This window comes from Artibeus jamaicensis, unplaced genomic scaffold (genome assembly GCF_021234435.1).
Source record: "Artibeus jamaicensis isolate MK-2021 breed Jamaican fruit bat unplaced genomic scaffold, CSHL_Jam_final contig_1526, whole genome shotgun sequence".
NCBI lineage: Eukaryota > Metazoa > Chordata > Mammalia > Chiroptera > Phyllostomidae > Artibeus > Artibeus jamaicensis.
In genome coordinates this window covers 1754113-1890098 of record NW_026521297.1, presented here as the reverse complement: position 1 = coordinate 1890098, position 135986 = coordinate 1754113, and the positions used below count along the sequence as shown (strand labels likewise).

The following is a 135986-nucleotide window of genomic DNA, read 5'->3' as shown; positions in this document are numbered from 1 at the left end:
CTGGGTGGCTGAGGGACTCAATCACCAGGCCAGGAGCTTGAACTAGAGGGTCCTTTAAGGCAAGAAGAATCATGTATTTGGGATCAAGGAATTAGGAGACTGGAAAAGTCAGCAAGGTGCAGGCCAACTTGGGCCCCCATGGGCTGTGGTGAGAAGCCTGGACTATTTTCCCAAGGGCACTGGGGAGCCATAGCAGGTTCTGAGCAGGGGAGGGACAGGATTTGTGCTTTACTAACCTCTTTCTGGCTATCTCCTGGAGGTGGAATAAGAAGGAGAGGGGGAGAGGAGGGGCCTAGGGGGAGGCAGGGAAGCAGGAGAGGGCAGATTTGAGAGACAGGAGGCAGGAAGGATCAGACTTGGTGGCTGAGAGGTTGTGAGGGCAAGGAGATACCCAGGATGAGGTGCAGGCCTCTGCCCAGGTGGCAGAGTGGATGGTGGGATCATTCCTGAGCTGAGACGCAGGAGGAGGGAGTAGGTGTGGGCAGAGGATGCTTACAGAAGTTTCTAAGTCAGCCCAGAGCTGGCAATTTTTAAATAATAAAATAAATTTCAGAAAACATTGGTAAGTCATTTTTTGAGGTATATGCCCTTTTGTAAATTTTCCTCCTCCCCCTGACCCCACGTCTCACTGTTGACGGTTTCTTATGACCTTGGCTAACAGGATTCACTGAGCTCTCACAATGTCCCCAGGTTGTGCTCATCTGTCACAGAAGTGACCTGGGCTCAAATGATTGCACTCAGTTTGTGGGCCAGGCGCCACTCATATGCCTATTTTAGAGAGGTAGAAACTGAGTCTTGTTGGAGAGGTGTCCTTTCGAGGCCTGGCTTAGAAGACTTTTCAAAACCAAAGGCATGTGAGTGGGTAAGATCAGAGAGGGAAGGTGCAAAATGCAACTACCCAGGGAGCTGGCGATGGTCATCGGGGAGTTGAAGGAGGGCTGCCTGGAGGAGGAGTGAGGGTAACCAGGAAGGTGCCTTCCAAGGCCCTCTGATGAAGGGTCTAAATCAGTCCCTTCAGGAAGCTGAGGTGCAATTAACAGCGTGGTAACGTCCCCTCCTCCGGCCTTTAGGGCCCCAGAGGAGTTTATTGGAGGGACTGCCTGATGACATCTGAAACATGACAGTAGCACAGCCAGCTCTTAGGATGTCTGAGCGATTCGCCAAATGCCTGTTACAACCAGCATCTGTAGTCATGCCCTGTGTGTGTGGGGGTGGTGGTGGTTGGTGAGAATAGGAGGAAGTGACTGGCCATGGGGTGGGGCTTGGGGTGACAGGGATGCAGCCATACAGAGACCAGGGACTCAGGAGCTGAGAGGTATGCCCTGCCCCCCCGCACTAGGGAAGAGTTTCTCAGGGTTGAGTGTGAGGATCCATGTTTGCTGGCTGTCTGGTGAAAACGTCCTGCCTTTACCGAGGTGTAGCTGGGATGGCGCTGGGGCTCAGAGTCAGGGGTCGGTCCAGGGACTTCTATTTGCTGTGGTGTCCCCATCACCTACGGTGGTAACTGGCACACATTAGGGGTTCGACACGTCTTAATTAAATAACTCAAATAAAAGGAATCAGTTCTCGTCAGCGATCAGTTTACTTTCTTGCCTAACAGCCTGGACCATCTGGCCATGTTAGCCAACCCCTAACCCTACCCAGGACCGCGTCCCAGTTTCCAAGGGGGGTAGAGGTGAGCGAGAAAAGGAATTTGCTCCTCTGGTGAACTCCGCCCACTGATGATCTCACAAGCCACTCAGGAATCCCGACCTGTGTCCTTCCCTCGGGACCGGGCGTGAAGAGGAACCCGGGAGTCCTGACTCCGGCCCCTCCCCCGAGTCTGGCGGTGTCGAGTCCCCAGGGGTGTCACCGGACGTCCTGGCTGGCCGGGGACAATGGGCAGGGAGCGCGAGTCCCGCTGGGAGCCTGGAAGTGAAGTGGCGAGGGCGCCCCCTCCTCTGATTCACCCTTGTTTCCGGCCTCCTCCTCAGGGATCCTTCTGTCCTCCAAACCCTTACTTCTTGTACCCCTTACAATCCAGTTCTTTCTTTGACCCTGCAAATCTGTCCTCTGCCCCTTGCCTGCCTCAAACGCCGTTTTCTTATACCTTCACTTGTGATTCCCCGATGCCCTACATTTCCAGTTTCCCGTGCCTTCCTTCACTCACCCATCTCGGGGCCCCTCTCCTGGCTTCTTCAAAATACCCCCTTTCTATTCCCGCCCTTCCCGTGGCACCCCAAGCTCCCCCCACGATCTGTTTCCTAAACCCTTCCCCACTTTCCTTTAAAACAGACGCCTAGTACTGTTTCTCGTCCCTAATCCCAGTCCGCCAGGCCCCTCGTCTCCCCGAAACTGCCCCAATATCCTGGTAGGGTCCCCCAGTACTATCCACCGCACCGCACCCCACCCCACCGCCCGAAACAACTTCGGGTTCAGGCCCCTCCCAGCACCAGGCCCGGGCCAGCCCGGGCCCCTCCCCGCTCTCACGCCCGGCGCAGGTTCCCAGGCCTCCCCCTCCCGCGGTGGCCTAGAGACCCAGTTTGCGGACGCAAAACATTGGTCTCCGGGCAACAGGCCCCGCCCACCCTGGGCAGCCCAGTGCGAGTCCCGCTGAGGCTGCTCACGTGGGTGGGGCTGGGCGCCCGGGGCCCTATCCCCGCAGGGCGCGGAGACCCGGAGACCCAGAGACAGCAACAAGGAAGCAGCCTACTTCCTACTTCCTGTAAGAGAGAATGAGGGGTGGTCCCTACAGGGACCCCCTCCGCCAACAAGAAGCTGGGAGACGTTCTGGAGACCGGAGGCATTTGGCAGCTGTCTGGGGCGCAGTGATTGAGAGAGGCCACCAGACCTAGTGAGCAGGGACCCAACCCGGAAATAAACACGAGATAGTGAGATGAACCCAGACAACCTCAGGCCGGCAGGGACGCTGGTGAAGGCAGGACAATCTGCCTCTGGTCCTCAGGGCCTTTTCTCTCTGTCACACGGAGTTTCCTGGACAGTGTCTCTGTCTGAAAAATGGGTAGCATTTAGTGGCTTTTGTGACAGTGGGGGTGTCGAGAGGACAACTCAGCACATCAGCCTACCTAGAGCTCACAGTACAATTCCTGACACACACCATTCGTCATCCATTCTTTCAACAGATACTGAGCACCTACTATGTGCCAGGCAAGGCACTGTGTGGTAAGTGCTGGGTGTACACAGTGAACATGGCAGACCTCTCTGTCCTCCTGGGAGCTTACACTCTGGAGGTGGGAAGGGGGTGGGGTGCTGAGCGAAACATCAACATAAATAAGCAAATTATATAGAACTTGAAAGTAGTAAGTGCTGGGAAAACAGGGAAGGAGGCATGGGGTTGGCATTTTACATATATTGTATCACATGTATACTTGCCATTATATATTTTTATTTTTTAATATATTTTATTTATCTTTAGAGGGGAAGACGAGAGAGGGAAACATCAATGTATGGTTGCCTCTCCTGCGTCCCCTGCTGGGAACTTGGCCTGCAACCCAGGCATGTGCCCTGACTGGGATTCAAACTTCGATCCTTTGGTTCACAGACCCGTGCTCAATCCACTGAACTACACCAGCCAGGGCCATATCTTTATTTTAAGGTATTACATGTGGCATAAAAGAAAAAAAAAAAGACCCTGCACTTTCAAGTTGGAAAAATATATAGATGGCTCATTTTGAAAAAATCTTTTTTAATTTAACGGGAAAAAAGTTCTGGCAGCATGGTTAGTTCCTGAGAAAATAAATGCACAATGGAATGGCGTGAGCTCACGCGATGGGCGGGAAAGTGATATGATGTATGACGATAAGTCAGAGGTAGTAGATAAGTCACTCGGCCATTTGGAGTACAACTTGAAAAGAAGCCCATTCAGGGCTTTGCCATTTAATTTATTCTGTAATAAATTTTTAAAAAGACTTTATTTACTTTTAGAGCGAGGGGAAGGGAGGGAGGAAGAGAAGGAGAGGCGCACTGATGCATGAGAGAAACGTGGATCACACATGCCCTAACCAAGACCGGGCTGCAGCCTCACCTGCAGCCCAGGCACCTGCCCTGACCTGCCCTGACCGGTAATCAAACTGGTGACCTTTTGCTTCGTGGTCACGACACTCCACCAGCTGAACCACGCCGGTCAGGGCTAGGGGTTGCCATTTGAAAGAGGTGGTCAGAGCAGGCCCACCTGAGAAGGTCGTGTTGGAGCACAGGCCGGAGGTTGGGGAGGGAGAAGCCATGCAGGTATGTGGGCCAAGAGTGGCCCTGCCCGAGGGAACCATCAGCAAGTGCAAAGGCCTTCAGGCGGAACGTGTCTGGCGTGTTGGAAGAACGGGGAGGAGGCTGGTGTGGCTGGAGCAGAGAGAACAAGGGGAGGGGAATGGCAGAAATGAGGTCAGAGAGTAAGGGCAGGGTGTGCAGGACCCTAGGGGTCACTGTGAGGCCTTTGACTTTGACTCTGAGTGAGTCAGAAGTGATGGAAGTGTTCTGAGCACGAACATGAACTGACCTTGATTTTAACAGCAACCCTCTGGCTGTATGTGGGTGGGAATCAAGGGTGGAGGCCCCGGGAACAGCCAGGACCCCAGGCAAGAGGGGGATGGTGACTGGGTCTAGGGGTAGCAAGGATCGGATTCTGGAGGTATTTGAACTTAGAGCCGCAGAATTGGCTGACGAGCACATTCATGGCAAGCCCTCAACAGATGGCCGCAGTTACCATCATGGTAGGTGGTGCTCACAGACTTCCATAGAAGTCTCTCTCATCCGCATTTGACAGATGCAGAGACTGAGGCCCAAAGAGACCACTCAGCTTGCCCAAGGACTCACAGCTCATTCTGGCACCAAAGATGGTACCTCTCTCTGAGGGTGGCTACTCCCAAGTCAATACACTCAGACACAACACCTTTAGTGCCTAGAGGTACACCAAACTCTTTCACGTGGGCCCTGGGGACCGCTGGATCAGTTCCCTGGCCAGCCACACCCAGTGGGTGTAGAACGTGGTGGCTCAACAGGAGAATGTTGCCTGACTGGTGTGCGGGTTGTCAGGCAGTCATCCACGCCGGCCTGGGACACTGGTTCAGAGGCAGGCAGGTACTCGTAGAGAGGGTCCACCCAGAACCTCCCAGCCCAAGCCTGCCTCCCACACTTAATCCCAGCACTGGACCCGGCACACCCAAGTGCTGCCTGCAGTGACCTGTTAAACACGCAGATGGGTACGTGGCCCCCCACCGTGAAGGTGTGTTTTCAGGAGGTGTGCCAAAAACACACACTTCCTCTATCTCTTTAGGTCTCTATCTCCCTGTCTCTGTCTTGCTGTTTTTGTCTCTCTCTGACCCCCACCCTTACCCTAAGCTCTGTCTCACTCACTCCCCACCCTCAGCGTTGTCTACATGCAGTAGAAACCACTCTTGTCCCTGGCTCTGTGGCTCTAGGGAATCTCACTTATTATGTGGCATCAGAACCCGGCAGCCAGCGGAACAAGCGTGTAGAGGCCTCGGCCAGCAGATTCTGGCTGCTCAGAATCACCCAGGATCTTGGAGGGTCTGGGAGGATCTTGGGGCTGGAGAAATCCGCCTTTAAAAAAGCTCCCTGGTGATTGGGGCCCCTGGAGCTTATGTTAGTTACTGCACCTCATTTTGAAGATGGAAAAGCAGAGGCCCAGAGAACAGAGAGCTCGCCCCAACTTCTCACAGCAGTCAGCGGCATGGGGCTCCATGCTTCCAGAGCCCCATGCAGCTGGGTTCTGAATTCCTTCAGGAACAAGTTGGGGAGTTAAGTTAAGCAATAGAAGGGAATCACAGAGGCAACACGGAGAGACCCAAATGTGTATAGAGACTTGGAATCTAGAAACTCAGAGAGATAAAGGCGGTGGGGAAGGAAGGGACCCAGAAAGAACTCAGGGAAACAGAGACAGAGGTGCACAGAGAGGCTGAGACAGATGGAGAGACAGGGGTTAGCAAGGTGCAGCATGAAATCGAGACCTATTAAGAGAGAGACTAAGAGAGACAGGCAGCCATTTAGGGGGATAGAGCCCAAGGGGTCTGTTTTCTTTTCAACAAGACAATGTGTACATGGCCCATGTTTTACAGGCCCTACTTCCTAGAAGCAGGTGGTGCCATGGCTTGGCAGTTGTCCCCTTTCCCAGGCCCAATTCGTAGGATACACATTAAATACGTTTATATAACGTGCCCTCTGTTCAGAACCTAGGAGCTTTACATAACATGGCCCCATGAGTCACGCTGTAGACACAGGGCACTGAATGGACATGCCCGAGAAAGTGACTTTGTGAGATGTGAGGGATCGCTGGTTTCCCTGAACAGGAAGCAGAGGGTCAGAGAGGGCAAGGCATTTGCTCCACGTTGCACAGCTAGGATCCCAGCAGGACAAGGATTCCAACCATTTCGACCTGATTCTATAACCTTTGCACCCCAAGACACCAAGGCGGAATGACTTGCCAACAACCCATCATATGCTCCTTCCCAGAATGGAGGTAATACTAAAAGCACCAATAACACAACAGCCCCATGTATGGAGTGCACTGTGCAGCGGTAAGTACTTTAGAAATAAAAACAGAACTCGGTAAGCAACATAATTACACCAGTTGTATATAGAGCACTTACTATGTACTAAGTCCTTAGCAGGATTTCATACGGTTACAATTCTGGAGGTCAGTGATGTTATCACTCCCACTTCAGGAAGGAAAGAGGACCAGAGAAAGGAAGGCACGTGTCAAGGTCACAGAGCGGGTATTTGAACCCAGGTCTTGTTAGCCGTTTATTTCTGCCACCCATTCCCTTGCAGACGTGCCCACAAGCACGCCTACAATCTAATATCTAGCACCAGCATCTCAAATACTTTAGTTCAGATACCAACAGCTTCGGCCTCATATTCTTTCTCTGCTCCGGGAGCCTAACCCAGCCTGCACTCCTCTACACCTCTCTGATGTCTAGGGAGCGACCCTCTACTTTCCCCTAAACACCTAAGTCCAGCCGCTGGGCAGGAGACGGAGCTTGTAAAATGTTCCTGCCCCCTTAAGAAAACGAACAGTCCGCCGGCATTGCCCAACAGTGCCTCGATGGTTGCCAGGCAACGTCAACAAACGGCTGGGCCGCCGTCTCCACGCCACCCCCCCCCCCGCGTAGACGTGGTGACGCGACGGGCTGTGGAACGCCGTCGCCTAGCAACAAAAAGCCTGTTTGTCCCTGGCTCCGCAGCTCGGCCGCACGGGGCGCAACCAGAACCGGCCCCGGCAGACGGAAGGGCCGACGGGGAGCCCGGGGTTGGGGGGGGTCTGCGGTGATGGGAGTGGGGGAAAACTGGATCCCCAAATTGCCGGTTTCCCTTTAGACAGCCGCCGTCTGCTTGTCGCCCGCTCCTCCTGTCTGACCCCGACCGCCTCCGCTCCGGTATCCGTCCGTCTTGCGCCCCCTCCTCCCCAGCATGTCTGTCTATCCCCCAGTTTGCCGCGCTGTGGCTGTCTCATATTCTCCCAAAGAATAACAACCAAATTAAATATAAGCACACTTGTCTGGCCCGCTGCTTTTGCCTCAGACTCCTAGTTGCGATTGGAGTCCCAACCAGTGGAGACATAGACGAACGGTGAACAACCTGTACCCACACACATACTAGGGACCACTGCCCTAGAGTTCCCTCCTCCCGTTCCTTTCCCCGCTGTCCTTGGGTTCTCTTGCCTGTCTTTCTTGGGCCTCTTTCACCAGGCAAGGCAGTCGGCAGTCCTTCCATCCTGTGTCTGGGAAGCTGTCCACAGCTGGGAGGTTCTCATAACTCATCCCCGACACACACCCCCACCACCCCTATCCAGTAGCTTCATGTGATCAGGGCCAGGGCGAATCTCCAAGCACAGAGAAGAAATGGGGTGTGTGACAGTGTGAATGGATGTGACTGGAGGTGAGTGACTCTGCCAGTGACAAGTGTGTACATCTGGTATTTCCTGTGTGGCAGCATGATCGTGAGGGCTTGCTTTGTGTGAGAGAGCAACTGCCAGACTGAGCAAGTGGTTTCCGCAGTTTGCATTTGGGTGTCTGGATGTATTGGAAGCCCTGCTGTGTGTGTGTGTACGGTTGTGGTCCTATTTGAAACGGTGAGTGTGTAAGTATTACGGATGTGCGTGGTTTTGCCCCTAGCTTGCCTTTCTGGATCTCTGTGTAACTCATCAGTGTGCAACTTTTCAGGTACCTGTGTTTGTAAGCACATTATCTTTGGGTTTTCTCTTTATCACCATTATGGCATTTATCACGACCTCGAATCCTGTATTTGTTTGTTGACTGTCTGTCTGCCCCACTGGACTCTGTGCCCCATGAGGACAGGGCCCAGGGCAGTTGTGGTTCCCAGCACCACCCTGCACACAGTAGGTACTCAGTAATTATTCACTGAGTAAATGACTCGTGTGTACAAGTTAAGTGCACATGTCTGTGTAACTGTGTAAACCCTTCTGTGTTTCTAGTGGATGGTCTCTTATGTGTGTCCTTGTGGGTCTGAGCACAGGGGGGTCGCAACAGCTGTGTCTAGCTGTGTAGCTCTCAGTTCAGCACTCTCCTTGCTGTGACACATTACAGGGCTTCAGTCGATGTTTGTGGACTTGAACTCTGTTGCTTCCTCTGTATTAGCAGTAGGACCTCTCCGTACCTTAGTTTTCTCACCTGTCAAATGGAGATAATAATCATACCAATTCATGGGACTGTGAAGGGGACTAAATGAGTTCATACAGAGAGCTCTTAGAAGTGTACACAAACAGTTACAAAATCCCACTTTGGGTTGTCAGCAGTATTCGTACTTCCTCTTTGTGTTCCTTGTGTACATGTGTCCAGAACTCAAGTCATGGGCCCAGGCGTTAGCTGTGTGGTCTGGAGCTAGTGAGGACCAGCCTCCTTCTAGGCCTCAGTCTCCGTTCTGTTCACTGGGCACGATCACAGGCCTCCTCCAGGGGTGGTGGTGACCGAGTGATGCCACGTCTGGAAGCCTCGACCTGGTGTAAGTATGCAGTGAGCACTCAGTGTCTGCAAGGCCCAGTCGCGGTCATCCCTGAGCTGCTCAGGTTCCGGGGAAGGTAGAGGCAGGGTGGCATCTGGGGGTGGAGGGAGAGTCAAATGATTCCCTGGCACTGGAGATGGTGAAAGTCAGAGGGAAGAGCGAGCACCAGCTTAAGCAGGCTGGTTGAAGGTCACATTCCAGGAGGGACTACCTCCAAGGACCATCTGGGGCCTGAGGATGAAGAAACACTGCAACTGTTTGGAGAGCTGCCTGGTGGGAGAGAAACCAATCTGAGTCTTGCAGGCCGGTGGAATGTGAGGCACGGATAACAGTAGCAATAATAATAACACACAGTGTGCAGACTCTGCCGGGTCTTTCTGAGGATTTTCGGCCTTATTCCCAGCTCTGTTCCCAGGGCCTTGAGTGCCTGACACAGGGAAGCTGAGGAGTAAATATGTTTGAATAGCTGATTGATTGATTGAATAAATGAATGAGTGAGCTTCATCCCAAGACAATCTGTGAGTTCTGGGCTTGGGGGCAGGTGGGGAGGGCCCGCTGGGGCTGGCAGGGGGCCCTAGCCCCCCCCCATCTGCCTCCTGCCTCTCCCCCAGCCCTCTCTGTTCCCACAGTTCCGGGCCGCCGAGGGTGTGGAGGGGGCCGGGAAGGGAGCAAGAGAGCCCAGAGGCCACCGCCTGCCCTGGATATACGCCCAGAATGTCTTCAGGATACAGAGAGTAGCTCAGGCGCCTGAGTCACCTCGGAGAAAGGAGAAACCCCAGCCGGCCGCATACCTGGCCACTGACATCACCCGGTCGGGGCACCCCCGGCGGCCCAGACAAGCGGACTGAATCACAGGCAGAATTCAGCCACAGTGGGAGCGGGCACGTGGCCTACTGTGACCTCCACAACACCCCCGCGTGGCCGTCTGGCCGCGGGGCCTGGGCAGGCCGCATTGGGGTCAGTGAGGGGGCAGGGGGCCTGAGTCAGGGAAGCGGCTGGCTACAGCCTAGACCACCGGCTTCAGGCGCCTGTAAGGAGAGAGTGGTAGGAAAGCCAGTGGGGAGGCCCCCGGGCCCTGAAGAGGAAGTCCTTGTGGGTGTGACCCGGAGTCTGTGGGTTGCGGGTCGCGGTCGGATGACCTGCTATTGCGCAGAGAACCACGGGGTCGGCGAACAACGGAATCGCCATAGAGTGCGCAAGCACTGCACGCACGGCGGAACCTAGTGGGGAGGCCCCGCCTCCCTCCACCCCAGGCCTCTGTTGCCTCACTGCCTGCTTTGGCTCGGGGTTGGAGGGGGGCACTCCTCAGAAAGCCTGCAGGTTGGGCAAAATCCCGAAGGGCTCAGCCCTCCGTTTCCTACTCTGTTGAGTGGGGGGCAACAGAAATCACTGCTGCTCAGCGTTGGCCAGGTTGATGGAGTCTCAGATATGGCGGCCCCTTGCCTGCTCTGTGCAAGGAGGGCTTGGGGGCAGGGTGTGGCGGGGAGCTGGTGGCCTCTGCTCACCTTGATGACAGACACTTCAGTTCCTCCCAGTGTGCCACTGGTGCCTTTCCAGCTGCTGCCCGGCTGTTGGAGCTCAGAGGGAGCGACCCTTCACCTCTTAAGAGGTGAAGTCTGAGCCGAGGTCTCATGAACACACTTACTGGATTCCGTGGGAAAGAAGAGGAGGAGGGGGCCCGAAAGGCCTTATGGAAAGGGTTTTAAAGCCATGTGAGCTCCCTGAGAGCCAGATTAAAGCCTTGTATTGTCACAGCCCGCCCAAAATGGTCCTGCAAGACACAGAGTTGCCTTCCAGAAATGACGGCCCAAAAGCACCTGTCCTGCAGCAGAGCATGTGTAGAGGAGAGAACTTTGGCCTCCAGCTGCACCCAGACTCGAAGTCTTGTGCCCACCCCCCCACCCACTCCTACCAACCAAAGTGGGAGACGTAACTGGAACTTGAACTCCATAAGCCTTTCAGAGGCAAAGCCTTCCAATGCTGATGCCCCTTTACGGTAAATGGCCAAGGTCCAAAGTCTTCCCACTGAAACGTGCCCACCAGCACTCCCACGTGCCTGGCCCCACGCATTAAAAGCCCTTCCCCTAGTCCAGCAGCCAAGGTCAATCTGCAGCACTATTAGGCCTTCTGTCTTGTCAGGTGGCACCTTCGCAATCAATAAACCCTTCTTTACTTGAAAGAAAAGTGAAAAAGAAAACCAAAAAAAGGAAAAAGAAATTGTTGTCGCTGTGATAACATACACTCACAGGGGACCTACCTTCAGGCAGGCACTGCTCTAGGCATTTTACCCATAAACCCAGTTACTCCTCAAATGAGGAGGGAGGGAGGGAGGGAGGGAGGAGGGAGATGCTGTTATTATTCCCACTGTACAGATGAGGAAACTGTGGCTCAGAGAAGTGACGTTATTTGCCCAGGGTCACATGGCTAGCACCATCCTTATAGGTAGTGTTATGGAAAAGGTTAAGCAAGAAATACAGATCTATAATGCAGCACCTGACATATGGTTTTCTCAAGTGACTATCAGCTATACTGTTAATACAACACATTTTTTCTTCATCCTAAGTCCGGCCATGGGGTCTGGTCCTTCCTCTTAGCTTCCTGTGATCTCTCCACCTTCCACTTTTTTAGTCTTACATATCCACAATACGAGAAGAATGCTCTTGCTGACTTCCTCCTTATCTAAATTTTTTCAGGACTTGTCATTGTTGGCCAGATCCACCTCCACCAGAAAGCCCTCCAGGCTTGCTCCAGCCTCACTGAGCAGAGCAAGTGAGTGAAGGCTCTTTGTTCTCATGTGACTGTGGGTGGACCTCACCTCTGCACAAGTGTGGATACCTAAGAAATTCTAGAAGCCCACAGTGCTGGGGGGTCTCAGTATGGCAGCAGGGATGCCTGGCTCTGCCAGTTGTGTGTCTGTGCAGACAAAGGTGTGTGCCTGTCGGTCAGTATATGTGTGGTTTGGTGTGCATACACCTCTGTGGTGTATATGCATGACAGTGTGTGTTCAGCTCTTGTGTGTGCAATTAAGTGTTCACTTAGTTATTCGTGTGTTGGTGCAGACAAAGGTGTAAGGTGTGTGAGTGTGTATCTGTGTTTGCATCTGACTTTCTGCTTCCCTGGTTTGGACTGTGCGGACCATGCATCCTTCTTCCCACAACTGACAAACACACCCGATCCCATCTCATTCCACCCCTGGGAAGAAAGACCCTGGGTCACCTGTTCCTCCTTGGGAACAGGCCGGCCAGCTGTTCATCAACACCTGGAGCCAGGCCCCAACACCCAATACAGACTCCCTGCCTGTAACTAGTCTCTAACATCTTTCCCCCGTCAATCAAACGTGATGGCAAAGGAACAGAGAGGTTGAGATAGTTTTCTCTCTGAGACCATCGATCATAAGAATTCATAAAAGAATAAATGAGTGAATGGAGATTCATTTAACCAACGAGTATTTATCGAGCACCTACTGGGTGCCAGCACTGTGTCAGGGGCACGGTGTGACTAGGACAGCCACAGCCCAGTGGGGGAGGCCGGCCTGTCACCATGATGGGATGAACCCAGATAGACAGAGCTGGGAGGGGGATCCTGGAAGGTGGGGAACTGCCCCAGCCCGGGGACCAAGGGGATTTCAGAGGAGGGGATACAGGAGCTGAGACCTGGAGGAAGAGAGCAGGAGCCAGAGGAGGCAAAAGGAAGTGTTGGAGGCAGAGAGAAGCGCATGTGCAGAGGCCTGAAGACAGAGGAGAGCTACCGTGGCACTGAACACCGGAGTGGAGAGAGGCGAGACTGGAGTGGTCAGCGCTGCCCAGGACATGCCAGGCCTTGTGGACCCTGGTGAGTGAGGAGTTTCAATGCAGAATGCTGGGGCATTGGGAGGGTCGAGCTCAGAGAGGCACCGATCTGAACCATCCTGCTGTCCTGAGACTCCTGCAGACACCGACAGGAGGCCTCCAGGATTGCTCAATGGGGAGCTGGCCCAGCCAGCCACTAACGCACACTATTCAATGCTGGGCAATGAGGGGCCAGTGGTCAGTACTAACCAGCCTGGTTCTGCCCTTATGGAGGTCACTGTCACGGCAGCAAGACACAAACCTGCACAGCCCCTCCTCTCATGCCTTAGAAAGGCTCACAGACCATTCTCTTGGAGCCAAAGCCTGGGCATCACCCAGGGGCTTGCTGGGACCACAGCAGACTACACCAGATCTGTGGCGCCGCCAGATTCCCGGGTGCCCGATCATACTCACAGCTGAGAAGCACCCCTCTCGGTTTCCTCCTCTGTGCAATGGGTGTAATAACAGAGCCCGTCTATGGGGCCGCAGTGGTGTGAGGATGACCTGAGGTAGTGCGTGCGAAAGCACTGAGCATCGCTTACTAAGCGTTTGCTTTCAGCAGCTCCTCCCCCTCTTCATTCTCGTTATTAAATCTGAGAGCTCGCCGTCATCCAATCTCCACGCCCTGTGGATGGGGAGGCTGGGAAACAGGGGAGCATGGATCTGCCAGAGGAACAGTGGAAGGACTTGCTGAGACCTGCCTTTGGCAGAGTTGGCCCCGGGCTGTTTATGGCCTGTGCTGAGCCAGCAGAGCCGACACTGCCTGCCCCCACCTGTGGGGGTGGAAGGCGCAGGGTTTTCCTTGCCTGCTCCCCAGGAGGAGCCAAGCCCTGGGGAGCCAGAGCAGGGTCCTGCCCTCTCTCTTACAGTCAGGTCCTCCTCCTCCTGGGAGCCCCCCAAATTGAGCTCCAGGGAGAAAGGCTGGCTTTGCCCACCCTGTGCTTTGCGGGTGGGTGCGCCTGTCTGTGTGTTTGAGTGTAACAGAGTGTGTGTGCATGTGTGTGTGGCCAACTTTTCCCTCAAACACAGTTGGCGCAGTGCTAGGCGCCCAAGGAAATGTTTACTGCATTTTAAAATCTAGAAAAAAAAACCCTAAATTTATAGGGAAGAGAAAATGGTTTAATATATAATTTTATTTGTCTTTATATCATTGCAGTCATGAAATAGAATTTTAAAGATTGGCTTTTTTTTGGTTTTTTTTAGGAAGAGACCCATGAAGGCGGAAGCGCCAGGGGCCTGTGGGAGTTGTAATGATTATTGATTTTAGAGAAGAGAAAGAGGGAGAGAAACAGCGACGGGACCAACCGGACCCGCAGCCGAGGCAAGTGTCCTACCTTGGAATGGAGCCCACAAGCTGCCGGTGTGAGAGACAACGCTCCAGCCAACTGAGCCACACCAGCCAGGGCAGGGTGGGGTGCTTTCGACAGCAAAAACAAGCCCCTCCGATGTGCCAGGTGCATTCTGGGAGTTTACGGATATTCCCACAATCCTCGCACCAGCCCCACGAGCCGGGCACTATTCTGTCCTCCTCCCCAGGTGAGGAGACAGGCTCGGGACAGCAGTAGCTCAAGTGCATCCAGCCACTGACTGACCCGTGGGGCCAGAATGTGAGCTCGGGCTGCTGAGATTCTGGGTCTGTCTGTTGGGTGTGAACACCCCTAATGACTGTTAACTCCTTTAACAATCATTAAAACCGCAGGCTCTGAAGCCCCACACACTGTGTTCCTATCCCACCTCTGCCACTCGGCCTCTGTGTGACTCCAGGCATGTGACTTTGACTCTCTGGGCCTCCCAGTCTTTGCCTGTAAAATGACCATCCCCACCTCACAGGAGTGTTAAATAAATGAATATGAGCGCTTGTGGTTACTGTTGTGTGAAGAACACCCGTGTGCACCTGCAGTGAAGGCGTGCCTGTCACGTGTGTTGTGTGTGCTGGCAACCATGTGACACCGTGTGCTTCTATGTGCGGGTATGTGTGAAGCTGGTTCTCCACGTGGCCGTGCATGTAGCTGGTTGCGGGTGAATGTCTGCGTGCCGGAGTGTGACCCTGGGAGTATACACCAGGGGCTCTGTGGGCGTACCCGCCACCTGTGTGGGGGTGACGGTCTTTGGGCAGCCAGGCTACTATTTGGGTGTCTCCTTTATTCCACTGAGAGCAGATGAGGGGCTTAGATGGGACAGGGGAATGAGGGATCACTCCCTGTCTGATGCCGGGGCCGAGTCACTGCCCACTGGTGGTTGGTGTGTCATTTCCTAGTCCCTGTCCCTACTTCCAGACTGGCAGCAGACAGAGGAGGCGTGGAGGAATAAGGTAGAGGGCAGCCTTGAGGCTGGGATTTGGTCTGGAAACCTCCGCCTTTCCATATTGCCCCCGGTGTCCCTCCAGCCTTCCACGTCTCCGCACCTCCTCCCAGCCATTGAAACAGAGAATAGAGACTCTCCTGGGAATCAGGAACCACCCCCTCCTTTTCTGCCTCAGACGTGCGGTGTTGGACTCTGAGCCAGACCCTCCCCTTCTTGAGCTTCTGGGATTCAACAATTTTAAAGTGATTTTCCCCCTGTGCGCAGCGCTGGGTCAGGCTCTGCACTTGGAGGGAAGTGCCGGGTTCTCCTGTCTGAGAAGCAGCTGCTGGGGCCCTTTCCAGGGGGCGCTTAAGAGTTGGGCCTGTAGCTTCCAAAATACCCAGACTAGACTTTCAAACCGGGCAGCCTAGGTAAGCAGCTTTACCCCTCTGAGCCTGGAACGCACAGACGTACACTGGAGGCAGACAGGGGTGGGTCTGCAAGGCTTATAGCTCAGGACGCGACTGGAAGCGACTATTACCATCATCCTCACTTCAACAGTCCCAACACCCCGGTTTTTCAGGGAATTTCACTGAACCCAGCAGCTCTCAGAAAATAGGAACAGAGTAGGAGTTCTGGAATTTGACAATTTTGACTGTCTTTCTATGGGACCTTGGACAAATCACTTAACCCTGACAAGTATTTTCCTCTTTTGGAAAATGAAGAATTTCCTCCTTAAATCTTCAAAAGTTGTTTTAAGAAGTACAAATTTTGTCTTTAAAGTTTTAATGTAGGAGCTAGCACTTGGTTAAATGCATGGCATCAATGTTATTATTATTATTATTATTTACTATCATTAATCCCCCCCCCATTCTTACTGTCTGTGGATTAATAAAGCGAGCAGTCGAGTTTACCAAAACAATCAGCAGGGACGTTTCACCCTACGTTTCATTACCTGTCCCTTCCCCACCTTCATACATCCCTCACTCTGGACCTGGGAGGCCCGGAGGTTCCGACACACACATCCTTTGTCCAAGCTGGGAAAACTGAAGCTGAAGCTGAAAGACGGAAAATATTTTCCCAAGCTCACACAGCTGGTCCCGGCAGAAGGTGAGCAGAGCCTCGGGACTCCACCTCACCTCCACTTTCGTTTGGATAACCCCAGCCCCTCCCACCCGGCTCCGGACTCAGTTTCCCCGCCTACGTTACTACAGCACCCTAGCCAGGATCTCCTTTTGGAGACCTGACCTTCCTGTCAAGTGGGGGCGCTGCATCACTAGGAAAGTTGGGAGGGGGGGGAGCCAGAGGGGAGGGGAACCCTATTTAGCTAGGGTCTCCCCGGCCGGGGTCCTTCCCGGGACCTTCCCAGACTAGTCTAGAAGCCTATTAATACCAGTACCCCGGGCGACACTGCTCTGCGCAGGCGCGGGCGGGTTCCGCACGCGCGAGGGGTGAGAGCGCCGGAGAGCGAGGGATTCCCTCTGACGTAATTGCTAGGTTACCAAACAAACACTCAGCCTCGCCGGCCGAACTCCTTATATGGCTAATTGCGTCACAGCAGCTCAGGGGAAGGCGGGGCCGGAATCCCCTCCTGCTGGGTGCTCGGGAACGCAGCCCCCGAGACCCCCAGGGCCGCAAAGGTGATGCAGGTGACTAGATCAAGGCTAGGGCAGACCTCTTGCCGGGCGGCAAGATCTTTAGTTCAGCCAGGCCGGAGATCTAGGGAAGTTTCTGAGCGCTGGGCCGGTGACGAAAGCAGAAGGGGGGCGGGCCCAGAGATATAAATACAGGCTGGCGGCTTTGGGGTTCATTCATAAGACAGAGAGCTACGGCCACTGCAGGAACACGCGGAGCTGGGACTTGGGGACTTTATTGTTGTGGTTTTGGGGGCTGTGGAATTCAGCTTATTATTTTTTTTGCCGAAGAGAAAGTTTTTGGAAGGATTCTTCTAGATAATTCTACATTTTATTTTGGAGGACCTACTTACTTCTTTCGTCCTCTTTATTACTCCCCGACCCCCGTGGGACCCGCCGGACGCGTGGAGGAGACTGCACCCGAAGCCGATTCTATACGGCAGGACAGCGCTTTCCGCCTCTGGGGGAGCGATCTCCCCCTACCCGCGCCGCGCTCCTGGGTCCTACGGAGCCTGGACTTTCAGGAGGCATAGCGGCATCTTGTGGGGGCCTGGACGCCGCAGAGGAATTGCACAGAAACTTTGCCATAGTTGGAGCGGGACGCTGCCCCCTACCCCGAATTTCCACGGACAGCGCACTTTAGGGACGCGCTCGGCTCATCCCGGACTCGCATCTTTCTTCTCCCACCCAGCCATAGCCTTGGCTTCCCGGCGACCTCAGCGTGGTCACAGGGCCCCCCCTGTGCCCAGGGAAATGTTTCAGGCTTTCCCCGGAGACTACGACTCCGGCTCCCGGTGCAGCTCCTCGCCCTCTGCCGAGTCTCAGTATCTGTCTTCGGTGGACTCCTTCGGCAGTCCACCCACAGCCGCCGCCTCCCAGGTAAGTTCTAATGGGTTGTGGGGTGTAATTTTTTAAGTCAAGAGTGAACAAGCCATCTCCCCGCCCCAAATAAAGGCGCATTAGAACCCAGGATTTGCGAGGGCGTAGGCTCACAGTGCACTTTGCAAACTGCAGAGTCGGGACTTGTTGGCAAAATGGTCGTGTGACTGAAGCGCGGGAAGGGAACGTGGAGGGGTAAACTTTAGGGGTGAGGAGAATGTGCCGTTTAGAGTGCGTGTTTGCGGTAGCAGGGGTGAGAACTTTTAGCTTGTTCCGGGACTGTCCCCGACCCAGGTCCCCAACCTGAAGCTAGCGCGATCAGGCAGGTGGGGGAAACCCCGGGGAAGCTTCCAGTAGCCTCCTTCCTTTACCTCCTCCACTGCAGCGCCCACTCCAGCGCTGGGTAACTCTCCATCCAGCGGGAAGGTGGGCCTCGAAATCTCGGCTCCGCTACCTCCGCCTCCTGCGCGGAGACGTAACGGGGGACCCGTGCGTAACGGCTGACGTGCTGGAACCCTCCGTCTGACGCGGGGCACGCACGGCGCGCGGCGCCCCCTTCGTCCGCCCCGCCCCTGACGTCCTGGGAGCGTTCTATTTTGGAACGCCGGTCCTACGTTGCTAGGGAGGGCGCAGTCCGGCTTTTCGATTGGTCGTCGCGCCGCGGGCTTTAGCCAATCAACTTTCCCTTCCTATTTGCAGGCTGCTGTTCCCTTCCCCCGCCTCTATCCCGGGAACCCGTGGGTCCTCGGCGCTGGGGTCTTTTTTATGGGTCTCAAGAGGCAGGTCGAGAGGGTTCCTCTCACGACAGGAGCAACACAATGGGTCCGCAAAAACCAGTCGGGGATCCGATCCCTCCGTTCTCAGGGGCAGGAAATGCCCGCTTGTGGGTCGGGGTTTCTTCGGGAGATATGGTGACCGTCACCTCCTTGTCCAGGCACACACTCCCACTCCCTCAGCGCCAGATGCCGGTCCCTCCAAAGTGTCCAAAGACAGGAGTAGAACCCCTAACTCTAGGAACAGCAGCCAGGTGGTCTCCGGGAGCTCCGCCCCTTCTGGGTTTCCAGAATGCTGATTGGCCAGCGAGCCAGCCCATCCCTCACCACGCCCCCTGGGAGAGTAGTTCAGCGCAGCGAGCAGTTCCAGGATTCCATCTGGGGATGGGGGAGATGAGCGATTCTTGGGCTTGGGTGCTCAGGATCTACACCATTTTCCCTCCGCGTCGGTCTGAGGGGTCCCGAGTCGTCACCTTCTCTTACCTGTCCATCCACCGTAACCTGTCACTGTCAGCCTCACTCTGGGAAGAGACAATTACTTGAAACGTTGTTCTAAACTCCTAGGCCCGTCTCCCAATACCCTTTTAACTGGGACCCCCGGCCCCTGCACGGGGTGGTCTCATAGACCCTCCAGCGGCTCACCCCCTCACGCAGAGGGATGTGTGCATGTGTATGAGTGTAGAGGAAGGCTTGGCCTAAGGCCTCTCCCTCTCCCTCCCCTTGCCTCTGGGGTGGGGGTGGGGTGTTGTGGCTGTGTGTGTGGCTGTGACTCCTTCCCGGGAGTTCTGTCACCCGGCTGTGTCCAGCCTCCTCCCCACCCCCCACACCTAAGAGTCACCAACTCGGGGTGTGATTCACCACCCGCTGGAACCGTGCAACCTTTCCCCGAGGAAGAAGGAGGAGGTAGAAGCCAGTTGAGCAGAGATCCTCTCATTAACCACTGCGTCACGGTGTAGTGGAAGGGTGGGTGTTGTGGCTTTTTGCCTGTGACACACACATCCACACCTGCTCACCCTGTGCTCACTCACAGGGTCGGTGTGTATATGTGTGCTGGGTGCGTGTGTGTCGGTGTCTCTGTTTGTGTGTATACGCCTGTGTGTGTATGTGTCACCCCGTAGGAGTGCGCCGGTCTTGGGGAAATGCCCGGTTCCTTCGTGCCCACGGTCACCGCGATCACAACCAGCCAGGACCTCCAGTGGCTCGTGCAACCCACCCTCATCTCTTCCATGGCCCAGTCCCAGGGGCAGCCACTGGCCTCCCAGCCCCCAGCAGTTGACCCCTATGACATGCCTGGAACCAGTTACTCGACGCCGGGCATAAGTGGCTACAGCAGTGGCGGAGCTAGTGGCAGTGGCGGACCTTCCACCAGCGGAACCACCAGTGGACCCGGGCCTGCTCGCCCGGCCCGAGCCCGGCCTAGGAGACCCCGAGAGGAGACGGTGAGTAAGAGGCATCAGAACTTCATCTGGGGGAGTAGACAAAAGAGGCAGGAACTTTCTCACTATTGGGGTGAGGGACCACTCAGGCCTCAGTAATGCAGAAACCCTAGAGTCCTTGCCACAGTTGGTGAGGACTAGAGGGTCCTCTCCTGGCTTCTGGAAGCAGAGGAGGTTCGGGATGGGTGGAGGAGGTGCACCGTGTTCCCAAACCTCATGGCCTCTGTCTGCCTTACTCAGCTTACCCCGGAGGAGGAGGAGAAGCGAAGGGTTCGCCGGGAAAGAAACAAACTGGCAGCAGCTAAATGTCGGAACCGTCGGAGGGAGCTGACTGACCGACTGCAGGCGGTGAGGATGGTCCCTGGGGTGGGGCGAGGGTATGCTGGAGGGGCGCTCTCCCCCCATCCTTTGTCATCAGCCCCACCTGTGCCCTTATCCTGGGCTGAGAACCAGAGGCTCCCCATATAGAGCTAGGGACCTGTGTGGCCAGATGGGGTAGCCCTGTGCACACACACAGAATCTCACATGTTGGTGTCAGCTCCCAGCCCCTCTGCCCAAGTGTGTGGCCACCCCAACCCCCTCCACACACGGTTCCCGAAGGGTGGTATCACCCTCCAGCCTTCACTCCTACCTGAGGAGACATAGAGGGACCTTTAACAGAGGGGAGCTCCAGGCATTTCTCCCTTTTTGGTCTTGGGCAGGCAATAACCTATTTTGCCTCAGTTTCTCCATCTCTTCCACCCCCTCACTGAATCTCCCAGGCTTCTCCCAGCCTTAACATTCTAGAGGGTCTGTGAAATGAACCTCTCTCATCGTATGTCAGTTCCCCACCACCGGTCCCAGCCAGCCATCGTTCTCAGACTTGGGCTGGCGGCAGGCGCCCATGCCCCCTCCCCTTTAATGTCCTCCCTCGGTCGGAGGATTTTTAGTTTTAGACTTGCAGCGTGACTTGCTGCTCCCAGAGGAACTCCGGGGAATTTCGTCCTTTCCTGTGCCACCTGTTCTCTTCCTTGGGAGACAGAGGGGAGTGGGGAACCGAGGTGGCATTAAAAAACGTATAACACTCATATGTTCACTCAACAAACCTCCGAGTGCCTCCTGCAACCAGAGACTTCCAGGTGCCACGTGCGCCTGGCTGCTTCCCGACCATCCGCTGGACAAAATGGGGGAACCGAGGCTCCTAAAGGGCCAGGTCCTAGCCCCAAGTTCCGTGGCCCACGGGGACTCCACTTGAGAGAGACTTTCCTCCCAGCCCTGGGCCTTGGGAGCAAGCCTAGGGGTGACGGCTTTAGCCAACGACCCACCTTCTCTAGTCGCTCACGGTCTTCTCCTTCCTTCCTTCGTGTCCTGCATGACCTGGCAACTGGGGGCTCAGGAGACAGATCAGCTGGAGGAAGAAAAGGCGGAGCTGGAGTCGGAGATCGCCGAACTCCAAAAGGAGAAGGAGCGACTGGAGTTTGTGCTGGTGGCCCACAAACCGGGCTGCAAGATCCCCTACGAAGAGGGGCCGGGGCCGGGCCCGCTGGCGGAGGTGAGAGATTTGCCGGGGTCGGCATCCACTAAGGAAGATGGTTTCAGCTGGCTGCTGCCGCCCCCGCCACCACCGCCCCTGCCCTTCCAGACCAGCCAAGACGCACCCCCCAACCTGACAGCTTCTCTCTTTACACACAGTGAAGTTCAAGTCCTCGGCGACCCTTTCCCCGTTGTTAACCCTTCGTACACTTCTTCGTTTGTCCTCACCTGCCCGGAGGTCTCCGCGTTCGCCAGCGCCCATCGCCCCAGCGGCAGCGAGCAGCCTTCCGACCCCCTGAACTCGCCCTCCCTTCTTGCTCTGTGAACCCTGTAGACACAAAACTGACAAACACACAAGGGAGAGAGATTTGGAAGAGGAGGAGGAGGACAGAGAGGGGATGAGACTAAGCGGGTGTGTGGGGGGCTTCCCCGCCTCTCCTGCTGGACTCTCTGCAGCCCATGCCACCGGCCAGGAGGACCTCCTGGTGTTCTTGCCGCCTCTTGTTTGCGTGGCCGCACGAGGACAGGAAGCTGGTGACTTTGGGGGCCGGGGGTGGGGCGGGAAAGGACACGTCCAGCTGTATGTTGGTCTTCTCACTTCAACCCGATGTCTGGGGACGAGCGGGTGGGCGGGGGGGGGGGTGGTGCCCACCGGTGGGCTGTGGGGTGGGCTGGAGGCCTCTCCAGAGAGGCCCAACTAGGAAGTGCCACAGAACCGCCCCCCTAGGTCTCCCACGCCCACGCTCCTGGGAGCTGATTAGGCTGGTTCTCCCTGCTCCGCCGACCTGAGCTTATTTATCCAACAGTTTCAGGTGGTTGGCTTGTCCTCTGAATTGAGCCCCGCTTTGGAGGGAAGTTGATGTCCCCCTGTGATAGATAATCCTCGCCCCCCCCCACCCCCGAACCCAGACTTAGTCTGAAATGTGAACTTCCCTCGCTGACTGTCCAGCGACCCCCTCCCGGAAAAACCAGCTCTGATTGAATTTCTCGCCTCCTAAGCGTCTCCCACGCTCAACCCCGGCCCTCCTGTTTGATTACAGTGTTATTGCAAGCCGCACCCCCCCTCAGCCTCCCCTCCTGGCCTTCCTTGTTGGGCCTCTCTGATTCAGGCAGCAGGGGGCGCTGTGACGCCCGTCCTGCTGGAGTGCTTATACTGTGAAATGAGTTGGCCGATCGTGGGGAGAAGGGGGGCAGAGCCCAGTGGGACAGAACCCTCCCGGAGGGGTTGTGCATCCCCCCACCCCCCCAAAGCCTAACCTTGATCCCTCTCTACCGGCCCCCCCCATCTGCCTCCTTCCTACCCTCAAAAGTGAGTTAGACTCGAGGGGGTGACAGATTGGAGGCAGGGTGGGGGTGGTGACGGTTTTTCATCCTCGTGGCCTCTCTCCTCAGGACCCCTCACCCCCAGACCCGGTCTTTTTTTTTTTTTTTTAAAAGGCCTGCCACCCCACCCTGCCTAGGACGCCAATTTCTCCTTGCCCTTGGCATCCCCACATTCTTCCTAGAAAGGGGGATTGCCAGGGGGCCCCACATTATTCCGGAGAAGATGTAAAGGCTGAGGCTTTGGCCCCCAACCCCCAGTATTTTTGGCCTGGTGAACTCAAAGGGGCTGGGCTCCGGCGATCCCAGCCCCCTCTCCCCGTCGCCCCCAATCCCAGGTCTTGGTTTTGGCCTCCCCACCACCACCACCCTTCCTTGCGCTTCACCTCCTGAGAATTTTCTTGTGAGGCAAAATGATATTTTTTCAAGCCGGGTGGGCCAGGCCGCCCTCCTGCTGCATGGAGAACATTCCACGTGCCCCGCCCTGCACCCGCCGCCCTGAAGCCAAACCCCTCCCGCAGCTATTTATCCCTTTCCTGGTTTCCGAAAGGCACTTATATCTATTATGTATAAATAAATATATTATATATGGGTGTGTGTGTGTGTGTGCGTGCGTGCGTGCGTGCGTGCTTCTGCAGCCTTGGCCTAGGTCTCGTTGGCCCCAAAGCCATGCCCTTGAATTGGAAGCACTGCTTCTGGAGACTTGGAGGCAGCCTGTCTCTCGGAGACAGCCAGCTGTCTCTATCGACCTGTCTCTAGCTGTGTCTCTTCTGACTGTTTCAGCCCACCCGGTTGTTTCTGGTGGTCTCTGGCTGTCTCCTTCCAGAGTGACTCTCCCCTCTGTCTTTTATCTGCCTGTGTTTCTCTGACCATTTCCATCTGTCCCCTTTCTGACTTTCCTCGAATGTCCAGCTGCCTTCTGACTTTGGGTTCTCTGGGGACATGAGATTTTATTTTTGTGAGCCCGAGGGATCATAGACTTTTACAATCGGTGTCTTCGAGAATTCTGGGTGCAAGTGTGAGACTGTGAGCAAGGCCTGCTTCTGTAGACCTTGATTTATTGAATTCCCCCCACCCCATTCTGTATTTGTGATTCTCTTTTTGTATTTTGCACCTGACCCCGGGGGTTGGGACTGGCTGGCCCTGGGCCACTGCCCTCCCCCCACGGTTCTGCACTGTCGCCAATAAAAAGCTTTTTAAAATGCATCCACCAAGCCTCAGCATCTATTTTCTCCTGATACCCATCATCTGCCTTCCTTTCAACCAGGAGGAGCGAGGTTCACTGTGGGGAATATATATATATGGCGAGTCAGCCTACAGCAGGATGGAGGGAGGATAGACTGTCAGGAGGACTTTCCACACACAGAGTTGTGCCATCTGCTGGAAAAAAATAGACGGAATATTAGCTGTGAGGTGTGTGGTGCTGAAATGCTAAAGAGCCATGGTGTTTCCTTGTGAGGGAGGAACTTACATTGGACCCTGTGTGTTCTGGGGATGGTCTGAGCCACAATGTCACAGGTAGAGCAGCTGGAAGTATACATCCTGATTTCCTGAAGAACTTGAGTTGGGCTTTGGAAGTTTATGGACCATAAAAATATGGGTGATAACAAATATGAAAAATGAGTTTCCTCTTGCGTTTGCATGACTACTTCTGGGTTATGAACATATCAGAGTCAATCTAAGATGGATTGAAGCAGAAATATAGTTCCTTTGTCAAAAGATACAGCTGAGCCATTCCCATAACAAAATCCAAGCTTATTTGCATAGCAGCAAGCGCTCTGGAAATGGAACTGATGGTCCGGAGGTTGTTTCAATGCCTAGTGACTTAAATGACCAAGTTGGGGACACTGTCATGGTGGAATCACTTAATTTACTAATTCATTTTTTAAGCTTTGCTGAGCACCTGCTGTGTAACCCAGCCCCCTGCTGGGTGGGGCTGGGGACCCTGCAGGGACTGAGACAGGCCCAGGCTATCCCTTCCTGGGGTTCACAGTCCAGTGGGAGACACTGTTAGGGACGATCCAAAGTGGACAGGATTGGGAGAGTCCATGGGCTTGGGGGAGTCTAGAGCGGGGAATCTAACCTGGTCCAGGAGTCCAGAAAGGCTTCTGGGAGAAGAAGACAGCAAAGCTGAGTCCTAGAGGATAAATAGGGGATATAGAAGGCAATAGGAAAAGACCGAAGCTGAGAAACACTGAGTGCAAAGAGCTGGTGGTGGAGAGGCTTGATATGTTGAGAAAGCTGGAGGTTCATGGTGGCTGGGACAAAATGTGCAGAGAAAGAGGTGAGCAGGGACTGCATTCTGCAGACATCGATTCCAGACAAAGAATTTGGAGCTTCTTTTGAGGGAAATGGGGAGCCGTGGCAGGTTCTGAGAGTCAGAAAGACAGGGACAGGTTCATAGTTTAGGGAGGCTTCTCTAGCCTTCAGCTTGAGGGTAGCTGGGAGAAAAAGGGGTAAGACTGGGACTGGAGACTGGGGAGGATGCTAAGCTGGGGACAATGTGGTCCAAGAGGGTCTTGTAACAGGGTCAGGGCTGTGGGAGAGAGAGAGAAAGTGAAGAATCTAAAAGTCATTTAGGAGGCAGGAGAGACAGGAGTTGGTGAGGAGCTGGCTTGGGAAAGACAGCACAGGGAAGTGGTAAACAGCATGGACCAGGTGTCTGTGAGCCTGGGACTGGAGGCCTACCAAAAGCTGAGTGACCTTGGACAAGAAACTTCATCTCCCTGAACCTTGGTTTCTTCAGCTGCAGAATGGACCTGGAGTGAGGAGTCAGGGAACTCGTGGGTGACAGCGCTTTGCAGAGCAAAGAAGCAATTATCGCCATCCCCATAGCCAGTACTGGGGCCACCCTGACTGTGACCAGGAATATCTATCTCTCCCGCAGCTGGCTAATCACCTCTTGCCCTTCAGGTGTCTGCTCAAATGTTACCCTGACACTCTACCTGAACTCGGGTCCTCTTATTTGATAATCCCATATGATTCGTACTTTTCTTCCCTATAGTCACCACTTCCTAACGGTTAATCAAATGTATAATAAATGATTGTTTAATGTTTGTTTTCTCCAGGGGGCTGGGAGTACCATAAGATCAGGGCCACCAGGGTCGTCATCACCATTGTGCCCCAGCACGGCCCAGTGCAGGCCCGGGCATAGAGCAAGTATCTGTTGCATGAGTGAATGAACTAATGAAAAATGAATACATATATGACTGGTTAATAAAGTGCATGTGTGATTAAGTACGTGAATAAGCAAAAATGACAGAGCGGGTGAGTAAGCGAACGAGAGAAATCCAATATAACTCTCAAATTAAATATCCTAGAACAGGGAGGGTAGCGGAGTATTTTTTTCATCTATTGGAGTTGTCTTTGATATTCGCGGGAAAGATGTAACCACAGGAAGAGAGACCCGAGGGGCTTGTGATGCGTAGGGCTGCAGCGACCTCTGCAGGCGCTGGCGTCAACCCGCACTGCCTCAATTCGCGTTGTAAAGTCCAGTTTTACGTGGAGGAAAAGTAGAAACGCGTTGTTTAGCCGCCCGAAAGGTGGAATTGAACCACTCTGTCGCTAGACAGCTACAGGTTTGAAGCCTGCACCCCAGACCACTGAGGATCATCCGGGCGATAATGGGGTGTCCCCACTGAGCTATATAAAGGCCATAGACTCATTAATTTTTAGACTTGTGGTGGCTTAATTTGGGGCAGGTTATGTGATTGTTTACTTCAATATCTACAAATTCTTTCCATTTATTATGGCAGATAGCCTTCCAAAATATTATGTTTACTCACATGCTACAAATCATCTTCGCTCCAGGAACCTTCATTTGCATAGCGCTGCGCATTCTGGGAACGGACTCCAGAGAACCTGGCTGATGCCTGTAGTTGTTAAAGGGCCAGAGCCTCTTTTTCCATGTGAGAAATCAGTTTCTCAAGAGAAGAGATACATAATTCAGCCTTCGGAAACTCCTTACCCTGGAAAATCCGAATTCGAGTGAATGAGTTCCTGTTCGAGTCTTCGTCAAGCCCCGGAGGCTCCGGCAGGCGGTTTAATGGGATGGTGCGACACCTGCTGTTCTTTTATGGAACTTCAGCGATTTACGGGACCCTGTGTTAATTCAAGTATTTACTGAGCGCCTACTACGTCCCAGGCACTGTCCTAGGTACTAGGGATGACAGAAATTCTGTCCCCATTCAGCTTAACCTCTAGAAATAACCCATTTCTGTGCGTGCATTTTATGGTCGGGGAAGATGAGGCTTAGAAACAAACAGCACCGTAATTCCTGCAGCCCACCCACCTGGAAGAATCGAACCCGTGTGTCATAATTATTATTATTACCCAAAAGGTTATCCTTTTATTACCAAAGTCAATGATCCTTTGACAACAATATCTCTCCTCGACGTGAAACCTTCCCATGGCTCCCATCTCAGAGTAAAAGTCAAAGTTCTCACCACAACCTCACAAATGAATCCCTAGAATCCAACCCCTTTCATGCCTCTGACCCCATTTACTACTCTTTCCTCGATACTTGACTTCTGGCATAAATATATTCTGCTACACACAGCACGCATGCTCCCTCCTCAGGGCCATTGCGTTTGCTGATCCCGGCATCTGAATCTCCTTTCCCTCGAATGTTCACGTGACTCACTGCCTCCCTTCACTCCGGCCTCCGCTCCAATATCACCACTTAGTGAGACCTTCCCTGACCACCCGTTTAAAATAGCAAGTCCTGTCACTCTGTCCCCTTACCCTGCTGGCCTCTTCTCCATCACGCTGCCGTAGTCTATCTATGTCTGCTTGCTTCCTGTCTGTCTTTTCCCACTAGAATATTAGTTCCATGAAACTATGGACTTCGTTTTGGTTCATTTCTGAATCCCTAAGTCCTAAAGAGTGCTTGAGCATGTAGCGGACGCTTAGTAAATATATGTACGAGTCAGAGATTATTATTACTATCCTCTAAGCCTCAGTTTTCCCATCTGGAAGACAAGACCAGTACAAGTGATTTTACTGGAGGAATGGTAATGAGCAGATAGATATAAAAGTATGGCGCAGGGCCAGGCAATTAGGAGGCTGCTCAGTAAAGGCTGTTCAATAGGCAACCTGTTTCCCAAGCCTCCCGGATGGGGGCGGTGGTGGGAGTGCCAAAGATGGGCTCGGAGACTTCAGTCGTTCCTGGACCCATAATTTCAACCAGTCCTGCTTCTTCCACTCTTTGATATGGACAAAAGAACACTTTGTCTAATTGAAAGTGTGACTAGAAGTATGTTAATTTTTTTGGGGGGGGGAAATTTAAAACATTGCCTCTGCTTGGCAAATCCAGATTCGAGAAAAGCGTCCCCCCAACTCCCCTTTCTTTTAGTTAAATAGTAATGGCTAGGTAACCCCTGGATACAAATTCTGGGGCTGAAACTACTGCTCCTGTAACATCATCTCTCTCCTAAAATGTAACGCGTTGCTAGAGGCAAGTGAGATAATTTTAGGTGATGCAAAACAAACATTTAAAATATTGATAATTTTGTTTGTTATTACTGTTATCTTCTATTTCTTTCTGACAAGTGATACTTTGGTCCTTAGTGGTGAAGTAACATTTCCTTTAAAAAGATACTTGTGTTGTCCTGGCTGGTGTGGCTCAGAGGATTGAGCATCCGCTCTGCGAAGCCAAGAGTCTCTGCCCGGTTTAACTCCCAGTCAGGGCACACGCCTGAGTTGCAGGCCGGGTCCCCAGCAGGGGGCGCGTGAGAGGCAAGCGAACACAGATGTTTCTCTCCCTTTCTCCTTCCCTTCCCCTCTGTCGAAAAATAAAGAAAATCTTTTAAAAAATACTTTAAAAAAATATTTGTTTTGTCTTTTTAATAAACCGAGTTAAAACAATAGTAGGTAAATAGAACAGGTGACATCGTCATCTTGAAGGTGGTGAGGAAAGGACTGAGGTTTGGGAAATCACGCCGAAAATAACAATAGCAGCTTCTGTTTCATGGATGTATATTACATGGCAGGCCCTGTGACAAGGGCTTTACATGTACACATGGTTATGGCGACCTTTTTTCATTCGAGGAAACTAAGGCTTCAAGAGGTGAAGTCACTAGCTCAAAGTCACACAGCCAAGAGGTAGTAAAACTGGAATTCAAATTCAGGTCTGTAAACCTTTAGACTCTGGTGTCCTTTCTCTTCCTCCCTCAGCTTCCACGAACCTGAGGCCCAGAGAGGCCATGAGGCCCGGTGTTTGGTCCCAGCACAGTTGGAATAGGAAGAACAGGGTAGCCGAGAGAGGTTTGGGAGATGAAATAGACATGGCTTCCTGACTGATTAGATGTGGGAGGTGAGGGAATAGAGGCCCAGGGCCCAACCCCGGTCTCAGGCGGGGTGATGATGCGGGCAGAGAGAGCATCCCTGAGTTGGAAATCAGGCAGGACAACTTAGGGGTTTGGATGTTTGCAGGGCAGTGGTTCAGAAGGCAGTTGGACCGGTCTGGATCCCCATGAGATGGCTGCATAGAGGTCAGATGTGGGGATTGACTAGTGATGTCTGCCTTCTGCACAGGTATTGAAAGTGGCTGCCAATGCTTGGTTAGCCCTGGGACTGGCAATTTCTCAGCATCCTCCCCCCAATCATTTCATAATCTAAACAGATGGTAGAGGGGGCTTCCTTCACATAGATGGGCAAGGGTCCTCATTGCATATTGTTTAAGTACTTTAAGTGAAGGTAAAAGCTGCAGGGTGCTTGAAGAACAGGAAGCCTTGGGTTTTCCACAGAAGTCTTTATTACAGTGTAAATCCAAGCTCTGCCCTCCCCTGAGCCCCATGCAAAGCCCCGGCGGCGTTGGGCCCAGTAGCGTCCAGAAGACACCAACCCTTCACGGCGCCTCCAGAGGCGGGTTCGCGTAAGTGCAGGGCAGGTGCCCTAGCTAGGCAACTACAAGTCCCAGCAGGACCCTGGCCAAGGTGCCTCGTTTTCCCTGGACTCTTAGAGCAGAGCCTCATGGGAAATGTAGTCCCGGCCGCTCAGGCAATTTGCGCTAACTCCCTGGTGTGAGTGATCCAGACACCCACCCGAAAATGGCTGGGGCTGAGAAAGGAAGAAGAGGGTGGGGATGAAAGGGAGAATAAGGGGAGCAGAGGGCTGTGCAGGGGGTGGGAGCAGGTGTCCCGCAGGCAGAGACACCCTTTTCATTCGGCTTTGGCTTTGGATCCAGAGACTGTGGCTGCTGCGGAGGCAAGGGCTCCGGTCCCTGGGATCTTAGCTCGGATCCTGAGGAAAAACACGCAGAATCAGGTGGGGGCAGAGGCGGGTCAGTATCTGACAACGAGGGGAAAGCTTGTTGGAGGAACTCGCCCAAAGCCAGCCCTGCCCTCCATCTAATGGCCTGCGTTGGACCTGAGTGGCACCCTCCCAGGAGATTTAGGGACAGGGAACGGGACGGGGGTTCCCAGTCCCCCCCCCGCCCCCATCTCATCCGCTTCCACCTCATGCCCTTACTTAGCTTTGATGTGGCTCAACTGATTGGTCACCAATCCCACATACTGGTCGATCTGGGCCTGCAGGGACCAAGAACAGATCAAAGGAGAGATTAGAAGGGGGTTCCTCTCCCTAATTCATTCAGAAGGCTCTGGATGAATTGCTTCCTCCCCCACCTCCAAATCAGGAGCTGGGGGGAGTGGCCCACCTTTAAGCCTCATACAGTACCCCGGAGGACAGAAGTTCAAGATGAAGTGTCAGTCCGTTGGGCCTCGCTCTGGGTGGGGAGTGATGTCATGCAAACATACCAGAATTGGACAGTGAGTCTGTTACCGAGGCCTGACTGTTAATCTCTGGGTGAGCGACGTGTACGTATGTTTAGGGGTCGGGTGAAAGTAGAGGGTGTCGGCACTGGTTGTCATCAATCTAAATACTAGTTTAATTCAGTGTTAGTTGACTGTGAGGCATGGGAAGGAATTAGAATGATCTCGCTGGCAGGCGTGTTATTGGGCCCTCAGCCCCCCGTCTCTGGATGGGATGGATGTCAGCTGGCCTTGGGGAGTGAGAGCATCAGTCAGTCCAGCTGTGTTGGCTGGGATGGTGTCCATCAGACCCAGACCAGGTGTAAGGCTAGATGGCATCAGTTTGTCTGTCTGTCTGCAACCGGAATATGTGTTGTTTATCAGCCTCTGCGGTGTCAGGACAAGGCATTCACCTGTCTGCTTGTTTCTGGCTGAGATCAGTGTTGTGCCGTTTGAGGCTATGTCAGGGAGAAAAGACACCGGTTAGACCGAGTCTCTGTAGCCAGGACATGGCAGTCAGACCATGGATGCAGTGTCAGGGAGGAGCACTGGTTGGTCTACCGGCCTCGGGTCGGGGCATGTCAGCCAGATCCTGGCTCTGTTAGGGGACGCCAACCCAAACGCCTGTGTTTGGCTGTTGAAACGTGTTAGTTGGACTCTAGCTCCATGGAAGGGCAGCAGCCACACCACCAGTGTCCGGTTGGGACATACGTCAGTCAGATCCTAATTCCTTCAAGGGAAGAAACACCAGTTCATGCTCCGTCTCTGGCTGGGACATCTGTCACTGGGACCCTGGTTACAGAGGCGGGGGTGGGGCAGACAGACCACCCACACTTGGCTGGGACCCTGCCACCCGAGGGCCCGTCACACCCACCTGGTGCTGCCGGTACAGCAGTGGGACGGTGAATACACAGATCACTCCTGTGGGCACAGAGACGGAGGTCAGGGTCCTTCCAACAGATTCCCAACTCCACCCAGAGCCCTGTTCGTCATCCACCCCGGGGCCCACCTCGCCGCCCAGCCCTCACAGCCTTCCCAGCTCACCCAGAATGAGAAGTGTCAAACCATTGAAGACGGCACCCACGAAGGTCAAGATGTAGAAGAGAAGGGCCAGCTGGGGGTGAGGGTCAGGGTCAGCAGAGCCTATAAAGCACTCCCCAGGCCGTGAACTTACCCCGAAGTGGCCCTCTTACCCCCCACCCCTGCTAGGGGCAGGGAGGTGAATGTTGGGAACCCAGAAGGGAATGGGGGTTGCGATCACCTTCAGAGAGTCCACAAGGTCTTCTACCAGGAAAAAGTGACGCAGCTGGGTGGCCGCAGAGACCACCTGGGAGGCCATCTGCTGGGACAAACGTTCTGTCTGCTCCCGAGTCAGGGTCAGGTCCACGTCCAGATAGGCCCTGAGAGGACAAAGAGGGGTGAGGTGACTCAGGGGGTGCATGGGGCCCAGGCTGAGAGGTGTGGCTGGAACAAGGGCAAGAACTGGGGGTGGGGGAGAAGGCCAGGTGTACAGGGCTAAGGTCAACGTCAGGATCAGGAGATGGGATCAAGGATTCGGGATCCTAAGAGGTTAGGATCAGAGGTTAAAGCCAAAAGTGAAGGGTAAGAGTGTGTTTTAAAGTCAGGGTCAGGTTGGAGCCAGAAAGAAGAGCAGGATGGTTCAGCACCAGGGTGGGAAGTCGGTGCCTGACCTGAGGTCAGGGGTCATGACTTAGGTCCGGCAGTGGGGTCTGGACAGAGTCTCAGGGTGAGGGGCTGGGGGGTCCTCACTGGAAGGGGTTGGCACCGTCCCCCCGGTGCACAGCCTGCAGCACTTTTCGGTAAACCCTGAGAGAGATGGTGCCACAGAGCAGCAGCAGGGCCACGTGGGCGGCCACAGACACGATGCTAAAGTGCAGGAGGCACAGCAGGGAGACCATGAGGCCCGTGAAGACCGCTCCTGACGTCCTCGTGTCCTTCCAGTACAGCAGGTCCGCCACTGTGGGGGAGGGCGGCAGTCAGGCCCGGTTCCGCCTGCCCTGGATGACCTCCGGACCTCCCATTTCCCGCCTCAGGGGTGAACTGAGACCCCCCCCACCACACACACACACACACACAGTCCTTGTTGCCTCACCTCTTCTCCTCTAGGAAAACCCAAGTTAACCATCTAGCAAGTCTCTTTCTTACTCCTACTTATAGGTGGTGTGTGGATATAATTTTGGGCACTATGTATGAAAAATGGAACCATATAGCCCTGGCTGGTGTGGTTCAGTGGACTGAGTGCTGGCCTGCAAACCAAAGGGCCGGTTTGCAAACCTGGCCGGTTCGATTCCCGGTCAGGGCACATGCCTGGGTTGCTGGCCAGTAGGTGGGGCAGGGGAGGCAACCACACCACGGTGTTTCTCTCCCTCTTTTTCTCCCTCCCTTCCCCTCTCTCTAAAAATGAATAAAGAAAATTGTAAAAAAATGGAACCATATATTTTTCTACTTCATACATATCTCATTCTACTTCCTCTCCTAGAATTCTCTGCTAGTCAACTAGAATAGCTTTTAATTCATTCTTTTTAAAAAAAATTTTAAAGATTTTATTTATTTATCTTTAGAGGGGAAAGGAAGGAGAGAGGGAGAGAAATAACAATGCATGGTTGCCTCTTGCGCATTCCCTGCTGGGAACTGGCCTGCAACCCAGGCATGTGCTCTGACTGGGAATCGAACTGGCGGTAACCCCTGGTGTTCACAGGCCAGCACTCAATACACTGAGCCACACCAGCCAGGCCAAACTCATTCTTTTTAAGACCACCATGATACTCTGTAGTGTAGCTACACTATCATTCATTGTATCCACTCATGTATCTATTGTTGGACCATTCATTTTATTTCATAACCTTCTTTCCCCCCGACAGTACTTGCAGGCACTAACGTTCTACGGATATTCGTACCTCCCAGAATTTCTTAGAAGATAGAATTCCAGGGGTGGAATGGCTGGGTGGACTAGTTATGGATTTATGAATGTCATATTCTCAGATTGCTTACTAGCAAGACTGTACCGATTCTTATTTCCATGAGCAAAGTAAGAGTGATTCTTTGCCAGCATCCTGCCCAGGAGTGGGCATTACTGTTCTTTTTATTTTGGAGCAACCTGATAGGTGTAAAGTGGTATCTCCTTGATACTCCTACCAACATATTTTTCTAAGTCCTCAATGTATTAATAACACCATCATTGGTTGCTTCTTGCATGTGCCTGGACTAGAGGGGGAAGCCACCACTTTGGCGGACCCCGGCCATGCCCTAAGCAACTGAGCCACCCAGCCAGGACCCAGTTCTGACCTCTTTCTGAGCCCCTAAACTCAAGCCTGACCTGAGCCCTGACCTATGACCTTTGGCCCCCTATGTTTCATCTCACCCAAATAAACTTTATCAACCCTCCCAATAATCCAATCCCATCTGAGCCCCGAACCAGGAACGCGGAACCCTCCAATTCTTTCCAGACTTTTCCCATCCTCTCACCCTCGTACCAATGGAACTGACAGTCTGACTCCCCTCCCTTCCGTAGCCTCCCTGTTACACGTCCTCCCATCCACATCGAACTAGGGCAGGCCTCTCCCCAACCCCAACACGTCGGGCCTTTCCCCGCAGTCTCCCCGAAGCCCGTGCCAATGGGTGGGGGAGGGGCCGGGTCGCCTGAGGCGGGGGCTAAGTTTAGGCACGCTGGGGGGAGGGGGCCTGGCCTGCAGCTGTGCTGGCCCATCCAGATCCTGAGTGACAGACAGCGCCGCCTGGGCCTGCGGCTGGGGGAAGGGGCCTCCCCGCCCTTAGGCTCCCGGGCCCTGTCTTGGGGGAGAGGGTACCCCACGCTCCCTCCACACTCTCCCTAGACAGCCCCAAAGTCCCCCAGCCCCAGCCTGCAGCCCTGGGGAATCTGTGACCAATAAGAAACATCCCCCTAGATTTGAAGGCTACAGCGAATCTAGATTCCTTCCCGTCGCCCCCCAGCCCCCGTCCCATTCGACCCTGCAAGCCCACCTTTACTCCCCATCTCTGCTCCGAGTGAGAGGCTGCGGACACCGCTGATTCTCGAGGATTTTGCCCACTTCGGTGGAACCCGGAGGGCGGGAGCGGGGGGGCGGGGCCCCTTCCTATCCAGCCAATGGCTCTCCATAGAGGTGGGAACAATTCCAAAAAAGGGTGGCTTTCTTTGTAAACAGCCAAGAGCAACGATGTCTGTAAGCAACCCTTGGCGGTTCATGGAGGCTGAACACATTATAAAGTAAGGCAGGGTCTATTTGCAACTGGCTAATTGCTGTGGCCAGGGTAGAGGGGAGTTTTTAAAAGGCACAGAGTTTACTTATCAGTGTCTCACAGCCACATTTAGAAGACGGCCTTATTTTTTCAGGGATTTGGCCTATCCACAACCAGCCCCTAGGGGGAGCACTCCAGAGAAGGGATTATTTCTTAGCAACTATCCCATCTTCATGCCGGCAGGCGGGTGGAGTTTGTATTGTCTAGCCAATAGTAAGATACCTTCTTCCTTCTCCACTCTCCTCCGCTCCTTCCCGAAGTTGGTCCCTTTAAACTGCAGTCCTCCCTCCTACGCAGTAATCCAAAGATGCCCTTGCGCTCAGGCACTTTACCTAGAAGGTGTGGTTCCAATGTGAATTCTGATTGGTCCGTGCAAACGAGGCACTGCCCCGTGATTGGCTCCCGAGCCAGCGGCCCCCATGGCTCTTCCTCTTTCTCATCCGGCGAGGGCTCCTCAGGCCAAGAGTTCGAATCCCGGGATCCGGGTGGAGATGGGGTACAGGCCTGGGGGTTCCCAGAGCCAGGGCTGGATTGTGGAGTCAAGTCTTCGGGCGGCGAGGACTGAGCGAGTCCGAGTTGTACGTCCAGTTCTGGTGCATTAGAGAGAGAGAAGGCCGTGAGCTTTCGCCTTGGGGGTGCCCTGAGAAGAGACTACCCACCCTCGTGACTTTGGTCCCAGCACCTCAGGACATCTCACCTTTCCCAGCCTCCCTTGCCTCTGATGCTTCGGGCTCCTCGTCCTCCAGCGGGGTGGAGCTACCGGTGGCAGAGTCCTCCCCGGATCCCGCCCCCCGGGCCGCCCAGTCCAGCTCGCCCAGCTGGAGCCCCAGCTCTTCCAGGGGGTGCTCAGCCAGCGGGGCAGAGTCGGGGTCTCCCCGGCGTACAGGCTCCGGGGACTGGCTCAGGCTGGGGATACTCTCCAAGCTGTCGCCCAGGCCAGGCTGAGGGTGTGGGTCCCGGGGTTCGGACACTGAGCGGCCCTGGGGTCGGGGCCGGCGGGTGAAGGAATCTCGGCGCGCTCCGGAGCCCACCGCGCCGCCGTCAAAGGCAATGTAAGAGAAGGTCAGCTCGCGGGGGGTGCCCCAGTCCTGCGAAGTGGTCTCTTCCTCCTCGTCCTCCGAGAATTCCCGGGCTGTGTGCAGGTCCCGAAAGTCCGAGTCGTCGTTTGCTCCTGCAAGCGTGCAAAGGAGGGCGTGAGCTCCTCGGGGCAAGGTTCCGACCCACTCTGCTCAACCCTCCTGGGAGGGTAAGCTGCGAGCCCCCGTCAAGTTCCAGTCTCACGTCCGCCCCCTCTACTTACCTTCCGTGGAGTCAGGGGTAGAAGAGGCTGTCGATGGAGCTTCTTCTGCAGGAGGGAAAAAGTCAAAGACTCTCAGAGATTTAGACTGTCCCAATCACTGACCTGTTCAATCTGGGAACTTGGATGGCGCGAAATAAGGAATCTTAGAATATTTGAACCGTGTGGGGCCTTTGAGAACATTCTGCATCCAGGCTGTAGAACCTGTCACTTCTAGCAGAAGCTCAGGCTTAGAAGTTCAAACCCAGGAACCCTAACCTCCGAATCTTCAGGTGAGGACTTTTAGGAGGTTTCGAGCCACTCATTCTTTCAACTACCGCTTGTGGAGGGCCCAACACGTGCCAGGCATTGTTTTAGACCCTAAGGACACGACTGTAAGCAACACAGACAAAATCGCTGCCCTCATAAAGCTTACTCTCTAAGGAGGAGGCGGACAATAATCAACTGAATATATGACGCTGGGTGCTTTAAGCATGTGGAGAAAAATAAATCTGGGTGAGGGAACAGTAAGGGAGAAGGCGCTGTTTCAAACAGCGTGGTCAGGAGAACTTCTCTGATAAGCTGGCATCTGAGCAGAGGTCTGAATGAAGTGAGGAATCCATGCAGATACTAGGGAATATCTAGAGTCCCTAGTATATCTAGATTCTTATCCAGATTCTAGACTCTAGGGAAGAGTCTTTCTGGCAGATGGGAAACTCAGTGCAAAGGCCCTGAGGTAGCCACTGGTTGGCATGTTTGAGGAAAAGCGCGGTGCAGAGGGGAGGGGAGGGGAGGGAAAATAGATAAGGTGGAGGAGAAAGATCGTGCAGGGCCCTCCTTTGAAAGCCAAGATAAGGACAAGATCTTAGAATCTTGGGATGCTGCTCAAAAATGTTGAAGTAACAAATTCTTAGGATTTTGGCATCTGGACTTCCCCGGACATGCAAGGAGCTAGATCGGCGGGTGTGGAAACCCCCAGCGGTCAGAATCCCCGGGGGTATGGGACAGAGAGTGTTAGAGGAGGGCTGTTAAAGCTCTGGCCTCAGAGATCTCGAGGATCAGGCGAGGTGTTTTTGGGTGTGAAATCCAGTCTGCATCTCAGAGCCTACGGAGCCTGGGGCTTTGCCTGCGGGAAACGCTCAGTGCCCCCGGAAACTGGAATCAGATGCCCCCCCCCCCCGTTTCCTTAGCCGGGGACCCGAATGCCGGGAATCCGAGGCCCGGAGCAGAGTGAATCTCCTCCAGGATCACTCCTAGTCAGTGGTAAAGCCCGCTGTGGACCCAGGAGCCTTGGCGCCCCCCCCCCCAGGAATGGCTGTTTCCCAGCGACAGGAGGTTGGGCAGTTTGGGCGAGGTCGGGGCTGCCTGCGAGTCCGCGCATTAAATGGAGGTGGGATGCGAAGGTGGGCGATGGTGGGGGGGTCGGACCCCTTTTCTCCATCCTGGCTCTTCCCTTGCGGCCAGCACCAGGGAAGGGGACAGCTCCCGGGCAACGTGCTCATCCCAGGGCGGGGCCCGGCCGCCCAGCCTGGCACCCAGGGCGCCCCACGCCGGGTCTCTCCGCGCCCCCGACTCCGCCCTGTCTCACTCCAGTCCTCGGGGTCAGGGCGCCCCCGTCGCCACTACGTCGCGGGGGAGGGGAGAGTTTCCTTTGTCTCCTTCTCTTCCTCCCCCTTCCCCGCTCTCCCGCGGCCGGACGCGGAGAGGAAGCCGAGGACGAGCCCTCCCGAGCCTCCGGGCCCCGCCCCAGGCCCGAGCTTGCCCCTACTCACTGCAGTGGGCGAAGACCGGCAGGACCTGCCCCATGGCCCCCCTTGGGACTGCATCGGGACCCCCGCCCACTCCGGCCGCGCCGCCCTGGGCCTGGGGCCGCGGGCACTCATCTCCACCGAGCCCACGCCGCCGCCGCCGCCATCCTTGCCGCTTCCTCCTCCCGGGCTGCTCCGGCAGCCACCACCACTGCCGCCGCCCTCTGCTCCGCTCGGCGGCGGGAGGGGCCACGGTGGGGAAGGCACTGCAGCGCGGGGCTGGGGGCGGGGCCAGACGACAGACGGGGCGGGACCTGAGGAAGGGCAGAGGGCGGGACAACTCCGTGGAGCAAGGGATAAGGGGCGGAGCTTGTCTACGAGAGGGGCGGGGCTCGGAGGATGGCCATGGAGCCCAGAAGTCGTAGAAGGCGGTCTGAAGGGCGTAGTCTAGATGGAAGGGGGCGAGGCCAGTAGGAAAAGGGGCGGGGCCTAGGGTTGGGCGTGGGGCTCGGGAAAGAATGGAGGGGCGTGTATCTCATAGGGGCGTGGTTAGGGATGGCACTGAGTAGGGGGTATAAAGATTCTACTGCTTTGAGGTAGGAATTAAGCCTAGATTTTCAGAGGGAGTGAGAAAGAGGGAGGATATAAACTACCCAAAAAGTTTTGAGACCAGCGGAGGATCCCAGACATGGTGGTGCTTATGCCTATTTAGAATTATGGGTTCTGTAGAGGGGACAGTCGAGACAGAGAAGCTAGAGGCGTGGCCTAAAGGAAATAGAACTGGCACATAAGGGGGTATGGCCCAGGTGGGCGTGACCTAAAGGGAGGAGGCCAGCTTTGGCTAGGCAGAATGGGGAGCCTGGCCTGTGGTTAGGAGGTGGGGCCAGAATTGAGAAAATTGAGTTTGAGGCTGTGGGCTTGTGTGAGTGGCAGAACCTGGAAAAGAAGCAACCTGAGCTCGGGGTCGAGACCCAGAAGGGGTGGGGTAAAACTAAAAACAAGTGAAGGACTTAAGAGATTTTAAAACAGGTGAGGTGGACGGAGCATGGACAGAGCTGAGCTGGGGACTGAAGCCAAGAGTATAGAGTGGATTCCTGGCTGGTGTGGCTCAGTGGATTAATCGCGAACCAAGGGGTCACCAGTTTGATTCCCAGTCAGGGCACATGCCTGGGTTGTAGGCCAGGCCCCCCAGCGGGGGTTGGGTGGGAGGCAACCACACACTGATATTTCTCTCCCTGTCTTTCTCCCTCCCTCGCCCTCTGTCTAAAAATAAATACATAAGTGAATTATATTTTAAAAAGTGTAGAGTGGAGAACAGGGATTCTAGAGTTCGTGTTCCTGCTTGTTCAGCAACTCAATTTTCTCTTCGGTAAATCGGAAATGATGATGTACAATAGTGTGTAGCACATGGTAAATGCTAATTTTCTACTGTTATTTTTCCGTGACCCTGATCCCCAACCTCTCTTTGAAGGTGCGAGAGAAAGGCGACCCAGGAGTCCAGTCTCTTCTAGTGATTCGACCTGAGTGCGGGTCAAGGGCATAGCAAGGAGATTTCGGTGGTTTAAAAATCTGACAGTGGAGGGAATTAAAGCAGTTGGGGGACAAGTGCGGAGGGCGGAGCCTCCCTGACCCCAGGGCGGAAGGATGGCGGCTCTTGCCCGCTCTTGCTGCAGGTCTCCTCTGTTCAGCTCGCAAGAAAGAAGAGCAGGAGAGAGGACGCGGGGGCTCAGGGGCTCGGGACAGGTCTCGGTTCCTTCCGGACGCGCCGCAGTGCGCCCAATGGCCACACGGGGGTGAAGCAGCATCTTGGGGCCTGCGCTTCGGGGCGAGCGCAGCTCAGGGCTGGCGCGCGCACATGGAGGACGCGCATTGCGCGTGGCTCCAGTTACCCTGGGTGCCCGCAGGCTGGGCTTTTTTTTTTCTGTCCTCGACGGCCAAGGCGGGGCGCAACCAGCCCTCTTCGGCGCGAGCCGCTTGCCAGGCCACGTGCTTGAGGGATTGGGCACAGCGCCTGACGAGCCCGAGGGCTTGTGCAGGAAGCTTCGCGGTGCCTTCTTGAGCGCTGACGCGCAGCTGCGCTAGCTCTGGCCACGCAGCGAGCCCAGAGGCTCCACCGCAGTGGCGTTGCTCGTCTCCCCGAGATTTCTGTACCTGGCACACTGCGATGACTTTCGCGCAGTGGTGAGCCGCGCGGGAGCTGTGGCCTTCAGCACCGAGGACCATCGACCCCTCCAGCCCCGGGAACGCGAATGTATCCAAGACGCGGGCGGCCCCATCTGCCTCCGGAGTCTCGAGGGCTCTTTGGCAGTGTCACGAGCACTGGGCAACATGACAAAGAGGCTCCGGGAGGGCCTCCTGAGCTGCAGCGTGCTTCCGCGGAGCCTGAGGTGACCGCCCTGGCACGGCGTGCGGAGGACGAGTTCATGCTCCTGGCCTCCGGTGTGTAGGACGCGAAGTTTGGCGCTGCCCTGGCGGCACTGTTGACATCACGCCTCTGCTTGGGCCTGGCCCCAGAGCTTCTCTGTCCGCAGCTGTTGGACAGTTGCCCGTGCGAGGGCCTGAGGCGGGGTTTGGGATTACCGAGGGGAAGGACCTAATGGTTTTGGGGAAGAAGGGCTTTAATGGAGAGGCGAGAGGGAAAGTAAAAAGGGGGTGGGGCTCTACTAAAAGGCGCCGGCATTAATAGCACAAGGCCAAAATATGGAGAGTGTGGCATCTGAGGGATGCCTTGAAGCTAGACGGGAAAGTGGTTGGAGGGAAAGAGGGACCCTGTGAGGCAAGACGTGAAGGGCTAAATAAGTGGAAGGGATTTAAGAGAAAGGACGTGGTCTTTAGAGATGGGACGGAATAGGTCTTGAGGCCTGATTTGCAGCTAGACAGCAGGGTAGGAGGCGCTTTGGAGAATGGGCGTGTTTATGTTTGATGGGGCGGGGCTAGAAAGTGATGGGCGTGGCCTGGAGGATTAGTACTGGTGGGATGGCTAGGTTTAGACTGGCACATTGGTGGGATTTGAGAGACATGACTTGCATCCTGGTCTGCTTCCCAGGGGGACACCAGGCCTTATGAGGAGGCGATGAGGAAGGAGGTAGCGTTGGATGAAGCCCTGGGCCGGGAAACTCTAGCTCAGTGGGAAGCGTGGTCAGCAAGCAGGGGCGCTCCCATAACCCTTGTGTCCCTCTCCGAGCTGGGTTCCTCTGTCCAGGAGTCCCCAAGCCGGAACACGGTTTTCAGGACTCCGGCCGCTGAGGACATCACGGACTTACCTCCCGGGGGAGGGCTCTACTGCAAGTGAGTCTGGGTGGGTTGGGGTAGAAAGTGGGAGAGGTGGCCAGAAGAGTCCCCTCCTGAGGGTCTCTGTCTGTTCTCAGGGACAGCTGTCCTTGCTGAAGTTTATGCTCAGTTCTTCCGGACCTTGGGGGAGTGCTGAGAGGTAAGGACCCCATGAATTTTAAAAAAATCTTCACCCAAGTATATGTTTATTGATTTTTTGAGAGAGAGGAGAAACTGGTGTGAGAAAACTTTCCACCAGTTGCCTATTTACTTTTAGGGAGGGGGAAGAGAGGGAGGAAGAGGAGAGAAACATGGATCAGTTGCCCCAGCCCTGCCACCACCCCGACTAGGGACAGAACCCAAAACCTGGGCATGTGTCCTGATGGGGAATCAAACCCGCCACCCTTTGCTTTCAGGATAACGCCCAACCAGCTGAGCCACATGGGTCAGGGCAGGACCCTGTGTCTTGAATGTTTCTCTTGGCAGCATGTAATCCAACCCACTCCCCCTCCTTTAGTGATAGGGAAACTGAGGCCAGACAGCAGACAAGGGGCTTGCCTAGTATAGTAACATTCTCACTCCTGTCCTGAAGAATTGTGCAAGGTACAATGGGGGGGGGGGGAAGCAGGAGCAGAAGAGACCAAGCTTCCCCTCCAAGAAATGTGCCCCCTGCCATGGTCCATAAAGCCTCATCATTCCAAGCAACACCCCCTCCACCCAGGAATTAAGGCTGAAAAATTCAAGGAATGTTGCTGACCAGGCCTGGATGCGCTGCAGACCAGGACATCCGGGAGGAGGGTCTGGATCTTGGAGAGAAATTGTGGATTGGGCCCCGAAGCCTACGAGGATTGGAGACTATGTCCAAAGAGGCCATGGGTGGGGCTCAGGGCGGAAATGGGAAGGAGAAAGCTGGGGCCAGAGCCCAAAGACTTCCATAGCAGAAAAGTTTGGTTATTCCCACTTACAAGAGGGGGTTTGTTGGTAGTTTCTGAGCAGGAGAAGGGGGGTATTTGTCAGCATTATTTGAGTTGTGAGGGACAGAGACCCAACTGAACCTGGGAAAGCAAAACGGGGAGTTTACTGAGCCACGTGATTGAAGAGTTCGGGATGAAAGGCAGAACGGTGTTCAGTTGTCAGTTGATGTCATCAGGAACCGTCTCTGAGTTCCTCCGAGTTGGCTTCACTCCCAGGCAGGGTCTCGGCAGGAGGCAGCAGAGTTGCAGCTCCAGCCTCACATCCCACAAGCCTACCATCCTCAGGGCAGAGAAGGCACGGGTTTTCCAGTGGTTGCTGCAACGGTCCCAGAGCCGATTCTCATTGGCTGCACTGGGTCACATGCCTGCCAATCACAGTGTCTCTGACTGGCCAGACTATGGTCACAAGCCCACCCCTGGTGCTTAGGGTTGGGGTCCAGTGCATCCAAACCTGATGGACTGAGATGTGGGGAACAGTGGTAGCCCAGATGGAACTGTAAGTGGTGTTTCCAGAATTTAGGGGAGTAGATACTGAGAGGAAAGAAGGGGTGCTTATTTACCGTCTGTTATATTTTGTGTTACAGAAGGTGCAGAATGGGGCTGGGAAGGCCATTGGCACCCATTCAAGCTCTGCCATGGACTTCCAGGCCTGACAGCTGTCGTCCTTTGGGGCCCCAGTGGAACTTAGAAACCTCCCCCTCCCCTGCAACGCAAAGCAGCCGATGGCGGAAACCCAGAATGTTTATTTCCCCTTCTCCGACTTCCCTCTCACAAAAAGGCTTATGAGAGGGGAAATTCCACCCACTATCTAGACAGAAAAAAAAACCAACCCCCCAAAACCCCAAACCGAATGTTTGTGAAATATTTAGAGCTGAACAAATGATGAGAGATCACCCAGTTCAAACACCTCTTCCCTTCCCGTTTCTCATCTGTTTTGGGTAGGAGGAAGCAGAGAGTTTTTATTAAATACATTTAACTTGTAGAAAAAAAAAATACCCCAAACATCGTTCGCCCAGTCATTTGGCAAATATATTGAGCACCTGCTCATAGCCATCAACTGGGGGACTCGCTGAGATTCCTATTTGAGGGGCCCAGCTCCTAGCGTGTGGGGGGAGACAGCAAAGGAACGGTAAATAGCCCTGGCTGGTGGGGATCAATGGATTGAATCCTGGCCTGCGAACCGAAGGGCCAGCGTGTGGGTTCCCAGCCAGGACACATGCCTGGGTTGCAGGCCAGGTGCCCAGGAGGGGGCGCGCAAGAGGCAACCACATTGATGTTTCTCTCCCGCTCCTCCCTCCCTCCCTCTCTCTCTAAAAATAAGTAAATAAATTCTTTTTTTAAAAAAACCCTGTACTTACTTATGCATGCATTGGCTGATTCTTGCGTGTGGCCTGACCAGGGACCAAACCCACAACCTTGGTGTATCCGGACAATGCTCCAACCAGCTGAGCTACTTAGTCAGCTCTAGCTAGTGCAGGGTTCTTGCCACCTGTTTTGCACAGCACTTAAGCTAAGAATGGTTCTTACATTTTAAAGGGCTGTGAAAAATATGTGAAAGAGACTCTCTACCTAATATGCCTAAAGCATTTACTAATTGAACCTTTTTAGAAAAAGTTTGCTGACTGTAGTGCAGACAGAAGCTGGGGCCAGAGCCCAAAACTGTAGTGACAAAGAAGCACCATCCCTCCCATTTCACAGATGGGAAAGCTGAGACCCAGAGAGGAGACGGTACTCGGCCAAGGTCACACCGAACGGAGGATTCTCCTTCAGTCAAATGTGTGTTGAGCATCTGTTCTGGGCCTGGCTGGGTCAGGCACAGAAATAGATCAAGTTGACCCCTGTTCCCAAAGAATTCACAGCCTGAGGAGACAGACACACAGAGAAACCATTATAACCCAGGCGGAGCAGGGTTCAAGGTCTTCCAGGGTGAGGTGGAGAAGGGGTGGGGATCACTCAATTCCGCGGAGAATGATTAATGTCAGAACATGTCCTAGGAGTATGAGGTGAGGTCAGGACAGCATCCAAGCAGAGGATTTGGCTTGGTTGGACAAAGGCTGGGAAGGCAGACTTCCTCACTTACTCAATGGGACCCTGAGACTTATTTGACACTCACACCTTGTACGAAGCACCACTGGAGTTCTGGGAGTTCAGACAAGTAGGCTTATAGCCCAGATGTATTCCCTGCCCCCAGGCCTCAGTTTACCCATTTGTAAACGTCAAACTGATGATTTCCCAGGTTTCTGTCCCTCGCTAGGGCACCTTACCTAGGCCAGGTGGAGCTGTGCCGGGGAGGCGGGACCTTGTGAGTGACGTCACGGGGGCGGGGCCCGGGACCCGCCGCCGAAGCTTCGGAGGGTGTCTGGGTTCAGCCCGCAAGCCCGCGCGTGGGGGAAGGGGCTTGCGGGAACCGGTGCTAGGGAGGGTCTCCCCACCTCCGTGCCCTCCGATTGCGGGAAGATCCTGCCATTCTCCGCAGGCAAAACGGAGGAACCTGCGGGGCGTACTTGGGGAGGGAGCCTGCGGCTTTATCCACGCTGGAACCCGGAGTCTCATCCCCACCCAGGTCCAGCGCCGCACCCCCACCCCCTGCGGCTGTGAGTCAGCGGCCGGCCGCGCCCCCTCAGCCCACTTCCTCCTCACCTTCTCGGCCCGGGCGGGGGGCAGCGAGAGGGGTGGGGCCCTTCCCACTGCCCCCCTCCCGCGCCGGGGAGAGGGTTCACCCCTAGTAACCCCTCACAGATTGGCAGAGAAATGTTGGGGGTCAGAAAAGGAGGATTTAGCGAGAAAAATCTGAGCGAATTTATGCTTAACCAGAGGGTCCTCCTCGCCCCCTCCCCAAATCGAGCAGAATATAAAGAAATGGAGAAATATAGGGAGGGTGAGAACAAATTGTGTCCTCATTGAGATACCCCTAAGGATTCGCATCATGGGGCAGAACTAGGTGTCCAGAAAGGAGCCCTCCCCCTCCCCCGAGCTTCCCCCCCTCAGGTGAGGGTGCCCCCCGGCATGCACACTCATGCAATAACGTTGGGGAAGAGAGGGATAGCGGGTCAAGGGTTCCGCGTCGCCCTTCCAAGCGCCCTCTGCCGCACCCCTCGCCGCCTCGACTGGCTCGCGGCCCCTTTAAGGCGCAGGGCATTGTGGGTGCGGGGAGTGGAATTTTGGAACGAAATGTAGCGAAGAGAAGTACAGTAGTAAGAGTACCAGTGCAGCCGCCGCCGGCCGAGGGGGCGCGCCGCGGAGGGGACGCCGCACCCCCTTCTGCCGCAGGGACCCCGATCACGCCCCCCCGGAGGGGAGAGGCGCCCCCAGTTCCCGCGTCGGCCGCGTGCACGTTTTCCCCAGGAAGCCGGACTCTATGGGGCGGGACCCCGGAGGAGACTGAGCGGAACCTGGAGCCGACCCCGAACCCCTGAACCTCGAGCGAGGGGCGCCCCGGGAGCACCCGCCCTGCGGGCGCGCCGCCCGCCCGCGGAGCAGCCATGAGGTGAGCCTCCGCCGCCTCCAGACCCTGCCACCCGGCGCCGCTCCCCGCCCCGCCTTTGTCCCCTCCCCCCAGCGCGCTCGGGGCTGGGATTCGGGGACCGGGCGCCGGGGGCCTCGGGGTGGAGGCCGGGCCCTCTGGGATGAGCCCCAAATGCTGACCCTCCCCCCACGACTCCCCGGGTCCGGGGTGGTGCCAGGGAGGTCCTCCTGCGAGCCCTCACATTTGGGGGCGTTCCGAGGACTCCCGCATTTTTCAGACTTTTTCAGAGAACCTCCAAGTTGGCGGGCACTCCCCGCAGCGGGGCCGGGACGGAGGCAGGGCTCGGGACCCCCGCCCCGACCCAGATCTCAACTCGGGCGCCTAGAGGGGCTGCGGGGGCCGGTCGGAGGGTCCCCAGCACCTGGGGCAGTGACGGGACGCTGGACCCTGGTGTGCGGGGCTCCCCGTCGCGCGACGCGGGAGAGCGCCCGCGCGGGACCTCGCTCCTCTTCAACTTGGAGACACTTAAGCCCCGACGTTGGACGGGTTCCCGTCCTCGGGGGAGGTGGGCGCGGACCGACCCTGACGCCGCCTCGAGGGTGTGGGCAGGACTCCCATCCCCCCGCCGCTCCCTGCCCACCGTCTGCTTCCACCAGGCCGTGCCCGGGACCCAGCGGGCGCTCGGGGCCGAGGGCGGCTCCCCGGCCGCGGGCCAGAAGGGCGGCCCCTCTCCCCCACCTGCGCGGCCCGGGGAGCGAGGGGGCGCGGCAGCTGGGGGAGTGGGGGGGCCTTTGTCTTCCTGACTCACCTGTCGAGACAGCTGGCGTGGGGGGGGCGCGGGGAGGGGCCCCGCGGGCCGGCTGCTTCCCCTGCGCGGCGCCTCCCCCTCTCCCAGCGCCCTCCCCTCCCGCCATCGGAACTGGGGGGGTTGGAGAAGGGGCGCGCTGGGAGCGTCAAGGTCATACCCCGCGCCCCATGGGACCCAGGCTTCCCAGATGGTTCCAGCTCTCTGCCCAGGAATTTAATCCAGGGGAGGAGGGTTCAAGGGACCCAGGGATCTTGTCTTACCCCGGGCCTCCCTCAAAACTCCCGGGCTCATCTGAGGGCAGGGCCGGTGCAGGCTCGGGGACCTCACTGGACCCACCTCCCCCTCGCCTCCCCATGACCCCCCCCCCCATAATTTCTCCCGAGTGGCCTGAGCCTGACAATACTATCTCCCTTCCTCCACTCTCTCAGGGACTTCCTGCCCCAAAGACCCCGGCTTGAGGGGGAGGCCCCTGGGGACAGCTGGGGATTAACCCCGTGGTGCCCACATCCTCCCACTTCCTCCGCATTCTCCGTACCCCTGCCCTCTGACATGCGGGGAGGGGGGCGTTCCTATTTTACAACCCGCCTCCCGCATGTGTTCATTCTGATGGGAAAGGGACGATTGGAAAGTTTGGAACAAGGGGCCCCCACAGACGCCCTCCAGACTTCCCGTCCCCCCTCTCCCCCATTACAGCGATAGCCCTTCCAGGTCTGCTTGGGGGAGCGGGTAGTTTTCGGGGGGCCAGGCTGTCTTCCTTCACCCTCTTCCCCGGGGAGTCTCCTCTCCCACTGGCCCCAGCCACACCCCTTGCCCCTGCCCCCCCTCCCCACATTTCCGGTCCCAGGCACCGTGGAAGGCGGATGGCGGATGTCCGAGTTAGTGCTGCCTCACTCAGCGAGACCGTAAAAGGGCAGGAGCTGTGTCTGGGCCGGCCTCCCACCCCCACCCCCAAGCCCAGGCCCGAGGTCCCAGCCCTCCCACTGGCCCCCTACTAATGGTCAGGGGCTAAACCTCGCCACCTCGTGGGGGGCGGGCAGAGGTGGAGCAGTGGGCTGACCCCCCGGGGGGGTTACTAACACTTCCTGAGAGGTCTTCCCTGTCAGTGACCACACCCGACTTTCTGGGCTGTTCCTCTTCTCCAAAGGCAGCTAGGATTCAAATCGACCCATACCCCCTGTACAAGCTGGGGAAACTGAGGCTCAGAGGGAGAAAGGCCTGGCAGCAAGATCCCTCAGAAACTCTTGGGCAGTGTTGAGGGAGGGGAGGGGACAGGGATCCTCGGCTTTCTGGCTGCTTTGGATGAGGGCAGTTGGAAGAGAGGATGTTAAGATGGAAAATTACAAGATAACAGTTTTCTTTCTCCCAGTTTGACAAATATTTGCTGAGTGCTGTGCCTGGGACTCTGAGCTGGGATTCCGGGAAAGCTGGCCAGCCGGGCAGAGGTCTGAGGCTCGGGGCCGGGGGGAACCCTGAAGGAGAGGTTGAGTCCGTTTCTTGCCTCTTCTCCTAATAGTAATTACTGTTAATTGATTTTACTTAAAAAAATAAGAGACCGTTCAATCAAGCATCTCCTTTGCACAGGCACTGACCTGGGTGCCTGAGTCAGTCCAATCCTCACAGCAAGTCTGAGAGATGGATACCATGATACCTGGGCCCCCGCCCCAACCCCAGTTTACAGACGGGAAAGCTGAGGCCCCGACAAATGAAGCAACTTGCCTAAGAGTTTGGAAGTGGGCAAGTCTGTGTTTGAACTCGGGGCTGTCTCCAGAGTGTGATGCTATTAAAGAAAGGAAAATAAAGCCTTTAATGATGTTCTTAAGAATCCATAGGTAACATGCTTTCACGGTACGAATTATGAACAGAATGGAGATGAGAAAACAAACCCAGAGCGGGAGCTTTTGCCTCCGCGCTCACTTGCGGGAAACTGACAAGCTCACTTATGGGAAACTGACAAACTGACGCTGGTCAGCAGGGAGGGTGGAGCAGCGTGAGTGTGCACCCGTCACACGGACGCTAGATCTGGTTCCCTTTGTAGGGTTGTTTGGAAGGTCTCCGGTCTGGAAAGCTTGTATATGCGTGGGAGGAGTGTCGATCACAGGTTTTGTGGTTTAAGGAAGCTAGAGGGTAAGTCTTAGGATGAGAGTGAGGGGGTAATGGGAAGGGCAAGCCTCTAATCTGGAAGGTTTGAGTAAACCAGAATGACTATGCTTGATTGCCTCCAGTGATGAGAAGCTCTCTCCCCTTGTTTTGCCTCTTAGCTGCCTTGTATGGAGATTGTGCCCAAATTCCGGAGCTTTAGGGCTTTTCTTATCTCTTTGAACCCTTACAAGGAACCAGTGAGTTACGGTTTTCTGGGCTGAAAACAGGCTCAGAAAGGTGAAGGCACACTGCAAGAGGTCAACTTGAACCCTCTCTCATCCATGGCATGCTCGAGTTTTCCAGAATCCGAAGACTCTTGTGGAAGGGTGTCCCCTGGGCTGGCCAGGGATTCAGGCTCTGTTCTTCGAGACTCTGTGAGACCCTGGAACTGGGCTGATCCCCTGCAAACCTCACTCTGTAGCTTCCCGTCGGTGGGATTTTCCATGGCAGATTTTGCCTGGTTTATAGTTTTATTTTTTGGACTTAAGGAACTAATGAGTTTTTTATAAGTAACACACCAGCCCATGGTGGGGGGAAATGAAAAGAAAGAAAGAAGCAAACGGTTCTAAACAGTGGACAGTGCGACCCCTCCTCAGGTGCCCAGGCCCATCCTGGGAGTCAGTCACCATTAGTGCCCCGAGAAGCAGCCTCTGCGTCCGTCACCTCTGTGTGTGGATGTGTTTATAACCTCCCACCTTTCTTTTTTTAAAACCTCTTGATACACACCACTTGGCTTTTTTCAAATTTCAGCTTTGCTGTTTCCTCACCTTTCAGTGAGGCGAAGAACTGGGGCGGACTCCGTTTCAAATGGGAGCCCCTCCGCCCTACTTGCTGTGTGGCCTGGGGCGAATGTCTTCAGCTCTCTGTGCCCAAGGTTTCTCCTCTATAAAAAGGGCAGGGACCAGAGTCCCTCCTGTGAGGTTGTCGCAAGGTTCTCTGTGGCGATGGGCGCTCAGCACCCGGAACAGTGTCTGGGACACAGGCTAACTAGTCACCGGCAGCCGCCATTGCTAAGCGTCCTTTTGTATAGATGGCTAATTTGACAATAGTTGAGCATCTACTATGTGCTGGGCACCGTTCTAGGTTCTGGGGACACAGCAGTGAACAGTAAGGACACAAGTTCCTTCCCTTGCGGTCCTGATGTTTTGGTGGGGGACACGGGGGGGGCGGGGGGGGTCTGTCAGGTGGGATGTGTGGCGAGAGGGAGAGGAACTCTTCGGGTGGTCCGAGGAAGCAGTGACCGCCAAGCGGAGACCTGGGGGAAGTGGGGATCCAGGTTGAGGAAGAATGACTGCTTAGGCCGGAGGCTGGGACTTGCTGGTCTGTAGAAGGAGCAGCTCGGAGGCGAAGCTGGAGGGGCTGGAACAGCAAGCTGGGGGGAAGGGAAGGGATGAGATCAGAGAGCACAGGGATCATGGAAGCCACGGAGCTCTCTGGGCTTTCTTTCTGCCTGAGCCAGGGGAGCTTCCGAGAAGAGAAGGGACTCCTTCCGACTGATGTTTTAACTGAACCCTTCTGCCGTAAGCGGGGAGAGGGGCAGGACCAGCCTGGGGTCACCCAGCAGCAGGCACCCTCAGGCCAGGCCAGAGCCTGCAGGGCAGGGCAGCTGGGGAGAGCAAAGTGCAGCCTGGGTGGGGCAGTTGCCTGGCCAGTCTGCCCTGGGGGCGGGTGGCAGGTGTGGGCGAGGCCTCAACCCTGCCCTGCCAGGGGCTGCGGGAACCAGAAGTGGCCCCCTGAGGCGATGCTCGTCTGGGAACAGCACCTGGTGTTTGGGGAGGGCCCACCTGGTCCCTGGTGGTTAAGGCTGTGGACTGGCCTCCCAGGTGGCCTGGGGGCAGACCCTCACTCTGCCCCTTGTTGGCCGCTCTGTGCCCTCTCTGGGCTTCCTTTTGAAGTCCTCACTTCCAAACTGCGGAGGAAATGGTGCCAATCTGCAAGGGCTGCAGTGAGAATAAAATGAGATAGGAGAGGGCTTAGGGGGCCTGATCAGCGGAAGCGCCTCCTCAGAAGGAGGTGCCACGTTATGTAACCCTGGGGATGTCCAGGGCCCGGCTTCCGGGCCGAGGAACCCGGAGCTGGCTGTGCCGAGGGGCTTTCCCTGCCCCGTCTTTCACAGCCTCCGCATCACGCCCCAGCCCCCAGGCCCGGCACAGGCAGAGCCATTTCGGGGTGTAATTTCTCTCCCCGGAAACCTCTGACCACCAACTTCCTCTTTTTAGGAAAAAAGGGGGTAGTGTGGGGGTGGGGTGGCGACTAGTGCTTCCCTCAGGTCTGTGTGTGACCTTGAGCAAGTCACTTCCTGTCTGGGAGTCGGAGTTTCCGCATTGGGGGAGGGGAGATTGAACGGCCGCCCCCCACCCCCACCCCAAGGACTGCTGGGGAGTCTGGAGGGATCCTGGACATTCAGGGTGCCTGGGAAAGGGATGGTGACAATCACTGCTCCATACATGACAGGCACTGGGCCAGGTGCTCTGCTTTATGTGCCTAGACTCATCTGCTCCCACTGTCCCTACGGGGGACTGTCATTTCCCCAGCTCCCAGGTCTCAAGTGGGAGGGGTGGCTTGCTTGAGTCATATGGAGTATTTGAACCCAGATTTGTAAATATCAGATCCTGAACTTTGAACCAGTCTCTTGACCCCTCCCCTCAAGGCTGAGTCAGATGTCCCTTGCTCCAGAAGTCCTCTGTGACCCCCAGACCAGGGAAGGTGCTCCTGGGCACCCCTGGGCTGTCCCTGTCTGGGGACAGGAAGGCATCCTGCACTTGAGGGTGGAGGCCAGGAGTTCTTGCAGTCCTGGGGGTGGGGTGGGGGGTGTTCGGGGAGCAAGAATAGGAGAAGCTAAGACAGGGATATCAAACTCATTTTCACCGGGGGCCACATCAGCCTTCCCGTTGCCTTCAAAGGGCTGAATGGAATTTTAGGACTGTATAAATGGAACTACTCCTTAACTAGGGGCCAGGAGCTCAGTTCTGCGGCTCGGCAAAACAAGGTGGAGGGCTGTTGGCCTGCGGGCCTTGTGTTTGCCACCCGTGAGCTGGGGGTAGTAGCCTTGCTCCCCAGCTTGCTGTAGGCCTCACGCTTCCCCTCCCTGCACCTCAGCTTCCTCCTCTGACCCGAGCAGGGAGTCGGGTGGGGGGCAGAGGTCCCAGCACCCTGGCAGAAATATAGGGAAACTGAGGCTCCAGGAGCACCAGGCAGGGGCAGCATCCCAATGCTGCCGCCTCCGGCTCCCGCTCCGCACTTCCTTGCATCTCTCCCTGACTGTCCTTCTCTCTGTCCCTTGCATCTCTCCCTGACTGTCCTTCTCTCTGTCTTCCTCCTTCTGTCTGGTTCTCCACCCCACACCTTTCCCTCGCCTGCCTCTCCCCTCTCTGTCGATCTGACTCCTTCTCTGATCTCCGCTCATCAGTCTGTACGTTTGTCCCTTCCAGTCGGCCTGGCCGACTTCCTCTTCCTGTCTCTTCCTCCCCGGCTGCCCGTCCTCTTTTTCCTCTTCTGTCTCACACCCCCAGTTAGTGTCTGTGTCTCCAGTGTGCCTCTCTCGCTCTGCCCGGTGTGTTTCTCTCTCCCTCTCACACCGTCTCTGCATCTCCGAGGGGGACCAGCCCCTGGGGTGGGGAGCCCGTGCCCCCCTTGACTGACCGGCCTCCCTTCCTCTCTCCCCACTTCCTGGCAGCGAGTCGGTTATCTGCTCCAGCCGGGCCACTGTGATGCTTTATGATGACGGCAACAAGCGGTGGCTGCCTGCCGGCACGGGCCCCCAGGCCTTCAGCCGAGTCCAGATCTACCACAACCCCACAGCCAATTCCTTCCGGGTGGTCGGCCGGAAGATGCAGCCAGACCAGCAGGTGAGGCCCCTCTGCCTGTGCCTCCGAGGGCTGCACCCCCCACGCCTGCACCCTGACCCTCACCCATGTTTCCCCTGCTGCCAGGTGGTCATCAACTGTTCCATCCTGCGGGGTCTCAAGTATAACCAGGCCACCCCCAACTTCCACCAGTGGCGTGACGCCCGCCAGGTCTGGGGCCTCAACTTCAGCAGCAAGGAGGACGCCGCACAGTTCGCCGCAGGCATGGCCAGTGCCCTAGAGGCGTTGGAAGGTTAGACTCGTGGGCTGAGGGGGCCTCCCCTCCCCGTACTCCTCCGACAATGGGGCGAATGTGTTGCTGCTGTGACTGTGGACAGTTATTCTAAGGATTTAAAAACTATATATTTGAGCCCTGGCTGGTGTAGCTCAGTGGACTGAGTGCGGGCCTGTGAAGCAGAGTATCGCGGTTCAGTTCCCAGTCAGGGCACATGCCTGGGTTGCAGGCCAGTTCCCATCAGAGGACACACAAGAGGCAACTATACATTGATATTTCTCCCTCTCCTTCCCTTCCCCTCTAAAGATAAATAAGTACAATCTTTAAAAAGAATATATATATTATGTATTTTTAGAGGGGACAGGAGGAGAAAGAGGGAGAGAGATATCGATGTGTGAGAAGATACATTGATCAATTGCATCTTGTCCCGAAACCCAGCCATGTGCCCTGACTAGGGATCGAACCGGTGACCTTTCGGGTCACAGGCTGGTGCTCCATCCACGGAGCCACACCAGCCAGGGCTGTTCTGAGGAGTTTGTGCGGGCTCCTGTGTGCCCCTCGTACACCCGATACCTGCGGGTGCAGCAGGCCTCGTGAATCTTTACCCCCCTCTGCTCCCGAGTTACTGACGGCCTCCCAGACAAAATGGAGCTATTGCCAGCCCTCGGAAGGCTCTCTCCGCGCCCTTTGCCAGGTAACCATTGTACTGGCTGGTGTCCTCATCAATTTTGATTTTAGACATTAAAATAAAAAAATCTCCAGGCGGTAGTTCTTAGCTTGAACGTGCCCAGCAAGCGTCTGGACCGCTGGGTAGAATGCAGATTCCCGTTCAGCGGGGCAGAGGTGGGGGCCCAGCCTCTGCGGTTCGAACGGGCTCCCTGGCAGCGCCAGCTGCGTGCGCCGGGGTCTGGGGTCCCTGCCGCAGAGAACCTCAGATCAACTAATGGCCCGGGTGTTCGCTTCCAGGAGCCGCTTCAGTGTCCGTGGGAGGGGCTTCCTTATCTGAAGGCACAGAGAAGAGCATGGAGGGGTTTGGGTCCAGGGGAGCGGGAGGCCTTGAGGGTGGGTGAGGGGTGGGTTCTCAGCCTTCCCGGGGGTCCTCGGGCTCCGGGGTCTGAGCAGCTGGGCCAGTTGTTTATACTAGATGTTGGGTTCAGCCTGATCCTTGTTCCCGCAAACTCACCGTCTGCGGGACTTGGCGCCACTGACTGCCAGCTTTGGGCCTTCGTTGTCCTGCCTGCCATTTGGCCAGCTCCCCAGCCCCCACCTCATATCCGCTCAGTTAAGGGAAGCTGGTGCTGACCCTCGTCCAGGAAGTGTGCCCGGTGCCCACAGCCCGGCCCGGAGTGTCAGGGTGGAGGAAGAAGGAAGTGAGCGCCTCTGGACAGGACGTCTGAGAGCCCTGGGAGAGCAGAGGGAAAGTGCCCAGAGGCGGGGCAGGTTCCAGGGAGGATTCATCGCCTTTTTCTACTCTCACCTTGCAGGAGGTGGGCCGCCAGCGCCGGCACCGCCACCGCCACCACTACCACTGTCCTCGCAGCCACCCGCTGCACCTGCCACCTGGTCTGTCCAGAACGGCCCTTCCGCAGAGGAGATGGAGCATCAGAAAAGGTGGGGCCAGGCCCCGTGTGGGGAACCTGGCTGCTGCGGGAGTTCTGGGGTGTCCCACAGACCTGACTCCTAGAATTCAGAACTCGCCAACCTTCAGTTTCCAAAATGTTACAACTCCCGGGGGGGACTAGAAGTTAACAGCTTTCAGAAACTCCTGCCTCCCGGGTTTGGGAAACTCCTGACTCCCAGGAATTGCAGAATCTACTGACCCTTCAGATCCCGCCTCCACCTCACCCCACGCCAGATTCTGAGTCCAGAATTTGGTTGTTTGAAGCATATTGGGCATTTGGTAATTTAAATGTTTTTGACAGTCCGAGGACTAGAATGCTTGCATCTTGGCCTCACCCTGCGCCCCCAGCCACCCCACCCTTTCCTGGGCCCCTGGGGAAGGAAGCCGGGTAGGGATCAGGAGCAGCCTGACTGGACACCTCAGAGGGAGGCCAGGGGTTGCTGGCCGTCCTCAGGGCCCTGAGTGACGGCAGCGCCACCTTCCCTCCTCAGGCAGCCGGAGCACATGGAACGGGAACGCCGGGTCTCCAATGCAGGTGATTGTTCACAGGCCTCGGAGGGAGTCAGGGGCCTCCCAGAGGAGGGGGTGGGCTGGCTAGATAGTGAAGAATCTGGCTTCTCTCTCAGCGACCCCCTTTTCTGTGTCTGTTTCAGGAGGACCACCTGCTCCCCCAGCTGGGGGACCACCCCCGCCTGTTGGACCACCCCCTCCTCCAGGTCCTCCCCCACCTCCTGGCCTGCCCCCATCCGGGGTCTCAGCTGCAGGGCATGGAGCAGGGGGAGGACCACCCCCTCCACCCCCTCTCCCCACATCATCAGGCCCCAGCGGTGGAGGGACTGGGGCCCCCGGCCTGGCTGCAGCCATTGCGGGAGCCAAACTCAGGAAAGTCAGCAAGGTGAGGGGGCCAGACATGGCAGGGTGTGGGGAGACTGGGGCCCTGATGGAATAATGGGAAATGAGGCCAGAATTGCCTGAGGGCATCACAGGAGGGGCTGGAGGCCAGGAGGCCTGCCCATAAAAGCCCCCTCTTCTTTGTAATTTCTCCAGCAGGAGGAGGCCTCAGGGGGGCCCTCAGCCCCCAAAGCTGAGAGCAGTCGAAGCACAGGCGGGGGGCTCATGGAAGAAATGAACGCCATGCTGGCCCGGAGGTGAGCCTGAGCGTGCGGCCGGAACGCCGGGCGCCCCTGGGAAACCCAGAGCAGCCACGCAGACCATCAGTGATCACCTGGTCTGTAGAGCAGGCGGGGCGGGGGTGGGGGGGTGGGTGGGGGGACCAAGATTCCCACTTTCTTGTTTCCTTGGGTGAACGTTCCCCTTTGGTAGCCAGGTTTGGGACGGAATGCTGGCGATCACGTTCTCCTGAGCTGTCTCAGGTTTGCAGCCGCCTGGGAGCATCTAGAATGTTCCAGATTCTAGAACCTTGGAAATTCCTGCCTCAGCCCTCCTCGGGTGGCTGGGTGGGTTGGAGCATCATCTGTGTACCAGAAGGTTGCGGGTTCAATTGCTGGTCAGGGCACATTCCTAGGTTGTGGGTTCAGTCCCCACTTGGGGCACATTCAGGAAGCAGCCGATCTATGTTTCTCACGTTGATGTTTCTCTCTCTTTCTCTCCCCCCGCCTTTCCCTCTCTCCCCACTCCCTTCCTCTCTCTAAAATCCATAAACATATTCTTGGGTGAGGAAATAAATAAATAAATAAATTTCTGCCTCGGAATCTGGAGACTCAGGTTCCTAGAATCCTGGCATGTAAGATAGAGCCCTATGCCTTTAGAATTTTGTGATTCCCAAATGTGAGAATCGTAAAACCCCCACCTCAATTCAAAAATAGCACTCTCTTTAACTTTTTAATTTTTTTAAAAATATATTTTATTTATTTATCTTTAGAGGGGAAGGGGAAAGGGAAAGAAATGTAATGTATGGTAGCCTCTAGTGCGTCCCCTGCTGGGAACTGGCCTGCAACCCAGGCATGTGCCCTGACTGGGAATCAAACCACGATTCTCTGGTTTGCAGGCCCATGCTCAATCCACTGAGCTACAGCAGCCAGGGCTAACTTTTTAAGTTTATCAGTTTGAGAGAGAGAGAGAGAGAGAGAGATGGATTTGTTGTTCCAGTCATTCGTGCATTCATTTGTTGATTGTGCCCTGACTGGGGATCGAACCCACAACTTTGGCATTTCCAGACAGTGCTCTAACCAACTGAGCTACTCGGCCAGGACTTACACTCTCTTTAACTTCTAAAACTAAAGTGTTCTTAGCCTTCACACATCCTGTAACTCTGTATCTAGAATCTACCTTTTGGGAACCCTGGGAAGGGGAATTGTTGAATGGCTGAGGGAGGGCTGAGGCCGTCTGTTTTGCCTTTCCCTCCTGCAGAAGGAAAGCCACCCTGGTCGGGGAGAAAACTCCCAAGGATGAGTCTACCAGTGTGAGTTAGGGGCTCTTCCTGCCCTATACACCTTGGGCTGTACCATTCCGGCTGGGATCCTGGGGAGGTGGTGTGACCCTGGCGGGCTGGGTTGAACACGGAAGAGGGAAATGAACAAAGGTGAGGCAGGGACTGGCTAGTGACTTTTTTTTTTTAATTTCCCGCCAGCAGGAGGAGCCAGAGGCCAGAGTCCCAGCCCACAGCGGTGAGTGAAAGCCCAGGCTAGCCACGAGGACTACAAGTCCCAGGATGCCTTGTCCTCACTCCTAGAGCATACTCTTGAGAGGGTCTGTGCAAAGAATGCTGGGGACTGTAGTCTCCTGAGATGGTTCTTTGAACAGGGGCTGATGAGGCTTTGGGAGAAAGATTGAGGTGGGGCATTCTTTGTCCCTTATCTTTCTGACTTGTTGCCTGTCCCCCAGAACCTGTGCGGAGACCCTGGGAGAAAAACAGCACAACCTTGCCAAGGTGGGCCATCAATGCTGGGGCCCCACCTGCCCAAAGTAGTTGGATCGGCCGACTTTGTAGGGAGGCAGGGGAGGCAGGCCCTCTCTAACCTCATTTTTGTCCCAAACCACCCTGCCTGTCCCAGGATGAAGTCATCTTCTTCAGTGATCCCTTCTGAGGTCCACCCCTCTACGCCCAGCTCCGGTGATGAGTCAGACCTGGAAAGGGTGAAACAGGTAAGGGGAGGGCGCTGGGGGCAGGCTTGGGGGCTGGAAAGGAGCCACAGGAAGAGAGGAGATCTGAGTCTAAACTCTGCCACTGACCTGCCTGGTGATTCGAGAAAAGGCCTCAGAAACACTCAGCTTTCTAGTCTGAGGAATGAAGAGATTTGATTGGGTCAGGGATGACGTGTCTGTCTCATCCACAACCCCCTCTCCAGTGCCCTCGATGGACGTTACTAATCTGTCACTGCACATATTTCTGATGGTGCCCAGAGTTCTTTCGGGCGCACTGGCCCTGGACATCCATCACCGGTTGGAGTTGGCAGCAGACGGGACCGTATTTGCCAACCCGGGTACTGGATGTTCTCCAGTATTTTTCTTCTGGCTTCTAAGTATCCAGAATTCTCTAGAGTTCTCCAGTCCCTCTATGGCCTTGTCAGTGATGTCATGGTGTGTGTGTGTGTGTGTGTGGCCCTTCAGTCACTAAGGAGAGATTAGGATCAGCAAGTCCTTGTACCCTTCCTGATCAGTTGTACCCGATTATTTTCAGGAGCTTCTGGAAGAGGTGAGGAAGGAATTGCAGAAAGTGAAAGAGGAAATAATTGAAGGTGAGGTTTTTTTTTTAAAAAAAAATAGATTTTATTGATTATGCTATTACAGTTGTCCCAATACCCCCCCCTTCTCTCCCTCCACTCAGTAACCCCCTTCCCTCCAGCAGTACCCACCCCTTTAGTTCATGTCCGTGGGTTAAGCACATAAGTTCTTTGGCTTCTCCACTTCCACATACGATTCTTAACCTCTCCCTGTCTATTTTGTACCTACGTTTATGCTGCTTATTCCCTGTACCTTTCCCCCTATTCCCCCCACCCCTGCTGATAATCCTCCGTGTGCTCTCCATTTCTGTGATTCTCTTCCTGTTCTGGTTGTTTGCCTAGTTTGTTTTTTTTTTTTAGATTCAGTCGTTGACAGTTGTGAATTTGTTGCCCTTTTAATGTGCATAGTTTTGATCTCTTTTTTTCTTAAATAAGTCCCTTTAACAGTTCACACAATAATGGGTTGGTGATGATGAACTCCTTTAGCTTTACCTTGTCTGGGAAGCACTTTATCTGTCCTTCCATTCTAAATGAAAGCTTTGCTGGATAGAGTCATCTAGGTTGTAGGTCTTCGCTTTTCATAACTTGGAATACTTCTTGCCAGTCCCTCATGCCTGCAAAGTTTTTTTTGAGAAATCAGCTGATAGCCTGTGGGATAGCTCCTTTGTAGCCATCTATCTCCTTTTTTCTTGCTGCTTTTAAGATTCTCTCTGTCTTTGACCTTTAGCATTCATTCATTTACTTATTTACTTTTAGAGAGAGGGGAAGGGAGGGAGAAAGAGAAGGAGAGAAAAATCAATGTGGGACAGATTCAGTTGCCTCTCACACGCCCCCACCCAGGGAGTATCCCTGGGCCTGCAACCCAGGCATGTGCCCTGACTGGGAATTGAACCAACAACTTCTTGGTTCATAGGCTAGCCACCCAGGGCAACCTTTGGAATTTTAACTATGATGTGTCTTGGTGTGGTCCTCTTTGGATCCATCTTGTTTGGGACTTTGTGCTTCCTGGACTTGCATGTCTATTTTCTTTATCAAATTAGGGAAGTTTTCTTTCATTATTTTTTCAAATAAGATTTCAGTTTCTTCCTGTTCTCTTTCTGGCATCCCTATGATCTGGATGGTGGAATGTTTAAAGTTCTCCCAGAGGTTCCTAAGCCTATCCTTTTTTTAAAAAAAATTCTTTTTTCTTCCTGTTGTTCTGATTGAGTGTTTTTTCCTTCCTTGTGTTTCAAATTATTGATTTAACTTTTGGCTTGATCCTCTCTTACTTGTTGGTTCCCTGTAGCTTTTTCTTTATTTCACTTAGTGTAACCTTCATTTCTTCCCTTATGTTGTTGCTGTACTCAGTGAGTTCTTTGAGCATCCTGATCACCAGTGTTTTGAACTCTTCATCTGATAGCTTGGTTATCTTGGTTTCATTTAGTTCTTTTCCTGGGGTTTTGTTCTTTTCTTTCATTTGGGCCATATTTCTTTGTCTTCTCAAATCGGCAGCCTCTGAATGTTTGCTTCTGTTTATTAGGTAGAACTGCTTTGACTACCTGTGTTAGAAAAGGCCCTGTAAATTGTGTGGGGCGGAGCCTTAGGTAATTGCCAGGACGGGGCGAACCGCCTCACTGGTTTGTGGCTCTGTGTGGGGGGAGGCCTCGGAGAGCGGCAGTGCCGCTGCCTGGCTTCTGGAGATTTGCCCAGCAAACCTCATTTCCAGTCACTTCGCTCACTTCACCCACTTCCCGTATGTGACTGACGCCCTTCCAGCTGTTGCCCTGGTGGTGAATCTCAGAGTGGCTAGATTTGCCCACGTTCTAAGTCCGCGTAAGCCCTTTAAATGGACTCTCCTGAAAATCCTGCAGTTTCTTCCACTGCCCCAACCCCTACTGGTTTTTTCGGCCAGAAGTTATGGGGATTTATCTTTCTGGCACTGGAACCCTGGGCTGTGTGGTCTGGCCTGGGACTGGGATCGCCGCCTCCCAAGGTATCCCTTCGGATTTTTATCCACCACCACTCGTGAGCGTGGTACCACGTATTTGCCACCTCTCTGCGCCTCTCCACCCACCTCTGTCATTCTGCCCCTTCTACCCATGCGGATGAATGTAGCTTCTTTAAATCCTTGGTTGTGGGACTTCTGTACAGCTCAGTTTTCTGACAGTTGGGGTCATTATTTGTTTTGGGATATAGTTATAATTCTGTCTGTGGCTGTGGGAGGAGGCAAAGGGTGTCTGCCTATGCCTCCATCTTGACCGGAAGTCAAGGCTGTTTTTTAAACATTTATTTTGGAGGCATCCCGTCCCTTGGAAAGAGCCCTGTTTTGCAAGGGAAGGGGGAAGAGGCTCTGCCCCTGACCTCTGCCCTTTGTTTCCTTCCAGCCTTTGTCCAGGAGCTGAGGAAGAGGGGTTCCCCCTGACCACGGGGGCCCCAGAAGAGCGTGTTTCTCCTTTCTGCACAGCCCGCCTGTCACCCTGCTTTCCCTGCCTCAAGTAAACTTGGAACTGGCTGAAGAATACAGGAATGCAGCTTCCCCACTCCCGAGGGGGTGTGGCTTGTCTTGCCTCCGCCCATACTGGCTGCTGATTGGCTGGGGAGGCCCCCACCTTTTGCTCCCTTTGGTCCTTCTCCTCTGCCATCCCCTTGGGGCGGGGCGGGTTCCTTTACAGGGGGGTGTACCGATTAACCCCACAGCGAGAGGTAAGGAAAGAGGGAATTTCACATTCCCTTGTTCTAGATTTCACTTTAACGCTTAATGCCTTCGAATTTTTGTTTTTTTAAGAAAAAAAATATATATATTTAGGTTTTGGGGGGAGGGAAATTTTTTTCTCTTTGGTTTTGATAAATGGGGTGTGGGGAGTTTTTAAATGCCGTAGCCCAAGGCTTGTTCCATTTAGGGCAGCTATTTAAGGGGGGAGGGATGTCCCGCCAGGCTGGGGGCACCTCTCCTGACCCCAGAAACATCCCTTCCCTTTGGCTCCTTCCCCTTTTCTATGAGGAATTAAGACGCTGTAACTTTTTGGAACCTCAAGTTTTTTGTTTGTTTTGTTTTGTTTTGTTTTTTTAAATTTGGGTAGGTTCTGGGGTCCAGGCCATTTTTACCTGCTTAGGGAAAGTAAGATGAGGGAGAAAGAAAAGGGAAGAAAGCTCCCCTCTCCCACCTTCACCTGGAGCTGCTTGAAAATGGGCCCCTGCAGAATAAACCTGCCGATTTTTATAAATGCCAAGATCTCGAGTGATTTGAAGGGCCGCTCTGAACGAGGGCGGGGTGTGCCCGCCCCCTCCGCGGCCACCCACCCACCCCTCCTCTACCTCCTTCCCACCTGTCCCAGTTCCTTCAGGTTCTGCCCTCTCTCTGGACCTCTCGGCACACCTCCCTCCCCCCCTCACCGGCAGCTTCCTCACTCCTTCCTCTCCCTGCCTCCCCCGGGGGCCAGCCAGCTCACCATCTCAGAGAAAGCCCAGGGCTGCCCCTCATGGATGGTGTGGCCTGGGGAAGTCCTTGGCTTTCCCATCTGGGAAAGGACCCATAGGAGGACTCTCGGCCCCCTTCCCCTCAGAACCTTCCTAGCTTCTAATTTCAATGACCTCTGTAGCCATGGTTCTCAGACACATGAAGGGGACTCCTTTACCCCAGAGCTCCTTTAATTATAAAACACAGTCTGAACAAGTAGAATTTGGAAGTCACAGCGCCCAGACACACCCCGTTCGGTGGTTCCCTGGCTTGGTGTGGGGTAGGTGGCCGAGCTAACACTGCCTGGTGGAGTATTCCCTTTGGGTGGGTGGGGCTGGGGAACTCCGGGCCGAGGGGCCCGTGGTCCCATGGAAGAAGTTTTGCATGAAGGGGGGGATCCCTGAGTACTCTGAAGCGCAGGAAGACAGGGGTCACCACAGTTGCCCCTGTGTGGGGGCAGCGGGCGGGTCCCTGTGAGCAGCCCTCGGGAGGAGGATGGGGAAGAACAGCGGCGGACCAGAACCACGGGTGAACGGGCTCTGACTGAAACGACCGTTCAGCCGCAGGCAGCACCAGTTCTGCCAGCCCGGAGGGCCACGTCCTGCTGGAAGAGGTCACGGAAGTGGGCGAAGGGACATCTGGTTGGTCACTTGGAATGCCCGGAGGACCCTGCAGGGCCTTTGCAGCGGGCTGTGCCACAGATTGGGGTGGCGGCGGTGTTTCCCTAGGAATGAGCCACTTCAGGAGCGGGGACCCCAGCAGAGGTACCGATGGTGGACTCAAGTCAGGCACGACAGGGTGACTCATTGGGGCTAAAACTTGACACTATCCATCTGTGCGTTTCTCACTGCCCCCCGCCCCAGCCCCCCAAGGTGAGGCAGACAGAAGTGTCTATTTTCATTACTATGGTCAAAGAAGGGGCAACGAGTGTGCCAGTGTCCCGGGGAAGGACCGCCCCTCAGGTAAGTGGGGGTGGGAGTGGCGGAACGAGAGTTTGCTGGGTCTGTGTGTCCTGGCCCGACTAGTGGGGGAAAGTGACCAAAACCCTGGTTGGATCACCCAGTGTAGGGTCCGTTCTGCTTCTAAAGGGATTGGGCGGGGTTAGTGGGACCGGTTCAGGAAGGGACAGAAGGACAGAAGGCCAGGTCGGAGGAGTCGCATCGAAGACCAGGGCCCTGCTGCTTCCTATTCCTCGGACCTGGGGTCTGCCCGGGGCGAGGACGGCTTGTCCCCATCTCGGATGCAGAGCTGGGCTCGCACCTCCTGCATCTGCTTCCGCAGCTCCTCCAGGGCGGGCGGTGCTGCGGCCTCCGCCGCCGTCTGCTGCACCCGCGCCTGCAGCTCCTCCAGCACCAGCGCCAGGTGCTCCACCTCGTCCCGCATCGTGTCCCAGGCGACACGCTGCTGCCTCTTCTTGAGACGATGGTGCGACTTTTGGCGCCAGTACTCCAGCATCAGGCAGCTGCAGGCCACGAGGAAGATGGTGGCCTCGCCCAGCAGCTCGGCGCCCAGCTCTGCCGCCGTGGCCTCGTTCAGCGGCTTCACGGCTTCGGCGTTGAAGCCCATGATGCTCATCTTGGCCCGCATCTCCGCCCAGTGGTACACTGCGGGGGAAGAGGGGGGTCAGCGATCCTTTGCTGGGGAGCCCTCTGCCAGCCCCACCCCTCGACTCCTGGATGGCCTGCTGGGAACGATGGGGGACGGCATCCAGAATCTCTGTGGTTGGGGAGTGAGCGCCATCAAGGAGACTCGCGTGCGAAGAAGACGCTGGCGCTCCAGGCGGCGCGCGCGGAATGCTGAGTTAGGTACTTGGGATGCTGAGTTAGTTACTTGGGATGCTGAGTTAGATGCCCGGAGGGCATCCTTTGAAAGTGTCCTGAAGATTCTGGCGAGCAGCTGAGAATGAGAAACGCTGTTGCAGGGGAGGTTCTGAGGTGACAGTCCAGAGCAGGAGTAAATGTTTTCCTTTTCCCCTCACCCCTCCCCACTTCAGGGCCAAATGGGCACCTTCCCGCAGCCCCAGGAGGAGGAGGTGACAGCTAGCTCCTGAAGTGTGTTCCCTGTGGTTTGGGAAGGGGCCCAGGGCGTGCGCAACATGGCTCTAATGACTTCTGTACCTAATCAATCACTCGTTCAGATGAGCCATGACCAGCATCAGTCATCACGGATAAATGGGCCACAGGCACCGAGTGGGTGCTGAAACCTGACTCGCTCCAGTAATAATTAATATTCAGCCTTGATACATGAGCTGCTGGAGAGAATAATGAGCCTTTTGGGGCTCAATAGGAGGTGAATTCCTGAAAGCATTTTATACTTCCCCCTTCCTGCCATCCTCCACAAACGCCAGGCTGATCTAATTACGTTTTCTTCCCCTCAGCTGGGGTTAGTTCGACTTTGCAAAAAGGGTTGTAAGATGAAGAGAGTCTGTCTCCTTGCCTCTAGCTCTAGTCCTGCTCTACAGAAAACTTAAAAAAAAAAAAAAGATTTTATTTATTTTTAGAGAGGGGGAAGGGAGAAAGAGAGGGAGAAAAACGTCAATGTGTGGTTGCCTCTTGTGTGCCCCCCACTGGGGACCTAGCCCACAACCCAGGCATGTGCCCTGACTGGGAATCGAACCACCCACCCTTTGCTTAGCAGTCCAGTGCTCAGGATGGCGAAGTCCACAGCCAGGGCTGTAGAACAACTTTTGATCTTCTGTGCACTGGTTTCTTCCACATTGACCCCATAATGCCAAAATACCAGCTTATACCTCTAGTTCTTGATTTGCTAAATTGAATCTTTACATACATTATGACGTGACTTTCCACCGCCATCCCTGCTTGTGTGAAATTAAACACATATTCTATATCCTCCCAAGGTTTGCAAGCGATTTTTAGTTTGTTTCTATTGATTGGTAACAAATACAATAACTCTAAATTAAAAAAGTAACATGCCCATTGCCTCAACTTCCTGACATGTGCTGTGCAAGAGAGAAACAGTTGCCTGTCACACACCCCCACCCGGGGACCTGGCCCACAACCCAGGATGTGCCCTGACCCGGAACCAAACCTGCGAACCTTCAACCCCTTGGTTTGCAGGCCAGCACTCAGTCCACTGAGCTACACCAACCAGGACTTAAGATGTCTTTTTGAGGTTATTAATAATAAGTGTTTTACTATTCTTTGTCCATTTTTACACTAGAATAAATGACCATTTCTAGGCCCAGAATTACAGGCTCAGAACTCCTCAGAGTTCCGAGGAACTGGTGTGGCTCAGTGAATTGAGCACAGGCCTGGGAACCAAAAGGTTACTGGTTCGATTCCCAGTCAGGGCACATGCCTAGGTTGTGACCAGTTCCCAGCAGGGGGCGCACGAGAGGCAACCACACATTGATGTTTCTCTCCCTCCCTTTGCCTGCTCTCTAAAAATAAATAAAATCTTTTTTAAAAACCTCAGGAATTGGGAGGCCTGGTGGCATCATGAGTCCTGGGCAGGGCCCTTTTGTCCCCCTGTGGCATTGACATTGCACCAGGGTGGGTTTTCAAAGGACTTTCTCTTGTCCGTCATTTCATACTTTTCTCTGAACCTCGTTTCTCTCCTTAATTCTGGGAATTTTTCTTGCCTGTACAATAAAGGGTTAGCTTTACCCTATAAATAGGGGCCTGGCCTTGGCCCTTGGGTCCTGAGAGGAAGTCTTTAAGTCCTTGGAACGTCCTGTCTGAGAAGGGTGTCTGTTTACTTGGGGCCTCTGTGCTGGACACTAGCAGTGTGATTCCTGGTGACCACAAAGTATCTGCTCCACCTCTGGGGGGGGCTAGAAACTAAGGTTGGCCACGTGGTTCCCACACCTTGTCTGTGTGACCCGCCCCCACTGAAAAGCCTGCAGAACGTGGCTTGGGCGAGCTTCCTGGTTGGCAGCGTTCCGTGCACCCGTCATGCAGTGCTGCTGGGAAAGTTAGTGCTACCCACCATTCCACTGGTTTAATGGGAGCTCACTCACACTGGGAACTCTCCTGGATTCTGCCCCATGCTCCTCTTCCCTTGGCTGATTTGAAACTATATCTCTGTAATGAACTAGAACAGGGAGGCCTGACCAGTGCGGCTCGGTTGGTTGGGCGCTCTTCTGCAGAGCGAAAGGTCGCTGGTTCAATTCCCTGTTAAGGCACACGCCTGCGTTGTAGGTTCGGTCCCCAGTCAGGTACCTGCAAGAGGCAACTGATCAATGTTTCTCTCTCACATCAATGTTTCTTTTCCTCTCTTTTCTTTTCCGTTACCCTCTCTCTAAAAATAAATAAATAAAATCTAGCCCTGGCTGGTGTGCATCAGTGGATTGAGTGCCAGCCTGTAAACCAAAGGTCACCGGTTGCATTCCCAGTCCAGGCACCTGCCTGAGCTGCGCGCCAGGTCCCCGGTAGAGGGCGCGCGAGAGGCAACCACTCATTGATGTTTCTCTCCCTCTCTTTCTCCCTCCCTTCTCCTCTCTCTAAAAATAAATAAAAATCAGTGTTTCTTTAAAAAAATAAAGTAAAAAAACACTGTAACGATGAGTCCTGTGAATCCTACCAGATCACTGAAACTGGAGATTGTTTGGGGGCACTCTGAACTTGCAGTTGCTGTCAGAGTGAGGGCACGGTGGGGTTGCGGGACTACTTTTGCCCTGTTCCCCCGTTCCTCCTGGGGGTGTGCGGAACTGTTCTTCAGGACTTGCTCACTTTGGTTTAGCTGTGCTGCACTTCAGTGAGAAGCTTTCGTAACTTGTGAGTCAGAGCTGTCTGGCCACCTTTCCAGCCTCCTCCAAGGCAGCTTCGCTTGTGGCAACCGGGGAAATTGGCGATTCTCATTGTCTCATGACTGTGCCAACTGGCAGGCGCGTCCACTCAGCCAGGACTGTGCTCCCATTCACTGTGGGAGGCCCAGGCGAAAACGAGGGTGTGGGAATGACCCAGCATCCTCTGGGGCTCGTCCGCGGTCGCCTGGGGAGAGTGGAGTGGGGCTGCACAGAGGGGCTCAAGGAAACTGGGGAGCAACGAGATGCGTCCACTGTCTTCGGAGTGGTGGTGGTTTGACACATATGTGGAAACCAAACTATATCAGCCCTGGCTGGTGTGGCTCAGTAGATTCAGCACGGGCCTGTGAGGCAAAGGGTCGCTGGTTGATTCCCAGTCAGGGCACATGCCTGGGTTGTGGGTCAGGTCCCCAGTAGGGGACACATGAGAGGCAAAGACACATTGATGTTTCTCTCCCACTCTTTCTCCTTCCCTTCCCCTCTCTCTAAAAATAAATAAAATATTTAAAAAATAAACTATATCAAATTATTCGCTTTTCATACATACATTACACTGTGTATCACTGATACCTCAAGCAAGTTGCTTTGGAAAAATGCAGGATGACACAGAGTAAGTGTCTACTTAGACACAGAGAAAAAGGACTGAAAGAGGATGTGACAGGAGAAAGGGTACAGGATGGGCCCTGCTGGTGTGGCTCAGGGGACTGAGTGCCGGACTGTGGCCAAGGGCTCATAGGTTTGATTCAGAGTTGCAGGTCAGGCCCCCGGTAGGGGGCGTGCGTGAGGCAGCCACACACTGATGTTTCTCTCCCTTCCCCTCTCTAAAAATGAATACATAAAATCTTTTTTTTTAAGGGTACAGGATGGGAACTGCTAGGTTTTTCCGGGTGTGGGGAGAGCAAACACGCAGTCCCCCACTACCACACACTATGCATCGAGTTTCCCACATTCGGGGAAATCAAAGGGGGCAGCACACCCTCAGCGCGGTGAGTGAGCCCCGCCCTGGGAAAACCACCTCCGCGATCATGGCATCTCCCCTGCCTGCCAGTGTAAGCAAACTGCTAGTTTGTATTACAAACCTTACAGAAAGAAAGGTTTCATTCTTTAAGTGGGAGGTAAAAACACATTAATGTGATCACGCAATATTTGGGGAACCGAAGTCTTATCTTGGATCCATATCTTCAGCCTGATAGTGTCTAGGTTTGCAATTATGACTGTGTAAGGTTTAATTATTATAGATATACAGGGTGAGGCGTAGGAGGGAGCGTAACAGAAGTGAGCAACAGAGAGGGTGAGGCCTGTTGCTGGCTCTCTGCGGGCAGGAGAAGTGGAATGCACAGAACAAAGGAAACTGGAAAAAGAGGGAAACTGTTCCCTGACTGTGGTAGTGGCTTCCTGGACTGTGCCTCTGATTAAAAAAACTGCTTTGAACAGAAAATCATGACCCCCCCACTCCCATAACCCATTAATAAACTTGCTTTTTAGCTCTGGCTGGTGTGGATCAGTGGGTTGAGTGCGGGCCTGCGAACCAAAGGATCCCAGTTTGATTCCCAGTCAGGGCACATGCCTGGGTTGCAGGCCGGTTCCCAGCAGAGGACCTACCAGAAGCAAACATACACTGACATTTCTCTCCTTCCCTTCCCCTCTAAAGATAAATAAATTTAAGAAATCTTTAAAAAATTCTCCTCCTTTAAAATAAACTTGCTTTTTAGTCATTAGTGTTCTCATTTCCCACCCAAGGCAAATACCCGGCGTAGACTGTGGGGCGCAGGTAGAATGTAGTTCATGGTCCATCCCCTCTGAGCTCACAGAGCCGCTGAAGGGGGGGTGGGGGGTGGAGGGGGTGGAGCCTTGTGAGCGGGGAGGCCACGCCTCTAAACGGCTCCTAGTAAAATGGGAACTTATTTTTGTCATCTCCTACTCCCTCTCCCTATTGTTTCACCTCCTCCTTGGCTTCCTTCCCTCATTAGCAAACCACTCATCTTGAAATATTTTATTTGAATAAATTAAGGTAAAACACTATTAAGAGGGCAAGTGCTGTTTCCCCCCCGACAATTCAATGTACTGTTTACTTGCCAACCAGGGAGTGACTTGGTTTCCCAGTAGCCAAGAGCAATGAAATCACAGTAAACAGATGATTGTGAAAAGATCAGGCCAGGTTCCCAACTCCCACACTGCTCATGACTTAGTGATCTTGGCTTGATTGACACCCCAAAGCTGAACTGAAACTCCCTTCCACCTCCCACAATAGATACTGACCCTCCTGTACTTGGAAACAGCCCGGCCCTTCACCTGACCCATTGTCTGGGCTCACCTTCTGGAACCCTGAGGCACCTGCCCAGAAGAGCAAGAGAGTAACCCCTCCCCTATCCCTGCGCAAACCCCGAGCTTTTTGTTTTAAAAAACCCCATTCCCGCACACACTCCCCTGCTCCCCCACTCACACCTGCTGCAATTGGTCCCCACTTAGCCCACATGTAAGCACAGCATCAAATAAAGGCACTTGGACCAGATCATTTGGCTCCTCCTGCCTCTACTTCTCTCGCATTTCTAACATTTTGGTGCTAAAATCCGGAGGACCTTGATTGGGGAAGCCCACTTGCTTGACCTCTGCATCCACACAGGCAAAATCAACCAGGCCTACAGAGGCGTCAAACGCATTTCCACCAGGGGCCACATCAGCCTTGCGGTTGCCTTCAAAGGGCCGAAATAATTTTAGGACTGTGTACATGGGACTACTCCTTCTTCACTGTTAAGGAGTTGAAATTACATTTGGCCCTGATGTGGCCCCTGGGGAAAATGAGTTTGACACCCCTGAAGCAGCGGCATAAGGAATATGTCCCTCTCCGTCATCCCGAGACTCTCCTTCTCTGTTCTTCGGTGTCCTGGACACGATCTTCAGAAAATCCCAGCGCTGGGTTAAGGGCCTGCCTGGGTCCTGGACCCTTGGGAGTGACAGGAAGGTGGGATGCTTCCCTCCTCTCCTCCCTGTCTCTGTCACACACTCGAGGGTGGAACGGCTCCTCATTTGTCCTAAAGCAGGGAGACTGGGCTTGCTCCCCGCCCCCCCCCCAATCCTACTCCTCATAATGGGCAAGGACCCATCGCTACCTCCTGTGGCGCCCCCTCGGGTATCTGCTCAGGAGTCTAAAAGACCTGGGCTAAGAAATGGACTTAAAACCCAAGGGACTTACTTTCTTCTGTAACACTGCCTGGCTGCAGTATAAGCTGGATAATGGGTCTATCTGGCCAGGAAACGGGATACTCAACCCTCAGATCCTCCCAGACCCTGACGATTTCTGTGGGCGTCTCAGCACCTGGAGTGAGGTCCCAAAGCCCAGCCTGTCTTTGAGCGGCGCTGGCGCTCCTCCCCGTGCCAGACCCGATCCACCTACTGAATCCTTCTCCTCCCCTCTCTCCTTCCCCAGCGGCGTCTGCCCTTCCCAGTGCCCGACAGAAACACCCTTTGAGCCCTGGGAGGACTCTCTTCCCCTCCCTACGCATCCCCTCCTCCTCCTCTGTCTGGCCAGAGCCTGGAACACAGACTTGAATCCCCTGCCCCTCCCGACTCCTCCCTCAGGTCCTCCACCTCCCTCCCCTCCCAGGACCAGGGCCAGCAGCCTGTCTCACCCCCTCCCCCTTACCCCTCCCTCCCGGAGGGGCAGGACCAGGAGGGCCCACCCGAGTCCACGAGTCTATGTTCCCTTCTCCCTTCCCCATCTCCCCCACGCTGAACAACCCGCAGGATCCTTTTCCTCTGACCCCACCCATCTATCTCCTCAAGGAATTCCAGTATCTGACTGCCTCCTATCATCTCACTTGGCGAGACCCCTATGTCATACCCTCCACCTGGCTGTCCCCTGAGGAGAGGGACCGTGTTTGGCTGGAGGCTCAAGCTCATGCTGACACCCTAAGGCAAGACCCTACCAATGGCCCGGTAGGAGCCCGGTAACCTGCCTCCCGGAGAAACTATGGGAAATCTCCCAGGGGGCAGGCGAGAATCCCGCCGCCTTCCTTGCCAGTCTGCGGAAGCCCTCCGATGTTTTCCTGACCCGAACCCAACTCCCCGGAGGGCAGTCTACTGCTCCATGCCCATTTTACCCCCTCATCGGCTCCAGGAAAATCTGAAAGCTCCAGAAACTAGAGGCAGGCCCTCAAACCAGCCACAGTGAGCTAGTTAATCCAGGCTTTAGAGATTTCAACAACCAAGACAAGGAAAAGGCTCAGCAGGAAAGACAAAGGGAGGATGCTATAAGGCCAAGTCCCGTACCCAGGCCCACCAGCTACCTGCCTCGGCATTAAGAGAGACCCGAGATTTCCCCAAACAGGGAAAAACCCTTCCGGGGACCTGTTTTAAGTGTGGGAACCCAGGGCACTGGGCCAAACAATGCCCAAACCCCGGAGCCCCTCCAGGGCTGTACCTGCGGTGCAAACTACAGGGCCACCCGAAGTCCGATTGCCCCTTGGGCCTGTCAAGGCAAGGGGGTGAAGGCTACCCACTTGGATCGGCCCCCTGGTTTTGAACTCCCGGACCTCCTGGGATTAGCGGCCGAAGACTGCCGGTGCCTGGGAGCCGCACTGGGCCCCACCATATTCAGCGGGACGGAACCTCGGGTAACTCTTAGCCGCAGCAGGAAAGCCAATCCTTTTCTCTTCCACACGGGGCCATTTGCTCTGCTCTCCCTGAATACCCCGGGCCAACGGGCCATTCCTCAGTCTCTGTAGTACGAGTCGATGGCACAGTCTCACAACCGTTAGCCCCCCCCCCCCCCACAGCCCCGACCCTGTTCACTCCCGGGCCACTGATTTACTCACTCATTCCTGGTCTTCCTCCACTGCCCTCCACCAATTCCTGGAAGAGACATCCTCGCCAGGCTTAAGGCCCAAGGACTCATTCCTTCTCGAAACTCCGGGGCATTTTCTTTCTCTCTCTAACAGATACACCCCTAGTCCCCTCCCACTCCACTTAGTTAACTACATTTACAGGAACCACCACTGCCTGGGAGGCCCGTGGAAGGGCTCTTCCGGGACCTAAAGGAGATTGTCACCAAAGCCCCTACTCTGGCCCTCCCTGACCTCAAGAAATCCTTTGTCCTGTACACGGATGAAACCCAGGGCATCACCCTGGGTCTCTTAGGACAGCAGTCAGGCCCAGACCTGAACAGAATAGCCTGTTTATCTAAACAGCTAGACCCCACTCCCCAAGGGTGGCCCACTTACCTCACAACGTTAACCACAGCAGCAGCTGTCCTTACCCTCAAGGCACAAAAGCTGACCTGCTCCCTCGCCCTGGCTGGTGTGGCTCAGTGGATTGAGCATTGGCCTGGGAACCAAAGGATTGCTGGTTTGATTCCCAGTCAGGGCACATGCCTGGGTTGCAGGCCAGGTCCCCAGTAGGGGGGGTGCACAAGAAGCAACCACACATCGATGTTTCTCTCCCTTTCTTTCTCCCTTCCTTCCCCTCTCTAAATTAAAAAAAAAAAAAGCTAACCTACTCTCAAGCAGTAACTGTATATTCATCCTGTATATTCTTCTCATTTCTGATCAATATCCAATCAGGGAGAAAAATTCCTGCACCCTCTGTTGGACTCCTCTGCCAGACTTTGGCAAACTGCTTATTCTGCTACGAGCTCCTCATATAACAATTGTGCAAGAGAAACATCTCACTCCCCTTTCAGGGAATAGGTACACTTTTTCAAAAGGGGCGGGCCGAGTAGCATTGCTAGGAGTTCTCTGCTGCAGGGCCTGGCACCTCATTAGATAGTTATCACCGGTTATTTCTAGAAACAGCGGAGGAAGCCACCCTGGGTGCACTCTTGCTACACTCCAGGAGCAGCTCAACACCCAGCAGGGGGAGCCCTTCAAAGCCTGAGAGCCCATGTCTATATCTCAAAGAAGACTGACGTTTCTACATAAACAAATCAGGCAAGGTCCAACCAAACATTCAGGGCACACTGGAGTCTGCACCTAAAATAAAAACTCTGAGCCCCTCCATTAATCTAGTTCCTGGCTCCCCAGCACTACCTGGCCGCTGCCTTTCCCGGGACCCCCCTTCTCAATACTCCTATTCCTCATGCTCGGACCGTGTATCTTTTACCTGCTTGGGAAATTTATCTATAAACGTTCCAGGCTGGAGCAGTTCAAAAAACAAATCAGGATGGTACTTGTCCTGCAACATCATTAACCAGGGCAGGGGCAAGCACAGCTCACGGAGACAGCTCAGGGACGGCTCTGCGACCCTTCCCAGCGGGAAGCAGTTCCGAAGACAGACCTTCACACATTTCCACTCAGCCTCACAAAAATAATAAAAAGCAGTGTGGGATGAAAGCGTCAGGCCAGGTCCCCATCCCTCAGACTGCTCAGGAGTCAGTTTTCCTGACTCCACAGACAGCCCGGCACTTAACGGGAACCCTCTCCACCTCCCGCAGTAGACATTTGGTGCCAGCCAGAATGGCCGGTGGTCAGACTGACCCTCTGGTACCTGGGAACAGCCCGGCCCTTTACCTGACCCACTGTCTCAGCTCACATCCTGGAAGCCTGAGGCACCCACCCTGAATAGCAAGAGAGTAACCCTTCCCCTGACTGCCTCACAAACTAGAAGCTTGTTCTTAAAAAAAAAAAAAAAAAAAAGCAGACTTCCGCCAAGATGGAGGCATAGGTGGATGTGCCGTGCCTTCTCACGCAACCAAGTTTAGAGACAACTAAATATTAGCAACAGAAAACACAGCCAGAACACGGAAAATTGAACTTTTCGGAAGTCTGTTAACAACAAATTCTTCAGCCTGACTGGTAAGGGGCAAAACCAGAGGCTGGTGAGGGGTTGCACAGGAGGACTCGGTCAGATGGACTCAGGCGCGGAATCCAGATGCGCAGGGTTGGACCTAGTGAGCCACCGAGCAAGCCACCAGGCGAGCGACAGCGGGGGAGACAGTGGGGGAGCGGTGGTGCGTGTTGACTGTGGTCACCCATTTGTGCGCGAGCGGACAGGCAAGGGAGTGGGCGGTTGGACCGGGCCCCGGAGGGGTCCCCGAGGCAAGCGGCAGTAGAGGGCGCCGCCATTTCCCCGCTCTGACCCCACCTCCACATCCAGCGTCCTAACCCAGCCACCTGGGAGTCCAAGGCACTGCTTCTCACACTTAAAGGGCCAGAACAGACCAAAAATTTCGCAAGATCTCAAAGCCCCAGAGCCCATAGATCTAAGCGATGAAGAAATAGCAAAACTCTCAGACGCACAGTTTAAAACACTGGTCATCAGGATCCTCACAGAACTGGTTGATTATAGCCACAAATTAGACAAATATATGAAGGTGAAACTAATTGAAATGAATGGAATTGCACAGGACATCAACAGCAATGAAAAGGAAACTGGGACTCAAATCAATGGAGTGGACCAGAAGAAAGCAAATAATGGCCAAACAGAAAAGAGTCAGGAAGCAAGAATTCAAAGAAATGAGGAGAGTCTTAGGAACCTCCAGGACATCTTTAAACGCTCCAACATCCGAATTATAGGGGTACCAGAAGGGGGAAAGGCACAGCCACCAGTGGAAAACTTATTTGAACAAATAATAAAGGAGAATTTCCCCAATCTGGCAAAGGAAATAGACTTCCAGGAAATCCAGGAAGCTCGGAGAGTCCCAAAGAAGTTGGACCCAAGAAGGTACACACCAAGGTACATCATAATTACATTAGCCAAGATTAAAATGAAGGAGAGAATCCTAGAAGCAGCAAGAGCTAAGGGGACAGTCACCTACAAAGGAGTCCCCATCAGACTGTCAGCAGATTTCTCAAAAGAGACCTTACAGGCAAGAAGGGGCTGGAAAGAGGTATTCCAAGTCATGAAATCCAAAGACCTACAACCAAGATTGCTCTATCCAGCAAAACTTTCATTTAGAATGGAAGGACAGATAAAGTGCTTCTCAGATAAGATCAAATTCAAGGAGTTCATCATCACCAAGCCCTTATTATATGAAATGTTAAAGGGACTTATCAAAGAAAAAGAAGTTAAAGAAACATGAACAGTGAAAGGACAGCAAACTCACAGTTATTAACAACCATACCTAAAACGAAAGCAAACCAAAAGGACAGCTAGATCAGGAGTGGAAACATAGAAATGAAGATCATGTGGAGGGTTAGCAACAGGGGAGTGGGAGGAGGAGAAGGGGGGAGAAGGTACAGAAAATAAGTAGCATAGACAGTAGATAGAAAATAGATGGGGGGGCAAGAATAGCATGGGAAATATAGAATCTAAAGTACTTGAGACACATGGTCATAAACTAAAGGGAGGGTAATGGTGGGGATGGGGGGTTAGGGTGGAGGGGAATGAAGGGGGGAATAGAACAACTGTAACAGCATAATCAATAAAAAAAATTAAAAAAAAGAATCCAGAAAAAAAAAAAAGAGCCCATTCCTGCACGCACACCCTTGTTCCCGCTGTCCTCCGCCCCCCCCAACTGCTGTTGGTCCAAGGCACCTCACCTGCAGGCAACGCACCATCACGCCACCGGGAAGCACAGTGCCAATAAAGGCACTTGGGTGATATCATCAGGCTCCTCCCACTTCTATTTTTTGTGCATTTATAACCGATTGGACTCTATTTTCAGAGTGTCTCCTGTCCTAGAGAGCGGGACGATTGAAATTTCCACCAGGATTTCTGATGCTCAGCCCTTAACCCAAGGCACCTCATCAGAATTAGTGCCTATGCAAACCCTCCCTACGTAGGTGCCGTGGCCTCAGTAACATGTACCAACGTGGGGTAGCTAGATGCAGGCCAGGGCACAGGGCCAGTGCCAGCGGGTCATCCAGGCTCCTCGGGTTCTCAGGTATGAACCTCCCGTCAGTGAAGGTGTGGGGCCTCCGGCTAGCTGCCTCCTCAGGCTGGAACCACAACCCTCACGCCTCTCTCCCCTACAGTTCTCTTCCTCCTGCTCTTCCCACTGGTGCTCGGAAGTCGCCATCCCTCTGAAGGTGAGCATGGGTGTGGGGAGCAGGGAAGCCTGGCTTCTCTTGGTGGCTGTGCAGCAATGAGGGGCACAGCTCCCACTTCCACGCTCCTAATGCAGGCCTCAGTGAGGAATTCTGACTCACCTCCCACCCTGAGGGACCTGGGGGGTAGCCCCTGTGAGCATCCCCCTTGTGCTGCGTGTGGGTGCTGGGGATAAGGGAGCGCCTCTGGGGAGGGAGCAGAAATGGGTTGTTTGCTGGGACTGAGAGTGAGAAGGGCGGTGACCGGCTGAGTCACGAGCCAAAGCCAAGGGCCCTGTTCCACTACAGGCCCAACTGGTGAAGCGTTTTACCAGCCGGCACAAAGTCTCCCTTCTTTGAACCCCACTGGCACCCACCAGCTGACAGTCACCCTCAGTCTGTACAATACCCCCAGGAAGCAGGAGACCCTTTTAGAGATGGAAAAAGTGTGGTTCAGGGTGGGGTGAAGTTCACTGCCCGAGGCCACATGGCGGACAGAGGGAAGGGCGGGGCTTGAATCCTGACCTGCCTGAGGAGTTGCCCAGTCTTCTACTTTTCTGAGCAAACCCCTAGCAGGAGGGACTCTAGTTTCAGCCCAGGCAGGAGCCCAAGGACCAGGTAAGCGTAGTGAGGGGTGGGGGCGGGAGGAATGTGGGGATGAGCCGAGAGAAAATGACCCAGCTCCTGAGACGGCTTTCCCCCACTGAGGGAGGTCGGGCTCCGCCTGCCAGAACATGCTGACCTTGTGCCTGCCCCGCTGGGTCAGCTCTCCCTCCGGTTCCCAGGCCCGGCACCCACTTGATCAGTCTCCCCGGTGTCATTCGGTAACCCGAGTGAGGCTGGGCATCACTGTGTAGGACCCTAAGCCACATGCACTTTGGCTGTGACCTAGGTGGCACTCAAAGGTGAGTGGTGGGTAGCCCTGCTCACAGGGTGAGGTCAGGAGCCACTGAGGGTCTGAGAACTCAGTGCGGACCCCGCCGGTGGGCTGGGAAGAAGGCGGGTGAGAGAGGAGGTGGCCAGAGAAGAGGGGCGGGGCTGCTGGGGCACAGAGGTGAACCGGACATCAGACACAGGCGCTGGGTGAGAAATGAATGGAGGAGAGAAGGACAGGACTCGGGAGGAGGGCGGGCCTCCACTCAGGACCGGAAGTGGGCCTCCACTCAGGACCGGAAGTGGGCCTCCACTCAGGACAGGCCAGGCCTGATGCTCAGCCGTCTGCCCCCAGGCGAGGTGCTGGTGGTGAGAGAGGAGAGGTGGCGACTGTGTGGCACCGTGGCCCTGGACCCCCAGGACCCCCACTGGAGTTGCTGCAGGAAATTCTACCCCTTCCACCGCCACACGCAGAGATGCTGCCAAGCCTTCGCCACAGGAATATTCTTTGTCATCCCCAAGGACCACAAAAAGTCGGAAGCTGATGACTGCAAGTCTTATCTCTAGGGGGCCCTCAGGTAGGTGCTGGCCCCACCGGCAGCTCCCCCTTCTGGTCCTCCAGTGCGTGGGGGCCATGGAGACCCTTTCTTCTCTCCCTCCTTCCTGGGAGCTCTACCCTCCGTGGAGGGGCTTGTCTGCTTCTTGACAGGGGGTCTGTGCCATTAACTCAGCTGCGGTCTCACTTCCCTGGACGGTGACCTTGGACAGTGTCCTGCCCTCTCTGGGCCCAGTCTGTCTGTCCCCAGGTGAGGGGTGAGAAGCATGCACAACAAGCTCTCATCCAAAGCGGGAGGCTGGGGCTTTTGCAGCCCCTCCCTCAGCTTTCACAGTGATGCATCTGGAGGTCGGGTTTCGAGGTGGGGGTGCATGTTCTTTCCAGGGGAGGGGTGTGGGCAAAGAAAAGAGGCTCATCTCCTGGATGGAAGTCACGCTGAGGCAGAGGTCCCAGGAGGGTCGCTGTACAGTATTGTCACCTGCTGTGACCTTCACGGGTCTCACAAGGGTACTGCCAAGGTCAGGGGAAGCTGGTTTGAACCTGGGCCAGTGGTGACTTGGGTGTCTGGTTTCCTCTCCCCATGTATTACAGCACAAAATGAAAACTTTTTCTCTGCACACACGTTTAGGACAGGAAATACAGCTAAAAGATAACAGTGATCATCTCTGGGTGCTGGGATTACGGGTGATTTTTTCACTGCACTTTATGTTTTTCCGTGTTTGCTGAGTTTTTCCATAGTGAGCCTGCTATGCCTTGAAATATGCAGAAAACAATGATTGGGAAACAAAGAAATGACCGGAACGGAACTGCCTCCTGTCCCGACTTTGCTAACTCCTGTCTCCTCAGTGCCTTCAGCTCCCTGCTGCCTGGACTTCACACCACATGCCTTTTCCCTTCGTTGATTTTAATCTGCGCCCTTTCACTGTAATAAACTATAACCATGTGCATTTCAGCTTTTCTAAGTCCTGTGAGTCCTTCTAGCAAATCATTGAGCCTGAGGGTGGTCTGGGGGACTCTCAACACAAGGAGATTCAAGGATTCAAAGATATAACTTATATAAAATCATTCACAGAGCCCTGGCTGGTGTGGCTCAGTGGATTGAGTGCCAGCCTTTGAACCAGGTGGTTGTGGGTTTGATTCCCAGTCAGGGCACATGCCTGGGTTGCAAATGTGGAAGAAAAAAACAGTCACTGCTTCATTGCAAAAATGCAAGAGACCCATGGAAACTGGTTCCAACACCCACAGCAATAGTGTAGTAAAGACACAAGTTCATCATTGAGATACTGGGGAGCGGGCGTGTGACCCAGGGAGCTGTGGCCTTGCTGCAGTGGTGCCTGTGACAGTCCTGAGCGTGAGAACAGACACTGCAGTGGCAGAGAATCGTGACCTGGTTTGGATTTCCATGCTTGAAGTCAGACTCCCACTGCCTCCAGGCTGAAGCAAGGTCCCAGGACCCGCCCTTGGTGCCCTGTGCACCTGCCTCTGCAGCGGGGGACCTCCATTCTCTGCCCGGCACACTCCCGCCAGCAACTCCCCGGAGAGGCTGCACCTGGTTCCCGCCTTCCCTGTCTGCAGCCCCCACCTCCTGCCCTTCCAGGAAACACCCTAACTTCCTCAGGGCTCAGCTCAGGCAGCAGCTCCTCCTGCCTTCCCCTCCTGCCTCCAGTCTTCCCAAGATCAAGGTGAGGACCCTTCTACCTGTCCCCAGGGCACTCCTGCTCAGCTCTGTCATTGTGCTTACCATGCCAGTGTGTCTGTCCTGGTTACTTGGCCCGCCTGGATTCATGTAAATTTTTAAAAACTGCATATGTAAACTCAAACTTCCAGCACATTTTTGATCCCAAATGAAAAATAAAAGACTTCTGCTCCTCTCAGGAGTACTTCATTCCCACTTGTACTCCTAAACCCAGTGCTGTTGCCAGCTTCTAGCTGTGGTATCTTTGTAGTTGTTGGGGTTTTTTGTAATCTTCACCTAAGGATGTTTATATTGATTTTATACAGAGAGAAACATTAAGGTTCAAAGGTAACATGGGTCGGTTGTCCCCCATATGCGCTCTGCCAGGGATTGAACTTGCAACCTAGGCATGTGCCCTGACCAGGGATCAAACCTGCAAACCTTCTGATGTGGGGGATGATGCTCTGACCAACCAAGAACCTGGCCAGAGCGGCACCGTCATAGTTTTAAGTCTCATGCTCACAATTCCCTGCCATGATCTCAGGGATCCAACCACCACTTACAGACTGTGGGCTTTTGTCAAAACACGTAACATCTCGGAGCTTCAGCATCCTCTTCAAATACAGTGAAATAAGAGTAGCCCCGATGTTGGGACATGCAACTATCCAATCTAGTAAACACATCCATAGATGCCATGGAATCTGGGGGCTCCGGGCACATTCCTTACCATCCAAACTGAGTCCCTTCCTGGCACCATGTTAGATAGAAATGTTTCAGAACACAGCACTTGGATTCGATTATCTTAATTGACAAAAAAAAAAACCCAAAACAATGATTCACATCTAGCTGAATTAACAACCTCAACTAATTGCACCCAAATATCACCAGAAATACTCAGTAAAAGCTAACAGGCCATCCAGCGTTGCCACAGGGTACAAAGCATTGGAAACAGCTACTGTGATTAGCTGTCCGCCTTTAACTCCACTCTGACTGTGGGCACCTAGAGGGAGAGCAACACTGTGTGAGAGCGGAAACCACACCGCCTTTTCCTCTGACAAACAAACGGTATGGGAAGAGCTCTGAAGGTACGACGCAGCCCCTCTGAAGGTGGAGGAAGCCAAACATGGAGCCCAGCAGCTGGAGAAGCCAAGGACACGCATTCTGCCCTGGAGCCTCCAGAAGGAACTGGCCCTGTGGACACATGCACTTCAGTCCAGTGAGACCGATCCCGAGACTTCCACCTGCAGGGCAGTGAGGCAGTCAGTGTGTGTCGTCCGAGGGAGTGAGCTGGTGTCACAGCTGCCAGAGAAAACTAATGCAGGTCGCCAACCCTGAAAAAATTAAAAAGAAACCAGGTGCGTGGTAATGAAAAATGTATGTGAATGAAATGCATTAGAGTTACTGAAGATGATTTCTAGACTGGATCTCAGTGACTAGTGCCACCAGGTATGACAGGTGCCCCAGTGGGACCCACGCCATGCTGACCCCTCAGGGAGTGGCAGGGAAGGTGAGGGATAAAGCTCACCAGGTACAGACAAGCCCGACTCCATCCAGTCAGGGGAAAAGCTGGCACAGGACTCACCTCCCTCCACCCTGAATTCCTGGCCAACCTCCCAGTCCCCACCCTTGGGTCGTGTCAACAGTTTTGGTTCAGGTTACGTTTCTTGGCTTAAACTAAGTCAACTCCATCTACCAAATATACTCATAATACAAATTACATGGTGAAGAAGATCTGTACCTTGCAAAATGAAGACAATGTCATTTAACTTCACAAATGCACTGGTTGTGTGAGGTTTCTAGGCAGAAGGTGTGGAGTGACCACTGCCATCAATAACAATCCTCCACGTTTCCAAAGTCCCTCTGGTCTGTCAGCACTAGAGTTATTGTCTCTTCTCAGAACAGTTTCTCCCCCGCCTCCCCCCACACACAAAGCCCTCACGAAGCCCCTTTGTGGTCACACCTTCCCCCCACGCCTAACTTCTGGCAACAACAACGCATTCTCCATGCTCCTAGTTTTTCCCAGATGTTGCCTGAACGGAGTGACTCGTATGTAATCTCTGAGACCAGCTTCTCTCAGACATGCTGCCGCTGCAACCCACCCACCCCATCAGGCGCACCAGTGCTTCCTTGCTCAGGTTGCTGAGCAGGGTTCCATTGTCAGGAAATTTCTCACAACTCGTCCACCAACTCACCTACTGATGGACATTAGGGTTGTTTCCAGTTTGGGGCTATTACAAATAAAACAGCTGTAAGCATTCGTGTAATTTTCATGTCAGACCATAAGGTTTTGGCTTCTCTGGGACAAATGCGTAAGAGTGTAAATGCCAAGTCATAGGGTAGGTGAATACTTAGTTTTATAAGAAATCGCCAAACTGTTTTCCAGACTGCTGGACCACTTTGCATGTCCTCCAGTAGTGTGTGGGAGAGCTGGTTGCTCGGCATCCTTGTCAACACTTAGTACTGTCTGTATCCTGTTCCTTTTAACCTCTCCTAGTTGGGAGGGGATTTCCCTGTGGTCCCATCTAGTTGCAGATCCCTAATGGCTAATGACCTTGGGCATCTTTTCCTGAGTTTATCTGCCATCTGTGCTTCCTCTTTGTAAAGAGCTGCTCATCCTTTCCCCCCTCTGTCCTCATTCTTTGTTTGCTTGCTGTTTACTTTTTCCTTAAATCCTCACGTGAGGACGTGTCTACTGATTTTAGGATAGAGGGAGTGGAGGAGAGGGAGGGAGGGAGGGAGGGAGGGAAATCGGTTGCCTCCCCTACGTGCCCAGACCAGGGGCTGAATGATGTAAGGGGAGGACATTCCAACCAACTGAGTAATCCCACCAGGGCTCTTACTGCTTACTTTTGAGAGCTTTTCATGTTCTCGTATATCCTGAATATCTACCTTTCATATAGCTGTATACTCAGGATACAAGTTCTATGTCAGGTATGTGATGTGCAAATATTTTCTCCCGAAGTCCTAAATCTCGCCAAAGTGCAATTTATCGATGTTTTCCATTGTGGATCGTGTTTCTGATGCCATGCTCCAGGCCGCTAATATTTTCTCCAGTTTATTTTCTACAAGCCTTATGGTTTTAGGTTTTACATTTAGGTCCTTTTTAGTTAAATTTTATATAAAATGTGAGGTATAGTCATAGCTTCTTCTCCCCTTTCCCCGGCATATGAATGCCTAATCTTCTACCACTACTTACTGACTCTATTTTCCCCTTTATTTAAAAAAAATATTTATTTTTAGACAGAGGTGAAGGAAAGGAGACAGAGGGAGAGAAACATGAATGTGTGGTTGCCCCTCACACCCCTTACTGGGGACCTGGCCTGCAACCCAGGCATGTGCCCTGATGGGGAATCAAACTGGTGACCTTTTCATTCACAGGCTCGCACTCAATCCACTCAGCCTCACTAGCTAGAGCTGAATTCTCTTTTCTATTCCATTCTTCTTCTTTTTTTTTTAAGATTTTATTTATTCATCTTTAGAGGGGAAGGGAGGAGAGGGAGAGAAACATCAATGTGTGGTTGTCTCTTGCACGCCCCCCACCAGGGACCTGGCCCACAACCCAGGCGTGTGCCCTGATGGGGAATCAAACCAGTGACCCTTTGGTTCACAGGCCAGCGCTCAGTCCACTGAGTCACACCAGCCAGGGCTTAGGCATATTTTCATATGTTTATTGGCTATATATGTATCTTCTCTTGTAAAGAATTATTCAATTTTATTGTCCTCTCTAAAATTTTATTTCATTCTTATCTATTCTACTACAGTTGCCCTCCTCCACCCCACCCCATCTTCCACTCCTACAGTCCCTCCCCACCCCATTGTCCATGTCCATGGGTCACTCACTCATGTTTATGCACCCCCATATCTACAGCAATGCTATTTACAACAGCCAAGTGCCCATCAGTAGATAAATGAATTAAGAAACGATGGTCCATCTACACAATGGAATACTAGCAGCAGAAAGAAAGAAGAAGGAGCTCCTACCCTTTGCGACAGCAGGGATGGAACTGGAGACAATTATGCTTAAGTGAAACTGTATTGCCCTTTGAAAAATATCACTGAGTTACCACATTCAAGATACAATTCCCTTATCAGTTATATGTACTGTTAATACTTTTCTCAGGATGTGACTTGTGTTAGGGTGATTGGTGATGTGGGCTGTGAAAGAATTCACGAAGAGAAGAAAGTGTAAAGTTTTTATTCACTCTCCAAGAAAGGAGGGCTGGGCCTTTGAGCTTCTATTGGGTTGCAGTTGGGTTTAAAAAGGATGTGTTGTGGCCCCTGGGCTGTTGGGGCATTGCCACTGGAAGCTACAATTGGTTCCAGTGTCATCGTCTGCCTGTAGCTGTACAGAGTGGTTAGTCAAGTCTGTTCTTGCTTTCCAGTCATTTCTAGCCCTAGGGACGTAAGCTCGGAGAGTAAAACATGAAACTGCCTATCACCTTGTTAAATGGAGCCATGTGAGGAATGGGGCCATGTGAGCAAATGGCACTGACCTCCTCCTTTCAATTTGCATTTTCGTTTTATCTATACAAGAACAGAAGCCTTTATTTTGACAGAATCTACTTTATCATTTTTTCATTTTAGTTCATTCTTTTATGTGTCGTCTAAGAAATCTTCAGTTGCCCCAAGTTTATATATTTGGTTTTTTTAAACAGTTTTTGTTTTGTTTTAGCATCATTTTTTAGATCTTTGATCCATTTCAAGTAAAATTTGGGTATGGTATGCGATGTAAAAGTTGAGATTTACACCCTGCCTGGTGTGGGTCAGTGCATTGAGCGTCAGCCTGTAAACCAAAGGGTCGCAGGTCTGATTCCCAGTCGGGCTACGAGCCTGGGGTTGCAGTCTGGGTTCCCTGGTGCAAGGTGGACATGCAAAAGGCAACCACACAAGTGATGTTTCTCTCCCTTCCCCCTCTCTAAAAATAATTAATTAATTAACTTAAAAAACCGCCCATCATTTAGAAAAATTGAGAGAAGGAAGTTTTTTTTAATGTGGTCATATGGGTGACTTCCGGTCAGGATGGCAGCACAGGTAAATACGGCTCACCTCCTCGCACAACCACATCAAAGTTACAACCGAATTATACGACAATCACCACGCACCACTGGCAGAAATCGAGTTGAATGGAAATCGGACAACTACAGAACTAAAGAAACCTCATCCACCCAGACTGGTAAAGAGGGGCAGAGACAAAGAACAGGCTGGTCCGACATCCACATGTAGGGGATAAAAATTTGGGAGGGATGTCTCAGGAACAAGGAGTCCCAGCCCAGGCCCCCCAGCCCAGAGGACCAGTGCCAGGAAGATAAGTCCCTATAACTTCTGTCTGGAAAAACCAGCAGGGATTGAGTGAGTGAAGAAACTTCTGGAGTCCCAAGCAGAACCCTGAGAGAACTCACACACAAACTTACAAAAACTCCCTCTGAGATCCAGCACTGGGGTCGCAGCGTGAAAGGCACCGGTGGTACACAGGGAGGAACTGAAACCTTCTCCCCGACAGAAAGGCAGGCGCAGTCACGCAGCCAGCGGGCATGTGTGGAATGTAGCTGAGACCCCACCAACCTGGCTAACACTGTTTGCCCCACTCTGGAGATGCCCCGAGACTCTGTTCCACCCAACTGACAGCTGTTAACAGTAAAGCTACTCTTAGACAGTAGCTTTAGTTAGACAGTAGTTATACATTCCATGGGAATGGCTTGTCTTGGTGCAAGCTTCCCAACTTCCTAAATCTTTTCAAACAAGCAACAGCTGACCTCAGGGAGCCCCTACCCCCAGTTCCATTTGCTAAGAGCTCCAGGTACAGCGCCAGCAGCAGCCAGTCTAAACTCACAGCTTGGCTTTGCCTAGGAAACTCCAAGCCCAGCACAAGTGGCAGCCATCTTGGTTTGCTCTGTAGCTCAGGCAGGGTGCCCCGGGTAAAACACAGGTTGGGGCTGACCTTGGCCTGCACCACCCAGGAAACCCCACGGTGTGTGCACCCAGTGGACAGCTACAGACCATGTCGGAGCACCACCACCCTGCCCTGCACAGCTGATCCTACACGGACTGCAGACATTGGTGGTCAGTGGTCACAGCCGTCGTTGCAACTCACTGGCCTGGGTAAATCCCTTCCCTTGATCTGCCAACAGCAACCAAGGCTCAACTACAAGAGTAAGGTGTACTCAGCCCACATGAAGGGTGCACCTTGAGTACTCAGCTTGGGTGACAGGAGAGGCTGTGCCACTGGACTGTACAGGACACCTACTATATGAGGCCACACTACCAAGACAGGGAGTCATAGCAGCTCTACCTAACACATAGGAACAAACACGGGGAGGCTGCCAAAATGAGGCAAAAAAAACAACAACAACCCATGGCCCGAATAAAAGAACAGATTACAACTCTAGACAAAGAGCTAAACAGAATGGAGATAGGAATCTATCAGATGCAGAATTCAAAACACTGGTTATAAGAATGTTCAAGGAACTCAATGAGGACCTCAGCCGCACAAAAACCATCCAGTCAGAAATGAAAGATACACTAACTGAAATAAAGAACAATTAGAGCCCTGGCTGATGTGGCTCAGTGGACTGAGCACCGGCCTGTGAACCAAAGAGTTGCCGGTTCGATTCCCAATCAGGGCACATGCCTGGGTTGCAGGCCAGGTCCCCAGTAGGGGGCATGCAAGAGGCAACCACACATTGATGTTTCTCTCCCTCTCTTCCCCTTTGTCTAAAAATTAGATATATAAAAATCTTTTTTTTTTTAAATAAAGAAGAACAATTACAGCAACACAAAATAGAGTGAATGAAGCCAAGAACCAAATAGGTGATTTGGAATACAGGAAGCAAAAAATAACTAACCAAAACCACAAGAAGAAAAAAAATGAGGACAGTATAAGCAGCCTTGGAAACAACTGCAAGAGGTCCAACATGCACATCACAGGGGTGCCAGAGAGAGAAGAAGAAGAGGAAGAAACTAGAAATCTATTTTAAAAAATAATGAAAGAAAACTTCCCTGATTTGGTGAAGGAAATAGACATACAAGTCCGGGAAGGACAGAGAGTCCCAAACAAGATGGGGATGCAAAAGAGGCCCAATCCGAGACACATTGTAATTAAAACGCCAAAGGTTAAATTAAAGAGAGAATCTTAAAAGCAGCAAGATAAAAGTAGTTAGTTGCCTTCAAGGGAACACCCATGAGACTCTTAGCTGATTTCTCCAAAGAGACTTTGCAGGTAGAAGGGACTGGAAAGACATATTCAAAGTCATGAAAAGCAAGGGCCTACAGCCAAGATTGCTCTACCCAGCAAAGCTATCATTTACAATGGAAGGGCAGTAAAGAGCTTCCCAGAAAGAAAGAACTAAAGGAGTTCATCATCCCTGAACCATTGTTATATGAAATGTTAAAGGCACTTATTTAAGAAAAGAAGATCAAAACTATGAACAATAAAATGGCAATAAATATATACTTGTCAACAACTGAATTAAAAAAACAAACTAAGCAAACAAGAAGAACAGAGACAGAATCATGGATACGAAGACTGTTTTGGTGGCTGCCAGATGTGAGGGGTGGGGGAGAATGGGGGAAGAAATGAGGGGATAAAGAACAAATAGGTAGTTACAGAATAGCCACGGGGATGTAAAGTTCAGTACAGGAAATGGAGTGGCCAAGAACTTACATTTGCAAGCCAAGGGCATGAACAATAGTGTGGGGATTGCCTGAGGGAGTGGGGGGTACTGGGTGGAGAAGGGGCAAAGGGGGAAAAATTGGGACAAGTGTAATAGTGTTATCGAACAGAGGTCCAAGGGGGGGGGCAATATTTGGCCCACCCAGAGATGCCAAGAACTGTTACAGAACAACAAGGGCCCTCACAAGGACAGCATACTAATAGCTACTGGGCTCATCTGTCCGCCGCCAGAGGAAAGACATCTCTCAATGCCAGAGATTTGTGAAAAGGAAAGGAAAAGTTTATTTAAAGCTATACTGACTTAAAAGCAGTGACCCAATGTCCCCATTAATATATCAAAGTGCTTTAGGATAACCACAGATGCCCACAGTGCTTCCTTCCCCCCTGCCCTTATTCGGGGTACCGCAACTCTGGAAAAGAAGCACATGTCTGTGTTTCAGGCCGCTGGCACCGTCAGCTGTGTCACCGTCCAGGCAGGATCTCTAGTTACTCCAGTGGCGCCTTCTCATGGTCTACTGACATAGAGTTCTTTGTACCCATTTTCCAGGCAAAGTCTCTCCTGCTTCCCAGGCCACAAGGCCAAAGGGAGCACCCCAAAGCCATGTGGGCCTCTTCTACCAAAGCTGCAGGGGTCTGCACTCTGGCCAAAACTACATGGTTCTTCTTCTCTTCTTACATGGCTGCAGGGGTCCCGACTCTGGCTGAAAGCACGTGGCTCTCCTCACATGGCCAAGAGGAGGTCCTCACTCTGCCAAAACCACATGGCTCTCCCTTTCATCCGGCTGCAGAGAGAGTAGGGTTGCCACTCTGGCAAAGCCGAGTGGTGGTTCTCTGCTAAAGCCGCATGGTGATTCCCTCTCACATGGCTGCAGGAGTCCTCACTCTGCCAAAACCGCATGGCTCTCTCTGCACATGGCTGAGGGAGTCACCATTCTGGCAAAAGCGTGTGGTACTCTCCTTCACACAGTTGCAAGGGTCCCCCACTCTGTCAGAATCGCGTGGCTCTCTCTTCACATGGCTGGCGAGTTTGCATTTAAATCCCCGCAACAGTCCTCCTCTGCAGCCCCATTTCCAACTCCTCCCACAATCGACTACACCTGCCAGGAACTCCCGTATCCTCCCAGCTTTACTGGCTGCCATAGTGAGTCTGGGCAGGCGTGGCCCCATGGTGTGGAGCCAATCACCTCCAAGCTCTCACACAGGCTCTGTAACCAGGGGGAGTTGCCTCCCAATTACATCCAGGGTGGAAGGCACTCCCTTCTCCTTGGCTCAAAGCATGGACACAGCTATTTAACATATCTATGAAACCAGTTAAAGGTTATAGATATGGTAAATGACCATGCCAGAGGTTATCTGCAAAGCGGTTGCTATGCAAAACAACTCTCAATGGCCCTGATCCATGTGCCCCTTCCCCCAACTGACACCTGTGGGGGCGGGGTGGGGGTAAGGAGTGAGGACATCTTATATATCTTTCTAATATTTCCTGGACACCCTGAGTTCTGGACCCCATTCCAAATCCCTTTTTGGGGCCCCCCCTTTTGGCTGAACCCTGTTACAATAGCATAATCAATAAAATATAATTAAAAAATAGTTTATCCATATGTTAACTCTTTGTGTTGTTCTTTCTCCCTTTCTGATGTTTTAGGATTCCTTTTTTTTTTATTCATCTTTTTAATGTTATCCTAAAGTGCAGAGGAGTGGGCCACAGAGCCCTCTGGGCTCAGCAGCTGTTAAGGAGGAGGGCCCCTCACATCCCAAAAGGAAAGTCACTGTAAGACGGCACTCCTGAGGGGGCTCTGAAGCCCCTCCTTTATTCATGTGAAAGTGGAAGTGAAGCTGGGAGGCAGAGGGAGAGGGGAGACCATCCCTCCCAGTCTATGGGCGGAGAACAAGACTGAGAGGGGGCCAGGTGCTGGGAGCAAGAAGCAAGAAACGGCTAAGCCGACAAGGCGCCTGCTCACACACACCTCCCCCACCTTCCTTCCCTCTCTCTAAAGTCTGCGGTGAGGGCCGATGGAGAGGGAAGTTCATGTTCAAGCCCTCACCTCACCTCCCTGCTAGCCGGTACTAAGCTGATAATCGCCACTCTGGGTGATGTAGCGGACCCAGGGCAGACCCTGATAACCACATTTCTCAATGACCTGCACGTATCAAACCTGAATCCTAGAGACAGTGAAATAGGGGATCTCGAACTTGACCCCAATGGGTGGTCGGCTCTCTTCTCCTCCACACTTGAGAGGCCAGAATGGGCTCGCATCAGGTACTCCTTGCCCCAAGGGAAAGACTTAATGCTCCAAATCACAATGTGCTTCTCGAGCACGTACGTGGCACTGCCCTCACTGGTCTTGAAGCATGGGAAGTCAGCATCACTGGGTACCAGCATAAATATCTCCACACCTTTGACCACCGACTGCTTCTTAACCTGTACCTTGGGCTTGACCGTGACCTCTACATGGCTGTGGGAGAACTTCTCAATGAAAGGCTCAATCCAGATCAGCAACTTGACCTGGGTGCTGAGGGAGCATAAGCCATGAGCTCAAAGTCACCATCCAGTGGGATACAGGAAAGGTGTGGCCATTGGCCTCCCAGCCCGGGGCCATGGCTCAATAGATGGATGTCACTATTATTTTATCCCACCGGCCCTGGACATGCTGGAGGAAACAGGACACCTGAGACAAAAGATACAAGTGCTACCCCAGATCCATCCTGCCACAAAAAGACATCAGCTTTTTTTTTTTTTTAAGGAAGTTGAGAAGCTGTTTTCGGAATTCATTTCAACCATAAGTGAGGAGATATACAGACAGTGGTACATGCATGCAATGGAATATCCCTCAGCAGTAAAATGAAATGAATCTGAAGTCACCAAAGACACTGAGGAATTTGAGATGCATCTTGCTAAGTGGAAGAAGCCAATGTGAAGAGGACACGCAGCACTGTAGGATTCCAACTGTACGACATCTGGGAAAGGCAGAACTACGGAGACGGTAAAAGGACCCAGGGCTGCCAGGGCTGAGAGGCGGGAGGGACGATGGGGGCAGCACCGCAGGTTTTTAGGGCCTTAGAGCATCCATCCCGTACGCCGCAGTGAAGGTGGACACGTGCCATTATACATTACTCCAAACACGTAGAAGCTACAACACCAGGAGCAACTGCAATGTAAATTATGTATGTATCTATCTGTCGTGTATCAGTAATGTGTCAATATTGACTCATCAAGTGTAACACATGCCCTGGTCCAGCGGCTCAACTGGTTGGACCACCGTCTTCTACACGAAAAAAGGTTGTGGGTTCGATCCCCAGTCAGGGTGCTTATGGGGGGCAACTGGTCAATGCTTCTCTCTCACATCAACCTTTCTCTCTCTCTCTCTCTCTAAAAACCAATGAAAAAATATCTTGGGGTGAGGATTTTAAAAAAGAGTGTAACACATGTACCACGCTATTGCCAGATCAACTGTGTGTGTGTGTGGGGGCAGGGATACATGGAAACTTAAAAAAAAACACATTTTATTTCTTTATTCTTAGAGAGAAAGGAAGGGAAGGAGAAAGAGAGGGAGAGAAACATCAATGTGTGGTTGCCTCTTGTGCGCCCCCTACTGTGTACCTGGCTCACAACCCAGGCATGTGCCCTGACTGGGAATCAAACAGAGACCTTTTGGTTCACAGGCCAGAGCTCAAGCCACTGGGCCACAACAGCCGGGGGTATGGAAATTCCTTGTACCTTCTGCTTAGTTTTTCTGTAAACCTGCAACTGCTTAGAAAGTATTAAATTTTAAATATTTATTTATTTTTAGAAAGAGGGGAAGGGATGGAGAAAAAGAGGGAGAAAAACATCACTGTGAGAGAAAAATGTTGATTGGTTGCTGCCTCTTGTACTTGCCCCATTCAGGGATGGAACCCACAACCCAGGCATGTACCCCGACTGGGAATTGAACCAGCACCTTTTGCTTTACAGGACAATGCCCGACCAAATGAGCTACACCATCAGGGCTAGAATTAATTTTTTAAAAAGATTTTATTTATTTATTTTTAGAGGGGAAGGGAAGGAGAGAGGAAGAGAAATATCAGTGTATGGTTGGTTGCCTCTCCTGCGCCCCCTGCTGGGAACTGGCCTGCAACCCAGGCAGGTGCCCTGACTGGGAATCGAACCGTAATTCTTTGGTTCATAGGCCCGAGCTCAATCCACTGAGCTACACCAGCCAGGGCTAGAATTAATTTTTTTAAATGCTTACTATCAAGGCCCTTGCCTGTGTGGCTCACTTGGTCAGGCCTCATCCTGTACACCTGAAGGTTGGTAGTTTTTCCGGATCAGGGCACATGCCTAGGTTGCAGGTTCGAAACTGGTCGGGGCATGTACAGGAGACAACCGATGGATCCTTCTCTATCCCCCTTCCTCTCTCCTTAAATTCAATAAGCAGATTGAAAATGCATATCAAGGAGCAAAGGCACAAGGAAACTCATATCGTTCTGATGTGAGAACAAGAGCGCCAGGAAGAGACTGAAATCATTTTCAAACTCTTGTCATTCAAAACACGACGGTCTCAGCTGGGGACAGACAAACAGACGACACAGCAGGACTGAGGAAAAGGGGCCTCTGTCAAGGGGGTGTCCTGGGAGCTGCTGTCCAGTCTCAGGAGGGGAGGGGAGGGCGGACCCCCCATGCACGATGAGATATTCGTTCAGAAACCTAAGAACCCAGACCTGGACCTCACGCTTGTCAAAAAAGAAAACAAAACACAATGTGGAATCCCAACGAATGGCTTAAGCACAAAGAGAACTGGAATAAAGTATCAGAAGAAAGCAGAGTGGAAGATATAAATCCTAAGGAAGAGTCGCCCTTCTCAGATCAAGACGGAAAGAACAAACGCATGAAGGAAAACAGACTAATAGGTTCCGTCACTTCACAGCGAAAAAACCTCAGGACTTCTGGACAAGATGGAGGCGTAGATAGACGCACTGTGCCTCCTTGTACAACCAAAAGAAGGGCAACAACAATTTTAAAACAAAAACAACCAGAACTAACAGAAAATCAAACTGTACGGAAGTCCAACAACCAAGGAGTTAAAGAAGAAACGTTTATCCAGACCTGTAGGAGGGGCTGAGACAGGCAGCTGGGGTGGAGAGGACTTGCTGCAAGGTGGCGGCTGGACGAGCAGGTGGTCCCACGTGCCCGTTTAGGTAAAACAGGAGGAACAACTGGGGAGCGAGACAGACTGCACAACTCAGGGTCCCAGTGCAGGGAAATAAAGCCTCGAGGCCTCTGACTGAAAACACCTGTGGGGGTTGAGGCAGCAGCGGGAGAAACTCCCAGCCTCACAGAAGAGCTTGTTGGAGAGACCCACGGGGTCCTAGAACGTACACAAACCCACTTACCTGGGAATCAGCACCAGAAGGACCCAAGTTGCTTGTGAGGAGCGGGGGAAGGGACTGAAAGCCAGTGGAGAGCTCAGCAAGCAGCATGGTTCCCCCTTGGACTCCTCCCCCACAGAGAGCACCAGGAGACAGCCACGTGGGTTGCCCCGCCCTGGTGAACAACTAAGGCTCCGCCCCTTACTACATAACAGGTGTGCTGAGACAAAAAAAAAAAACAAATAGGACTTCTGCCAAGATGGAGGCATAGGTGGAGAAGCCATGCTTTCTCACACAACCAAGTTTAGCGATAATAAAATATTAGCAACAGAAAACACAGCCAGAACACAGAAAATTGAACTTTTTGGAAGTCTGATAACAACGAATTCTTCAGCCTGACCGATAGACCAGTGAGGGAGTGGGCAGTGAGACGGGACTGAGCGGGTCCCAGTGACGGGAGGCAGCAGAGACGGCAGCCATTTCCCAGCTCTGACCCCGCCCCCACATACAGCGTCACTACCCAGTGACCCCACCCTGGAGGCCCCGCCCCTAAGGCTCCGCTCCCCATACATAATGGGCGCGAACAGACCAAAAATGGCTCAAGAAGATCTCAAAGCCCCAGAGCCCATAAATCTAAGTGATGAAGAAATAGCAAAACTTTCAGATGCACAGTTCAAAACACTGGTCATCAGGATGCTCTCAGAACTGGTTGATTTTAGTCACAAATTAGAGGAACATATGAAGGCTAAACTAATTGAAATGAAAGGAATTGCACAGGAAACCAATACTAATGGAAAGGAAACTGGGAATCAAATAAAAGGACTAGACCAGAAGGAGGATAAAAATGACCAAACAGAAAAGAATGAAGAAACAAGAATTCAAAAAAATGAGGAGAGACTTAGGAACATCCAGGACATCTTTAAACGCTCCAACATCTGAATTATAGGGGTACCAGAAGGGGGAAAGGCACAGCCACAAGTGGAAAACTCATTTGAACAAATAATAAAAAAGAATTTCCCCAATCTGGCAAAGGCAATAGACTTCCAGGAAATCCAGGAAGCTCAGAGAGTCCCAAAGAAATTGGACCCAAGAAGGAACACACCAAGGCACATCATAATTACATTAGCCAAGATTAAAATGAAAGAGAGAATCCTAGAAGCAGCAAGAGCTAAGGGGACAGTCACCTACAAAGGAGTCCCCATCAGACTGTCAGCGGATTTCTCAAAAGAGACCTTACAGTCAAGAAGGGGCTGGAAAGAGGTATTCCAAGTCATGAAATCCAAAGACCTACAACCAAGATTGCTCTATCCAGCAAAACTTTCATTTAGAATGGAAGGACAGATAAGAGTGCTTCTCAGATAAGATCAAATTCAAGGAGTTCATCATCACCAAGCCCTTATTATATGAAATGTTAAAGGGACTTATCAAAGAAAAAGAAGTTAAAGAAACATGAACAGTGAAAGGACAACAAACTCACAGTTATTAACAACCATATACAACATATGATACTCAAATATAATCCATATTCTATAATACAAACAAAAGCAAACTAAAAGGACAGCTAGATCAGGAGTGGAAACATAGAAATGAAGATCTCAAGGAGGGTTAGCAACAGGGGAGTGGGAGGAGGAGAAGGGGGGAGAAGGTACAGAAAATAAGTAGCATAGACAGTAGATAGAAAATAGATGGGGGGGCAAGAATAGCATGGGAAATATAGAATCTAAAGAACTTGAGACACATAGACATAAACTAAAGGGGGGTAATGGTGGGGACGGGGGGTAGGGTGGAGGGGAATGAAGGGGGGAAATAGAACAACTGTAACAGCATAATCAATAAAAAATTAAAAAAATAAAAATAAAAATAAAATGTAAATAAAACCAAATCATTTTTCCAAATGTGCATATTATAGAGAAATAAAAGTTTATATTGAAAAAAAAGAGAGATTTTATTTGTTTATTTATTTATTCGTTCATTCGTTCATCCATTTATTTATTTATTTTTAGAGAGAGGGGAAGGGAGGGAGGAAAACGTCAATGTGCTCAGGTAACATTGATCAGTTGGCTCTCACACGCCCCCTACTGGGGACCTGGCCCACAACCCAGGCGTGTGCCCTGACTGGGAATGGAACTGGTGACCCCTTGGTTCATAGACCAGCGCTCAATCCACTGAGCCGCACCAGCCAGGCCTCTGGGATATTAATATGCTCAGAATTCCATTTCTTCCCACCTCCCCGGTCTCTGCCTGGTCCGGCCACCAACACTTCCCTCCTGGACAGTTACAGCTGCCTCTTCAATGGCCTGGTGGCGCTGCTCAGCACAGCCTGCCCCCCACGTGGCTGTCACAGGGATCCTGTTAAAAACGTCAGCTCACGTGCTTCCTCTGCTCAGACCCCTCCTGGCGGCTACTGCCTCACCCAGAGCAAAAGCCCAAGTCTTCACGTGGCCCGAGGCAGCCCACTTCATGTAGGGTCTGTACAATACATACATGTGAACATGCTTTTATGAAACAGAATAAAAGAGAAAGGAACAGAGTGTGTCACACATGGTAAGGAAAAGTACTGTGGAGCAAATCTTTTGTTCTAACAAGATATTAATATACAACATATGATACTCAAATATAATCCATATTCTATAATACAAACAATAGGGTTTATATGCTTATGATACATATTAGGTATATAGCTATACATGTATCTATACATGTAGGTGTCATAAAATAGAATGTGATAAGGTAGGTAATTGGCTGCACATATTAAGGGAATTATTTAGTGAAACCATATGTACACACACAACATATAATGCACAATGTTATGTATTTCCTAAAATATTCTTATGAGGGGGAACCTAAAAAAAAAAACCCACATCTTCTGGAGGGTGGGTCCCTGCAGTACACTCACTGGTTGGGTGGGTGTTCTAGGAACCCATCTGTGTCAGTTTGCCAGCTGGCGTTGTTGTGAGAAGCTGCATTCGGCTTCAGTGAATTCTTTTTGAGACTCAGTGTGTTTGCCCATTTCATGAGGGGTGATTTATGAGCGCACCTGCCCACACCGTTCTGAGTGTTTGGCAGTTTTTGACCCAAAATGCCTTGACCCCTGTGCCCCAACCTCTCTATTTGCCTGATCTCATGCTGAGTGACTTTTGTTTTCCCCAGATGAAAAAAGTCCTCGAAGGGAAATGTGCAGATGTAGAAGAGGTGAAACAGAAAAAAGGCAGAAGCACTAAAAGGCATCAAAACAGACAAGTTCGAATACTGTTTTGAGCAGTGGAAAAAACGCCTCAATAGGTGTAATGCATCAAATGGAGAGTATGTGCAACATAATTGAAGTGTAAACATGTAAGAATAAATATACAATTTTTATAAATAAATTGCTTTTGGGGTCTCCTCTCATGTATTCCATTATACACGATGTCACATAATGCACTAATTAAGTGCTAGTTATAACATGCACTTAGGGTGCACTGTGAACTATCCTGTAAGTATTGCGTGTACGTGGTGGGCTGCAGTCTCAATGGGGCAGACTGAGGGGCAGTCCGAGGCCCCTGTGCAGCTGGGTTACTGCGGGGCCCGGGCACAGCTCCTGTGGGTGGGAGTGAAGGAAGAGGGTCTGGGCAGGGAGAAGCTGGAGTGAATGCGGTGGTCAGCGGTCCGTGGGATGGGGCGCCTGGGGCTCATGGGACCCCCCCCAGCCGTGCCAGCTGAGGCAGGGCTGCCGGCCTCTGCTCTCTTCACCGCTCACGCACCGCTTTCCCTGACTTCTCTATTCCAGGGGCTGGTAAATTCTTCATGTAAAAGGGCGAGGGAGCCTGTGTTTCCATCTTTGAAGGCCATATGGTATCTCTAGCAAACACTCACTGAAAACAGATAAATGGTGTGTGGCTGCTGACACGGGCTTTAGACCACTAGCCCCTGCTCTATTCTGGTACCAGGAGCTCTTGCTGCTCCAGGAGGAGGCCAACAGCTTCCATACAAACTAACAGCCCTTTGGGGCTCATCTCAAACGTTGCTTCCTCCCTCACCCCCTGATCTAAATCAGCCATCCCCATTACTTCTGAATTTTGACATGGGGTTAATTCTTTACTCCTTCTCCTTCTTTTTTACACTTTTAAAAATTTGAGAGAGAGAAATACCCACTCACCTCTCCACCCATCCACACGTTCACTGGTTGATTCTTGTATGTGCCCTGACTGGGAATTGAACACGCAACCCTGGGGCATCAGGACGATGCTCCAACCAACTGAGCCGCCACCCAGCCAGGGCAGGTCTTTGTTTTTACTGTCCCCGCACCAGATGTCATAACGTCTGGTTCCCCACCAGTATTCATCTGCTAGAACGGGGGGGAGCTCGGGCTCGGCAAACATCTGTGTGGTGTGTGGGTCGACAATACCCGTTCGTCCTCCTCTGGGGATGCTTCTCCTCTCCGTCCTCGCAGTCGGGGACCCAACCTAGCCACTGAGCATCACGTGGCTCGTACAGGGATGGCCACCTGGGCCAGGGATCGGGCAGGGGCTTTATGAAGCCCCATTTTCGCCTGGGGTGCCCGGGGCATGGGCCAGCCGACAGGGAAACCAACAGCCGGGCCTGTGGGTTCAGCCGGGAGGCGGGAGGGGCAGAGCCGTGGGGCGCAGGCTTCTGTTGTCAGTGCGTCTGGGTTTCTGTCTTTGGAGCCCCGAGTACCTCAGGAGGGGAGGAGTCTGGACCCTAATTCCCAAAGACTCAGAGGCCGGGCAGATAACACTGGAAAAAACCAGCTGTGCGTGCCCCTGCCGCCCCCACCAGGCTGCAGGTCCTGCCGGGGAGGGCGGGCTGTCCCGGTCTCAGTCCCGGCTGACACCGCACCGGCACAGACAGGGCAGGGCCCCTGGGGGTAGTTCCTTAAATGAAAGGATAAACAAAGGACGTTTTTGCTGACAGGGATTTTCCAAATGTGGGGGGAAAAAAGCGGCTTGAAGACAACCGACTTGAATTACAGATTTATTCTAACTCCGCTCCCCACGTCACACGTGCATACAAAATTTCTAATAGGAAGTGGACATGATGAACCTGTGCATTCTCTGGCCTGGAGCATTTTGAGAGGGGGTGTCTCCACCGTGCACACCCTGATCCCACCGCCCACCCAGTGGGTGAAGCTGCTGCGTCCCACAGGTCTGGCCACTCGGGGGCTGTTTGCAGCCTCGCAGACGTGAGCACAGCGCTGCAACGGGGTCGGGAAGGCGCAGGGGTGAGGGGCGTGGGCTCCGGCCCAGCCTGTCCGTCTTCACGATCTGTCTCTTCCCCGCCTGTGACCTCGGGCAGGTGACTCTTCCTCTGTGTGCTCGTTTCTTCATGAATGAAACGAACAACATGCCACTGGGATTACGCAAAGCATTTAGGACGACGCCGGGCACCTTTCCAGAGCTCATTAAGTTCCATGTGGCTGCTCTTTCATGACACCACCGGACGGGGCGCTGGCAGTCAGCGTCCCTGGCCACCAGCAACCCGTGCTCCAGAGACGTGACCGCGCTGGTGAACCCGCTCAGGGGTAACCATGGAAACCAGGCACTGAGCGGCTCACCGGGCTCCTCCGCGCACCCCCCTTTCATGCAGTGGTACCTCTTGCCTTCTTCATCTAACCTGCTCAGGGCATAAAGCAGAAACCCCGGAACCCACCTCCTTGCTCCCTCTGCACCAGCTTCTCCCACAGAGAATGAGATGTTTCAGAGCCCGAGTTTCCTATCAGGTCTCGTGTCCAGGTCCTTCTTCATCCCCGGGGGGAAGTGCGGTGAGGAAGGGAGAGAAACCCTGCCTCTCCCAGTTCTTGGAAAAGGGCCCAAGAGAGATGAATCTAAGGCCCTTCCTGAGATGCTAAGATCCTGGGTGTGACCTGGGGCTGCTCTGATGGGGGTGGGGAGCCGCCCGCTCTGAACACTGCCTCGGAGATCTCGGGAGAGACCCCCGCCCCTCCCTACTGAATCCCCTGCCCTCTCAGCTTCCTCTGGCCCCGCACCTGTACTCTTCCAACACCCGGCAGCCAGAACCACCTGGGGGCTCCTCTCTGGTTCCCCAGCCGTGCCCCGGACTCCAGTCCTTCACTGGCCTCACAGCCTTGAGCTTCCCCGGAGCCCGGAGCCCGTTTCCCAATCCGGGAGAGTTCACAGGCTCACTCTCAGCTCATTCACCCCCCAGATCCCTCCCATGTCTCTCTGGTTTCAGTGAGCTTTGTGTCCATTCTGGAAGTCCTCGGAATGGTTCTGAGACCCGCCCTTAAAACAACTTCCTCATTAAGGAGCCTCATTCCAGGCTCCTTAAATGAGGAGACATCTAGAGTCTGAAAAAACAGAAAAGCCTGGGGGGAGCCACACCCCTTTCCGCTTCTGTGGTGAATCCCAGAAGAGAAACCGAGAAGTGAAGGCTAGTTCCTGGATTGTCCCTGTCAAGTGGGGAAGGCCGAATGTCCCATGGGGGTGGCAGGGGTCCCAGCACACTCTTGGGGCGGGGAGGTGTAGTGTGTTGAATGGTGCCTCCCCCCTCAAAAAAAAAAAAAAAAGGTACGTCTACATCCTTACCCATGGAACTTGTGAATGTGGGCTTCTTTGCAAAAAGGGTCTTCCTAGGTTGAGGGTGTCCCTGAACCCAATGACCAGGTGTCTCTATGGGACACCTGGAGACACCAGGAGCTGGAAGGAGAGATAGGAAAGGGTTCGCCTTCACTAAAGGTTTTGGAGGGAGCATGGCCCTGCTGTCACTTGATCCTGGATCTGTGGGAGAAGAAATCCTTGTTGTTTTAAGCCAAGAGTGCGGTCATTTGTTCTGGCGGCTACAGGAAACCAGTAGAGAAGGGCAGACCGACCAGTGGCCCAGACGAGGGAGCCACAGGTGGCTCTCGGGGCAGTGCAGGCAGGAGGCACCACTGCGTGAAGACGGACAGACAGCTGGACCAGCCCAGGGCTCCGTGGGGGGGCAGGGGGTGGGGGCAAGGGAACGGGGGTCAACAGGCTGAAACGCAGCATGGGAGACATGCTCATCCAACCCACACTAGCAGCTGCCTGAGAGAGGCCGCTGGAGGGGACAGCAGGACAGGCTGAGTCGGGAAAGGCCCAGGGACGCTGGGGACAGGCAGACAGGCCGACCGCCAGGCTGGATTAGCCCTAGGCAATGTCGCCTTCTCCTCCACATCAGGGGCGTTGGGAAGGCACCGTGGGAGACCAGCACAGCCATTCCCGTGGGTTGTGCCGGAGACTGAAGGATGAGGGGGTTCTTTGAAATATTTTACCTGGGGACTCAAGAGAAGGTATCACACAGATCAGGTTAAGGGAAAGATATTTGGAGGATAAATAGCAGGCCAGGACCCTCCCCCCCAGACCTGCTCAAAGAGAGGGGCGATGCCCACCTACAGCCCACCTGAGAGGGGGGACAGACAAGTCCACTGAAAGATGCGCATGCCTTTCAATGGCCTGCACCAACTGGTAAAAGGGGGTGCTCAGTGTCATGGGCGAGTGTCCCAGGGAAAGGAACCACTGATCAGGTAAAAAGGGAAGTTGAGTCAGCTCAGGTCCAAGCTCTTTTGTTCTTCTGCCAGAAGAGTGGGCGCGTTGTCCTGCTGGCTGTGACCTGTGTGGCTGGGCATGGGGTGGAGAGGTGAGCACTGAAGACTGAAGCCACGAGCTACAGGTTGGAGGGGGCTGCGCTAGAACGCTTCACAGTCCCAGTGCAAGGTACCACTGGTCAGTAGAGGGTGACCAAAGGCCAAGTTCATCGAGAGTCCTGTGGTTTCCCCTGGGCCAGCACAGGCAAGAGTGCTAAGTTAAGAAGGCCACAGGTGTGCACACATGGCCACGCCCAAGTTCAGGCTTCAGCAGCTGCCTATTTCTCTGATGCAGACACTGCCTTGGGCGCGGACCGCGCATCCTGGTCCCTGACGTAGAGCTGGGCTCGCACCTCTTGCATCTGCGCCCGCAGCTCCTCCAGGGCGCTCGGCGAGGCCGCCTGCTGCACCTGCGTCTGCAGCGCCTCGACCGCCAGCGCCAGGCGGCCCACCTCGTCCTGCATCGCACCCCAGGCGGCGCGCTGCTCCTCCTCTTTGTGGCGCTGCTGCGATTGGTGGCGCCAGTACTCCATCACCAGGCAGCCACCGCCCACGATGAAGATGGTGGCCTCCCCCAGGAGTTCGGCGCCCAGCTCCGCGGCCGCCTCCTCATTCAGCGGCTTGATGGCTGTGCCCCGGAAGCCCATGATGCGCATCTTGGTCCGCATCTCCACCCAGTGGTACACTGCAGGGGAAGAGAGGGGTCAGGCTGTGCTCTGGAGCCCCCTGCCAGCCCCACCCCAACACGCCTCAGTGTCCAGGTGGGAGCCATGGCAACGCCGCCAAGAGAATCGCCAGGGGGCGCTTTAAGTAAGATCCGCTCCAGCCTCGCCTGGAGAAAGACGAGTCATCCGGCTTGTGGTGACCCCGGGGGGCATCTTTTATCGCTCAGCGGGATCGAGAAGCCCTGCCCCGGAAGAGAGGTCCTCAGAACGAGGGGCTGTGAGCCTGGAGGACCGCCACCCCTCCCCCAGCCCAAAGTCCCCAGAAGGTGTAAAGTCTCAGTTGCCAGGCGCTTAGCTCCCTCTGCTCCTCCCTCAAGCCATCCGCTGGCCAGTCCGTCCTCCCCGCCAGGAGAAAGCACAACCCCCGTTCTTCTCGCATTTTCCCAAAATGCGGTGTTAGGGCTGCGGCAGAGGAAGGGCAGCTGAAATGTGGGAATCGATGTTAAGTGACTGTGATTGCGGGGTAACCAAGTCTCTGTTGGGCTGGTGGCTCCTACAGTGTCCATCAGCCCCAAAGACGGATCTAGGCTGTGAGCTCCTCAAGGTGAGGTTTTGGAAACACACTGCGGAAGCTCGAGTTGCCCGGTGCTGCTGGGACGGAAACAGCCTTGCCCAGCTGCTTCTTTGTGAAGAGAAACTCAGCGCTTGAGTCTTAAAAACCAAGGCAGAATGGTTCTGAACCCTGGCGAGTTCCTGTAATAAAGTCACTCATCCAAGGACACACAGAATGAACGAGGGCGCCCTGTCTAGCTTCTGTGGAGATTCTTTTTCCAATGTATCCTTGTACTTTTAATGTTTAATAATTATTCATGAAAAAGTAATTATGCATGAAATACACAATACACTAAATGCTTTATATTAATTAGGCACTAAGAACAATTTTAAAGGTAATTCAACTCAGAAAAAAATATTTTAACATTTAGGACACCTCAGAGTCACGGAAAATTAATATTTTAATTTTTGTACATATTCTGGTTGATACATAATTCATAAGGCAGAACTCTGTCTGGAAGGCAACTGTAAATTAAGTTCAAGGACAAAAAGGAAGAATGTGAGATTTCTGACTATAAAAGAGCTTGTTCTTTTTTTCCTTTTTCTTTTCTAAACTGGACAGTGGCAGGCAGCAGGCCACCAGAGCAGGTGGACTGCACTGGACACTTCAGAGGAAGGACGCGCCAGCTCTGTTGGAAAATGTCAATATTCACGACACAGCACACATTCTACCCTTTGCAACTCCCTGAACTTCGGAGAAGTTTTACATGTCAACTTGAAAACGCCCTACAGGGCATATGATCTTTCCATTTTTAAAGGGACAGGCAGCCACCTTCTGTCTCCCGGGGCCGCTCATGTGCGTTGGGGGCAGACCGGTGGGGACCTGTTTTGTGAAGCAGGAGCGGAGGAGACCCCGGTGCCCAAAGGAAGGAGTCCAGACCGAGAGCAATGGTCATGCTGATCTGAAGGTGGCGGGCAGGTGGCTGTGTGGTGAGTGGGAGACCAAGAGGCACGGACCTCTCAGCAAACCCAGGACAGCGTGCCGTGACGGGCGGCGGGGTTTGTGTGAGACGGACCCAGCTCTGACTTTGGGGGAGGGAGGCCGCCAAAGAAACGGACGCACCCGCCCACTTGGACGTGGAGGATGACGGTACAATCGATGTGTTCCCGCGGCAGACGGGTGTCGGCTGAAGAGGGAGCCTGCTGCTGGACGCCAGGACCCCGCTCCCCCGACCAGGAAGACACTCTCGCTGAGAACGCTGCGAGTCGGTTCCAGCACACCCTGACTCCCACAGGAACGTTCTCCCTGGTCTGTCATTTCCCTGCCCCCATTCCTTTATTCTACATCCAATAACTAAGGTGTGTGCAGGAGCATGTGCGTGTTTGAACTAGATGGCCGGTGGTGTGTTCTGATCGACATCAAATGGAGAGGGGCTGGGGGAACACTGGTTCCCCTCCTCCATCAGCGGCACGCCCATGCGGCTCTCATCTCTATGTTCCAGTAAGTTACTGGGCTCTCACTGTTTAACAGAGAGAAGCACACCTGCCCTGGCTGGTGTGGCTCAGTGGTTTGAGTGCAGGCTTCTGAACCAGAGGGTTGCCAGTTGGATTCCCAGTCACAGCACATGCCTTGGTTGTGGGCCAGGTCCCCAGTAGGGGGCGTGCGAGGGGCAACCACACATGGATGTTTCTCTCCCTCTCTTTCTCCTTCCCTCCCCCTTCTCTAAAAATAAGTGATTAAAAAAAAAACCCCACCATATCATTCCTTATATACCTTGCTCGACTGGAGAATTTTAATGCTTTTCACTTATCATTGTAAAACCAAGGATGATTTTATAACACTTTGTATGTAGCTGTTACATGGAAGGCAACCTGTCTTTAAGTAAGGAAAAGTTATTCTGAAGCGTTTGACGAGTACCGTGGACCCGGCAGCAAGCTTGGGTGGGTGCACCCAGGCCCCTCAGTAACTGCTGGCCGCCACGGTCACTGCTGTTACTAACCGTTCCACATGCGCTGTTGTTTTGGGGTTCCTGGGGCCCAGGCTGTGCAGATTGCTCCCCACACTGAAGTCCCAGCATCAGGCCAACCTGGGGTGCACCCAGGGCTCCGCACCTACTGCCTGGGTGAGGACAACCCCCTTTGAGCCACCTCTGTGAGACGGGGAGAGGACAGCACCTGCCTCAGTCCCAAGGACCACATCCCAGCCCAGGGCCTGCCGCCACCTGCTCCTGTCTGTCAGGAGAGTAGCAGCTGGGGAGCAGCGAGAACAGTCACAGACGGGCGTTCCTGGGGGTGGAGCCGGAGTGTGCGGACATGGGCCAGCTCTGGGTGTGCGGATGGGAGTGAGCACATGTGGGGCGGGGCACACAACCAGAGTGAAGGAAAGGAACTCAAAGGGGTGTGTGTGTGTGTGTGTGTGTGTGACAGAAAAGAGAGGGGACTTTCAGAGCAGGGGCTCACCTGACCTCTCTCAGGCCAGGGGCCAGACTTGTGGTTCAGGAAATGCGGTCCAGGTGGGAATGGAGGGCTGGGAGGAAGGGATACGGAGCGAGAGCCAGGACAAAAGAAGACGGACAACTGCACCGGACTGATGGCCAGCAGGCCCCTGGACGTCTCCCAGACACTGGGCATCCACCGTGTCCAAACCTGACCCCAGCTCCCCGCACGCTTGTTCCTCCTCCTGGGTGTTCCCCTGCCCACAGCCTCTCAGCCACGTGTCTGACCCCATGTGACCCCGGGCGTCTCTTCCTCACCCTCTTCCCCCGTCCCAGTCCAGGCTTCATCCCAGCCCTGACCACGGTCCCCTCCCTGACCTCCCTATTCAGGGACCTTCTGTCCCTCCTATCACTCACTCTGTGTGTCCCCTCAGAGCCCCCATCACAACTGGACTGATTCTGTCATTCAGTCGCTGTCTACGCTCTGTCTCCCACATGGCAGCGTGAGCCCCCCGGGGACGGAGCCCAGGGCGGTCACAGTGACTGCTGTGTCCCCAGCGCTGTCTGTCCAGTACCAGGCCAGGCCCAGAGATGATGCTCATGACACCTTGTGGAGTGTCAGTGGGTCCCTGCCCCAGCCGCCTCCCCACCCCCGGCCCAGCCTCAGCCCCTGCAACTATGGTCCGTGCGGCAGTCAGGGTCTGGTCAGGAGACAACCACCGAAACTCAGGAACCACTCAAACTACCGCATTAGAGGTCAAAGTCACCTGCACCCGGCCCTGGGACCCACCTCACATACACCCCCATCTCGCCCCGATCAGCCTTTTCCCCTCACATCACCTCCCCAGCATCTGAGCACAACGCACACCGCTCACCTCTGAGTTCTTCACCGGAAACCTGCTGTGTGTGCACCATCCCTCTCTACAGACGGGGACTCCGCCCCACGCTGTCGACCCTCCCGCTGCCTGCTGCGTCCCCATTCTGCCGGGTGACTTGGACACGCTTCTCATTCTTCTATTATCCTTTTTTTTTTTGCATCACAACAATATAAATACTTTTTGCTGGTTCCATTACAATAATGGTGTTGTATATACTGGAAACGCGGAGGGGATGGTGCTAAGTCCTCACGTACAGTAGCAAGAAATGAAGAATGTCGGGATTTAATACACTGAGAAACAGTAAAAGTTGGTTACTCAGGAACAGAAAAGAAGGCGCCCAAGGAACAGCTTGAAACGCGTCAAAGGGGCTCCCTTGTGGGGAAGAGGACGTGGACGGGCAGACAGGCAAAGGGCGGTCCCTTTCACGACAAGCCTGTAGGTGCCACATTATTTTTAATTGTATAATGTCTTTAATAAGTAACTTAAAATTTGTTTAAGAGCCCTGGCTGGTGTAGCTCAGCGGATGGAGTGAGGGCTAAGAACCCAAGGGTCACCTGGTTTGATTCCCAGTCAGGGTACATGCCTGGGTTGTGGGTCAGGTCCCCAGTAGGGGGCGCACGAGAGGCAACCACACATTGATGCTTCTCTCCCACTCTTTCTCCCTCCCTTCCCTTCTCTCTAAAAAATTAAGTTAAATCTTTTTAAAAAATAAAAATAAAATTTGCTCAGGAGAGAAAACTCATACAGCCAATGGATTATAATTTATGACAGACCCAATACTATGAAAAAAAATCCATGATTCAGGAAAATCAGTTCATGTGATTCTCCCAATACTTGGAGTCACAGACGGTAAGCAGAAAGAGCAGCGGGTTGGGAGTCGCCTGCTGAACAGGAGCCGCCAAAGGAAAGACCAGAGCACATGCAGCAAAAGCCACCAGCGAAGGTGCTGCAGGAGGCCGTCCCACGGCCTGGCAAAGGCGCCGGTACAGCCCAGAAGGGCCACCGGTCAGGGAAATGTCAGAACAGAAATCCACAAGGAGGGCACCCGGCCTCTCTCCACCCACTGGATGCCAGCAGGGACGCTGGAAAACACGACCCAGCAGGGCGGGGGACACTTGAATGACAGAAAGGGCAGGCAGAGGGGAGGAAGAAAGCGAGCCAGCCAACCACAGGACGCTGCCTGCAGTCTGAGGGTGCAGCACAGTGACCCCAACACGCCATCCACATCAACCGGGACATCCCCCAAAACGCAAGTCTTTTTGGAAAGTACTGTGGCCTCTCCCATCCTTAAAAATCAACGTGTACATAAATTACCCACACAACTCCAGCCTCCTGAGAGAGTAATAAAGGAAACCGGTAAGGAATATAAACAACAAAACAAGCCCTGCAACTAATCAGTGAATGAGAAAATGTAATTGCAAATGAGATTTTCAATAAACTGAGATCTCAAATCCAGATTCACAGCAACTTTTTAAAACGTGAAGAAATGCAAATGCCTAATGAGCTCATGAAAGAAAGCTCAACTTCACTAGCAATTCGACTGATAAAACCGTCACTAACGGTATCATTTATGAGTTACCGGTTGACGAGGGTTAAGCCATGAGAAGAGTCCCTGGCAGGTTTGGGGAAAGAACCGCCCCGTGCCGGCTGCAGGCTGTAAACACAGGCTGAGGGGCGCGGCCTGCACATTTCGGAGCACGACGTACAAGTACATTATGACACCCCCCCCCCCCATTTTACCTCTTGGGACTTAGCTTGTGGAAAATAAATGGCTTACTGCTCAAATACCCCTGCGAACGGATGCTCACAGCATTGGTTTTTACAATAGTAAAACCATCTGGATACCCGTGAAAAGGGGATTCTTTGAGACATTCTCAACAGATTGATTTCCCATTTGAGATGCTGCTATGGAAAGCCTAGGGTTGCAGTAACCAAAGAGTAGAATTCCCATTTCTTTCTTTAAAGTTTTTATTTACTGACTAGGGGGGAGAGAAAAGATTGCTTTGTTGTTCTGCTTAGTTATGCATTCATTCACTGGCTGATTCTTGTATGCGCCCTGACTAGGGATTGAACCCTGCAATCTTGGTGTACTGGAATGATGCTCTAACCAAGTGAGCCACCAACCCAGGGTAGTATTCCCACTTCTCCATCATTAAAAAGAGCACCCTGACTGATGTGGCTTAGTGGGCTGGGCAACCGATGTCCTGCAGACCTTTAAAAGATCACTGGTTCGGGGCATGTGGCTGGGTTGAGGGTTTGGTCCCAGGTAGGGGGCAGGCATGCAAGAGGCAACCAATGACGTTTCTCTTGCATGTTGATGTTTCTCTCCCTCTTTCTGCCCACCTTCCCCCCTCGCTCTAAAGATAAATTAAGTAAAATCTTTTCTTAAAAAAAGAGAGGAAGTGCACTCCTTCTCTAGCGCACACACTCTCGGCCTTTCTTCAGATATGTATCTTTGCTCTCTTTCCTCCACCCTCTCAGGGTTCCCCCAAGACTTGCAACCAGGGCGCGGTGGGCAGCGGCAGTTCCTTCCGGGCTCACCCCTGAACCCGTCTCCAAGGCTCCCCCCTTTTTTTCTTGCTGTTCAAGTACGGTTGTCTCCGTCCCCGCGCCACTCTCCCCCCGCCCAGCAAGGGCTCTTCTCTGGACTCTGTAACTTGTTTCCTAAGTCCACGCCGCCCAGGACGTTTGATTCTGCTTCTGTGACTTTCTAAAAGGCCGAGGTGGCTGTCTGGGGCAGGGCGCGTGATTCTTCTCTCCGAGCGCACTTTCGGTTTGCTTGGTTGCACACTTCGGTTTGCTTGGTTGCACACTTCCTCTTGCCCTGCTTTGGGCTGGAGGTAGCAGCGCTGGGAGCTGGGGGTTCTGGCTCCAGGGGCGCCGGCCCATGGCTCTGAACGTGGACTTGCTCCTGGGCACCTAACGCGCCATCTTTGATGAGCTCCGGCCTCTGCGTCTTGCGCAGCCGCTCCAGGAAGCTGCCGTAGAAGCTCTGCCTGCTCCGTGGGCACTGCCACGAGGAAGGGGGGCTCGGGGCCCTTGAGGACACACTGGCGAGTGACCTGGCTGACCCACAGCACCCGGTGCTTCGACCGGTGCTTCCCATTCTCATCTTCAAACACACGTAAGTTTATAATCTTTCGGGCCATGTGCTCCTTCTGTGTATCTTCCAGAGAAATCTCCGGACGCACCTGGATGCCCTGTCCACCCCCACTTACCTGCTCTCCCCCAGTGCTGACACTGGCCCTGGTGACACTGGCCCAGGTGACACTCTGCACCTCGGGAGGCTGCCGGCTGGTGGCGCTTTTCACTGCCTGCCTCAGCCCCCAACATGGCCCGGGAAGAAACCAGTGCCCGACTGCCCCCGCCCGATCCCTAGGCCATCCTTTCCTTTCCACCCTTTCACATTACGGGGATTTGTTTATTTTTTAAGGTTGTATTTATTTACTTTTAGAGGCGGGAAGGGAGGGAGAACGAGAGGGAGAGAAACATCCATGTATAAGAGACACAGTGATCAGCTGCCTCTCACAGGCCCCCAACAGGGGACCTGGCCCGCAACTCAGGCACGTGCCCCCGCTGGGAATCGAACCAGCGACCTTTTGGTTCGCAGGCCGGCACTCAATCCCCTGAGCCACACCCGCTAGGGCACATCATGGGGATTTAATACACAGGCTGTTTGGTGGCTAGAACAAGGCCCCTTGTACTCTGTGCATCAGCCCAGTGAGAAAAATGAAACAACCGCACCGACGAGGGGCTGTCGGGGTGGGGATGGCTGGAGGGCCGCCCTCTCCGGGCCAGCATCCCGGGCTTCTCTCTGCCCTCCTCTCTGCCCTCCATCTTCTGGAATGCGCTGCTCTCTGCTCACACGGTAACTCTAAAGCGGCAGGGCTGCTTGTTCTGGCTGCTCGGCGTTCGTTTTCCAGCTGGTGCAAGGCGCACACATTCTACTTGGTGTCAGCATGGCTTGCGTGTGGCTTGGGTAGGAAAGAGCAGGGTTCTCTTAGTCAGCTTCCCCTTTGGGGTTTTGCTATTTTGATATAAAGAACCAACTGCTTCTGCTGGCTGCAGCCTGCCCAGTCCCTGTGGTGGAGTGAGGAGAAAAGGGGGAACTCGGGCAGAGGCGGAGGGGTGGGGGGTGGCGCTGACGGTGACCATGCAGGACGGGGGCGGCACTGGCCTTGCTGGGCTGACAGCCAGGCCGTTTCCTTGTGGCTTCCTGAGCCGGGTGGCCGGCGGCCATGCTGCCGGGGCCCTGGGGAGACTCCGAGTGCTCCGGGGCCCCGGCACGGTAGCTGCGATCAATCGGGCAGTGGGCTCTCTGAAAACAAAGCTCACTGGGCAGCGGCCCAAGGCCGGCCTTGGGGAGACCAGTGGGGTGGAAGCCGGCTTCCCCCGGGCACTTCCAGAGGAAGTCCCGATTCTTAAAGCTGCCGACTTTTGGTCTCATTAGTGGGTAATGAAATCAATGTAGCCACACAGGCCGGCATTAGGAGCAGGACTGAGACGACAGAACGGCCTGGGAATGAGACGTCTGGCTGTCCCTGGGGTGGGAAAAGGGCCCCGGCTCACTGTCTGCAGTGGACGCCTCCCAGGGAACTTCTAGAAGACTGGGGGGTGGCGGGTGGGAGCGGCTTTTAGCAAGTTTTGTGTGTGTGTGTTTAACTCATCAACTGAGGAATGATGTACCCCAAAACACACCGACCCTAAGTTCAGCCCCACAACTTCTACCATTTGCACCTGCCAGTGGTGCTCGGCTGGGCTCAGCTCTGCCCCCTGCCAGTAGCTCCCCCAAGCTTTGACGACCAAAACGTCCTCAGACACGGCCGATGTCCCCTGGTGGGAGAGGCGCGGGGCTTCTTCCTGGGGGGGTGTGCAGCTGCACCATTTACTGTAACGCCCGTCCCTCCCGCACTGAGCTGCAGCGGCGCCTCCGCTGGACAACAGCACACACACGTGGGTCTAGCTGTGGACAGTCCATTCTTCGCCGAGGCCCATTCGTCAGTCCCCGCACCAACCCTGCACTGGCTTAACCACTTGGGTTTTATAGTTAGTCTTGAACTTGAGAGTGTAAGTCTTCAAGCTCTGTTCTCCTTTGAAACGTTCTATTCTAGGACCTCGGCATTTCCACATAGATTTTAGAATGCACTTGCTCCTAACAACCACAAGACCTGGTTAGGGTGTTTACTGGGATCGCACTGGATCCACAGTTCGATCTGGAGTCTTAGCAACACCATTTGGTCTCCTGCCCAGGGGCAGGGTCACACAGCTCCCCTTCTACACAGGCCTTCCTCCTCTCAGGGGTATCGGACAGTTTCAGAGTGCCTGCACATCTTTTATCAAATTTATTCCTAGAGACTTGAGGGGTTTTGATGCTATTGTGAAGTTTTTTAAATTTATTTTCTAGCCCTGGCTGCTGTGGCTCAGTGGACTGAGCACCGGCCTGGGAACCAAAGGTTTGCCGGTTCTATTCCCAGTCAGGAGGGCACATGCCTGGGTTGTGGGCCAGATCCCCAGTAAGCGGTGTTAGGAGGCAACTACTCACTGATATTTTCTTCTCTTTCTCCCTCCCTTCCCTTCTGAAAATAAATAAATAAAATCTTTAAAACAATAAATTCATTTTCCAATTGTCTGTTGGTAGCACATAAAAACACAACTGATTTTTGTATGTTGACCTTATATCTAGCAACCGCGCTACAAAATCATGGACAGGGTGGGGCAGAAGATGGTTCACAGCTGTCTGTATGGAAAACAATAATCAATAAGCGATAATACAAAAATGAACTGTGTCTCACACACTCACAACTGCACACCTTCTTTCGCACCAGCCTGTATTTACTTTCATAGTTGGTCTTTAGGCTCTTCTGGCTAACTTCTGCATGCGGTCGTGTTGTCAGTCAACAATCACTTCAATTCTTCCCCAATCTTTCTGCTTTTAATTAGCTGGTGATTATTTTTGCCTTATCACACTAGCTACAAGCTACAACATTATGCTGCTTAGAAAAGGTTACCCTAGCCCTGGCTGGTGTAGCTCAGTGGATTAAGCGTGGGCCTGGGAACCAAGCAACCACGGTTTGATTCCCAGTCAGGGCACATGCCTGGGTTGCAGGCCAGTGCCCATCAGGGGACTCACGAGAGGCAACCATACATTGATATTTCTCTCCCTCTCTCCTTCCCTTCCCTCTAAAGATAAATAAATAAAATCTTTTTTAAAAAGATATTACAAAAACAAAAGAAAAGGTTACCCTTATTCCAAGCACTGAAGGAACATATGCAGTTTAACTTTACATATAAATATGCTGTTCACTGAACTCTTTTGCTAAGATACCCTTTGTAGTATTAAAGAAGATCCTCCCCCGTCCCCCGCCCAGCCCACCACCACCTCAGGACATTTTCTCATTGCTTTAGAGACAGAGGAAAGGAAAGCGGGGGAGAGGGAGAGAAACAGCAAAGTGAGAAAGAAACGCTGATTGGCTGCCTTCTCATATGTACCCCGAGCAGGGACTGAACTAACAACCTGGGTAGGTAGGTCCCTTAGACTGGGAATCGAACCTGGGACCTTTTGGTCCACAAGATGATACGCCAACCCACTGAGCCGTACCAGTCAGGGCAAGAGGCGCCTTTGTATTCCCAGTTCAGGGAGAGCCTTCATGGTGAACAGCTGTTGGACTTCATCGAATGCTTTCCCTGTGGAACGAGCCTTTTCTCCTGTACGCTAGTCCTGAAGTGAGTGAGGCGCGTGGCAAAGGGCCCGGCACCTCTCGCCACCCCTGGAGACACACCTACACCTCCGCACGCACGGCGGCTGCTTCCTGGTAGAATAAGGGGAATGTGCTCCTAACACGTGCAGTCACTCACCGGTGAGCTGTGAAGTGAGTCGTGTAATCACGCTAACTCACTAACTGCACACTCATGGAGCCCAGGGCAGCGAACGGGCCGTGGTGAGATGCCGGGTACAACACAACTGGTCACGGGAATGTTGTTGTTTTTCTTTTATTTATTTAGAGATTTTATTTATTTATTTTTAGACGGAAAAGAAGGGAGGGAGAACGAGAAGGAAAAAAGGTCCCCTCACTGGGGACCTGGCCCGCAACCCAGGCACGTGCCCCGACTGGGAGTTGAGCTGGAGACCCTTTGGTTCACAGGCCTGCACCCCATCCGCTAGGCTACACCAGCCAGGGCTGAGAACCTTATTTAGAAATAATGTTGCAGGTGCCAAAAACAGCTCAAAGAGTTCAAGCCGTTTCCTGTGGTGAGCAAGGACTGAGGTGGGAAGGGAGATAATTGGGTTTTCTTCCTTTTACCATAAATCAGAGATATATTTGGCTCTTTACATACTTGCCCTCCTTGACAAAATTAAAAATTAATGTGATTTTAAAAATACACAAGCAGCCCTGGCTGCTGTAGCTCAGGGGACTGAGCGCAGGCTGCAAGCGAAAGGGCCACCTGTTCAATTCCCAGTCCGGGCACATGCCTGGGTTGCAGTCCAGGTCCCCAGAAGGGGGTGCGCAAGAGGCAACCTCACATTGATGTTTCTCTCCCTCTCTCTAAAAATTAAAAAAAAAAATCTTTAAAATAAATCAATAGAATATTAAAAAATAAAAATAAAAACACATAAGTACATCCACAATATTGTTATAACTCTGTATGGTGCCAGGTGAGTACCTGAAATTTCCGGGGATCACTTTGTAAAGTATATGATTGTCTAACTGCTATGCCGTATGCCTGAAACTAATACAAAATTATGCTGAATGCAAACTGTAACTGAAAAATAAAATTTAAAGAACCACCACCACCTACACACTAAGTACACTGAAAAAAACCTGTCCAAGCTGGAAGCGCAAGCACGACCTCTGGGTTTCTAGGACTCTGCCCTGATCTCGGGCCAGGTCCGCGCCCCGCCCCCCCACCGCCAGGGCCCCTTCCACATGTGAAGTCACCATATTCAAGGAAACATAAGACCAAAGCACCCTCCTGCTCAAAGCCCTTTGACGGTTTCTCTATTGACTGACTTTAGGACAAATCCCCAATTCCTCAAAATGACCTTAAAGGTCCCATACAATCAGCACATCTTTCCCTACCAGCACCCCGACACACGAGGAATTATTTTCAGGGTTCAAATATTCCGTACTTTTATATGTGCATTTCTTGGCCCAAGGTTCAGCTCAGTGCCCCCTCCTCTGAGAAGCCCTCCCTGATCCTCAGGTTAGGCCAGGGGTCCCCTGTGGGCTGGCCCAGCCTCCTGAGCTCCACAGGCCGGCCCCGCCCAGTTGGGGCCATCGCCGTGGAGGGACAGCTCTGCCTCCCCCGAGACTCCGAGTCCGAGGGCAGCAGGGCAGAGCTGGGCTGAGCGGGGCACTCAGGGAGGGTGACTAAAGAAATAAATGAAGGACACACCGAAAACTAATTTTTGGTTATTACTGAATACTAGGATATGGGCGCTCTATTTTTCTTTTCTGCATTAAATTGTTTTCTACAAGTAAACACAGATTGCCCCTCCATTTTTAAAAGTAAGAAAAAATGTGCCCTGGCCAAACAGCTCAGTTGGTTAGAGCACTGTCCTAATAGCCCAGGTTGTGGGTTCGATCCCTGGTCAGGGCACAAACAAGCATCCACTGATGAATGCACACGTAAGTGGACCCACAAATCAAAGTTTCTAATTCTCTCCTTTTCTCCTCCTCCACTTTCTCTCTCTTTCTCAAGTCAATAAGTTTTTAAAAAATAAATAAAATAAAAATAAACTGCAGTTCTGATTTTAGGTATGTGTCACCTTCTCCAAGAAAGGAAGTAGGCATTTACAAAAAGACTTGGATACGGGAGGAACGTACCCTTCTCCCCACATGATTGGTCCGTTTCAGGAGGAGCTTCCTTCTGTTTTCAGGGCAGGGACCTGCTCTGCACTCAGCTTTCAGGGGTGAGCCCTGAGCACTCACCACCCAGAGGGGCTGACCTGCCAGGACCAAGTGCATGATAACACTTGGTGACTCAAAGGTCTCTATGGCCAAGTGATAAGGTCACTTGGAGTAATCCTTAAGAGGGCTCGGTGGAAGTTATTCAGGAAGTACCTCAGTTGGGAGCTGAGCAGCCTTTGGGTATTCCTCAGGAAGCTTCACTGCTGCAGAGAGCGTGCCCACCGGAGACCTGCGGGGAGACGGCTTACCAGCACCTTACCAGCACCCCTGTGATGGGACCTACGGCCGGCTCCGCTGGGAGGACCTGGCTCCTCACCTTCTCAGGTACTGGGACCCAAGGCTCTGTCTGTGCCCAGGGCCCCTGCACCCAGCCCCTCACTCTCTTCTCTCTTGAAGCCTTATGCCTGCTGCTGTGGCCATTCTCTAATGGATCGCCAGTGCCTACCTCACCCTCCTGGAGCCGAGGACCCAAGGGTGAGAACAGGGGTGAGGGTCTTCTGAGGGAGGCAAACAAGTGAGTGGGGAGGTGGTAGCACAGCCTCCCAAGTGGGACTTTTTAAGCTTTGGGTCTGTGATCATAAGTTGCAAAATCAGTTTGGTGTGTTATGACCAGTATTTCCTTAAAGAAAAAGATACAGCATGCTAACCTATATAACTCCATTTATATAACATGCTATAAAGTACAAACTGATCTCTAGCAGAGCAGGGGCTGCCCAGGGGTTGGGAAGTTGGGGGGGGCAGAGATTACAAGGAGCATGACGATGCTTTGTGGGTGATGGACATGCTCGTTCTCTAGACTGTGGGGATGGCTTCGCGGGGGGCCATGTCCACTCCAACTCATCGGATTGTGCACTTGACCCAGGACCAGACAAAGTAACGCGGGAAGGAGGAGGAGGGATCGGGCGTCAGTGAAGTGACTGACACCGCAGGAGATGAGGAAGGGTGGGGGGTCCCCAGACAGCCGCAGCCTGGGACCCCCACCTCCGGGCTCTGCCAGGCCCAGACTGAGATGCGTCTGGTCCCCAGGCAGGGTGCTGGTGGTCCAGCCAGAGGCGTGGAGGCGCTGCGGCAGCGTGGCCCTGGACCCCAAGGACGGCACCTGGAGCTGCTGTGGGCTCCAGTACCCCTTCCATCGCACCTCCCAGCGGTGCTGTTCGAACAGCATGAATGGGTTCCAGGTCATTCCCAAGGACAATAGCAAGTCAGAGTATGACGACTGCAGGAAATACAACAGGAAGGACCTCTAGGCTCCAGGAAGCCATCCTTCGCTGCCCCGAATCCCCCCCCCCACACCCTCAACTCACCCTTTTCCTCCTAAGCCTTCACTCTGAGGACTTGGGAACTGTCCAGTGGCTCCTTCCCCCCAGAGTCTAACTTATGGGCCACGGGTCCCTGCGGTGTGAAGTTAGGTAAGTCACCTCCTATTTCTAGGCCTTCGGCTCCTTGCCTGCAAAACAGACGAGATCATGAAGCTTCCAGCTCTGCTTGGGGAAAGGATGAGGGCCCAATGGCCAGGGAAGATGAGGCCTGCCGTTCTGGAACCCCTCACCCGGAATTCTCCTTGTGGAAGGGGAGATTTCTCTCTGCCAGCAAGTGAACAGGCTGAGCTGAAGGCCTCATGCAGCCGAGTCCGCCCCAAAGCGGCGCAGGAACTTCTCCCTGCACCTGCTCCTTCCCAGCAGTTCTGAGCTGCGGGCCTCTCCCTGGTCGTCCTCCCAGCACCCGCAAGGCAACAGGTCCAAGAGGGGAAAGATGGACATTCAAGGACATTTGCGGCAATGGGTGTGAGAGTGGTGAGCTGCAGGAAACAGCACGCCTGCCGGAAGAGGACTCCCAGCTCGTGCACGCGACAGTCCTGTGACTAGGGCGTCCTGTGCCACGAGGCCGTGAAGCTGTCAAGGCGACTCCCACGTGGCCCTGCCACACAGACCCCGGATGTGAGCTAGAGTTGGCTGGTGAGGCGCAGCGCCCAAGATCTGCAAGGTGGACGGAGCGAGACCGGGCTCTGAACTGCAGGGGCGGCTCTGCTGGCGAGGGTGGACTGGGGAGGCCGGGATTTTCCTACGTGAACTCTCATGGCCTGATCACACGCTGCACGCGTGCCGTGGCTTCTGGGCCCCCGGGCGGTACTCGGTCAACATGTTTTTCAACACACTACTTGAGTGGGCAGCCTCAAAGGCAGGGGCTCCCCTGGGGGTCAGTTCTGTGGCTTCCTTCCCAGATCTAGCCAAGAGCTGCTTCATCCAGCCCTTCCCACCACTGGGCAAGCCTCGGGCTCTGTATTAAGTGTCCCCGCCCCATTTATTTTGAAATGAATAAAAGATGAGATAGAAGGATGGATGGACAGAGGTGGACCAATGGATAAAGTGTGACCGAGCTGAGTACAGGAAAATGTGGTGGGAGTATCTTTGTGTGGGAATGTGGATGAACACTAATGTAAACTTTTTCCAACATTGCTGTATATTTAAAAATGTTCATAATAAAGTGTTGAGGGGAAAATGCCTTTCGTAAAAGAGCCCAAGTGTTTGCCCTTCCCTGTAGCTGAACTGTGGTGATGCAGTTACCTCAGAAATGATGACAGTTTTCCATGGCCGACGCGGCAAGCGGCCCTCATACCACAAGCGACCTGAGCAGCTCTCGGCCGTGGCTGGGTGCCCAGCGCCGAGGAGAAGTCCCTCCCCAGAGATGAGGTGGAACTGTGTGCAGTGCTGAGGGAAGGCTGCGGAGCCACTGGGTCTCTGACTCCCCTGCGGCCGGAGCGGAGGTGGGAAGCACCGCCTCAGCCCCCGCGAGCTGGGCCACCTCCCAGCTGAGAGTCAGGGCGGGGACTCAGGTGCTCCCAGGCTGGAGTCCCAACAACACTGCCTCCCCAGGCCTCAGTTTCCTCCTCTGTAAAATGGGTTTAGTAGCCCAGGCTGGCGTGGCTCAGTGGATTGAGTGGGGGCCATGAAATAAAGGGTTGCTAGTTTGATTCCCAGTCCAGGCACATGCCTGGGTTGTAGGCCCAGTAGAAGGCAAGCAAGAGGCAACCACACACTAATGCTTCTCTCCCTCACTTCCCCTCTCTTTAAAAATAAATAAGTAAATTTTTTTAAAAAATGGGTTTAGTAATAATCCTTATCATAGGGGTGTCTGAGATCCAGCAAGACTGGGTCTGGCTCCATCCGAAGGCTCGGTGACGGGCAGCCATTGCTGCTGCTGTAAACTAGTCCCGGGATAGGGCCACTGGATCTCAGAACTGAGAGCTGTCACCCACGACGATGACAGAAGATACACTGGGCTGTGCTCCTGCAGGTCGGGCAGACCAGGTCCCTGCTAGCAATGCCCAGAGGTTCCTCTGCCCACACCCCCCACCCCCAAGACCACAGTGTAGGCGGTGCCTAGACTCAGACCCAGTGTCCACTTCTGGGTGAGCCTCCTGTCCCTCCCAGGACAGGGACGGGGGAGATGGTCCCCAGGAAGCAGGGACAGCTCTCCTTACAGCAGACTTGTGACTGAAAACAGAGAAGGCGAATATCGCAGCGACGGCTGCTGCAGGCAAGACCCACTGATGGGTGGGGAGCAGAGTGGGCCGTCCTGGCTGGTGGGGCTCAGCTGGTGGGGCACCACCCCCCCGAACGGGAAGGTCACCGTGCAGGCCGGGGTTGCGGGTTCGGTCCCTGATCAGGGAGCGGGGAAGAGGCAACGAACTGACGCTTCTCTCCCACATCGACGTGGCTCTACTTCTCCTTCTCCCTCCTTTCCCCTCTCCCTGATAGTAACAGAAGGAAAGCAAAAATAAAAATAAATTTTAAAAGAAAGGAGCGGGCAAAAGTTTGAGGAGAAATAGGGTATTGGTGTGGTCTTAAGGTATCTTCCCCGAGATACATACTAACGACAAAGGGAAAACAGTAGCTTCACAATGAGCAAACTGAGCACACGTCTCCCTAAACACGTGCCCATGGTCCACAGGACGGAAACTAAGACACAGGGAAGTCACCGACCCCGACCGGCACCGGGACGGGCCGGCGCCTCGCTCCAGTCACTGGAAAGCATCAGACACGCCGTGGAGGACCGTCTGCAGCGCAGGTGGCAAACCAAGGCTTGTAGGCGGAATCCCGCCCTCCCCCTTGTTTTATCCGCCTGCACCTTGTTTCCACCCGGCGGCAGTGCTGATCTCACTGAACTGCTACGGGCAGTTCCATTTACACAGGCCTACAATGACACTCGGCCCTTTGAAGGCACCCCCAGGGCTGATGTGGCCCCGGGTGAAAAAAAACGAGTCTGACTCCCCTGGTCTACAGAATAACTAACCCGTACTCTTCAGAAGAGTCCAGGTCATAAAAGACAAAGACGGACTGAGAAACAGTCCCCAAAGATGAAAGGGGACGTGACAGCAAATGCAGCGCGGGACACGGGGTCAGAGCCGGCAGAGGGAAGGGCCAGGGCGGAAACGCCGCGGTCATCCGTGCGCTGCGTTCCCGGCGCTGCGCCCAGGCCGGTCCCCTGGGTCTGCGCGTGGCACCAGCCGAGATGCGATCCCGGGGGGAGCGCAGAGAGAGGTATGCGGAAATCTAACCTTAGTTACGAGGAAAGATTACAAAATCGTCACCTCGATGGCGAGGCTTGAGGAAACGGACCGTCCCAAATGCAGCTGCCGCCCTGAGTCAGTGACCCTGCCCCGGAAAAGTGATGCCAAATTTATCACCACCCCCTCCCCCGACACCCCTGGTTGTGCAAGGCGCGCCTGACACATTAGTCTGGCAGCGTTGTTTGTAACAATAAAAAGGCCGGGGAAACCCTGGGAGACTACCAACAGGCTCATAAATCACTGTCATCCTGGCAGCGGCTGAAGTAACAGGTTAAGGAAAGTTCTAGCGGCTGACAGACCACTCTCTCCAGGAGAACGTGCTCAGTGAGAAGCAGCGGAGCTGGCTCTGTGCCTGCTGTTGGCTACATTCATGGGAAAAAAGGGGAGGGGCGAGGTGCGTAATGGCACTTACTTGGAAATGCAGTTTTGGGATGCTTACCCTCCTAGAAAATATGCAGATGACTGCGAACATCGAAGGGGCTGCACACACAGCAGGCCCGACAGACGTAGGGACCAACGGTGCCCACACAGGAGGGTCTGATGGCAAGTACCCAACGGGTGATGCAGGGAGTCACGTCCCAGGCTCACAGCTTCCTTTGCAAAGGTCAGCTCTGCCCTAAGTCAGGCCTGCCCATTGTTCTCATGCACCTTGAAATGCCAGTCATTCCTTTCCCAGACTCCTCGGGGCAGAGGCTCAGCCACCCACAGGAAAGCACTCTCACTGGGATTCCTCCTCACTCTCTACCCCCCCCCCGTACCACCTTCAGCCACAACAAATATGAAACGTCAACCACCCCGTGCCCACCAGCAAGAGACGTGCGCATCTCTCCATGACGTTTTCACCGGATCTCCAAGCTTTCCCCACTTTGCTTTCTCCTGCCTCCGCTATCTACCTCTGATGGATTTGCTGTGACCTCACTTGCATTTTCTCCCTTGATTCTAACAGTACAGAATGAACTGCCAAACTGCCATTCTCTGCAAAATCTTCTCACTCTGTTGAGACCTTGCTTCCAGGCAGGTCTTCAGATTGGATCAAACAAACTCTTATAAAATTTTTCTACAGGTCTGGATGTCTTTTGTGGACCTGGAAAGAAAATAACATGGATCCCTACCTCACACTTAACACCCAAAATAAATGTTAACCCCAATACATGATAAACACACACACACAATAACCAAAGTCAAATGACAATGCTGGAAAAAAGATTTGCTAATTTTGCCCTGGCTGGTGTAGCTCAGTGGATTGAGCATGGGCCTGCAAACCACAGGATCACAGTTTGATCCCCAGTCAGGGCACATGCCTGGGTTGCAGACCAGTTCCCAGCAGGGGACGCACGAGAGGCAACCATACACTGATATTTCTCTCCCTCTCTCCTTCCCTTCCCCTCTAAACATAAATAAATAAAATCTAAAAATAAATAAATAAAAAAGATTTGTTAATTTCCTTATAGAAAGAACTCCTACAAATTAATTAGATAAAGACCCCAGCAACTCGTTAGATAAAGGGGCCGATGCCACAAAGAGATCTCAGCTTCGACGGTCAAACAGCTCTTAAAAAGATGAGGGGACAGCCAACTGCGTCTACAAGGAAATGCAAATTAAAACTAAAATGAGGAGTTGATCTCTGTGTCTCAGATTGGCAAAAAGCAACAAGTGTCTCAGCCCAGTGCATGGGCAGCGGGAAGGGGCCTCACCACTGGGGTGAGGAGCTGACCCAGCCCTGGCGGGTGTGGCTCAGTGGATTGAGCGCCAGCCTGGGAACGGAAAGGTTGCCAGTTTGATTCCCAGTCAGGGCACATGCCTGGGTTGTGGGCCAGGTCCCCAGCTGAGGGTGTGCAAAAGGAAACCACACATTAATGTTTCCCTCTCTCTTTCTCTCTCCCTTCCCCTCTCTCTAAAAATAATAAAATCTTAATGAAAAAAGGAGGTGATCCGACCCATAACTACAGAGCAATGCCCCTGCCTGGGCGTCAGATTCACATCCCTCCTATCTCCGGACAATCTCAACACATTTTGAAAAAACTATGCACCCTCTTTACATATTTTGAAGCTGTCATATCTATCTTTTCATCCTAAGTTGAAGTAATTGCAAAGAGCACAAATTCTGGCATATGATATTGACATTTTAAAGCAAATCTGTTGTCACTCTTTTGGGGAAGGGAAGAGCCATAGAAATTTAATACGCTCCACCATTAATCTGAAAGACACATCAACCAGCTTTCTGTAACAGAGTTTGCATCGTAACTTGTTCCTGAAGTTCAAACTGTATTTTACTGTCTCTACAAAGTTTTATCCTAACAGAACATATTTTCATACTCAAATATCCTCCTATGTTTCTCTGAAACACAAAATGTGTCTACAAATGAAAGCCGGAATTTTCATTGCTTGGGACCTTACTTCAAATGTTCTCAGACTGAGTTACCATTACAGTTACTATGTCACTGATCAGAACATCATGTATTACATGATTTGATGCATAATTATTAAACATAAATTGATCAAGATGCATGCCTTAATAAAGTGGACTGGGGAAAACATTCCTGCCATCAACATGTCAAATTGTTCCCTTGTGACCTTGGAGATTTTTACGCCTGGCTCATCATCCTGTGGCCAGCCAGGGGGGACAGATGTGCCTCATTTTTTCCCCCCACACTTCTCCTGTAATTTCTTTTCCAGGGAGGAGAGCCAGGAAGAGACCCAGCTGATGCCAGAGGCAAGCCAGGTGAAGCTGGAGATCTCGCGGGGCGGGCGTGGGGGTGATGGATGGGGCACGTGTGTCCCTCAGCGTTAAGGCCGCCTGCCTAGTGCCACGTGGACTGGACACTGACGGCAGCATTTCTCCGGGAGAGTGTAACCCAGAAATCACCTGGTCCATCCACCCAATGAACCGACTGCTATGAAAAAGAATGTGGGAGCTCTGAATGTGCGACATGGATGTTGAGGGTGTGCCGCTAAAAGAAAAGAGACTGGGCACGATACAGAGTGAACAGTACGCTGCCACACCTGTGATTAAACATCCGCACACCTAGGACAGACCTGACTAGGCACAGAGCACTTCTGGAATATGGCTGGGGTGCCTTTGGTGGCTCCCCCTCTGACCTCCTACTTTCCCACTCACCCCCTGCCCTAGCCACAAAGGCTCGGCCTCCTCACCGTTCCTGGAACCCAGTAGGCATTTTCCAGCCTCGGGGCCTTTGCACTCACTGTGCCTTATGCCCCAAAACACCTCGCTTTACTTGGTCTCCGGTCCAAGATTTCTCTCCTCAGAGAGGCCTTCCTGGACCCAACCCGACACAGCACGTGCCTTCTCCCACTGCATCTGTCCTGCCTCCCTGCTTCCTGCTTTCCTCGCTACCTAACACAGAACATATTTTGCTTTCTTGTCTTGTTGATTGTCTGTCTCCCACCAGAATGCCTGTCAACTCCATACGGGGAGCAGACTTGGATCTCTTTCTAAACAGCCGCAGCCCCAGTGCCTGGCAAGTGGCAGACATTCAGCAAGTACTTCTTAAGGAACACAGACAGAAGGGAGACTGGCAGGCAAGGAGGGACAGGAAACATGTGCAGTCTTCAACACGTTCGCTCTCACGCCATCTGAATCTCTCTCCATGTGCACAGTCATGACAATAATGGAGTTAAATTAGAAGTCAATAACAATAAGGCCCTGATACAGTTCGATAAGGAATCTAAAAAGGCCCTGATATTGGAAACGAGACAACATACTTCTAAACAACCTGTGGGTCTAAGAAGACACCATGAGCGAAACCAGGAAGCACAGGAACTGAGCGACAATGACGCCGTGTCGGGTTTTATGGGATACATCTAAAGTACCGTCTACAGGGAATTTATGTTGTATTTCAATGTTTGTAAAAAAAAAAAAAAAAGAAGAAGAAGAAGAGCCCTGGCTGGTGTAGCTTAGTGGATTGAGCGCGGGCCTGCGAACCACATGATCGCGGTTTGATTCCCAGTCAGGGCACATGCCTGGGTTGCAGGCCAGTTCCCAGTAGGGGATGCACGAGAGGCAACCATACATTGATGTTTCTCTCTCTGTCTCCTTCCCTTCCCCTCTAAAGATAAATAAATAAAATATTTTTTAAAAATCAGTAATATGCCCTGGCTGGTGTAGCTCAGTGGATTGAGCACGGGCCTGTGAGGCAAGGGGTCACTGCTTTGGTTCCCGGTTGGGGCGCATGCCTGGGTTGCAGGCCGGGTCCCCAGTAGGGGGCACATGAGAGGCAACCACACACTGATGTTTCTCTCCCTCTCTTTCTCCTTCCCTTCCCCTCTCTCTAAAAATAAATAAATAAATAAATATTTTAAAAAGTCAATAATTTTAATTCATAGTAGTAATAGAATTATGGTAAGCAGGCCTCCAAGATGGCTCCCAGCAATCTGTCTCCTGGTATCTATGCCCATGTATAGTCCCTTATTAAAAAGGAGCAAATTAAACCCAACATGGTATCACGGTTGGTCTGAACGACCCACAGAACACGGCAGCACACCACTTCCAAAGTTACATTATGAACACACTGCCTCTTCAGTCTCGGTCACGTTCATCCTCAGATCACCCTCTTTGAGGGAAGGCAGCTGCCCAGGCATGAGCGGCCCCAGGCAGAGGTCTGTGTGGAGGGCGACTGAGCCCTCCGCCAGCCGCCAGGACAGAAGCGCGTGCGCTGCCTGGGGAGGGGGACCTCCGGCGCCAGCTTCTGTGGCCAGAGCCACTGAACAAAGCTGCTCCTTGATTCCTGATCCTCAGGAACTGGGTTTACAATCAATGTTCTTTATTATCGTAATTAATTCTCACTTGAAACATTCATTTATTATCACGTGACAAGTGGTCAACATCACCACTGGCCACAGAAAAGCACGTGAGTTGCCATTTTGTACCACCTGGAGTGGCTAAAATTAAATGATGAAAATATTAAATGTAGGCAAAGGTGTGGGGCAACTGGAGCCACACTGGAAAACTCCTGCCTGTGGGCTGGGAATAGGAGGAGGGGTATAAGGGGGATAAAAGGGTAATGGGGAAGAAATACAATTAAAAAAAGAAAGAAAACTCCTTGATAGTTTCTTATAAAATTAAATATGCCTTTACCGTATAACCCAGAAACGTTACAGCCAGCATAAATAACAAGCAGTGGCCGGGTCCGGGACTGGGTAGTCTCGGAGGGCCCCAGTGGCCCCACTCAAATGTGGCCATCAGGAATTTCTCAGCTCAATACGCGTATGCAAAATATTTTGCTTTCACTTTTTATCGGTATTTAACACACAGCAGAGAAATGCACTTACGGTAAAGTGCACAGTCTGCTGAGCGGACAAACAACCCATCCCCGCAGCCGGCTCCCAGGTGGAGAAACACCCCCAGCCTCCCACAATGCCCCTGGTGCCACCCTCAGACTGGCCAATCAGAGCACTGCTTTCCTTGGGCCGCCGGGATTGGCTCAGGGATGGGGATGCCAGCTAAGCTGAGGTTCCACCTTGAAATTTGGGTGGAACTACTGGGAAGAAGGGCTGCTCTATGCCCTGGAGTCCCTAGGCAGGTAACGAACACCCTTAAACGTGAGCTCCGGGAGCCCTGGCCGCCTGGCTGCGTTATGGGAGCATCACCCCGCACACCAAAGGGCTGCGGTCTGGTCCTTGGCTGGGATGCAGGTGCGCGCACAGGATGCAACCAGTTGATGTTTCTCTGTCTTTCTGTATCTCAATAAACATACTCTCCGGTGAGGATTAAAGTAAAAGGGCAGCTCCATGGGAACAGGGAGCTTTGTCCGTTTTGTGACTACTGAGTTAGTCACACTTCCTAGGGCAGTTCTTGATGGACGAAAGGCACTAAATAAAGATATTCTGAATGAGTGAATTATACAGCCCCTTAATGGATTGAAGCACGTCCTTGTCCCAGAAAACAATCCCACCTCTGAGCCCTGGCCAGTGTGGCTCAGTTGGAGCGTCATCCCGTCAACCAGAAGGTCATAGGTTTGATTATCGGCCAGCTGGGGGGGGAAAAACACCCACCTCTACACCCCACCCCAGACTTGGAGAGAATGACTCAACTCGGTACCAATGGCATCTGAGAATTTGAGAGCCACAAGGGAAGTAGCTATCGGAGGCTAAGAATTTAGTGTGCCCTGGAGTAGGGTAGGCAGTCCTAGTGTTACAGAACAAGGGGGGTGTACGATATACTATCACCCAAAGGACCCCTCTCTTTTTCTCTGGGGCTCCCCCCCCACTAGGTTCGCTATGCCTGCTGCCAGAGGAAAAATGTCTCTCAATGCCAGAGATTTGTGAAAAGGAAAGGAATTGTTTATTTAAAAGCGATACACACTTAGAGTAGTGATTTAATGCCTTCATTAAAATATTAAAGTCCTTTAGAATATCCACAAGACGGCACACAGTCCTTCCTTCTCCCTCTGCCCCGGGTACCGTATCTCAGGAAAAGAAGTAGAAGTTTGTAATTTGGGCTCCCGGCACCAACATCCATCCGTGTTGCTGCCAATATCTCCAGTTAATCCAAATCCATGTGGCACCTTCTCATGGCCCCCCAGCAAGAGTCCTTGACCCCTTTTCTTCCAGGTGAAGTCTCTCCTGCTTCCTAAGCCGTGTAGCAAAAGGGAGTATCCCAATGCCACATGGTCCTCACTCTCCCCCAAACCACAGGGTCCCCATTCTGCCAAAACTGAGGGGTTCTCCATCGTTGGCTGCGGCACCTGGCTTTAAATCCCCGAGCCAGTCTTCCTCTGCAGCCCCATTTCTGACTCCTCCTACAGTCAGTTACACTTGCCAGCATTCCCCAATTCTTCCAGCTTTACTGGGCTGCCATCCTAAGTCTGGGCAGGTGTGGCCCCATGCCATGGGGCTGGTCATTTCCAAGGTATCACACAGGCGCTGTAACCAGGGGAAGCTGCCTCCCAGTTACATCTTGTGTGGAAGTCAATCCCATCCCCCTGGGTCGAAGCATGGCCACAGCTATTTAACATATCCATGGCACCAGTTAAAGGTTATAGATATGTTAAATGCCCATGCCAGAGGCTAGCCGCTATACAACACAGCTCTGAATGGCCCTGCTCCATGTGTCCCATCCCCCAGCTCAGACTTATGGGGGTGAAATATTCCTAATATTCCCTGGACACCCTGAGTTCTGGACCCCATTCCAAATCCCTATTTGGGGCCCCCCTCTTGGCTACACCCTGTTACACTAGGTTCAAGTCCCGGCTCTGCTACTTATTTACTATGAAGTGACCTTGAGCAAGTTTCTCAACCTTTCTGCATCTCCATTTCCCGTTTTTTCCAACAGGGATCATACACCCTGGCTTGCAGGGATGTTGGCACGTTCAAGGCTCGTGCACAAACTTCTGTCTACTGGGAGACTCCCTATGGCTGCCTGCAGAGAACAGGGTCGGGGCTGAACACCACGGTGCAAACCAGAACTAGGCGATCTGGTTCTAGCTTCTCACTTAGCACTCACACACCCTCGGGCAGGTACTTAACAGCTCTGCTCAGTTTCTCTGTTCCTTCATCCACTAAGGCAGTGTTAATGATGATAAATGTGGTGGCTACGACAGCTATAGTGCTTATGACTATTATCACTACTTTGTAGTATTCTTTGCTGTCTTATTTATTCCCCTGTCATTAGACTCTAGAAGTGATATTCACTATCCTGACTTCCCGTACAGCAAGGGAGGTATGTGACTCAATTCTGGACAACCATCAGTGAGGGGAGTTTCCTGGGGGCTTCTGGGAAAAGATTTTCTCCTTGAAGAGCTCTGTCTCATTCCCCTGTCCCCATCCCCATACACACATTCTCCCTTTAGATACTGTAGTATAAAGGCATGATGCCCGGTGCTCCAGCAGCCCTTTTGAGGCCTTGAGGAAAGTTATGGCCTGAATAACAAAGTTAGTAAAAAAGATAGTATCTTCATTATAACAAAGATAGTAAAGACAGAAAGAGTCCCTGGGTCCCTAATGACATCTCCATGCCACCAAACCAATGACAAAGCTACCTTCCTCCACCAACAATAAACATCCTTTTGATGTAAGGTTTGATTAAAATTGATTGGCTGGGTTTTGAATTCATCACAGATGAGCTCACATTTGTGTTTTGTTCTTTCTTTCACAATAAGCATATATATTACTTTTGTAAATTTAGTAAGTCCCCCCAAAAGACTTCAGAGAAAAAAAAAATCTGATTCAATTGTAAAAAGAAGAGATAGCCCTGGCTGGTATAGCTCAATGGGTTAAGCACAGACCTGTGATCCAAACAACAGCGGTTCGATTCCCAGTCAGGGCATATGCCTGGGTTGCAGGCCAGTTCCCAGCGGGGGACACACCAGAGGCAGCCATACATTGATGTTTCTCTCTCTCTCTCTCTCTCTCTCTCTCCTTCCCTTCTCCTCTAAAGATAAATAAAAAATATTAAAAAATTAAAAGAAGAGATAAAAATGGCAACACACTCATCAAGGCGTGCTGAGCCCTCAGCAGGGGGCAGCTGCTGTATCACCAAAGGCAGGACCCAGGTGGGTCTGTAAGCAGAAGGACAAGAGGACAGCTTAGGGGAGAAGGGGAGGGAGAGAGCTTTGATCAAATGACCAGTTTTATGGAAGCTTAGGGACCTGAGGTGGGGGTCAGCAAGGGTCCCAGCCGAGAAGCTGGATGTGGGGTAAGACCCCGTTTAGGGGCAGAGGCACTGGGGTAGGTCTGGAGGGGCCAAGACACTGGGATAGGCCTCAAAGGAACTGACCAGGGAATCTCAAAAAGGGGTGGACAAAGTGTTTTTTGGGACATAGGAAGAAAAATATCAGAACTTCTGGTTAAGTTTATGTTTTGAAGGAGGAGAAGGGAAGGGAAAGAAGAGAAAGAAAAAGAAGGGAAGAAGAGGAAAGGAGGAAGGAACAGGGAAGGAGGACAAGAAATTAAGCTCTATTGGCTATATAGAGATATATACCAAAGTCAACTACAGAGATGGAGCCTCTGAAACCAAGCGAGTAACACGCGCGCCCTCTGCTGTCCATGTAAGGTACTGCAGCCAGGGCAACCATCCCTACGGATAGTCTCAGGTTGCAAAGCAACCAGCCCTCACACAGGGGCTTCTTTAAAAAAACCTCCACTGAAGATTTAACAATGTGAGCACGAGCAAATGCCCATAAGGTCTCCACTATGAGGGGTGGGAATGAAAAATGAGCAGCGGGATTAATTGCAGCCGATGGCACACTGCTCTCCTTTGGATCTCTGTGCCTTAGGTAGGACTTTGCCAGCTGTGACGGCTAAACACAGAGAATGTCAAAACCTGGCTCCCACAGAGGGCTGCCCCGAGACTTTCCAACTGCGTTTAACAATGTCTATGTAAGAGAGAATTTTTAGTGAGAGCGAAAATATTTGCGGGGCCATGAACACATGAAAACCTAAAATTAAAAATATTAATTTCAGCTCTGGCAGGTGTGGCTCAGTTGGCTGGAGCGTATTTCTTTTTAACTAAAAGGTTGAGGGTTCGATTCCCAGTCAGGGCACACACCTAGGTTGCACATTCAGTTCCAGACACGTGCAGGAGGCAACCAATCGATGCTTCTCTCTTGCATCAATGTTTCTCTCTCCTTTTCTCTCTCTCTAAAAGTAATTAAAAATGCCTTTGGGTGAGGAATATATATATGTATATACATCTGTATGTATATGAAATATATGTATGGTACATAGTATTCAGACCATAAGATGCACCTAGGTTTTAGAAGAAGAAAATAGGAAAAAACTTTTTGAAGCAAAAAATGTGGTAAAGTATTTAATAGCATAAATATCATAATATCTCGCCAATGTAAATGTAAACAGAACTCAACAGTTTTGCACAACCTGTGTGGCTCTGCAGCTGTTGCCAAATTACAGCTGTTCCCATCATCCCAACTGGCCCAAGCATGATGGGAGTTGTAGTTTTGCAATGGCTGCAGGGTAACATTGTCGGGTGACCCTGCAGTGGACTCTGCCTACGTTAATGTTAAAGGGGGGGGGGGAACCCACCAGTCACGTGATGGAGGCACGTACGGGCGCCGCAAGCTTTCTTCCCCTAATGTGCCTGCACAGCCTGCATCCTCTTCCCTAGCACTACAGTATGCGCAGCCGCGACTCCTGCCTCCCTTGCTTCACACCAGCGGGACACCCCCTCCTCTCAGCCCAGAGCCCACAGCATGGCCCCACTCCTGCCACCACAGGCTTCCTGCAGCGGCGACCCTACTCCTGCCTTCAGTGACCCTGATCCACCGCCGCTGCCCTCCCTCCACCACAGCGAGCCAGGTAAGCTACATTGGGTAAGATGCATCCCCCTTTCCTCCCAAATTTGGGGGGAGTATGTCTTATAGTCTGAAAAATATGGTATGTATACATATATATGGTACTATATATGATGTATATATACATACTTCATATATATATATATATATATTCCAACCCCTCTAATTTTTGTGTATGTTTTTAATGCACATATTTACAGTATTATATGCTGGCATTATACCTGACCACTAAATAACTGCACACACACACACACACACACACACACACACACAGAGGAGAGAATGCTCAAAAATGTTTCCTTAACAGGAAAGCATAATAAGAACTGTGTGGAGGTCACTGGCGGCAGCCTGGCTGTCCCATAACTAACTGATTTGGTGCTCTGGAGATTATAAATAGACTCCAGGGAAGGGATTTTCAAACACCCCTGCACACAAGAATCCTCTCTGGAGAATGTTAAAAATAAAAACGTCCAGCCTTCCCCAGAGGGATGCAAGCAGGGCCTGCAAGTGACACTCCTGGGCAGCTGAGGGGAGCGCCCCAGGAAGCTCCCGTTTGTCCCTTTGGATTGGCTACCTTTCAGCTCGCCCATCTTCTAAGCAGCTGTATTTAATCTGGTGCTTGTTCAGGCCTTCTACAGAGCTCTGAATGTCAATCGCTGTATTTGTCATTTCTCGAAGTTCTATTTGGTCCTTTTTCTAACTTCCTGGTCATTTTTTATTGCACTTACATTTTCTATTCCTCCTATTTTATCCTTTCCATGTACAAAATAGGTACTTTACCTCCACACCTGAGCATTCCAATGCCCGCAGTGTCTGCAGGTTCTGGGTCTGCTGACTCTCACGGCACCTGCCTCCCTGTATAGCACGTCATTTTTTATCACAAGCTCCTACGTGCCAGAACTCTACCTGAAGGTCTCCGAGGCCCAGGCAAAGGGGATGCTCCTAAAGAGAGGGCTTGTTTGTCCCTGCCAGGGGCTTAGGGGCACACAGTCCCAGATTCATGCTTAGCCTGCTATTTCTAGGACCTTTCAAAGGGTATAATTCAGGCCCAAACCCACCTGGGGGACAGTCAGTGGCCACAAATTCTCACTTATTTCTAAGGCTGTGTGGCTTTGCAAGGTGGGTTTTCTCTAGTTGGACCTGGTTTTGCACGAGGCAGTGCCCCTGCCCAGCCTTCCCACAGCTCAGCCCCTGTCCCCAAGGCCACGTGAATCTGAATGTCCTGCGAGCATCAGGCGACTTCACTGTTCAGTCCCCTCCTCGGCTCTTTGCTGCTGTTTTCTCCTTGCTCTCAGCAGAGTCCCTTTGATTCCTTGCAGGTACAACCACTCATTCCAAAGGATGCTTTAAGGATCTGAGGCAGCATTCGCTAGTGGGAGGCTCCCTAACTCAGCCACACTGTCCTCTCTCTGGCTGACTCCGTCACTTAGAAATACAGCCCCAACCCAGGGCCCGCTCAAACACAACAACCCCCCATGCCAGTCGGCCAGAACTTTCTGCTTGTGGCAAGCCTGTGAGGGGTGACCGAGGAAGAGGAACACCACCATCTAGAGGCTTGAAGTACAGACTGCTCAGCTGTGACAGGCAGCTTGGGAGTACGCCCCAAGCCTGATCGCACTGGAAAGCTTATCATTAGGATGATGACGACAAAAATACCAACAGTGCCTGACCGTCAACAAACATTTACGCAGCATTTAAGGGCAAGGTTTTCTGGATGTTGACGTATGGAACCAGCCTTAACCATCTAATTTACAGACAACAAAACTGAGCCCAAAGGAAGTTAAATGACTTGCGCTGCATTTGCACGCAGGCAGCCCAGCTGCAGAGGCGGGCTTCTTGGCCACTCAGCCACACGGCTGTTTACTGAACTTGTACGCGCCAGGCCTGTGCTAGGGGTGCTCATGTATGCATCAGGCCCAGAGTGAGCGCTGCACTGGACAGAGGAGGAGACGGGTGTGGAAACGCTCTGTGACCTGCCCGGGACACACCGAGTAAATGGCAGAGGAGGGATCCGAGTGCAGAAAGCTGTCATCTGGAAGCAGAGTTTTTAGCATCTGGGCAGTAATGGCCCCACGTGATAGGGACAAACTCTGTATGTTCTCGTAGTCAGTATTAGTAACTGAATACGTGTGCTCTAGGACAGGCCTTGGTTGGCACTGTCGCCTGCATCCTTGCAGGAGTTCCAAAGATGAATTCTACTATTACTCTTAGCTCATAAGTATGGAAACAGAGGCTCAGAGAGGTCCAGCTACTTGCCCCAAGTCACACAGTTAATAAGGGGTGTCAAGATTCAAACCCAAGCCCTGGATAGTGTGGCTCAGTGAACTCAGCACCAACCTGCAAACCCAATGATTGTTGTTTCAATTCCCAGTCAGGGCACATGCCTGGGTTGCAGGCCACGTCCCCAGCAGGGGGCGCAGGAGAGGCAACCACACATTGCTATTTCTCTCCCTCCCTTCCTCTCTAAAAATAAATAAATAAAATCTTTTAAAAAAAAGAAGAAAAAGATTCAAACCAAGCCAGCAGACTGCCTCTGGCGACCCCCCAACAACCCCCCCACACCACCCCCTGTGCGGTGCCCTCCCACACTCACTCGTCTGTGCCACGGCCGCACTGGCCAACAGAGTGCGCTGGGAACGGCACTGTGCGGCTCCAGGCTGTGCCCTTAATGGCCTGCAGCCTTGGCTTCTTCTCGCCTGAAAATCTGGCTGTTGGGAGCCCTGAGTGACCACACGAGAAACCCCGCTGCCCTGCTGGACACCCCGGGTGGAGGAGAGAGGGCCTGAGACGACACTCCCAGTGGAAGAGGGCACTGGCCGCCTCGGCGTCCCACGCCAGCCCCCTGATGACTCCAGTCCCGGGCGCCCTCTGACCTCGACCCCTTGAGAGGCCACCCCGCAAGACCAGCAGAAGAACTGCCCAGCTGAGCCCAGTCAGGCCACAGAACTGAGAGGCAGAACAGAAGGCCCACTGATTTAAAGCCCCTAAGCTCTGGGGCAGATTGCTTAGTAGCAACAGAAAGTCCGAAACCAACTACAAGGCCTACGCTTGTCAGGATGACCACACAAAGTTCATAAGCACTTCCGAAAAAATCAGCCCAGCGGCCTGCGCATTAATGTGGTGTGTTGGTTCCCTGTTGTTTCTGTAAAAAATGGCCACAAACGAGGTGGCCTTAACCAACACAAATGTATCACCTATGGCTCTGGAGATGATAAATTCACAATGGGCCTCACAGGGCTAAACTCGAGGCATCAGCAGGGGAAGTTCCTTCCTAGAAACTCTGGGGCGGGACCCACCTGCCTGCCGTCTAGAGGCGGCTGCGTTACTGGGCTCACGGCCCCTCTCCCACCTTCAGGGGGAACACCTTCAAATCCTCCCCTTTCCTGTCTTCCTCTTTCACTTCTAAGAACCTTTAGGATTACAGGGCCCACTTGGATAATCCAAGATAATCTCACAATCTCTCTATCCTCAATCCTTGGTTTAGTCACCTCTGTGAAGCCCCCTGTGCCCGAGGTAACACCTTCAACAAGTTAGGGATTAGGATGCGGCCGTCTTTGGGGGGGTGTCTGTTATTCTGTCTCCTGTGAATGGTAAACTAGAAAAATGACCAGTACACACCAGGGAATGAGCAGAAATGAACTGGCATCTTCCCTCTACCCAGAGACACCCCACAGCGCCCCCGGGGCACGTCAGCAGCGCCCTTTGCGAGAGTGGCCTCAACCTGCCTGGCGTCACCAAACTCTTTTTTTTCTTTCTCCCCCAGAAATCTTTGTTTAAAAAAGATCCTTGCCTCCCCAGCACAGTGCATCATCCATGCGTTATGCTCTGGCAGTCACTGTTCTTCCCTCAGACAGACGCACCTACCACTCCAGCCTCTCCTGTGGGAACACAGACAGCTGGCCTGCCCTGCTGAGTCAGAGGGGCCCCAGCCAACGGCGCGGACGTGGGACGTGTGGGTCAGTTCGGGAGGCCTGACCCGGGAGAAGGCGAAGCTGCTGCAGGCTCTGGGAAATCCTAATTCTACGGTCTGAGGGCCACAGCCACGGGCAGCTGGCAATGTGAAGACACAAACAACGTCATAAAAGGCGTTTAATGATTAAAGTCAGCGGGCTCCACTGTCTGAGAGCGTCTCCCACTGAGCCCGTCCCAGACTGAACTCTTGGTCCCTCTGTACAACCCACCCCTCCTCCAGGCTGCCCGGTCACACCCAGGCCCCAGGAAATCCTGCTGGCTCTACCTGCCAAACAAGTCCACTGGTTATTCACTGCTCAGGGGAAAAGGAAAGGTTCTACAGTGGTCACCACCTTAACCAAGGGACCAAGTCACCGTAACAAATGACGGAAGCCACAGACATCAGTAACCCCCTGGGGTGACATCCTTGGGACACACTGTCTGTGGGGTGTTCCTGCCAAAGACGCTCAACACAAATCAAATCAGAGGAAAGGATCAAAAACCCCAGACTGTGGGACACTCCATGGGGCAGCGGGCTTGGACTCTTCCAAGTGTCAATGTCACGAAAAACAAGAAAGGACAGGGATGCTGATACACAGCAGGCTCAGCAAACATTTCCTGCACAGGGTCACAGAGCAAATATCTTAGCTTTGTGGGCCATGCAAACTTAACCTTCGCAGCCACAGACACTATGCTAACAAGTGTGTGTGGCTGTGTTCCAATAAAACTTTATTTATGAAGACAGGCAGTGGGCCAGATTGCTAAGCCCTGTTGTATTAATAGATTAAAGGACACTAAAGAGACATGATAATCAAACGCAGTACACGTTCCATAAGCAGGCCCTAGATTAAAAATAATAATAAACAGTAAAAAGAGGCACTTGGGGGCAGCTGAAGCAATCAGAATATGAGCTATACATTAAATAACATTGTTATCAATATTACTGTTATCAGTGTTACAATTCTCAGGTGTGGTGCCCTGGCTGGTGTGGCTCAGTGGATTGAGTGCCAGCCTGTGAACCGAAGGATTGCTGGTTCAATTCCCAGTCAGGTCACATGCCTGGGTTACAGGTCAGGTGCCCAGTAGGGGGCGCACGAGAGGCAACTGCACATTGATGTTTCTCTCCTCTTTCCCCTTCCCTTCCCCTTTCTACACATTGCAGTGGTCCCCTTTCTAAAAATAAATAAATAAAACCTTTTAAAAAGTTCTCAGGTGGGGCACTGGCACTGTGGTACACAGAGTGTCTTTGTTCTCAGGGGATACAGGTTGAAATATTTAGGAGTGAAGTATCAGGTCCACAACTTATTTTCAAATTACTCAGGGAAAAAAGTGTGTATACATACGTATGCATATACATATGAGAGCAAAGACAGAGCAAATTTGTTGAAGGCTAATAATGAACGAAATAGGTGGTCAAGGGTATGTCACGGATGACTAGACCACTCTTCCATCTAGCTTTTCTGTGGATTTGAAGTTTTAAAGATAAGACTTGAGGAAGAAACTTCTTTGGAATCTGACTTCTCCTTCCCACGCGCCTCCCACCTGGACTACCGTGGGTGCCCCCTCCCTGCACCCACCTCACCCTGTGATGGCCAAACGGGCCCTGTTACAACATAACGCAGACCCTGCCCTCCCTCTGCTCAGCCCCCGAGCGAGTCCCATCCACTCAGAGTCAGGCCGAAGCACGTGCAGAGCCTTCGAGCAGGAACGTTCTCCCCCAAACACCTGTACTGCTTACTCCCTCCTCTCCTTGCACTTCCAGTGAGGTCTCCCTTGTAACTCTATCTAGACTCACAACCTGCCCCCCGAATATTCCCCCTCCCTCTGCATTCCTGATGATTTTTTGCCTGTTCTTCTCTGCTGTATCCACAGTATCTACACAATAGCCACAGCTCAGTGAGAACCACGGACCTACATTATATATCCACTTACCGCCCTGGCTGGTATGGCTCAATGGATTGAGCGCCAGCCTGCAAACCAAATGGTCCACTTACCTCTCACGATATATTACGTACTGTTCATGGTATAAACATGTATCTAGTACACAAGATGGGAATAGTAATAGTGTATATCTCATAATAATTTGTGAGGATTTCATGTCAGAAGGCCTGTGAAGTACTTAGAACACTGCCTGACACAAAGTGACTGTCCATTAAGTGTCCCACTATACAGAAGAGAGGCCTGAAGCTCTGAGTGGTTAAGTGACCTGCCCAAAGCCACCTGGCAGGTAAGGGGTGGGACCCAGATGGGAACCCATGTCAGTCTAACTAGAGAAGCCTTTTTAAAAAAGATTTTATTTATTTTTAGAGAGAGGGGAGGGGAGAGAGAGAGGGAGAGAAACATCAATGTGTGGTTGCCTCTTGCACCCCCCTACTAGGGACCTGGCCCACAACCCAGGCACATGCCCTGACTGGGAATTGAACACGCGACCCTTTGGTTCGCAAGCCTGTGCTCAGTCCACTGAGCTACACCAGCTGGGGTATCCAGGAAGCCACTTCCTACTCCATAATGCTACGGCACGTCACGGTGTTTGGGTGAAAGGCAGTGGCAGGAAACAGGAACCAGCTCTGGGAATCCACAGTGCAGGACGTAAGCCCTGCCTCTGGCACAAATTCAGGTGCGACCTCAGCAATTCACTTCCGGAAGCTCTTGAGCCTCCGTTTTCTCTTCTATAAACTGGGAGAAGTCATTTCCCTTCCCTGACATGGGGACAAAATAGTGTGGGAGGCAAATGAGAGAGCTGGTGTGAAAGCACCTGCTGTACAATGCAGCGCTCTCCAGTCTAAGATCGGCAGCTATAGCAGAGGGCCCACCAACCAAACATCCATGGACTAAGAGTTGTAGGCCCTGGAAAGCAAACTTAAAGCACCCAGACCTATAAGGAAAGAAAAAAAGGTGCGCTCCACTTCACCATTTGCTCTTTGCGCATGGTCCTCTCTCCCTCAACATCATCCATGTCCCTGTTGTCTGGTGAAGTTCTCCTCACCTTGAACTCCTCCCTGAACCCCAAGCCAGGTCAGGTGTCCAGTGGGCAATCCCATCCCAGCTCTGCCCACTCTGGTCATCACTCTGAAAGAATGGGTCTGTCCCTACTAAACTGGGAGCTCCTTGAGGGCAAAGATTGGGCTCGCTGGGTGCCTCCACTGTCTCTCCAACACTGCCCAGCACAAGGCCAGGCACAGAGACAATTATCAGAAAATACTAGCTACCCGTATTTTGCCATGTATAAGGTGCATCTTTTTAACCCAAAATTTTTAGGGAAAAATAAGGATGCACCTTATATATGGGTATAATCATTACATACTGTGGATGCATACAACTATATGGGTGTGCATTATACACTCCAAAATATGATAAATGAAGTAACAGATGGATGGCTGGATGAATGGTGGTTTCCTGAGAAACAAATTATGTTCATTTCTTTACTCTGTGCCCCCACAGGCCTAGAGCATATAGTTCATCTTTTAAAATAGCTCATATTTTGCTCTGGATAGTGTGGCTCAGTGGATCGAGCACTGGACTGTGAAGCGAAAGGGTCACTGGTTCGTTGCCCAGTCAGGGCACATGGCTGGGTTGCAGGCCAGGTTCCCCCGTACAGGGGGTGTGAGAGGCAACCACACATCAGTGCTTCTCTCCCTCTCTTTCTCCCTCCCTTCCCCTCTGTCTAAAAATAAATTAATAAAATATATATTTTTTAAAATCATATTTTAAGCGTTTACTATGCCCTTTAGATCTCAAGTAGGGCTGTCCTCCTCTAGACAGACCTCCTGGCACCAGGTCCGTGGGTCAGGTGGCCATTCTGAGCTCCACAGTACCCACCACCCTGCACACTCTGGGTTGACAACAACGGTCATGATTGCGTCTCCCAGTACCCAGCAAAAAGCCAGCAGAGTCTGTTTACTAAATGAATGGACGAACAAACCCGGTATATCAGTGGATTAATGAACAGGTGGATGAGTGTCCACTATGGTTAAAATTACCCTTTTCCAGACTCCCAGGCCCACACTACGCCCCCACACTCACACTTCGCCCTGAGCCACGCTTCTAATCCAGTCCTATTTCCCCGAGTATTAACTGGGGCAAACCGATGTCCTAAAAGGATGATATACAAGTGCCTCTCACCTCCAGGACGGGAGGAAAACTGAGGCACAGGACAAAGTTTAGGAAGCCAAGGCGCCTGCAAATGACCCAGTCTAGTCCCTCCTCCGCTTGCCCCTAGCTCCTGTCAGTTCTAGAATACCCCGCCCAAAGTAGTCAATTCTCACACTATTGGCTCGCCTGGACGCCAGTCTCCACGCGCTCTCTTCTTCTATTCGCTGATGTTTTCAACTCAGGACCTGGAGTCCCGCCCCTTCCCTTAGCCCACACCCATCCTTGCAATTGGACTAACCGCATGCCCTTAACCCGGAGACCCTCCCTATTGGCTGCAAGACTTTGCCGGTTCCGGCTGTGATTGGTCGTAAACAGAAGTCCATCCCTCGAGCAACCACATGAGAGGAGTTGGAGACTGGAAAGGTTGGAGGGACTTGGGGTCAGACTCACATTGGGCCGGCGGGAGGCAAATGTAGGTCTTGAAGAACTCGCTTCGGCGGGCAGCCTCCTTAATGCGGTTGGCAAGCGGCTTGCTGACCTGCCGGATGCCCAAGTATAGCAGCTTCGCCATAGGGAACGCACCCACCACCATCTTGCAGGTCGCAAGGGGACGTGCCACCCGTCCGACTGGGCGGAGCACCTCCAAACTCTCCCTCCTCCCCCGTCCGCTTGATGCCGTGCGTGCGTGCGTGCTTGCGTACATACGTATGTACGTACGTGCGCTCGTGGAGGGGGGACTGCAGCTGCGCTCCTTGATATCACCGCATTTACGCTGACGCACTATGAATATGCAAATATATGGCGGAAGTGAGGCGGTTAGAGGGTGGTGCCGTTAAACGGCTGTTGCGGAGCGCAGATGGGTTCCCACGCCCGAGTCCGCTGCCGCGCTCTGTCGTGACTGCGTATCTGGGTTGCTTCTCAGCCCAAGTGAGGCTCTCAGTTAGTCCTAATTATGGCTAAGGAATCCCAAATATACCTACTCCGGCAGGATAGAGCTCTCACTGGGGTTAGGAGTGTCCAACTTCTTGGCGTCTCTGCGCAGCACTACAAGAGTTGTCGTGGGCCACACATTAAATACATTGTGACACATAATC

General features: G+C 52.9%; 6 protein-coding genes and 2 non-coding genes across 16 annotated transcripts; 3 read left to right on the top strand and 5 right to left on the bottom strand.

Moving 5' to 3' along the window:
- The first annotated feature begins 16912 nt into the window (after positions 1-16912).
- Positions 16913-21890, top strand: FOSB (FosB proto-oncogene, AP-1 transcription factor subunit). 3 transcript variants are annotated; one of them, XM_053668240.1, is made up of 5 exons: positions 16913-17596; positions 19488-19808; positions 20046-20153; positions 21181-21336; positions 21477-21564. In XM_053668240.1, the coding sequence occupies exons 1-5, from the start codon at positions 17471-17473 to the stop codon at positions 21477-21479; spliced, it is 714 nt and encodes a 237-aa protein (XP_053524215.1). In that variant the 5' UTR covers positions 16913-17470; the 3' UTR covers positions 21480-21564. The 3 variants fall into 3 exon arrangements, with proteins under 3 accessions (XP_053524215.1, XP_037003904.1, XP_037003903.1); XM_037148009.2 differs by having other exon boundaries at positions 19605-19808; positions 21181-21890; XM_037148008.2 differs by having other exon boundaries at positions 21181-21890.
- A 4279-nt stretch (positions 21891-26169) lies between these two features.
- Positions 26170-26256, bottom strand: TRNASTOP-UCA (transfer RNA opal suppressor (anticodon UCA)). The gene has a single exon. It is a non-coding gene; the product is annotated as a tRNA-Sec (tRNA).
- Positions 26257-28524: 2268 nt separating this feature from the next.
- Positions 28525-37918, bottom strand: RTN2 (reticulon 2). 2 transcript variants are annotated; one of them, XM_037148051.2, is made up of 10 exons: positions 37715-37918; positions 35967-36011; positions 35364-35837; positions 34999-35256; positions 32159-32366; positions 31650-31788; positions 31433-31502; positions 31263-31309; positions 30108-30166; positions 28525-29879 (listed from the first exon to the last, which is right to left on the bottom strand). In XM_037148051.2, exons 1-10 carry the CDS (start codon positions 37746-37748, stop codon positions 29798-29800), a joined length of 1416 nt encoding a protein of 471 aa, XP_037003946.2. In that variant the 5' UTR covers positions 37749-37918; the 3' UTR covers positions 28525-29797. The 2 variants fall into 2 exon arrangements, with proteins under 2 accessions (XP_037003946.2, XP_037003947.1); XM_037148052.2 differs by lacking the exons at positions 34999-35256; positions 35364-35837; positions 35967-36011; positions 37715-37918 and adding an exon at positions 34391-34969 and having other exon boundaries at positions 28529-29879.
- Positions 37919-38735: 817 nt separating this feature from the next.
- Positions 38736-43241, top strand: PPM1N (protein phosphatase, Mg2+/Mn2+ dependent 1N (putative)). Its single transcript, XM_053668283.1, is given in 8 exon segments — positions 38736-38769; positions 39379-39602; positions 39605-40019; positions 40022-40258; positions 40707-40741; positions 40743-40978; positions 41059-41120; positions 42519-43241. Coding segments are annotated over 7 exon segments (1200 nt in total). The 3' UTR covers positions 41078-41120; positions 42519-43241.
- A 1837-nt stretch (positions 43242-45078) lies between these two features.
- VASP (vasodilator stimulated phosphoprotein) lies at positions 45079-60936 on the top strand. 5 transcript variants are annotated; one of them, XM_053668497.1, is made up of 14 exons: positions 45080-45421; positions 52024-52195; positions 52280-52445; positions 53912-54038; positions 54540-54583; positions 54702-54759; positions 54844-54943; positions 55096-55196; positions 56419-56470; positions 56639-56675; positions 56893-56938; positions 57063-57153; positions 57689-57746; positions 60095-60936. In XM_053668497.1, the coding sequence occupies exons 1-14, from the start codon at positions 45417-45419 to the stop codon at positions 60130-60132; spliced, it is 1095 nt and encodes a 364-aa protein (XP_053524472.1). In that variant the 5' UTR covers positions 45080-45416; the 3' UTR covers positions 60133-60936. The 5 variants fall into 5 exon arrangements, with proteins under 5 accessions (XP_053524470.1, XP_053524467.1, XP_053524472.1 ...); XM_053668495.1 differs by having other exon boundaries at positions 45079-45421; positions 54702-54943; positions 55099-55196; positions 56642-56675; XM_053668492.1 differs by having other exon boundaries at positions 45079-45421; positions 54702-54943; positions 55099-55196.
- Positions 60937-61382: 446 nt separating this feature from the next.
- On the bottom strand, positions 61383-135553 carry OPA3 (outer mitochondrial membrane lipid metabolism regulator OPA3). Of its 2 annotated transcripts, none has more exons than XM_053668499.1 (2): positions 135343-135553; positions 61383-62771 (listed from the first exon to the last, which is right to left on the bottom strand). In XM_053668499.1, the coding sequence occupies exons 1-2, from the start codon at positions 135482-135484 to the stop codon at positions 62353-62355; spliced, it is 561 nt and encodes a 186-aa protein (XP_053524474.1). In that variant the 5' UTR covers positions 135485-135553; the 3' UTR covers positions 61383-62352. The 2 variants fall into 2 exon arrangements, with proteins under 2 accessions (XP_053524474.1, XP_036992699.1); XM_037136804.2 differs by lacking the exon at positions 61383-62771 and adding an exon at positions 95970-99257.
- On the bottom strand, positions 66822-66983 carry LOC119051355 (U1 spliceosomal RNA). The gene has a single exon (XR_005082908.2). It is a non-coding gene; the product is annotated as a U1 spliceosomal RNA (small nuclear RNA).
- Positions 105813-106509, bottom strand: LOC119042980 (D-aminoacyl-tRNA deacylase 1-like; the record flags this gene model as incomplete). The annotated part of the gene is given in 2 exon segments (XM_053668254.1): positions 105813-106092; positions 106094-106509. Coding segments are annotated over 2 exon segments (696 nt in total), but the record flags the coding sequence as incomplete, so codon positions are not given.
- Positions 135554-135986: the final 433 nt, after the last annotated feature.

Excerpts from the sequence above, each read along its gene's own strand:
- FOSB (XM_037148008.2), top strand. The coding sequence starts at position 17,471 with ATGTTTCAGGCTTTCCCCGGAGACTACGACTCCGGCTCCCGGTGCAGC. Across the intron at positions 17,597-19,487 it reads CCACAGCCGCCGCCTCCCAG|GAGTGCGCCGGTCTTGGGGA; the intron begins GTAAGTTCTAAT and ends GTCACCCCGTAG. Across the intron at positions 19,809-20,045 it reads GGAGACCCCGAGAGGAGACG|CTTACCCCGGAGGAGGAGGA; the intron begins GTGAGTAAGAGG and ends TGCCTTACTCAG.
- RTN2 (XM_037148051.2), bottom strand. The coding sequence starts at position 37,748 with ATGGGGCAGGTCCTGCCGGTCTTCGCCCACTGCA. Across the intron at positions 35,838-35,966 it reads TACCCCTGACTCCACGGAAG|GAGCAAACGACGACTCGGAC; the intron begins GTAAGTAGAGGG and ends GCACGCTTGCAG. Across the intron at positions 30,167-31,262 it reads TGCTGTACCGGCAGCACCAG|GCCCAGATCGACCAGTATGT; the intron begins GTGGGTGTGACG and ends TGGTCCCTGCAG.
- VASP (XM_053668487.1), top strand. Across the intron at positions 56,471-56,638 it reads CCAAGGATGAGTCTACCAGT|CAGGAGGAGCCAGAGGCCAG; the intron begins GTGAGTTAGGGG and ends ATTTCCCGCCAG. Across the intron at positions 56,676-56,892 it reads CAGAGTCCCAGCCCACAGCG|AACCTGTGCGGAGACCCTGG; the intron begins GTGAGTGAAAGC and ends CCTGTCCCCCAG.
- OPA3 (XM_053668499.1), bottom strand. The coding sequence starts at position 135,484 with ATGGTGGTGGGTGCGTTCCCTATGGCGAAGCTGCTATACTTGGGCATC. Across the intron at positions 62,772-135,342 it reads TTGCCTCCCGCCGGCCCAAT|TGTACCACTGGGCGGAGATG; the intron begins GTGAGTCTGACC and ends CTTCCCCCGCAG.